Raw genomic sequence first — 117,328 nt, 5'->3', positions numbered from 1 at the left:
CGATACGCTTTCTAAATTGCTGTTGTGGAAAAGAAGCATTGTTATATCTGGCACTGAGCTTTCAAGTATTCAATCTGCAGTTCTCCTTCATTGCAGTTTAAATGCTTCTCCCTTCCATCCACTGAGATAAACCTTAATGCACAGCTAAAAACAGAAGTCCTTTATCATATCTTCTAAGTGCTACTGGAGTATTTATACCAGTTATTGCATATTTACACAATTATTTATTTTGCGACTACTGTGCCTAAATGATCATGACCTGTGTCAAGGCTTGGATGGGAAGCACTAGCCTCGCTATTGTTAAAGACAGAGCTGTAGAAAGGCGGCTGCATACTTAGATCTCATTTCATTTGTTTCTCCAGGGGGTTGTATTAGTAGTGTTTTCATTAGAAATGTTTTTACAGATGTCGGCTATCCAGATATGAAGTCCCTGTAGTGGAGAAGCAGTCAGGAGTTTGGCATTCAGAACAGAAAGGGAAAAAAAAGTCATCTTTGAGAGACTAATTTATAGAAAAATAATTTACTGACTTTCTGATGTATAAATGTACAGTAACCCCATGGCAGCTTTAACGCAGAGTAATTGAATTCTTGCAAGTATGGTTATTTTCTATTCTGAACTTGAAAAAATGCTACAGCCTGTCGTTCCCAATCACTGAAGACTAAAATAGTCCCCATTAATAATGCTGCTGGAAAAGTGATGTCCCTTGCTTTGTAGTCCAGTACTCTTTTTTCCAAGTGTAAAACTTGTGGTAGTTTGACAGCATTTTAAAAATTTATGTATTACTACAAAAAGTTTTGTTCTAACAACATACTTAGCAAGCAGATAGTTATGGAATTGTAGTGTCACTGAGTGTTTGAACAAAAGGTTTTAATGCAGTTACTGACATATAACTGCATTAACAAAATAATTCGGCATCAAAAATTACAGTGGGTTTACTGGGGCAGATGGAGTCTAGGAGAACAGTCCACAGCCTCATACTCTTTCAGCAGTTACTGTACATTGCTCATGGCTTTAAATGTACTATTAAAAAAACTGTTTAAATTTGAAAATTGTTATGTACTGTGATTATCATATATTTTGGTTTACAAAGGCAAATGTAAATAGAGCAGCAAAATTAAAGCACCAGGGTTGAAAGGAGCAGGCAATCAAGCTAATACATTTTTTGTAAAATTTAAGTTTAAGAGGTAATGGTAAATCTGCAATATTTGTGTGCTCGTTTGATAGCATAAGTGAGGGTGTTTTTTTAAGTTTGGTTTTCTGAAAGTACAGAGAATAATTTTATTGATCTCATGTTAAGAGATGTTCAGATGTTAAGAGATGTACAGACACCAGACCATCAGTATGTTTGCCTGAAAAGGCTATTTTTAACAAGGAGATTAATACTGTAATACAATAGGTCATCTGGATCAGGGGTGGAAAGCAACACGAGCTGCTATTTGCTTTTTAATTAAGCATGGACACAGCCAAAGTTACATCCCATTCATGTCAGATATGAAGTGAACATGATCCTTTTCATCTGAATGAATAACACAGTTTAGTATTCTGTTAGAGCCTGGACTGTGGATATAGTGCCATGAATACCCATGTGTATCTGGGGCAAACCACAGAGTCTACCTGCTGTTCCAGGAGCCCTTCAGGCCAGATATAGGGCGTGCTCAGTCTAGGTAACACTTTTGATGTTTCCATAGCAATAATGGGTTTTAGTGCAGTTTTCCTGATCTAGATGCAGTGATTTAAATACTCTAAATTACTAGTTTATCCTGGCTCTCTGATAATAAAAAATTGGACTGAATAAATGGGGCTAATAATCCAAAATAAAAGGAAAAAAAAAACCCCAAACAGAATATGAGAAGCAAGAACACACCAGTACCCTAGGGAATTTGTAGGTACATCTCTATAAGAAGGCACTGCTATTTGTGGAAAAAGTTGTGCACCTCAGCAACATGATTATGTGTCTCTTAAGCAAGTTTTATCTCCTGTCCCATCCTAACACATCCTGCAGAACACGTGGGGGTTTTTTTCTCATTGTCTATGGTCTTGCTGCATATGTACAGCACATCATTAAAATAGTCCTGAAGTTTTTCCTGAGGATACAGATTTTTATGCTACTGATCCCATTTAATTTATCTATATCATCATCAATGCAGACAGCTTGTAACTGCCTAAGTAGAAATAGGTAGGCTTAGTAGGAGGGCATCTTAAAAGCCATTATCTCTCAAACACTGTGTAAGGGACTAGCAATGGTTTGCCATCCTGACCGATAGCTTATGTTGCAGTACTTTGTGCAACATAGCAAAATCTCTCCTGAGTTACTCATGAAGGTGATCCCATTGGTAGGCTGAGGGTTGGATGCCAAGTCTGTGGTTTCTCTGCCCGTCTTGGTTATAGGGGTGTTGAGTGATCTTAAACAGGGCTCTGGGCTTTCACTTCCTATCAGCAAAATGAGAATAATGTGGGAAAAGCTTTTCTGTGTAAGTGGTTCACAAACTGCTTTAAACTCCAGCTATTTGTGTTGTTTGCAGTTGTCTTAATGCCCTTAAAGGGATAGATACTAGCTTCTACTGAGATGCTTCTTCAGCGAGTGAGTACGAGCTATTTACTTTGCTCTTTTACAGTAGATAAATCAGTACATTCTTTCATTCTTCTTGCTAATTACCAATTCTCCTGAAACCTTTAGAAAAAAACGAAAATTACTTCAATCCTTCTAGGGAAGTTAAGGAAGCCTAAGGCCGCAGTCTTCCACAAAAGGTTAGATTAATCTTTTTGTTAAGAAATTAATTAAATAAAATAATTTGATGAGGGCAGGAGAAAGGACAATTTTTTTTTTTTTAAGTTTTGGGTCTGCCCCAAACAAGATTTTTTTTATTACTATGGGGTGGTACAACTTACTCTGTGTCTCTCTTAGTAAGATGAAGGTGATTCCTCATTATACTGAAACTTTGATGGATAGCTAGTTAATGTTTGATTGTTACAGCAATTTGATAAAGAAAAGGTCAAGCATTTTTGCCATATCCCATCTATTGAGTAAATAAGTAATTGCAAGGATTTTAGTGAAAACTTTATAAGAAAATCATTTAATGACTTATTAGTATTGAAATACTAATAAAACCAAATCCCTATTATCCTAACAAACGTGGCATATATTTCTGGAAATTAATCTTGAACGTGGGGGAGGCCAACTCTTATCTAAGTAATTCTCAAATGCTGTGAAACCAGCAGGCCCCTGCCCACAAGCCAAACATGACTGGGCCCCTGAGATGGTCACAAACTCTGTATCCCGATCTGGAGCTCAGTACAAAAACTCAGGGGATGGGCCACAGATTGGGCCACAGTGGGAGGGTGAGGTGACTGCACCACTGTCTTTTCCATCACATGGAAAAGATACTTTTAATGCAGCTCACAAAACCTTAGCCTTGCCTAGAATGGCAAGAAATTCCCACTTCTTTGCCAGAGGGGACTTTTACACACACCCTTTTTTTTTTTTTTCTCTCTCCTTTTCCTGTTATCAAATGTAATCATGGTGATGAGAACAGCAGATTTCACTAGCAAACAAGTCAATTGAAATGATTCTTTATCATGAATAATAGAAAAGTTTGATAATTAAACATGCAGAGAAATTATGTGCTACTTTTTTATTGTATTTGATCAAGAAAGCTTGATCAAATAATTATTTTTTAAAGAGCAGTATATGCATACAGTAAGTTTGTTTGCTTTTTAAAGATAATTTTTCTGCTTACTCAGGCAATCTTTCACAAAGATTGGAAGGTTTTCGTGAGTTTTATTTTTTTCCTTCCTTCTTCCTTCCTTTTATGCTCATTGAGTAAGTCATTCCTGTCATCTGCACCATTATTCCTGGAAGTATCTCACAACTCTAAAAGTAGAATATCTTAACTAAAATAAATGCTTGTAGAATATAACAACAACAACAACAACGAAGAGAGAAAAGCCTGCCCATGTGTTTAACTTTATTGCTGCTTATTTTTCCACACAAGTTTCAGATAAAAAGGCTTTTCATGCTTTATGGAATGCAATTTTTTACAGAGCACAGACAGCATACTAACTTGTGTACCACAAAATAACAGGCTTGTATGAGCACAGGCAGGACTGCTGTTTGTACTACAAGATTCAAACTTCTAAGTTAGATAAGTTTTGGCAGTGAAAGCACCTAGTCTGTTACTTATACACCAGTTAATCCTGACTTAGAAAAAAATGAAAGTCCATCTAGGACCTTTAAAACCTTAGCTAACTTTTATACTGTGCTAAGATATGATTTAGAGTATATCACATTAAAGACTATAATTCTTAAAATCTTCCCACTGTTTTAGGCATTAGGTCGTTAAATGCTAACACTTTTTTTTTCACAAAAATGTAAGACTTAAAGCTGAGACAAAATGCAAAACAACTTTTAGTGGGCTTAGTTCAAAATTTTTTCTATACTCACAAGAGGAGAAAGCAGGCATTTAGTGTCTGCTTTTTTAACAGAGGAACAAGGGCTGTAATGAAGGAAATGGACTACCCTATATGGTTTGAACAAAGGTCTATATGTGTGTGTGTGTGTGTGTGTGTGTGTGTGTGTTTAAATATGCTGATAAAAGAAGGAACATTGTAAAAAGAATCCACACAGGCTGGTTGTGGGGTTTTTTTAAAGCAGAGAAACTTGCTTTATCTCATGGTACTTTCTTGATTTTTCTTCTGTAGCATGGAGCAGTACTTCAATGGCTGAGCAGCCAGATTACGTAAAGTCATTTAATAAGAAAAATAATTCTCTTTGGGGACACAAGAGGCAACTTGGAATCTGGTTCACGATATCTTCCATTTCTAATTCTCTTCTTATGAAAAAAACCCAACTAAACCAAATCCAACCATCATTTGGGGGTTTCCTTACAGAGATTTCTCAAATCTTACATTTATTCATGTAAGTCTTATCAATACATATTTTTAAAATATCACAACCTCGACTCCCTTTTCTAACTCCATTTCTATTATCACAGTATCTATTTTAATGGCTATTAAGCTACAATGTCCCTACCTTATCTTTGTCAGTTAATGTATCTAATTCCACCATCCCAGAGGGAATAAACCTGAAGCTAAAGCCTGCAATATATTATAGAATCAAGAACGCTTATGCAGAACAAACAGAGGATTTAGCTTGGATAAACAGCAGAGAGCTCAGTGTCTTTTATGTCCAGAGCTCAGGACTGGATGAAGAAAATGACTATAAATCATCCCTGAGAAACAACATAACATAAATGTTGTATGTTTATTTAAAACTTTATACAATCATTTATCTGGGCTATAGCTCAGTTTCAAAAAGTGGTCTGCTGTAATGAGGCACTGAGACTAGCAGTGATCAAGAGTAAAATGATATATAGTCTTCAACCAGAATTTGCTTATGGGAAGAATGGAAAGCACTTAAGCAGACATCAAGTATCTATAGCTAGTAGATCAAGCGAGAGGATAATGCAATAATAACAAAAACTTTGATAAATTTTTTCCTGTTTCTCTTCAAAATATCACATTTCTTGTAGCGTGACATTGTTTTGAGAGCTAAGCAGCCAGCAATTTATGCCTGAATTTTCACATTTGAATAAAGACTGATTTGTTGTGAGTGTCTGAGATTTGACATGATGTTCTACCAGACTTAAACTTTAAAAAAAGAGACCGAATCTTTGTCTGGCCTTGCATTTCAGGGACAAGAGCTCTTTAAAATGTGCTGCTGTTTTGTTTGGAGTTTTTTTTTCTCACAGGAGCAAGCACTCCTGTGATTTCATGGCTAGTAATTGCTAATTTTTTACTTCAGGAAATTTAAGAGCCACTGATGATACATTTACTGCCTAAAGGAGACAGGCAAAAAATATAATGCAGCTTTTACTGTACAAAGAGATTTTTCCCGCAAATACTTTGCAGCCTGGAGTGTTCCAGAAGATGCCAGTGTGTGGCCCCAGGGGTGCCCAAGCAGCCATGAGGTTCCAGGACAGGGTTTAGCCACGCCACTCCCGGCAGGACTGGTGCACCTCCCTTGGTGCGTGGGCACGCTCTGGCACAACGCAATTCCCAACACGGCTCCTTTTGCTTTGCACCTCGGTGTCGTCCCAGCAGATCTCCCTCAGAGGAGAAGATTCTGTGTTCCACGGCACAGCAGGTCCCACCCAGCCCTTGGCAAAGTGTCTTTGGCAGTGGCAGCTTCTGATGAGACTGCAGCCCCTGTGCCTCTACCCAGGTACTGCAGGCAAAGACTTCCAACTCTGTCTGACAAATCTCCCATCGCTTTGACAGTGCATTTGGGCCAGAAACCCTATAAATTTTTAATTTCCTCCACAGGTGATCTGGTGGCAATTTAAAGCCTGCCCTCTGTAACCAAATTAATGTTAATTTAAGCTCTCTCTGTTCCCAAATTAATGCCAATTAAGCTGCTCCTTGTTACTCTATCAGTATTGGAGGACTGCAGGTCTATTTGTCAGACTGTCTTGGTTTGGATAAGACAGGTGCCTGCTAAAGAAGGCAGGAGCTTCCCCTGAAATGGAGAATACAAACCCTCCCCACCCCTCCAAATTGCTATGAATTTTAAATTAAGGGGCTCTCAGGCAAAAAAAAAAAATACGGGAGCAGGAAATAACAGTTCTTTAATAGGGAAGGGGGGAAAAACCATAAAATGATAAAATAAAAACAATGCAGTACACTAAAATGACAGAGTCAGAACTCAACCTGACACCCTGTTGGTCAGGGTGCTGGCAGCAGTCCAGTTGGAAAAGTGGCTGCAGTCCTCCTGAGGTGTCAGGTGTGGTTCTGTTGGAGCAGGGGGTCCTGTAGAAAAAGGGTGATTCTTCCTCCGCAGATCCGTGGAAGAAGAAGCAGCTGCTGTTCCTCTGGTGAATCCAGTGGAGAAGCTGTGCTGGTGTGTCAGAATCTCCTGATTATATCTGGATAGCAATGCTCGGCTCCTCCCTCTGGGCGGAGCATCTCACAATGGGATGTTACAGTTCTTATCAGCCATGCAGTGACATTCAATAGCCTCTTATCACGGGATGCCCCCTGCTGAGGGAGGAGTGATTGTGATCTTCGCAGGGAGAGAGATAAGGGGAAATTGCCCACTTAACACCTAGACAACTGCCATACACATGGTAATAGAATACATCCTGCCTTGCAATCCAGAACACAGACACTAAAGAATTAACTATCAAAAAGAAAAATGGAAATCAAGTCACACCATTTTCACCTAGATATTTTTATTTTTTTCGTGGCCCATGAAGATGAGGGCCTGCAGAGATGGGGCTGATTGAAACACTGTATCTCCTGACAAGAACATCAGAGGTAAAACCTTCTTTGTCCTGTTTCCCTTCCACAGTTGACAGCACCCTGTAAAACAGTGCTGTAAAGAGCACAGGCTCATAAATACTTCTATGCCTATGCAGCTCCGGATGTTTTCAAGAAAATATATTTATTATGTCAATAACTATAAAAAAAAAGATTACTTATTCAATAATTCATAATGGTTTCAGAGCTGCTAGAGGCTAATATGGCTCACTTTACTTTAGATAACTTATAAATGTAGATTATTTTCATGACAGACTGAAATTACTTTCTGGTGAATATTTACTTGAGCTTTAATTTTCCTATTAACCCAACATGTACTAGAAAAGAAGATGTTGGTGCTACTGTCCTTGTGCTGCTCTCCCAGATGCAAGTAACAAAATCTCTGAGAAAGTGTTTTGTGGAAACAAGGTCTTAAAAATTCCTCCATGTCATCAACAGCAGAGCAAACTCTTGTGTTTTTTTGGTAGCTAAAATTGTTTTGTATTTCCAGCATCTGATTATAAACAAACATCTCTACAAGAAATAGGGAGGGCTGGCCCACTGCTCTCCCCATGAGAGCTGCTCCCAAACCCTGCAGCAGCTCTTGCACAATGCCCAGGTGCCCAGGACTGCCCTGGCAGATCTGGCGCATCCTTTGTGGCCAAGGCACCTGAGGGAGGGATGGGACAGCAAGGAGCAATTTGGAGACAAGATGTGTTGAGCACATCAGGCCCTCCCATATCCTGAGGCAGGACACTGCCGCCATCAGACCCCTTCAAACTTCATCCACATGGGATAATGGCCTGATCCCAGTCTGCCCTTTTCTTGCACATGGCACATACTGAAACAGAAGAGGCATCCAAAATCCTAAAATAGTTTAAATTGCCTCTGGAGTTTTCCTCTTCAAAGTAAGTAGGAGCTGGAATATCTCCTAAGGAGGAAAAGCAGGGAATGGACAGGAAGCAGCAGGAAGAGGAGAGACCACCACATAGAAAAACTCAGCCCTTGTCCCTACAACAAACTGATTTTCTTCTCTTTCTCCCTAGGGGAAAATGCAAATTCAAGATATTCTGTTAAGCATGTGTCTATATCCCAAAACCCACAACATTTTAAGTGAGGGCTGCTGTGATGGTGCTTGAGCCATCTGAAGAAAGCATTATTGTACACAAAGGAAAACATACTGGGAGCAAATTTAGGATGGCTTATCTAGCTTGTTGATTGAAGTTAAATTGTACAAAGGAATAGGTTTCGAATTTACGAATGTCTTTTCCACAACGTCTTTATATCAAACAGGACACATCTATTCTATATTTCTTCAACATGTAGTCGTTTTATTAATTTAATTTTGCGCATGCGAGAATTATGCAAGCACGGGAATCCATCAATACAGGCACGTTAAAAATAAACCTTGCCCTAACACCAACAAAAGCTAGCAAAAAATATTTGAAAACTTGAACTCCGTACAAATATGCAAGAAATCAACTTGGAGCCTGTTTAGATCCAGTTTCCGGGCAGAGAAGGGTGACAGAAGAGCGTGTCTGAGGCCGTGCACCGCTGTCCGGAGCGGGGACCGTCCCCACGCGGCAAACCTGCCGGGAGGCAGCGCGGGGTGAGCCCGGGCAGCCTCCCCTCGCAAAGCCGCGCCTCCGGCTGCTCGCCCCGCGCCGGCACGGACAGAGAGCACCCTCTCTTTAATCACTTAAGAAGTTACTTATGATACGCAACTAAATATTTAGTTGTGCAGAGGACAGCTTGTCACAGACAGCTTTGTTGCTAATGTATACAAATGCTGGTATGGCACTGGCTTCCTCCCTGCGCTCACAGAGCTACACACTCTGACCACAGCCTAAATAAGCTGATTTATTTGTTTCAGTTATTTGATAAGTGCATCATACCTCAAACCCTACGAAACCACTTTAAGAGGATTATAAGTTTTATGATGTGAAAAGATTACCCTGAGTGTGCCGGGCAAAGTTTATATTCAGAGACTGTGCAGGAGGTGAGGCATTCACAGAGGCTGGAGAAAGAGGCTTGATAGATCAAAAAGGGATTTTCTTTGTTGCTGCACCACTTGCTGGATTTTTTTCTTTTTCTTTTCTTCCATTAAAAGAATGGCCCTGGCAAGCCCCAGATTTGCTAACCTTGGCAGACACTCCTCAGCCTTACACCCATCAATGGGAATTTCAGGATCTACACTTTTTTAAAAATAAGAAGCCATCATTTCACTGGCAAATGAAGAGAGTGGAGAGTTAAGTCTGGGAGTTTCCTGCAAAGTGTGTCTGTGAGGCTCATCCTGAACTGGGAGTGGAGGAAGAGTGGCTTAGCCCAGTTTCCCTTGGGACTCCATGAGTACACCACTGCCAAGTACAGTGCCCCAGGGAGGCTGGAGCAAACAGAGTATCTGTAGAGATGCTGGGTACTGACCCAGTCTTTGGGACAGCTGTCTCATCACCCTTCCCTGTGGTGGGAACCAGCATCCACCTGCCCCAGTGTAGCTGAGAGTCCAGAGCGGTTAGCAGGTGAGGAAAAACATGAGAATAAGGCTTGGCTTTGGCCCTTGAACTGACAAAGTTGTGCTCATGTCATGTGGCTTTGTTGGGCTTGACACTTGTGTCATGACGTGTCAGAGAGAGGAAAATAATTTGTCTTTTTTTACACTTATTGTTTAATGTTTGAGAGATGCTCAGGAAATAATTGTAAATAGGAGGAGAAACAAAACGGCTGATTTATGTTTCCACCCTTTTTAAAGGAATGGTCTTGCACAGCAAATGTTTAATACAGTGCTCTAGCGATGTTATTTTATTTATAGAGCAATGTGGATAAAAAGGGCAACACAAGAAAGAAAACAGGAGCACAAGAGGAGGTAGTGCACACAATGTCATAGGGGTCTGCTCTCCTCAGAGGCTTTGCTCAGGTGCTGGGGCAGTACTCAGGGAGGGGGCCTGGGGATTTTGCTTTCACACAAAGTTCTCTGGGTTCTGCCTGACCTCATCTCCTCTGTCCTGGCTGCATCAAAGAGGGGTCCCTGTTACCCTCACCCACACCTCCCCCCATTATGTGTCTGGGCAGTGCCACCCCACAGAGCTCTATTAAAAAAACGTGCTCATGCCCAGCACTGCACAGCCCACAGTACTTTGCTGTTACTAGAAAAGCATTTATATTATATTCTGTCTCCGGTGTCTTTCATAAGGGAGTTTTTATGTGTCACCAGAAAATACTGGGTAACACACTTTATTAGCCTCATGATACTGTGGCCCATCAATACTTGTCGAGGCCTGATGAGATCATGCTACAATTGTTAATCAGAGCAAAGGAAGGAGGTGGAGTAGTGGGAAATACCTTTAGGAAAGAATCAGTTAGAGAGAACAGAACTGCAGGTAAGCATGCAATGTGTTTTCCAGTGTGAAACAGCAGGCAGCTGCTCAGCCCATCGCTGAAGTTTAAATATAACTTTCATTTAATAACACGCATTCCTTTACTCAAGGAGAGAAGAAATACTGTGTTAGCAGAACATGCTTGTGATCAGTGCATGGCTCTTTCAACCATTGTCAGTCTCTTTAAGATCCATTATTTAGGAAAGCATATAGGGGCACAGCTGGCTTTAAACAGATGGAGTGTTGTTGGGACAGTCTCATTTACTCTTTGTTAGACTAAAAGGTTTTAGCTTAAGAGTTCACAGCTCAGCATTGATTACTCACTTGGAAGAGTGCTCTTGACTTGGGTTTTTCCTCTTCAGTGAGAGCTGGTTTTCTGGAGAAGGAGGCTGAGCCTGCTACCAAAGAGATCTGGGTGTCACACAGGCAAGGTGAAGGATGTGGTGAGACCAGTGGCACCACACAGCGGTCACCAGGACGTGTTTTAGCTGTGTGGCTCCAGGTGACATTTGGTTTTCAAAGCCTGCTACTGTTGCTTGGTACTGATAGTGCAAAATTACTCTCTGATGTATTTTTCACCCTGTCCAGGGTCAGAGGAGGGTAAAGTTTTTGTGACAGAACAGTGAGATTTAATAGTCAAATGACTTGGATTGCAGCAGAAACCTGCAGCTCTAATGCTCACCTCTCATCCCTCCAAACTCTTTCTTGAGTATCTAGGAGGACCCTTTATTTTGTGATCAGCGTGAAAAGCCCAAGATACTTTAATGACACCTTGGGTGAAAACCAAAGAATTTACAGACCCTGTTTTGCACACCTGGCTAAGAATGAAACAAGGTGTTCAGTGGTTTCCACCCTGCAAAGTAATGCAGACCAGGCTGATGACAGAGGCCAGGCTGATTGCTCAGTGCTACCAGTCTAGATAGCATTTTGTCTGGCTTAAGGAGTACAAATATCTGTAACTTAGACACTCCTTGCTCATTTGGTGCCAAGTGGAGAATTTCACCAAAAAAATGAGGAAGGAATCAGATCAGACTCTGGTAATTCACACTGGCAGAGTGCTTGAAACACACCTCCCTATACTTTTTCAAGGATACAAATAAGAACGAATTTTGCAAGTCTGGGACCAGCCATGCTTTAACTGGAGAAACCTAGAAATCCTATTGCATTATTAGTACAGCAATGTCCTACTCTATTAATTTGGATCCCAGGAATTCATGTTGAGAAAAAAATGGGTGCTCAACGGTCCTAGCAGAACAAATACAGGGAAATAAGAAGTAAACAATAATACCTCCTCAACCAGTTGACTATTTCAGAGAGTCCCCAGAGTTATTTTAAGAAATTCTCATAGACAACCCTTGATCTGAGCTATGTCAGCAGTTCAGAGAGATTCCCTAAAGACTCTTGGCAGAAGCTACCACATCCATGGTTAATAAGGTCTCTATCTTCACAGCAAATGGGTTCTTATGAATGTTAGACACTGCACCAAACTTGGGGCGTTCATTAGAGGGCAGGAGTAGGTTGGGTTTTTTAGTGCATTTCTCCAAGTTAAATACGTGAGCTCAGTAAGTATAAAGAGAGCAAGGAATCTCAAAAACAAAATTCCAGGTGAAAAAACCCACACACAACCAAAGCAACCAAAACAACAGAACAACTACAAAACAGAACAAAAAACTCACTAGAAACCAGAGGGCAGCAACCATGAATCAGATTCACAAGCCAAACATATTTAGTTTTACTAAAAGGCACCTTCCTGAGCTACTGACCAAGGGAATAGAAATCAGTGCATCTCAGTGAGATGAAAATGTTTCCCTATGACCCTTAAGAGCTGCTTATCTTGCTATGTATCTGTATTTTCAACTGCCCTAAAAGGAAGTGGGACTCTGCATTTAACAATAACAACCTCATTCCATGGCTCTTCTAGAGCAGAGGCACTGTCAAATGCATTTCTGTGCAAGTCCTGGTGTACGTGATGACTGCACTGGGTACAGAGATGACAAAGTTGCTTAAAAGTATAAATTTACTGTCCATTGATTAGCACAGTCCCTGCAGACCCCATGATTTTGTTTTTTTAAAGGATATCAGGTAAAAAAACAAAGTTGTGAAATCAAATACAAACCTTCTTTGCTCAGGGCAAAATTTTATGTTCTAAGTTTATTCCTCTGCCTTGTAGAACTATTCCAATTAACAATGCATCTGATAAATGGGGAAAAAAAGTCCTAAATATCCAGTCTTGGTGGAATAATTCAGTTCAGAAGGGACCATTAGGTCATGCAACCTCATTTTTGTTTATCAGGGGGTGTTCTGTTTAATCTAGCTATACTTGGATAGGGCCCAGTGGCCCCTTTGGCTGGAGAACACTTGCTTTGACTTAACCATATCTTCCAGAGACATGCTCTAGCTTATTCTGAGAACACGGGTCTAGGCACTGAGCATCCTGCCTGCCCACGAGTAAATCCTACGAATCCCTGCCAGGTTGATGGGAAGAGAATTCTTCAGTAAGTCTGAGAGGGACCAGTTCCTGAAAGAGCCAGCAGGAGGGAGAAAATTTTCTAAACCCATTTGCAAACAATTTTCACTAAACACTTCCGTAAACCTTCTGGGCTCTGTAATTCAACACTGGCTTTGAGCTCCAGCCTTTTATTGGCAGTGTATCTTGGCTTGATCTCATGCCTCCAATGTTAAAAGCCAAGTTTTGAAAATTAAACTGTTGGGTTGACTATGGTTTAGATACACTCTCAATCCAAGTACAGCAGTTTTTGAATCTGTTTGTGCTGGTTTACAATGAAATCAGTCTTTCAATAGTTTTTTTGTCAGTTTTTCCTCTTTTTCTAAAAGAATAAATAATAAAGTCTGTTCATTTAAACTGCTTTGCTTTCTATTGAACTCTGGAGTCCTTATGGACATATGTGGCTCTGACTGTTGTAAGACTGGTGTTTCCACTGCTTCCAGGTAGTTCCTCTTCCCCAGTCCCTCTCATGGCAAATAAGTGAATAGATGTGAATAGAGCAAAAGATGGAAACAAATGAGAGTGTGCAATGGAGATGTACTTTAGGAATCAGATAAAGATGTCATCTGTAGTCCTCCTGATCAGCAGTGAGGAGGCATGACAGTTTTTTATTTAGATCTTGGAGTTTACTTGTGATGGACAAGAGAACCTGGTGAAATTAACTAACTTGGTTTTGGATTTACTACAAAGAAATCTTCACACAATTTTGTTTTGTCATCTGTGGGCCTCATGTGATGTCTCACTCTTGTGTTCTGCTATTGCCATATAATGACATTCACTTTTCATTTGGTCCTTCTCATGGACAAGGGGTGAACTCTTTGTTCCCAGATCTCAAGGCTACTGGGTGTACTGGCAGCACCCTGGACTTTCTGTGCCTTCAAAACAAAAGGCAGACAGGAGGAAAACGATGAATGACTTGCCACCTGTGTCATGTGGTAAGATATATGTATGTATGAAATATGTATATGCATGTCTGGATTTTTTTTTTTTTTAACTGGCGTGTGTTACTCCCTTCATTTTTGCCTGACTAATAATACAATACCATGTTAGTTTAAAGCTAACTTAGGAAACTATGTAGCATAAGGGACTCATAACTTTGTATTCTTCTGGGAACTTGCCGAGACACTCAAAGTGTTCCCACAATAAGGTGGACTAAGCGCTTGCTGGTGAGACATCATGTGGCAGCTTTGAGATGTCTATCACTCGTCGTACCAGTGTTCTAATTTTTTCCTTACAATTCACTACATCTCTTGGGAAAGTTTACCTTAGAAAACTGTTGTGGGAGTAGAATGAAATGTTTTGGTCTGGTAAATGGAAATGTGAAGTTTTGATCACTTTTCTCACCCTAAATACCACAGAAGCTCATCACAGCTCTCCTGTCAACCATCCTCATCAAACAGAGAGGTGCTGCTCTACTTTTGCACTCATTTAATCCAGGACACGTTTGCATTTCTCATTAATTTGTCAGCTTCCATTTGGGAAGCATTCTTTCACAAATATTTGCAGAGGCTGTGCCTAATAGGATAATCCAGGCAGCTGTTGACCACAGTGTCACAGGGACAGGAATACATCCTTGGAAAAAAACCTTGTGCACATTTGTGTGTGCACAAACTTACGCACTCTTCCTCGCACACCCCTTCTTTCCTCTGCCCATCAGAAACCCTGCCCCTTCAGGGGCACACGTGGACTCAGTGCATGTGCAGGGCTAAAATGTCACTGAGGCTAAACTTTAACTTCCTCATATGAATAAAACTAATGGTGTTATTTAAATACAATAAAAACATGCAGAGCTTCACTGCCAAGTTGTGCAAGGTCACATTGCAATGTGTCGGCTGTAAAGATTTCTAAGGAGCTTGTTTTCTTGAGTAATAGCAGTTGGAGAAATGCACTTATCTGAAGAATGAGACTGTTATAGGTTTCTGTAAATCAAACCCTAGCCAAAGAGCAATTCCTTAATATCCATTTTCCACTTCAGCACTTTGACTGTGGCACACACACTGGGCTAAATCCTGCCCAGCTCACACAAGCAGCCCTCAAATCCGTGCTGGCACGACCAGCCCTGTGCAAATGTAGAAGATAGCTCGAGAGACTCCACACAAGCAGGAATAGAAGGGTTTGCTGCTTTCTGCACATGAATGTTGGGAGTGGTACCAGTCCCAAATTTACCTTCCAGATGGGATCCAGCCATACGGGGTACCAGATAAACCAAGCTTGTGGGAAGTGATGTAAATCTGATGGACTGAAGTATAAAAAGCAGTGGATGCACAGCTGCCACCTTTTGGTTTCTGTCACTCCTTCTGCACTCCCTGGCAATGCACATCATTAGTGGGTGTCCTTGGGGTTCACAGTGGGTGATCACTGGAAGCTCTTCAAGGTGCTTTTGAGATGGCTGTAAGTACTCTTCCCTATAAATTTCTCGTGGTTGTCAGTACCAGGGAAATGAGGCTTCCAGTACAGCTTCTTGCCACAGGTGTGCATGAGACCAGCTCAGCTTCCTCCTGCTTGGGGAACATTTGGGCAGCATGAAAAGAGCTGTTTTGGGGAATCCCCTCTTGTGCAGAGCTACCCCAAGCAGCGGGTGTCAGCTGGGAGGTGGTGTGGCAGGGTCCAGCCTGAGCCCCCACAGCCGGGGGGTGCCTGGGGAGTGGGAGCAGGCTGGTGGCACCACACTGCTCCCAGCATCATGCCACAGCATGTGGGGCTGCCTTCTGTGACAGCTCCGCCAGCCAAAAACACGGGCATCTGTAAAGGGTTTTTCACAGATTCTATTAAGTACTATTATTCACAGGAAGCCTTAGAAAAATCTAACGCTACATTCACTTCTGAGGTATAATAGATGTGCAGTCTTTTTTTTAAATCATTTTAATGCGATCATTTGTTGGGCCTTAGGGTAAAATTACATTTCACAGCTCCCTTGTTCCCATGCTATGTTAAAAAAGAGATTGATGTCTGAAATTTCAACTGTATTTGTCTTACGAATTTGTCCGACTCCCTGGAGAATAATTGTCTCATATCATTCGAAGGCTGGTAATTCCTTTGGAATGACCTCTGTGTTATAATTACAGCAAGAGTACTAGCATGTAGCTAGGCAAAGTGAAAGTTAATGTTCTTGGTTTCTAGCTTTGTTATTTTTATTAAACTGTTCCCCTTTAAAAGAAATACCTGGAGATATGGACGCTTACTCAAAAGGGCTTTTTGCAGATAACACAAAATATCGTTTTTCCTGCAAAACACTTACATGCATTAACAATTATCTGGAGGTTGCAATGTATTCTTAAAGTCATGTGCATTTCTGGAATATATTAGAAGAATTGGAGACTTCAAGATGTCATTTGCCTCAGGATTATTTATTTTATCCCACTTCAAATGTTTTGAAATTTTTTGAATATATATGCAGCCATGGCTCATGTCATTTTTCTATCATGATATGGGATTGAACTGAAAATAACCTAAATATACCTTCTCCTTAGGAAAGAAAACCCTGCAGAGCTGGGAAGAAATCTGGAGAAAACTGGTGAGCAGATCAAAAGGCATAGAGAATTAGGGATGCACTTGCAGAAGTAACGAGAAAGAGGATGCAATTCAGTGTACAGCTTTGTCCTGTTTGTGTTGGTCTCTGGGCACCATCAGCCCTGAGTCTGAGCCATGCTGGGGCGTGAGGGGGTGCAGAGGGAAAACCCCCCCTGCAGCCCTGGGGGCACTCTCACTGATGTGCAGGCACTGGGATGTAGAATTACTGTTACCATTACAACGATTTACATGCTCGATTCCTGTCTGCCTCAGCAAGGTGATAAATACCTCAAAATATTATACATTATAGGGCCTATTCTAGTCTTGATTTACAAGGTCAATTGCCTATACTAACCTCTCTTAATGTTGGTGGGAATTTATTTTATAAATTTTCAGCACACCCAGAAAGGACATGGGAGTTAATCTGTCGTGACTCTTCTCTCTAGGGGCAGGAACAGCATCTTACTTCCCCCAGACATAGTTCTTGCACACATTTTTGGGTGATATTTGAAGGTAAAAATGTGGTTTGGTAAGTGGGATGGGGCTGCATGCTTCATTTGAAAAGAAAACATAGACACTGCTTAATACATTTACTGCACTATGGTTCTAAAATGGGAACATTTATCATTTGTTATACTAATAGCTGAGATATTATTAGTATTTTTTTAGCCTCTGCCCACTGTGAAACTGTGATATCTTATAGTGGATATCCACTATTTATTAGGGGATAGGTTTTCATACAGGTTATGGCCTTAGACCAGCCCAGTTACAACTCTGAAACGTTAGAGTAGCCCATCTTCATTATTAAGAGATACATTTCTATAACTGTTTAATAATGACTAATAGAAGAGTAGCACTCCCTCTTTTGTATTCCCTTGAACAATGTCCTTGCTCAACGTCCTTGAACAACATCTTCTCTTGTCCAGTGAGCACAAAACCAAATCTAAGACTCCTGAAGCCAGCTGATGAATCTTTAGGGGTAGTCCTTGCCCTTGTAGGCAACAACAAGGTTTTGATCCATGTTTCAGCAGCTGAGTTAATCTCTATTTTTTCTTCATATTTTCTGATAATTCTGGAGGGCTATGCCTAGTTTCCAAGCTAGTAACAACAATATATAATTTCACTTTTTTTGGCTGATTTGAAACATATATGCTTTTTTTTAAAAATTAGAACAGGAGGGGATCAGATTTGTGTCATAAATGGCCTAGAACACTCACAAATATATGGGCTTTATTTTCGGTGACTTATATAAAGTCACCGAAAATAAAGCTTCCATAAGTTCTTTTAGTGAAATGACTGCATATATTTGTAAAGCAGTCTTGCATGGAGGCAGCATGGTGACAGAATTTAAGGAAAATGAGAAACTTTGTTGAAGCTTAATGAGAATTAATGTTTTGGCCATTGAACTTGATGGATATGTTGGAAAAATAGTTAAAGTGCTTGCTGTGTTAATGTCAGCTGACATAACAATTGTTTCCAGAGAACCAGACTTCTGAATCCTCATATAAAGCACTGGGGAACTTGAACAACACAAAAGAATGTAAGGTTTGGAGAGAATGGGGGCAGGGGAAGGAAAGAAAAACATTATATAAGTTTAGCTACTTCCAGCTCATTTTTCCCCATTGAAATAATGAGCATAAGGGTGTCTCAGCAGCAGTCCAAGCCACGTTTAGAGAGAGCTTCAAGACTGCTACCTTAAGCATTAGAACCATCCTGTGCACTTACCAAGCTGCACCAAAGGGTCTTTAATTCATGTTTGTACGTTGAAATGAAATAAAAACTGGTTATTGGATGAAAGGTAATAATGACCTTGGGGGCAAAAACTAATCTGTTGACTAGCTGAAAACTGCTCTCCTCGCTGAACTCAGAGGAGCCAAAAGCAGTGCTCAGAGCCTAGTGCTGTGCGTGCACAGCAGGGAAGCAGAAAGACAGCCCTGACCTTTTTCCACAGCGCAAGCCCACCACTTCCCTGCTCAGTGGAGACAGAGGAAGCCTCTGTGGCTGCAGCCTTGGACCCAAAAACTCCATTGTTGAAGTTTTCAGTTTTCATCTGGGCTGTGCTTCAGCACCCAGGCATCAGCCATGCCCGAGGGGACCCCAATTGCTCCTGGAAACCTCACACCCTTTGTAAACTCCTCTCTGCGAGGGAAATTGTATTTTTTTTTCCCCTAAGTGCATCATATAATTCAAGATGCTAAAGAACAACTTTATTTGGTCTGGATCAACTGGTGTTTGAGCTGGCAACTGCCCACAAAGGTCCTCTGCCATAGTTATCATGTTGCATACACTCATTAACCTCCCTGTATAAAATAATGAGTAGAATATGCACAACGTTACCAGTTTTTCCTAAGTTCAAAACCCAGAAGAACACACAAATCACCAGAGGAAAAGATTACAGTACTGGGGTAAATTGGAGGACACATCTATTACTGTGCCAGTACCAAAAAGTAAAGCATTTTCATTGTGAAGAAAGATGTCTTCATTCTCACACCACACATGCACAAAATAATATCCTGATGGCTTCCCATGGACTGGAAACTTATCAGAGGAAAATGAAAAAATATATACTATCTCTACCTTCTCCCCCCCTCCAATTTTCTGAAGCCATGTAGAAGCCTCACACTATTTTTTCAGAATTGTTCATGGATCAGTGCAGTGAGGGCATCTAAACAACACATTTTGTGCAAAGAGGAGCTTTGTAGCTCTGGTCTCAACTCCGGTGTTCAGCTCTTGTGATCCAGCACAGCTGAGAAAGAGGTTTTGATGGAATTACCTCTGGTTCCCACCCACTACTTGGGCTGTCATAGTCAAGATTGTTCTTCCAGTCTATTTCAGCGACTGCCAGAGGCAGCTGTGAATCATTGTGAACTGCAACATGTCCTTACTGCATGCTTTTTTGAAGAGCCTGACACAGTGAGGGCAAGCTCTTCATCACAGCCTTAAGGTTTCAAAGCTTTCCTGCTGCCCACACAGGGCAGCCCTGCAGGCTGCTGCACTGCCAGTGTACGTGTTGCTTGCATATAAGACACTTCCATCAGTTTTAAAGTAGCCAGTCTCATTCTCAGAAATGCTTAAATAGCCACAGATTGTATTTCACAAGATAACAGCCCTGATTATTCCCAACTGCATTGATGTTGCTTTGGTCATGGAGAGTGTTAGCTGTTTCCAGAAGAGCAAGAGAGGTGACCCTGAGGTGACTACAGGCCTGTCAGACTCACTTCAGTTTCTGGTAAAATTACAGAGAAAATTATTCTGGTAGTTAATGAAAAATACTTGAGAGAGGTGATGGTCCTGCTCTGCTCTGCTCTGCACTGGTGTGGCCTCACATGTGTGCAGTTCTGGGTGCCACAACACAGAAAAGACACTGAGCTGTAAGAGAGTGACCAAAGGAGGCCACGAGGAAGGTGAAGGACCTTGGGGTGAAGCCGTGTGAGGAGTGGCTGAGGTCACTTGGTCTGTTCAGGCTGGAGGAGACTGAGGGCAGACCCCACTGCAGGTACAACTTCTTGTGAGGGGAAGAGGAGGGGCAGGCACTGATCTCTTCTCTCTGGTGACAGTGACAGGACCAGAGGGAATGGGCTGAAGTCCTGTCAGAGGAGGTTTAGGTTGGATATTAGGAAAAAGTTCTTCACCCAGAGGGTGGTTAGGCACTGGAACAGGCTCCCCGTAGAAGTGGTCACAGCACCAGCCTGACAGAACTCAAGAATTTGGACAACATTCTTGGTCACATGGTGTGATTCTAGGGGTTGTCCTATGCAGGGCCAGGAGCTTAATTTTGATGATCCTTACGGGTCCCTTTCAACTCAGGATATTTTATGATTGTATGGTTTTTAAGCCTCATTACAAACCTCATTTTAGAAGGATTCACCTGCCCTGTCCTCACCTTTCTTTATCTTTCCTCAGAAAACATGAGAAAAATGTGAGTCTCCTTCCTTGCATGGGAAACAGATTGCTGACAAACCAAACCCTGCAGCAGCCTTGCAGCAATTCCACTGACCAAGAGGAACATAATTTCTGTTTGGCAGGACCCCACTGAACATCTCACTGCCCACATCTTTTCCTACACTGTGTGTTCAGTACAGGCTGAATGAGCAAGACACAGCTGTGCTCGCACCACAACCCCTCTTTCAGGAGGATGGTGGTGGCTGGGGTGTTGTTAGCCTCAGAGGCTGAGCTCCCCAGGCTGCCATCAGAGGCTCTCTGAAGGAAAAAGTTTAGGAACAATTTAGAAATTATAGACCAGATCATAGAACTATCATAAAGCTTTCATCAGTCAATAAAACAGGCTTTCCTTTTCATAAAAAAAGCTCTCAAACATTTTTGTCTTATAAAAAGAATATTGATGCTGGAACCCTGAAAATCTCATGTGAACTTTTATTTTCTCTGCTTCTCTTTTCATTTCCTGTTTTTCTTTACTTTCTCTGTGGTGAGTGCTTTCATGAGATCTTTAATGCTTTTTGATCCACTTATGGGTTAGGTGCCTCAAATAACACCTCCATGTTGCCTATCCCTGATTTCTTCCAGGAGGTCACCAGGCAGCCATGACCTCTTAGAAGCTGTGACAGAGAGATGTCATCTTTGTTCCTCTGCACCACCCAAAGCTGAGGAAGAACCACGAGATTAGGTGGGGAGAAATATGGCAATTCCAACTCCTCTACCATTTTTAAGTCTTCTTTAAAGAGCACAGTGAGAATGGCACACACTGAATGATCTTCTCACTGCCTTTGCAAGAAAAACATTCTTTCTGTGAAGTGCTTGTGCCAGTATCATCACAAGATGCTCCAGCCAATACACAGAGTAGGTGCTGTCTTTTTCCTTTTCAGTTAATTTTCCCTTCAGAGGTGGAAAATAGAAGACAATTGTCCAGTTGTCACCCCTGGCTGAGCCCCACCTTGTCTCATGCTGCAGCCTGCAAAGCTGCTGGTGTTTTCACAAGCAGCCCTGAAGCCCCAGCACCAGGCACAGGGTGCACCCTGATTATGACTGCCTTATTGCATGAAGGCAGTTTCAGGAAATATTTAGCTATGTTTTCCCAAAGTTTGCATGGTGGTTAAGAGTTTTTTTAACTGAAGTCTTCCTTGTTGGGAGAAAGGCAGTGTTTATGCCTGCTTGTGTTATACCCAGCAGTTGAGTGCCTGCTTTTAATTGTTGGCAATCAAATATTACTCCAGGAAATAATGATAGAAAAGAATTACAGCTATTTTCCCCAAGGTGGTGCTGCATAGGTAAAGCAGAGAGCCTTTCATATGATGTGATTACAGTAATATACTCATTTAGCATTTGTTGACATGTGGGTATTGCAGCACAAATCCTACTATGAGTTTTGACAGCATAAATATTTTAAGTCTCTCTGTCATGAGAATATCTGAAGAAATCAGAAACACAGAAAAAAAAAGAAGGAAAAGAGAAAAATTAATCACATAACTTATCCACAGTGAATAATTTGGTTCACTCCATCTCTGCTCTGTACAGGCAATACTGCACAGCATTTGACAGCCCTGGGTTGGTGACAGTCAGGAAATCAGTTCTCTACACCATTGTCCTATTCCCATGACTCAAACTTTTACAATTTAATAGTAAGGGATTTTAAATTATTGCTGGACACTTGATTGAAAGTTGCTGTACCTGTTTTCAAAATGTTGTAAGTAAAAATTGATGTGATTTTGAAAATGGAAAACTATTGTATGAAACTCTTTAGCATGAAGAGAGCTTCCTGGACTATGGCCATAAGCTGCATTTGCTCAAGTCAATTTTGCATTAATCAGTGTGCCTTGAAGATTACGTCCTATGTTTTTTTATTTAGTGGGTCATATATTTTAAAAAGTGCCTTTAAGTGTTTTGATGAAACACATTAAAAATCCACTGTAATGCCTAGGTGGCTGACAGTGTTAATATATTGCAGGTACCTTTGCCTTTGCAGTTTAAATAATCTGGAGGAGATGCTTCATTATTTATTTTTAAATTTTATCACCAGAGAGCTGTAATATCTGAAAAATCAACCTTATGGTACTTGTCTCCAATATTTTCAAAAATACTAATGAAAGTTTCCCAGTCACTCAATCCCAAAATCAGACTTCTAAAGGAAGTTTTCCAGCTAGAAATTACATAAACGATCTGATGTTCTTTCACACCACCAAGAGAGCATGAAAACTAACCCTGGCTATCTTTGTGCTGCCTATAGAGTTCACAGATGGAGTAGTGCAACATTTAGTAAAATGGCAAAAGTCAGGCCACGGTGTATACTGATTTTCAAAGTATTCACGGGTCTGATGTTTTCCTATATACTGTCCAAACATTTTGGTCACAAAATAGGCTTGTCCCCGCAACCAGACTTCATCTGAATTTCCTAGTTTTTTGTGAAGAGATCTGGCTGTCCTGGAGGTCCTACCAGCAGCAGAAGAATTTTTGTAGTGTCACCTCCACTGCTGGGTGCAAAGTTGAATACATGAATAAAGGCTTTAGGATTCAGCCCTCCATTCTAAGTTAAGACAAGCGTGTGCAGGCAGAGACATGTCCTCCTCAAAAGACAAATGGCAATCACGAAAGACAGAGCAGTGTGCACATGCTGCTGTAGCCAGTAAAAATCTCCTGACACCTGACACTGGCACAGCCTGGTGGTGCTTCAACACGGCTCTCCTGCGCCCTGCCTTTGGAAGGAAGAGCTCCCTCCCGTGCCCTGACCTGGAAGAAAGCAGGTTTCCTGCTTGAGGCTGCAAGCTCAGAGGCACGACCAAACCTCCCAAGACAGCCTTGGAATCTCTAGGGATGCGGCAGAACTGTGTGAATGTAGAAGAGAAGCAAGCGCAGCAGCCACGTTAAGAGAAGTGCCCTTCAATCACTCCTTAGTAGGAACCCAGACAGTTGTTTTTTCTAAGGCTCTCTAAAACAACATTTTTGCAGGGAGAAGACCAACCCAAAACCCTGCAGTAAGAGCTGCCTTGTTCATAGCCTGGAGCTGCCTGTCTGCTGAGCTGAGCTCCTGCGGGGAGGAAGCCTTCTCCTGCGATGGGGCCTCCATGGTGGGAAGAAAGGATGGCTGTGGCAATTCACACATTCTGGAGGCCAGGCTGCAGGGACCCAAGCTGTGAACATGAATATTCACAAAAGTTATACACACAGCTAAATGCAAAGGACTGGCTTCAGCTCCGTCTAGGATTTGAGCGTATATTTTGTTTCAATGCTAGTCTATCCAAACTAATTTGTCCATCTCTAGTAATTTTGCCCAGTGGGCCCCATCTCACAGCTTTTAGTCTTTATTCAGGCTATAAGCCCATTGACCTCAGTAAAAGCTGTGCCAGGATAAAGATTGAATGAGGACCGCAGGATTCAGGCTGAATATCTTGAATAGCATTTAGATATGATTTCCTGTATAAATATCTCCATATTTTTTTAAATAAAATTTGGGAGGACGATAACAACTTCAGTGACATGATTTAGAATAATCACTTCTCAAATGCAGACATGAGGTAAAAGATAGGAAATGAACCTTTTGAAAGAAATATGGCCTACGTAACATTCTGGGAGTGGTCAGTGGGTAAACAAGTGCTGGCAGTGGTGAAGTTATGTGAATACACAGGAATTATTTAGTACTTTCCTCTGACTAGAAGCAGGACCACACAAATACAGGCCTGTCACAAATATATATGAAGGGAATGATGACTCCAATTCATTACATTTAGTGGGATTCTGTCTGTTTTGCTGGGCTGCTGACCTACTGCAACAGTATTAAAATGCACTGGGGTGCATTTTTTAAATTACAGAGGAAAAATGAGAGGAGCCTTTAAAAGACTTTGCACACACAGCCAAGTCCAGAGTTGGTGCAGGTCTCAGAGGCTGTACCACCAGCAAGGCTGAGTAAAGCCCTGGGAGTGGAACAGAAGTGCTCACTGACTGCTCTTCTACAGAAGGTCATTTAGCAAGTTTTACAAGCCATTCTCTAGCCATATTAGAGTTACTCTAATTTTCCATTATTGTGCAGTTTCACATCCCTTTCTATGCCCAGCCACTGTTAGAGGTTTTCCTGATTTTGGTTGCCATTTCTTAAAAACAGTGGGAGTCTGCAGTGGTTCACTCAGGATGGCAGAGAAGAAAAGACGAGAGGGCTACAGACAGGGGCTTTGAAGAAACTGACTGTAAAAGCTGGAGACCTAGTAAACTTGAACTCCCCTATTTTGGCCAGCTCTGAAGTTGAAATTTTTTGGAGTTTTCTTGGCCTTCCATCTAGATCTGACCTATCCTCTGAGAGTATGTGGATATTTTTGGCTTTTTAGAATATGCTGCACAGATCACAGATCAGAAAAATTACAGCTGGCAAAAACCTTTCCTCATTTAGCTTGGCTGCCTGTCTGTGAAGGATCATTCCCTAGAGTCTGTTTTTGTAGACTTCATAACACAATCTAGAACTAGTGAAAAGGGGAAAGTTTGTCCAGAGAAGTCTGTTGTTTAAGAGAAGGACTTGATTGGGATTTTTATTTTTGGTTGTTGCTGTTTTATTTTGTCTGGATAAAGCACACTAGAATTTACACAGTTGTCTAGAAAATCTCTCTATTCCTTGGTATGGGAGAAGATTTGCATGGCTATTTATTTTTGTGGTAACCATGCTTCAGACAGATCTGAAGAATCTGTTAACCACTGTCTGAGCTGATTTCCACCTGGGTGAGAAAGAAGGACTATTCACTGCATGACACGTGGATAATGCATCACAATAGAGGCTGTAATTTAGTATTTGCACTGTAGTAGCATTTCCCAGTCCTTCAGAATGTTTAATCACACATGAGCAGTGTCCAAACCACAATTACAACTAAAACACAACAACATCTTTCACCTCCCATAAAGTGGGGTGAAAAAAAAAAAAGAAAAAAAAGAAAAACCCCAAAGAACAAAACACTTAAAAGAATCTTCAAAATGCCTGTAGATCCTTCTGCCTTGGTTACTTCTAGGTCACATGGAATGCACTTCAGGAAAGCTACCACAGTGCCTACCCAGAAAAGGGGGCTGTAGGTGGTAAAAATCCCTTAGGGAGCCTGGTTATGAAGCATTTTTTCTCCCTGCTTTTCACACCATGTGGAATTTGTAGGCTCAGCCCTCTGGATCCTTCCTGGCAAATGGACAGGTCACAAAACAGCACACTGCTTGTCTGATTGGGGCTGAGAAGGTGATTATATCATATCCTCATAACATTGTATTAAAATTCCCTTTTGCTGGATGAAAACTGAGAAAGATACCCTCTACTTTTCTTTTGTTTGGAATTGCTCGTCAGATGTTTAACATAATGCTTTACAAATTGCATGAGCCACATATTGTGTTTGCTTTTTTGACAGGTCTGACTCTGCTTCATTAACTGGCTCCTCCTGGCAGAACACTTTCACCCATCAAATTTACCTGTTCTTAACTGTCTTGAAAGAAACTCCAAACTGTGAGTAGTAGTTAATACTTCTCTCTGTACCACATCTGGTTTTGCTTAAGGTTATGCATAGGCTCTTAACAGTCATTTTCTTTTCTGCAGTACAAAATGAAAAATATTGATTATAATTTGTTTCCACTCCCTTTTATCTTTTTTTTTTTAATCAGAACTTGGAAGAAAAATATTCAAGGAATACTTTTCTCTACTTTTTCTTTGTTTCTCTAGAAAGCTAATTCCTATGAAAAGTAACCTTCAATGAAGGCAAAAGGATAATTTTCATTGTGACTTTGCCAAATGCCTGTTTTCCCTTATGAAAATTCTCTAATAATCTCCAAATATTGGATAGAGATCTTACAGTTAGGGCACAGAATATAAATCGAAGCATCCCCTAGAATTCTGTGGCATTATGAACCAACCTAATTTTGCTTTTGGGGTTATCACAATGACTTTGTGAATCATGTGGATGGCTTTCCATAAGGTGGACTGAAGGCCCTGAGCCAGGAAATGTTATTGTCTTGCAGACAAAATGAGTGCAGAAGCATAACCCTGGGATGATGAAATCTCAGTGAAGTCAGTGGGATTTACCGTGTTCATGAACGAGGATCTGCAAGGGAAATTGACAGCTGACAAAAATTCCTTCTGTCCTATGCCCTTTGATAACTGACTCTGAACTTGCTTTTCAGTTCTTTCCTATTTTCTATTTTTTTTTTCTAAATTTAGAATACAACAGGTTTAAGGATCCATTTAGTTTCTGAAACAGATCTGGTGTCCAAATTATGAAAGAGAAAAAAGTTTGTATCCTAAAGTACCATGCTTATGCTAGTTTCGATTTGAAATTTGTTTTCCTTAATGTACTCTGTCATTGCAGGGGAAGAATCAACAAAGCCCTTCCAATGATAAGGCTCAATATAACCTGGGAGATGTCTTAACAGTACCGGTTCCCATGAGAGGTGTCCCATCTGACTCTGAAATGCAGTGGGGTCCAGGAACTTTTGGACCCTTTTTCCCTACTTCAACCCCCTCTTTTAGGTTTTCTGCCTCTGCACACTCGAGCCACATCCCTGATCCAGATCAAAAATGGAGGTAAAACTGTGGCGTGTTCCATGCAGTGCACCTCTCCCTGACACAATCTGAAGTACTATTTCAAGCTTTAGTAAGTTAAATAAGGCTTTGAACTGGATTTTAAGACATTTTCTTCTCTCATATTATCTTTTAAATTATTTCCATACATTACACTCTTTCCGCCTATGGAAGAGCTTTCTTCCAGCCCACTGCCTACACCTTTCAAGGTGCTCTTTAAGCTATTTCCATTTCTGTTTCTTAATCTGCTTCCCATTTCTTTCTTTGTTTCTGAAACAAGCTTTTCTCTGGCACCAGATTCACCATCATCCCCTTGCCCTCTTTCCTGGCATGCTCTGTTCTATGAGGAGGTCCCCAGGTGGGTCTTGGCACTAGGAGGAGACAGTGACTGACCAGTCTTTCATACTGTGGATAATGTTTGAACATGCTTTGTTCTGTTCTGGCAGCAGAAGAAACCAGAAAATTCTAGGAGATGTCTTCTCAATTAATTCCTTTTCTTCTGTCTTCCTAAGTAATCTTATTAGGGGGTGGGGTTATTTGGGAACAGCTTTCCTGGCAAGGACAAATACTACTATAGTGATGCAGCTATACTGTTCATTGGCCTCATGGCTGGTGAATTTCCATTTCTTATACCATATCCAAAACTTGCCTAATTTGATCACTTCTTTGCTCTAAAAAATATTTTAAAATTATTCTAACATTATATTTATGAAGAACATCTTCTATATTCTGCTAAGTGCATCTGAAAAAGAAACATAAGCAGTGAATTAGGTCTTTTGAGAATAGCCTTATGGAATGACAAGTGAAATTATCCAATAGAGATGGTGTGGGCCATCTTTGCACAGTGAGATTTTGTTTTCTGGTCACACTTTTCATGAGTAGAAGACATTTAAGTGCCACCAGTACTACCCTGAGATTCGTTGTACTTGCGGTACCACAGGATGATGAATTCAGACATATCTGCTGGGAACCAAGCATTATCAAGAGGATTTCACAGAGGAAAACTAATTATTTAAAGGAGCAGCTGAAATGTATTTCTGTTCTGAATGTCCCCTAGAGCCTGGCTAGTAGGGACATTCAGCCCATAAATATGGACTAAACTCTATTTTCATAATTGATTTGCAGTACATCTTTAAGTGCTAAGGAGGCCAGGTGGTTCAGCAGTGACTGCAGCTTGATTCCTGTACAATAAAGAATCTGTGCATGCTGCACTCAGGCAAGTTATACCAGGGACAGTTGAGGCCGATAGGAATCCATGCAATAATTCTCACTCCATCATTTTCGAACATTAGTGACTTACAGGTCCTGATCTTAGTTCTGAATTTGCCTTCGTTTTCATTGATTTTGTGGTATATCTGATGCCCACTGCAGTAAATTACTGAGATCATAAATGATGACTCATGAAGCCGAGAGTGAAGTCAATGCCATTGGGGTGAACAAAATTAATGGATGCTGGTGGATGATCTTTGTGCTTTCCTGTATCTGTTGTTTGAACCTTTTCATTGCACATGGGCCTTAGGAAGCCTGGGGATGTGATCACAAAAAATAGCTCCACGGCTCAGTTTTCTTGTACCTCAGCAAATGAGCAGGGGGCTGAGGAAAGGGAGTGCAAGGAGGATTTCACTAATTTTTTAAAACTTCTCTATTTCTTAGGTAACAAGATGATGCTGATCTAGTAGTTCCAGAATTGTGATCTTTACAGCAGTAGACCAGCAGAAATTGAGGTAACATTATCTAAGGCAGTTATAAACTTTCAGTGGCATGAGGTTGATCTATATTTGGAATATCTTTCCTCTTTTTCAGGGCAGGAGGGAAGAATCATTACTGTCATATTTTTTGACAGTACTGCTGAGGCAATCTTCATGCTACCCAAAAACCTGGCACTGTCTTTCCTTAGGAAGCTAAGTCACTCACAGCAAACAATAGTGGACCCTTTGAGAAATACTTTCCATATTGCTTAATACTCAAGCTGGGAGAAACACTTCACTAACTTCAACAGAACCTTTCTTTAAGGAGGAAAATGTAGTCCAGCTAGGGGTAAAGGAGCTTGCATGGACTTACAATAATAAAGGGCTCTTTGATAGAATTTAGCCAGTTGTTACTGGCCATCCAAAAGCTGCCTGTTACCACAGACAACACAAAACAACATCTCTGGTTATATGATGTGCAGCAATAGAGATTGCATTGATTTGCAGTTCAGTGACTGCAAAGTAACCATCAGTGTTTGGATGGCCATGTGCTGCACTGACACAGATACAAGTCAGCGTTTTGCCACAATCACTGTGACATGAATCTTTCATAATCCTCATCACATCAAGAGACCCTACCAAAAATGATGCCCACTTGTTTCCTGTCAATGACAGTGTCCCTGTTCTAGAGTATACTGGATTTTTAAGTACTGCAAAGTCAGTCATAAGGCTCTTTGACATGTCTGTACCAAACAGGAACACCATACCAAAGTAGTTCCAAGGACAAAAAATCTGGTGTTTAAAAAAAGAAACTATTTTTACTAAGCATGAACAATACCTGAAAGCAGCTGATTGGGAGCTGAAATTACACCATTCCTTGTTGCTTTCGATATTTTGGTGTTGCCACCATTGCAGTGGTCAACAGTGGAACAGCACTTGAATGGGAAAGCAGTTGGCCACACAGTGACCCCTCTGATCAAATACAATGCCAGTGCAAGTCCTGGGATTTCCAACGTTATAAGCCATATAGAGAAGCATTGTTATAGAAAAATTGCTGAATCTAAAAGGCCTTTTAAATTCTCAAATAAAAAGCCTAAGAAATTTATGACTGTGTTGCTAGATGTGGAGGCCAAGTAAACTCACAATGTTGATCTTAGTTGTGTTTAACTTTCTCCTGCCTTCTGGCACTTTGAGCTGTAGTGGAAAGAAATCATTTACTTCTAGTAGCTTTAAGCATTTGGAAACACAGGGGTACCATGGAAGAGCGTTAAAAACATAAATTATGTCACATAAATGGCCCCAGAGCTGGTGTTGGGTACCTTTCCTCTCAGACACTGCAGATCTACAGTGACATGTGTGGGCACATTAAAAAAAAAGCCCCTGGACAAAATGTGGTGCCAGCCCCTGGGTTACTGGCTTTTGACATCAGGCTGTACTCATTTAAAACTCCATTGCAAGCAAACAAATAAACACAAAGCTTGAGCTTCTAACCCTGAAGTTCCTTGCTGAAAACATGACTGTCTTTGTTAGACAATTGATATTTAAAGACATTCTTTGTTTATCTTTTTGTATATACATCCTTTTTGATCAGGGTAAAGTTTGGGATGGAATACAAAATGTGGTCTTCCTCCTCTTGAGCTTTTAATTGCTCTGCAAGTTTCACATTTAGGAAAGAATCTGTTCAGCTTTTCACCCTGTTAGAGATCAGAGGTTACAGAGTGCTCGCGGAGCCCCCAGGGAAGGGCAGCTGAGCAACGAGGGTGCAATCGCCCTCTCCACGATGGGATATGCTGGATGAAATCTCTTGCAGTAGAATAGCAGTCATCCTTCTCATTTGGAAAGGTTTTGGCTAAAAGAACTTATTTTTCATTTCTTTATGGTGCATTTAATTTTAAATGCAGGGTAAAGATTGTCAAAAAGTCTCAAGTACTACCGTGTGTAAGAACAGTCCGCTGACCTACTATGTGGAAGATTACCTTGTTTTAATGCATGGCAAAATGCAGTTTGGTGAACCCAGAAACAAATTAAACACTTATCCCAAAAGTAAATTAAATGAAAAATTTATATGTGACATATACATGTTCTGGTTAAGGTTGTTAAAGTTAGGCAGTAAGATTTCCTGATAGAAATTTTCTTTCTTGTTTTTTCAAGATCTCAACTTAATCACTTTACTCCCTTACCTTTGCATTTTCTTTTCACTTCTGAAAAGTCTGAATCTTTAAAGAAGAAAGAATAAATAAAGATTAGGGAGAGGGAGAATGAGGGTGGATGCCTGCATATGTACCTTATACACACAAGGAAGGGAGTGTGATATCCATGAGTTACACAGATTAGTAATACTACTTACTGACTACTCACTGACTACTAGAGACACTTAAGAAACACATGATAGGCAAAAAAGTATAAAACCATCATGGCTTAAATCTGGCCTAGATCTTCAGTTATGTGTGGTTAGTTTGAGCCATCTCTTTAAATCATTACAAATTAAACTATGCATGCGATTAGGATTTTTCCTGTTGCTTCCCCCCCCCCCCCCCTTTCCTTTATTTTCTTTTTAATGCCCCCCCCCAAAAAAAAAAAAAAACCACAAGATATTTTAGCTTGAAAAGGCATGTTTCTCTCTTTCTCATTGCAAATACCTAGTTTTGCACTAGGCACAAGGCCTAAACCAAAAATCTGTGCAAGAAAAAATGTTCTTTATTCTCTGACCAAAATTTAACATGATTCTCTACAGAACAGATTTGTTGTTGAAGTTTTATTTTTAGTGACATGAAATCTAGTGTTTTTCTTTGTTTTAGTTCAGAATAATTGCATTCTTCAGTAGCATAGTCTATTATTAGTAGTTTATTCAATTTCTGATGATCATTCTATTAAAATACATGATTATGGTTAGGCAGAATCACAGGTATATTTTACTTTACATTGAAGCTGAATAATTTTTCTGAAAGTTCACTGCATGTGTCCTCTGAACAAGAATATGTTGCCGGCAAAAATAGATCAGCGAGGAAAGAAAAGAGATTTGGCGAGGCTGTGTTTATTGTTCAATAAATCACAGTCACTATAAGTGACCTGCTGACTTCAAGTTCTTTAGGTCAAGGAACCCTTTGCTATTCTGCAACTTCACCTCTTTGCTGAGCCTCTTAATCAAAAGTGTAAAGCCAGAAAGAACATCAAACAATCAAGAGCTGGATGATTGGATTGGTTATTTTAAATGACTACAGCTATGGTTGTGACAGATTTGAGGATAGATTGCATCATCTCAGCCTCACTAAGTAGGTTGAATAGGTTGAGCATTTTGTGAAAAACAGCTCCCCTCCCTCCAAAAAAATTTACATGAAGCCATCACTCAAGTACTTTGACAATTAATTTACTACATGTGTAAAAACTGCAGGGATTAGGAAAAAAAATCCAGTATAGTGACACCTCAGCGTTGCTATAATAGAAATGAAAGATAATTTTTAATGTCTTTACTATATTAACATATATTTGCTATGCTGTTTTATTCAGGCTTATCTCCTAATCCAACCTGGTAATTTGTACTGGTTCCTGTGATTTGTCCTGGTTCCTGTGCTCTGAATGACGCATTCAAATGTGAGAGGGCTACAAACCAAATTGAGGCATAAAGAAATTAAGATGGATGCAGATTCCCTTTCCCTTCTGCAATTTCTGAATTGTGTGATTTCCATGATAGCAAACATCACAATAGAAAACAAGGCCAAACCAAAACCAACATCTGGATCATTGCCACAGGATTGTTTTAGATAACCAGCCAATAATGTAAAGGAAGATGTACTGCTTTTTACTGGGGTGGAGGCAGATCTGGGAATTTTTACATCCGAAGGCAATCTAGAAGCATGCTAGTTACTGAGGTATCCATAGGACTGCCATGGGATTTTGTGGGCAAAGAGCCCTTGTGCTTAGGCTGTTTGCAGAAAGGGAACTGACTAGCAGCCTCATTTAGCATGGGAAAACCCTAAACTAGAAAGGTGCCAGCAAACAAAGCAGAGGGAAGAGAAAAGCCGGACTTGGCTTAAAATCCTTCCGTAATCTACAGTATAACTTGTTAATACCTATCATGTGCACAATGCATTCCCTCCATTAGGACTTGGGGTGAATTAAGGTCATATGACCATGCAAGATTGATAGAGAAAAACTTTTTGTAGCCACAGTAAAAAGTAAAGCAATGATTTTTAAATCAACGATGTTACTCAAAAGCTTGCTCAGAAAAACCTCTACAGAATATCATGATCTGTAGTATAAAAATGTTCATAATTTTTTCCTTTAGTAATTAGATCTAGACAGGAAACATTTCTTGAAATATTTTTAGATGAAAATGAGCTCTTGAAGAGAGGAGTCTTGCACAAATCAGCCGATTTTATAGAGATATTTAAAATTATTTTTCCCTAAAACTTATAGAAGATATTTCTCTCTTATTTTTTTCCACTCTTTTGTTTTTCTCTTTTTTTCCCCCCACTTCAAGCAAGCCCTTTACTTCTCTAGAAAGCAGATTCTGAGAGAAAAAAATTAAAAACAGCCTGAAAAATATTTATTGATACTGTGTACTTGAAGGAAGATCTTTCTCTAGGAGCTCTGCTATTGACACAGAGCAAAGCAAAACTAGGAAGATGGAGGGCTGACACAATATGGTTCTAAACTTCCTTCAGAGCTTAAATGCCCCAGATCTGCTTACCTCCCAAAAAAGACGAGTGCAAGCATTGTCCTCTCTTTAGCTTTTAAACAAAAACAAGCTCAACAAACTGATGTTAATAGTCAGATACTGTTTTCAGCTGTGTCTGCCTACTGTTGTGGAACATATATCTTTGTCACATAAGCTGTTCCAAAAACTGAGGTGGGAGTTACTTGGTGGTGTTATCACAGACTGATCAGACACTACTACAGAACCTCTTTGTGCAGAAAGAAGTGGTGCAATTGCTATTACAGCAATACCTTATCCCCATTCTTGAGGATTTTAGGCATAAGTAGAGGAAACTGGCTTTATATATTTTAAAGGAAAAAAACCCAGAAAATTAAGAGAGACCCAAACAAAGATCCAGGCATTACAAATATGGTTCAGTGTATGCATTTATTGTGCTCTTTTTTTGCTTGATACAAAATATTTTTCTGATGAAAATTTTTATTTACTGCGTATATAATTACTTTTATACCATGGGAAAAACAGAAAACAATTGTCCTGTTATAAGGCTAATAAAAAATAAAAAAAGCTAAATAGCTTCCAGAAGAATTATTTGATCTCTGTAGTGTGTGCTTTAGGCTAAAATGTTCTTGGCTTCCTAAAAAAAAAATAAATTCCAGGTTGAAAACTCTGCATGACTATTATAGTTTGACTCATTCTATTGAGGCTAAGATTAAAAAAAAAAATGTATTTCTGTGGCTTGTTGTGCCAATATAAACAAATATAAGTTCTTCCCCTCGTCATTTGCAAACTTATTTGGAGAAACTCTAGAGATGAGAAGAATGATTGAATGCAGTAATGTCAGAGGGGAGAAGAAAAATAGGAGTATAATAGATGAAAATTATAACAAGCAAGATGGGAGAGGGGAGAAGACTAAAGACTGGAAAAAGTTTAAATCCATGGAGAAATATGGATATCATTCATCTGCTGTGGTTGGTTGGGAAGACAACACTGGGCAGAAAGGTAGTGATACAACTACAGCTATAATGGATGACCCAGGCTTCACCAATGTCCTTTTCCAAGAGAGCAGGTGTCTCTAAAGTTATGTTATCTGTAATAAAAATATATTTTTTTAAAAAAATAAGTTTTTTCAATGCCTTCTTCTAAGATGAGACACACTGAGTGGGAAGATTCTGATTCTTTTTGTGATAGACTGTACTCTCCTCTTCCCTTCCTATGTCCTTGGACCAGTTCCAACTGTATTTAATATCTAGGTCTTGTACACCATTAGTTTCTGATGAAAAACTACACTTACATGAATATGAAATCACTTGTGGCTATGTTCAGATATCTGTGGTCCTTTTTTTACAACTGCATAAGCCATTCAGATTCAGAGCAAAGCAGCTACCTGTGGTTGTCCCTTGGCTAGCTGGTCCTTTGAATAGCTGATTGTCCTCAGGGTGGCCACCAGGAAATACTGAGAAGAAAAATAAATCCCCCATCTGATGCACTGGCCTATGGCACATCTAGTTTTTATTATTATTGTACAATAGTTGGCATCTATTTTTCACCAGACATCAGGGCATGTTAAGCACCCTGCATTATATTGGTTAGTCCAAAAGGCTGTCAGATCCCCTGCAACCACAGAACATGAGGCTGGCCAATTCTCTCTCAAAATGTTTTGTTGACTGACTTTTAGCAAGTATTAAAAGACCCAAGTCTGAGGACTTACTGAGGAAATTGAAAATTCACTCAGTACATGGAGGTCAGAGTGCAGCTTCAACGTCTGTGTGTCATCAGTTCAGGTGTACCTTGGGTTTGTGGTGTTAAGTCATTTGGTTTGTTTTAACTGGCAGATGCTTTTTGGTGCCAAGAAGGCTACCTAAGCAGCGTGTGCAGTAACTTGGTCACTGCTGATGTCTTGTTGACTTGTTTGGGAGCAAGTGTCCCCTTTATTTGGACAAAAAAACAACAAAACCCAAACATTAAAACTGATGCTATCTAGCTCCCTAGTCTTTTGCACTTTAATATGGGATTGATTCTTCCCCAGATCTCAGTGAACACATTTGGAGACAAATTAAGCCAGCAGCACACTGCCGGTCCTCAGTGCCACTAAAAACGTTCAGTAAACGAGTTAAAAGAAAAATATCAGCAGACCTGAGTCGCACCCCTTCTAAATCATGCACCCAAAGAGTTTCAAGGTGGTGGACCCCAGGATTTTTCTGTATCTTAGACTGGGCCGCCAGCCAAAGGACTCCTCCACCCACCACCCCCTTTAGACATTTGTGTCTCATTAGCTCATGACAGATTATGCAGGTTTGGTGATATAATCTCATATATTGTATGACTCAATGCAATTCTTGTTGGAAAGAACTTTGTATAGAAACTTGCCTTGAATGATTGACTATCCCTGCTACTTGCAAATCAGCAGGCAGTCTGCTGGCAGATTTACCTGAGTGTTTTCTCAAATACAGTAGTTTTGCACAATGATTCTACCATGGTGGTTCTTGTGCTTATGTAAAAGGTCACACAGCATGAAAAATGACAGAAACTGACATATTTTTTGCATACTCAAGTGGTACTTTTTCAAGTGGAACAAGGGGTAACTTAGCAAACTAATCGCTGCTCTTTGACACACACAATGGCAGTGAAATAATGCTGAAAAAGGCACTTAAGGTCCTTTGCAGTGGACCATGGTTACTGCTTTTAGCTCTGATGAATGAGTTCTGAGTCCTCATCAACTGGAATTTTGAAATTCTGTCTTAGTCCACTTGATGGTTGTCCTTTAAATCAGGATTCAGGTAAAAGAAAATTACTCAACCACATAAAAGTCCAGCACTCGAGTAGGCAAAATAGAAAAACCTGGTTATAATATGGCAGATTTACATCATAACCTATAGAAAAGTATTCCGAAATATGTTTTATAAATTGCTTGAGCACAACTGTGGTGTTTTCTTAGCAATACATCCATAGGAGTTGTGAGACTCAGTGACCAAGACACCTAAACTTGATCTCACTCTCTTCTGACTGCAAGAGTTTGCAACTTCCAAGCTGCAAACACCTTTTGGAAGCTGATAATGACAAATACAGCAAGGGATGCTGATTATTTGAGGCTACCTTCAATGCACAACCATTCTAGCATATTTAATTTTCTGCAGAGTACAGACGAAATTCCATTTGTAATATTAACATAAGACAAAGGCTTAGGGTACAGTAATAGAAATGTTTTATTAATCAAATATATTTACATTTCTTCATCTTCTTTTTAAATGTGTGCCTGTTATTTTCATTTAAACACAATGTAATCTTTACATTTGATATCACAAGAATACAGCTACATGCATGACTTAATTGGTCCTTTACAGTAAAAAAGAGGCAATTTAATGAAGTTTAAAAATGCAAGCAAACTGTTGATCTTTCTAATTACAGTGTCATTATTATTTTTATTACAACACAGGACCCCTTCAGCATACTCTACATCTATAGGGTGGGCTTTTTCAGATTGACTTGATGATGTTGAAACTTCCAAAATCTAGGAAGAAAAAAAAAATTTCATGGAGTCCCAGAATATTATATTTTCTGGAATCTTATCCACAGAAAGGACTTGCATGGAACAAAATAGCATTCTAACTGTAATTTCTAAAAAAATGAGAGCAACTTAATTATTCTTAAAAGCAATGAGGACTTAATATTGGACATTCACTTATTTATTTGTTTGAAATCACACCTTTTTTTTAGCTATTACACAGCATCACATTACGCAATGGCACCATAAAAAAATTACTTTGAATTTAAAGGAGAGATGATGTTGCCAAAAGTAAAAGGTATACCTATAATTTCTTGTGAGTTTCTAGTATGTAATGTACTGTAATTATTATATTACTCCCAATTCAGGTTTCTTTCATGGGAAGAAAATCAAATTGTATTTAAAATTATCATCTTTAGGGGCTAAAAGTAAGTTTATAAAGGACCCAAAGTCTTTCTGAAATGTATAACTCTATGAACATATAAAATTTAATTCCACACTGAAAAAGAATCAGAACGAGGCACAGTTTTTAAATATGATTTCCAACATGTTCAGGATTGGACAAGAAAAATCAAAAACCAAAAGCTTGTATTTTTTACCAGACTACAAAACAGAGATGCCAAGTGCTTCAGAAGTTCTGAAATGGCAGGCACATAATCACTACATTTAAAGATAATTGTATTACACTTACTGCTTCAGATTACTGTGTGCAAACACATATTGTATGCATAACAGACCAAAATGTACAGTTGTTCTGCTGATACATGAGCTGAAACTCACTCAGTATTTGGGAAGTCCAGACAGGAACTGAATTCTGTTTAGTCCAAACCTAGAATGCATTTTGTGTTCACGTTGGTTTTGCATTTGCCATGCTGTAACAGAATGCCAAATGTGGTACGCATGAAAATGCCACTGTGAAATCATGGGTTTTCACTGTATTGCTTTCGTATGCTGCCAAATGTGTTGTTGTGAAAATGCACTGTATAAAATAATAAAATAATTGAAGTTGTCTTTAGGCATACGGAACAACATAGTGATTTACATTAGAAAGAATTTTCTGTAAGGAAAGTAAAATAAGTTCTGCAGACATACTACTCTAGTGCATTTTTTAAAAAATCCAGTACAGTCTTGAAACAATTGACCTTTACTTCACACCCATTCAGAAGAATATTTAGACATGTTTAAATGAAAACATACAAGTAAGTCTACCTGCAGTCAGCAGGGAACTTGCAATTTCTGTAAGCACATACTTAGGTACTATTTGCACTACAGGATTCAAATACAGTGGAGTGCTCTTCACTGCCACAAACCTCATCCCCGACCATGGGAGCAGGGTTGGATAATGCAGCATCACAACTCGCTGATCTAACATAGCTCACATTTGCTTTTCAGAGCATGACATTTTCCCTCTTACTCCATTTATAAATTTTCTGATCTCTTGTTCTTTGTTTAACTGTTTACTTGAAATGATCAATAGATACTGTTCAAATAGTTAACTGAAAGTTGGTGCCCCACCAGAATGTTACTTTACATTAAGTCACTTAAATACGGGAAAATGTGAGCTGACAGGCATGAGTGTCTGAAAGGTTTAGGATTTTATTTTGGTTTCTTCTGTTTCATTAACCTTGCTAGGAACAAAACAATGTTCAAATAGTCACCTTTAAGTTTCAAGTCTTCCTACCCAGCTTCCCATGCTTCTTTGAACCTAAAAACAAGCAAACAAACAAACACATTTATATAGTAGCTAAGAGTCTCATAGTTTTGAGGATAGAATCAGGCAGGTGACAGAATCGCTTGCTCCCCATACCTCTGCACTCAGAAATAGAGCTGAAAACTCATAGGAATAAACCTTCTTTATGAGATAATCTGGTATTTGCTAGAACAATGATAAAAACAATCTTCCCCCCCCCACAATGTTTTTTACATTTCAAAAGCTGAACACAAATACTCCTGAAGTAATTCCCTGCAGAGCTTTGGAAACTCCAGATTCCGCAGTGTAGTTTTTACAGTATAATAAATGAACACCATGCAGTATGGATGTCTTAGCTTTTAAACTCCTTTTAAATGCATTTGAATTTTACTGTAAGCTCTTTTTCTGCTTGAGCTCTTTGCAGAATTCATAAATGGTCTGAACCTGGTGTCAAATTTGTAGCTGATTCTGTCTAGCCCTTTACAGAACTGGATACTTTATTCTCTACATATTTAAAATCATCCCCATAAATGTGTTTAAAATATTTAATATAATCAACTGAGCCCTTATGAGCTACTCAGCACTTCAGTTTTGGTGCAAAACTGAATTATTCTGTTTTAATCCCCATATTCTCCACAATTTTATTTTGCAGTTTTACCTTACAATAAAGAATGACCTCAGACTGTTTAGGTTTTGCTTCTTGACGGTTGTGATTTTGTTTCTTTTCTTTTAATATATTTTCTTTTTCTTTTTTCTTTTTTTTTCTTTTAGGTTTTTTTTCTGTTTTTTTTTTTTCCTTTTTTTAACATTTTTGTCAACCTACTCCTCTAGCATTGAGACAATCAATATATAAACAAACTGGTCTCTAAAAGTGAAAACATAATTTGATTAGACAAATTGTGAAATCTGAAATACATAATTGATAAAAGCATGGAAAAAAGCCAATATGGAAATTGTTAAATCAACCCAATGCAATGACATCTGAGTTTTTTACATTTATGTTGGGAATATTTTGGCTTTCCTCCATTCACTGTACCAGGCAAATTTCCATGAAGTGAATGTTATGAAGCCTCCAAGAAATTGATAAAGTATCTCTATTCAGATTTAGCTTTTGTTTTGAAGCTCAGCCCAACTGTATTGAAAGCTTCATCTAATACAGGAGCATTTCCAATTTGATCCAGATAACAGACTGAAAATATCAATGGACTATAGTTTGGATTTCTGATTTGTTTTCCTAGAAATCAACATGACATTAAATCAGTTACCCAAACCAAAAGTTTCTTCTCAGTTTTCTGCTCCTTGTAATATGATTTACACATGGACTGGAATATTTAGTGTTTAAAATACTTTTTACCACCTCTGTTTTTCATAGCTATTAGACTGAATTTGAAAGCTCTATTAATTTAACACAGTTTTCCTACTTGTTTCTTTGTATAATGTCTATTTGCAGATATACAACATTCCATTTTTTTTTACTGGTTTTTGTTTTTGTTTTTGTTTTTCCTTTCTCAGAGTATCTGTGACAATGACAATGCAAACTAGTTGCATGAAAAAGTGCACACAGTGTGAGGCATGAGACTATGGAAATGGAATGCCCTTTGGTCTGAGGTGGCTGACACTGACCCAGGTATAGCTCATGATCACTTTCCATCCCACACAGCAATTTCTATTACAGCCATGTCAAGATCAACTTAGCCCAGCCCAGCTAAATGCACGGATTACATCTGGGTCCTTTGAGTCATGCTACAAAAAAAGGTGCAACAATAAACAAGTCCATGTGCATTCTCAGTCATAACTATGAGCAGAAGAACCCTTGAGACTCCTCACTTTGGCATTAAATAACAATTATAAAGGCTTTCAGAATTAAAGCAATACATGAAGGGACTTGAAATGTTAACAGTCCCAAGTAACTTGTCAATTGAAATAAGACTCATCCCTAGTCATAAATAAATAATCTCTTTCCTGGTCTCACTTCCATGCCAGGATCAATATCTCTTAACATCTTACTTATTTTATTACTGCTTTTGGTTTTCTGGGACTGATTGAAAGTTGCTCAGAGGAAATCTTTGGTTTTGCTTAAGTGTCCGTGACATTTAATCATGACTTTCCTTGCAGTTTAATTCCAACCAGTCAATCAGTTAATCCACTTCAATTGATTCTGTGCTCTCTGTTATTGGCTTGCACTCATTGGGCATCCTCTGGTGTCGACTCAGCTGGGTGGCTTGTGTGAAGCTCCTCTCACACCTCTCGCACCTGGTGAAGGCAAGAGAGAAAATTGAGACCAGGGAGCTTCTCTGGGGGGGGTGATGGGCTTTGTCTCATCCTGCCTAATCAGAACAGACACTCAAAAGTGGCTTCAGATTTTACTGGCTCAAGAGGTTTAATTGGTGGCTACTTCCAAGGCCTTGATGCCTATGATGGGACAAGGCCTGTCTGATTCAGAACAGAGGAATCTGTCAATAGACAGGGGGAAGGTGATTTCTCCAGAGAGGCCTGTCCTGCTGTAGCTCTGATCACTGTCAGTTCAAATAGATAAAGAACAAAAAGAGATTTTTAGGAGTGAGCCATCAAAGAGGCAGCTTGTCTGCAGTTTTCTGCTCTGTATCCCCTAAGAGAAATTGATGACAAATAGAATTTCACCTTCTGCTTTTTTAAAATCCACAATTGCCTATTGGAGGGTGAGAAATCACAAAGCAGTAATCGTTCAGACCTAGAACAAGAGAAAACTCTTTGTTTATCTGATCTGACCATGTAGTAGGATTTATTTTTAAAAGGCACATAAAGGTAGTGATTACTTAATTATCTGCAAACATCCACACTATTTGAGAAATCTGTGGGTTGAGCAAGAACTCATAACAGCCGTGGTGTTGCTTTGCTTTTATATTGTTTCCCTTTCTACCCTGTCCTCTCTTAGAGAACCATAATCTGCAAGAAAAATACTGTGTGAATGGATGAACAAAGCCCTTGAATTTTGCAGAGGATAGAACAGGGCTGTGCTTGTTTTGGAATTAATCCCTCATCCCTGCTCTTAAAGACATGCTACTGTATTTAATCTCTCAAATGCTGCCTTCTTGATTTGCATTCTGAACACTAGAGAAGGGTTTGGTGGTCACATCCAAACATGGTTGGAGAGATCTTTCTTGTATGGTGCTTGCTCCAAAAGCCATCCTCTCTTTAATGGTACCATGAGATGTTTTATCTCCAAAAAAGATTTTTATAAAAGTATCACTGCAATGAATCCTTCACCTTCAAAGGAGAAGTGAGAAAAACAATGGACTCAGCTAATTCATTTTTATCTTTCTCTCTTCACTGATATGAATGATAGAAAGTGAACTGTCAGTGATCTACTTGTTAAAAAAAGATATTTACACACATGTATAATTGGGATATTCTTCACGTTAATAATTTTTGGTGATAAATTTCTGTTTCAGGACTATTTAGCACAGACATTACAGAGTCATTCATCCAGGTTACTGTACCAATCTAAAATGTCAACACTTTTAAGTTGTATTTCCTTGATTGTCTCACGGAATATTTTTAGCGTCCTATGCCACTGTTAAAAACTGCACTGTGATCTTGACAAATGTAAAATGTCAGCTTTAATGTATCAGACCTATCAGCTCAATGAAAATAACTCAGAAGTATTGATTACTTAATGATTTTTGGGGTATTCATTAACGTCTATGTGCAGATCATCCACTCTCCAGAGCTCCTGAAGTGCTGATGACACATTAGTGCACTGCTGATTGTTTATTAGAAAACTGATTACTTACTGGATTAGTGTGTCAAAATATACTACCTTTCATTGCCTGACAAACTTGCAAATTATTGTATTATTTTTATATACATACATATATATCTATCACAGAGGCATTATAATCAATTTTAGGGCTGGGGGGTTAACTTAGTCTGCATGAGATATTACTGTCTACTTGAGCTTGATAGTTTGGTTATTTTGATGTCTACAAAGACAAGTACTTTGCTTGATGAATAATAGGAGGCTTGGATCCTTGCCTAACTAAGCTGTAAGTGATACAGTTGCTACATAACCTGTAAAATCAGGTGTGGCAAGCCCTGATTTTAAGAGCCTGGCCAAACAATGAAATACAGGACAACGGGATGCCTAGACACCTTTAGTGACTTAGATAAAGGCTACAGAGTGATCGAAAGACAGTGTTACCCACTAAAATCATTTGCTGTGGCAGGCCTCCTTATCCTTTCTGGAGCTTGTCTGGGAGGCTGGAGTTGGGCAGGCATTCACTCAGCACCTTCCATTGCTAGTGAAAGTGCAGAGCAAGATTTACCATATTTCTTTAAAATACAACTTCCCGTCCTTTATCCACAAGCTTCCTCTTTTGTAGGAGTGCTCTACCTTCCTGGCTACAGGCTGATACACTAACATCAAGGCACAGGAAAGAAGGATGCTAAAGAGAGAACAGAATCTCTAAAGAGAGAACAGAGAGAATAAATCTCTCAATACAATCACCTACCCTTTATGAATAGGAAGGCTGTGGGTGCCAAGCATTGCTGCTGGTCAAACTGTGATGTCTGCACTTACACAGCCATGGGGCAAAAGTCAGAATAAAGCCTCTGACAAGGCATTTAATTCCCCTGTCTTTTGTACCTGGATAACCTTCAGATATCACCCAAGGTGCCTGGGATTTTCTAGGTACTTCCAAATCATGTGGGTGCTGCTTTCAGGACCATAGTTTTGGATATATAAGTACCTGGCTTATGGGCAGAGATGTGTATTAGGCTCCTGATTTCTCTTTTCAATGTGGTCCAGAGAAGTTGTTGCTGGATACAAACTGATAGAAAAGGTGAAGATGATAGTATCACAGCAGTCAGCATTACTGTCTCATAGTGGGTAGGAATGGGAAGAAGAACAGGAATATTTTTCTTCTGGATTGTGATGCACTCTATGCAGTCTCTCCCTCTACTAACCATTCTTTCCCAGCCCATCATAGCAGAATAACCACTCCTACAAGCTCTGTCCATGAGATTGGTGAGTTTTTGTGTGCATTCTCCTGTATCGTAACCCACGCATGTTCAATGTTGCATTGGAAAGCTGAACAGTAGTCAAAATTGTCAGAAAGGAAAAGGAGTCCATATCTCATGTAACAACACCCCAAGCAACTATGGGGCTGAGCCCAAGCCTGAATGCTAGACATACTGAATTTTGGCTAAGCTTGCACTGTAGATGCATGTATTGGCAATAATGACAGTTATTAACTGAGATACAATTCAATTTCCACTTAGGGCCATCTGACGGCATTTGAATGGAGTTTAAATAGCCCCAGGCACGTATAGGTCCAAAGCAATTCCAAAGTCCTCAAACAATTAGATACCATCAATGAAAACTGGATCCATGTTGCCTTTTTTACAATGTCTGTGTACACTGTAGTTGTAAGGAACAATGTCCTATAGCATTCACCCTCCTCAGCCTCAAGGCTTCACTCTGCCTCAGGGTTTCCTGGTATGATTTGCTTGGGTGGAGGTGGTAAACAGAATTGTTCTAAAGTTCACTAAGTGCACCAATAGTTTTGAGATATTTCTAGAGTACTGGGGTTTCTGATTTTGTTTAGATAACCCTCATTGTTACTGGTCTGCTTGTTTGCTTCACAGTGCTTTCAAAACATTGACAGCGAGGATTGGTTTAATTTGCACATTTGTGTCAACCTCTGTGAAAGGCTTTGGGTGGAGAAAATGCTGAGGGTCTATTTTAGAGAAAAAGACATTAATTTGATACTCTCAAAATAAACATTTTAAGATTTCATTCAACAAGGACATTTAGCACTACATTTTAACTCCTTTGGAAGGTTATCAAAAATCCAAGAAAAACTATCAACCAAAGAAAATCCCTCTTGACAGCACTGAGATGTCACCGCAGGTACAACATACATATTCAACCTAAAATTAATGCTCCCCAGTTTTGCATTTCAGCAAGAAACAATGTAAAATATGTGAGCTGTTGGAGACTGAAAGAATCTTTCCCCTTAATTACTTTGGATTGACTCCTAAATATTAGATCTTTGAATAAGCCTGATTCTGTAGGCAAATCCCCTCACTATTTTTAAATTTTGCTGAAATGGAAGCAGGGAGAGGGTGAGAAAAAATTAAGAGAAGAGAGGTGACAAATAATTTTCCTTTTTCTCCTGCATTTTAATTTACTTAAGATCTTTGTTCCCAGACTAGCAGCCGTAGTGGAGACTTCAGTAAGATAAGAATACACAAAAACTTTACAGTGGTGAAGCTGGCTTGATAGCTTGTGATGACATGAAAAGTCAAATTCAGCTAAAGCCTTGACTACAGATAACCTCACTTAGCATTGTTATCTTAATGAAAAGAAAATAGAAAAGTCTTCCACCATACATCCATATTTATTTAGGACCTGCAAAGAAAATGCCTCCTCACAAAAAAAAAAAAAAAAAGCTTTTTAACCAATCCCAGACATCCTCTCACAAAACAATTAATCTGAAATATTTTTTAATATACTGTCACCAATGTTCACCATTTTTAAAACCAGCTTCTGGAAATAATATGCATACAAACATACTTAGTGTCTAACATTGCTGACTTAATCCATGCTGACTGTAATTTGTCTACATACCACGTATGAACATAGCTGCCCTACTGCGTTAGAGATCATGGGATTGCATTCACAGCAGAGGCACTTTCAAAATTATGCCTGTTATTTTTCAAATAACTTAGCCAGAATTTAAGTAATTTATCACTATCCATGCATGGCAATTCTTTCTAATATTAAAAGTATTAGTTAAAAGAAGTGTGTCCATTGCAATAAATACAAACTTCTCTGAGGTAGAGAAACGCTATCTCAGTGGGCTTATCAGTCTTTTTGTGTGTGGGTGCGTGTGTGTGTAAGTGTACTGAAAATTCCTTCATAAGCAAACATTTTAAACCTAAATCACACGATCAAGAGACAGAAATTTTGTTTGTTCTATTTATGGCTTTTGCCTAATTGAATTTGTTGAGGGCTTTTTCCGAAACTTTCTCAATAGCAGATCTTGCGCAACCCTTTCCAAAGGAGGATCCAAACAGTGGTGAGACATCAAGATGAGTTGCAGCTCTTTCTTTTTCCCCCAGCAGAGGTGATAGATTGATTTCTGGGTATTTTCCTGCCCCTCCTCTCTCAAATGCAAGTAGTCCTGCATGAGAGACAAATATGAACAGCTTGCAGGATCAAGGCTCGTGTGTCCTCTTATCTGACTAGCAGGGCTGGGCAGATCTGCAGCTCCACTTTCAGCTTCACGTGAAGTTACTAGTCAGCTTAGAGCAAATGCTTCAACAAGCCTTCCAGAGAGAAAATGGTACTACTGTTTCTTGTGCTTGAGCAAGAAACTAAAGAAACACCTTGCACAGCTGAAATTGTGCCGTACATCATAAAGAACCAGTACAAAGTATACACTTTTTTTTTTTTTCTCTGTCCTGCAACTAAGAAATAGTCAGATACATCCTGGAATATTTAAATGCTTCCACATGAGTGAGGCAAAATGTAAAAAAAAAAAGAAAAAAAAACAAAACCAAAAACCCTAAGAAACCCACAAAAATGAAACAAACTAAAGCAAAACAAAAAACAAATCCCAGACCTCTTGTTAGCTGTATTACATACATTAAGCCCTTTCACAAATGAAATTGTGCTGTAATCAAGTCCATTTTGGAAAATGGTAAAAAAATTAGTAAACCAAAGGGGAAAAATAATGACTCTAAATGGGGCAAAATAGCAGATCTATTGGAAACATGACAAAAAGAGGATGTTAAGGAAAAAAATTAAGTGGAACCAACAAGGTTACACATAAGTAACACCTTAACATTAAACGAAATCTATTTTCCATTTTGACCTGGAAACCTCTTCCATTAATTACTAAAATCTATTTACACAGCAACAAGATAAAATCAATCTGATTGCTCACACCACTTTTGGCTCACTTTCTGTGGGCTCTGAGCATTCAACGGACTGGCTCAAGAGCAGTCAGTACTTAGATGTTCTGAGTCTCCATGATATCCTAGCCATGATTTCTGCTGTGCAAGTTCCTCAGTACTGGATATGCAGCATTTTGTTCCTGGCTGTGCCTCCTTGCCCCCAACAAAGACATGTATGGAGGTCGTGCTTCCTTCCAGCCTTACATGGAGGCAAAGAGTGTTCACCAGTATCTCTGTCAGGCTTGCTACGAGGGGTTCTGACAGCCCCACGGCTGGGCTCCCTTACATTAACCAGATCAAAAGCACTGTCTGGCAAAAGCAGAAAAAAAAGTCAAACTGAGAAAAGTAGAAAGGGAACAGACAGCGCTCGAAGAACTGGGAGAGACACAAACCTTCTTCTACACTTATTCCCCTTCCTCCTAGGAACATCCAGAAAACTTCAAAAAGAAGTAATATCAATGTATTAGGTGAAATTGCTCCAGTGACCACATATATATATATATACTCTGAGCCTGTCAGTTCAGCCAAGACAAAGACACAAGTATGGGATATATTTCTTCTGCCTTGGAGAACACTTCCTCTTTAGTAGGCAGACTTGCACAACAGAAGGTAAAATATACCTGGATCAGCTCTACTATTGCTGGAAATGAGCAGTGCTGGAAGATTTCTGAGACAGGTATGTGTTTAGCTTTAATATCAGTAATTGAAAACTTCAGAAATTAACAAAGTCTGTTTAATGTAAAATCATCTTAATTATGTGACTTATTTGTTTTCTTATACCTTGGACAGCTGAACACTTCCAATTTATTATTGTGGTCTTTCAAAACCTCATTTTCTATCCAGTGATAGAAAATGAAGTTTCATTTTCATTTCCTTTTTCTATCCAGTGATTCTGAGACTAAAAGAGTTTCATTTTCTATCCAGTGATTCTGAGACTAAAAGAAGGTGTATATTTTTCCCCCATATATAACTCGAGCCAAATTAGCTATTAAGTGAAGCTCCACCTACCTCAGCATATAGACATCAAAGAATCATATTAATGTTCCTACAGCATGGCCTGTCTCTGTCTTGATCATATTTTCAGCTATGGTTCTCTGGCAGCAGCTTGCCACTTAATTTAAACAATCAAGATATAGTTAGAGAACAGAAAATTGCACAAGATTTTCAAGAAACTCAAAATCAAACCCATACAAATTCTGAGTTTTCTGAAATTTATTTTCTGATTAACAGCACCACTAGCTGCTTTACCTCATGGTCTGACCTTGGCTTTCAAGGGAACATCCGCCGAGTGCTGGCGATGCTAGCGAGCAGCAGCAGTGCATTTCCCTCTCTAATCTCAGCTGGCAAAAGCTGCTGGCTTCAAGTACTCACTTGAAGGGCTTTTCCCCCGTGTGTGTGCGGATGTGGTTGTTGAGCGTTGTGGCACCAGCGAAGGCGCGCCCGCAGTAGCCGCACTTGAAGGGCCTGTCGCTGGAGTGCGTCACGACGTGGTTCCTCAGCTCCGAGGGCTGGGAGAAGGACTGGGAGCAGTGACCACACTGGTAGGGCCTGCAGCGGGAAAGAGAAGCAGCATGCCATCAGTGCTTGCTGTTGGCATGAGCAGGAAACCACACGGGAGGGGGCTCCTGATCTTCCCAGTAATTTCCAAAGAGAACGGTGGGCGCACTTCTCTGGGTCTTTCTCGGGAAACACAAACCCAGAACTTCACAACCTCCTTAACAAATGTGAAATTCTTGGGCAGGAATTAAATGAGGGTCTATGGGACCCAAAAACCATAAATCAGCAAACTAGTGAGCCTGCGTTACACATCTGCCTGCCTTAGTTCTCTCAAGCTACTCCTTAGTAAAAAAAAAAAAAGGATCCGCACACATTGGAGCTGAGGGACTCCTGAAATCCTCTGTCTGTTGGTGAGAGCTACAGACTTACTTGCAAATGCATGTCTGATGGTTATGTGCACATCCTATCATTATTCTGTAGCTATTCACAATTAAACTCTTCATATTGCTTTGGAGGTTTTTAGAGGTCACCTATTTCAATAAGAGATTTTGATAAAATGACCACTGTGTTACAATTATCTTTCTGTTTTCTTATTTCAGTTGAAAATCTTTACCTTTCATTAACATTTTTTTCTCCCATCTAGATCGAAAATGCCTGTGTTGGGGATCTTGAAAGGAAACCCAGAACTCAGGTTTTCAACAACACATCTTGTTAAAAATGAACATAATGAACAAACACACAAAACTGACTGATATGTTACAAATTCAGAATCATAGCAAGCAGACTGCAAACACAGAAAATAAAAAGGATACACGACAGCAATGTGAGACTGATCTGCTGAAATGCTAACTAAAATAAAATGCCAAGAAGTCATGTCTATATATGTCTCTTTGGTAAAAGTGGCTTCATCTCAACATCCTACGAGGGGTTTTTTTCCATTTCACATTTGTTTCAAGTTAGTAGCAGAGTTCTAAATGCTTATCAGACTGTTTGCTAAGAAAATTAAGATCCTTTTTCTGGAGGGATAATAATGATTTTTACCCCACACAACATTTTAACTCTTGGTGTCTGCATTTCCAGAGCTAATGGCCAACACAACTTAATTGCTCTCTCTGTAATAAATGTATATGTTTAAATGGCTAGAAACCAAAACTAAAGGGAAAGAGACAATGGTGACCAGGCATGTACAATTCAATTAAGTGCAAAATAAAGTGAACTATCTCATTTGTCAAGTGAACTGCTTAATTGTGGCTACTTGCATCACTGAACACAAATACTATTATTTTACAGTGCTTCAGAGCACTGAACCCTGATTGTAGAATTTTTTAGCTTGATTAATAGCTCAGTATTCATCAATAACTCAATAGCTTGCAATTTTAATTACTTGCATTTGAAAATCTAACTACTCTCCAACAAGTCTGAAAGTAAGATATGAAAGCTGTGGAAAGGTAGTTTAGATGGTGTGGCCCCTAAAGATACATAGATATATGTAAAATAATATTAAAAACCCAAAACCAAAGAAAGTGTTTTCCTGTTTCTCTTACTGAAAAACAAGTAATAACATGTCCAGTTTTTACCTTTCTTGGAGTCCAAAGTTAATTTACACAGAAAATGTTTATCAAATTTGGTATGAAATTTCAAGAGTTGGTAAAACAAAGATAATTGGTGAATGTGCTAATCAAACATTTTTAAGCAAAATAATGCAGTAATATATTCCATATCCAAGAAACATTGATTTTTTTAATAGTGAAGGGGACCATTAACATCTATTAGCCTCTGGTTATCTATTTTTAACAGCAACCACAAAAAATGATGCAATGCTACATAAAGCAAATTAATCTTTTTATTTTTTAAAGTGATAAATATATCAATGTGATTAATTTAATGCAGTGAAAATTAACACTGTAACTTGTCTGTAAACAGTCAAAATTTCAAACCAGATATAGGTGAGCATTGTGATGACAAACAATATGGGTTCATTGACTCATAATAAATGCCTTCATTACAAAATACAGAATATATTTCACTGGCTTATACTCAAGTAAATCAGCCCTGGTGCAAAAGATCACCAATTGTTAGATCACTTTGACTCTATTTTTCTGATTGATCCACATCTTGGGGGAAAAACTGTTAAAGTTACCCTCCTCTTTGCAGAGGATGAATTTATCCAGTTTATATCCAGGTAATTCTAATTAATACAAAAAGGTGTAATTTTTTTAAAGCTTAGATAAATTACACACATTAGGCAAAATTAATTTTTAAAAGAGAGCCTAAAAATGCATTAAAATATTATAACATCTTAAAAATTCTCTAATTTGCACTCTTGCAAATTTAAATATGCCAGCTTCTGAAAGCTTTTGGATACTATTTTTCAAGGAGAAAAAAAAAATTACATTTCAATAAGTACAAAAGTTATCATTTTGTTCTCTGGTAACAATTTTACCGTGCTCGGAATTTCTTTTCTTGGAAGAAAATAAAATCAATATGTTATTTTTCAAAAAAAATGAAAGTGTTGCTGAAGGACTGAAGAGGAGCCGTGCTCGGTTCAGTGAGTACATTGACATGGGCAGAGCACGCCTGCCTTTGATGTAGCAGTTATGTCTTCTGCCATCACTTTTGTCTGCACTGGGACAATGAATTCAGATGGTGACCTCGCTGAAACAGAGTTTTGCAGACAAGGAGGAACAGCGACAAAGGGATAGAAATGTTGGTTTTCACAGGCTGTGCTTTCAAAAATCCACTACTGGGCTGAGTGCACTCCCAGCTCAGAAAAACTAATTTGCTTGGAATAACCAATACGTGTATTGTACTTTCTTGAGCTTCACAGTATCCATGTGAACCAAAATCTAACCAGATAGTAATTTTAAGTTACATTTTGGAGCAGCTAAACTGATTACAGCCTTGTGCAGATGAGAATGATGTTCTGACAGCCATCAAAAGTAGTTCTAATGTTTTTTGTTGAACACCTAGTTACATGGAAGCTTTTAGCTCCACATCTTTCTTTTTGTGCTTAGAGAAAGGAAATCTACTTACCCAGAAGAAAATTTTCCTGTTGGAAAAATTACACTGTTGTTATTAATCCCATGCATCATTGATAAGCTATCTAGGTTTACTGACATTTACAATCCACCAGCTTTTTCTAGAGACCTTAATCCTACAGTCTCTGACTATATGATGGCCCATATAGGAACACAAGCCATCCAAATTGAAATTCTGAAAGCAATTCTAATGTAATCATTTTCAGGCTTTGCGGTAATTTATAATTTGAGCTTTTCCAAGTTGTGCAAGACACACTTTTCAAAATGAAAACACTATGGAATAAATTTTGATCTCTAAGATAGACAATCTCCTGAATGATTTTGCTCTTTGGTGAGGTCTTTTGTTGTCTTAAAACTTTTCTTACTTTTCCAGCTAATATTTTTCTGGGTGAAACTACATCATGTATGGGACCAGTACCAAAGTCATGCTTTCCTTTAAGACTTACTGAACCTCACCAAAGCTCATGCAGGGAATGTAGAACCCCTAACATGTACAAAGCATCTTAAGAGATAGAAAAAATCCATATGCTTTCATCTGAAATAGCTACTGAGAGACAGCTGTATATTTAGTTTAATTCTTTCTAGATTTTCACTTAGCAAAACTGGCATTGCTTAATTTGTCTTTTACTATTCCTCTTCCAAAAGAATATATTTTCCAAATTTTGACTCCAAAGCCTATCCAAAGTGTTACAAATTTATTTTCTACATCATAAATTATTAACTCTTTTAATTATTAGAACCTTGGAATATCCAATCATTATTTTCCACTGCATTTTTAAACTATTCCTTTATGATTAATAGGTTTTTAGTGCATCCTCGTCAGAAGTGAATTTGCTCTTTTCAAGGGGCATATGGAATTCTAGTGTAATCTTAGAAGAGAAATTGTTTGTAAGAGTGAGTTCCTGAACACTCGTAACTTTGTCATTGCAACTCTTCCAGCCCAGGGAGACAAAACAGTGCAGCACTGTATTCTTTTCCCTCAGAAAGAGCTAGAAAAGCACCAGCTGAAAGGAGAGACTGGCATGCAATTGAAAGTGCTTTTCTCCCTGTTGATGACTAAGAAATAAAAATCCAACATGATCGTAGTTATAGAATGGTCTGTGTTGAAAGGGGCCTTAAAGACCATCTTGTTTCCAGCCCTTGCTATGGGCAAGGACATCTTCCACTCAAGGCCCCGTCCTGTTTGTTCATTCCCAGGACAGGGCATCGACAGCATCTCTGGGAAAATTTCAAGTCTGTCTCATTACCCTCACAATAAGAATTTCTTTCTTACATCCCATCTAAATTTACCCTCTTTCAGTTTAAAGCCATTTTCCCTTGATCTATCATTAAATGTCTTCACAAAAAGTCTCTCTCCAGCTTTCTTGCAGGCCCCTATGTGTACTGGAAAGCTCATATAAGGTGTCCCTGTGCCCTTCTTTTCTCTATACTGAACAGCCTTCATGCCTCTGATCATCTTTGGGATTGTCCTCTGGACTCTCTCTAGGAGATCCACATCCTTCTAATGCTGGAATCCCCAGAGCTGGATGCAGTGCTCCAGGTGGGGTTTCACAAGAGTCGAATAGAGGGGGAGAATCACTTCCTGCCCATGCTGCTTTTGACACAGCCCAGGACGTATTTGGCTTTCTGGGCTGCAAGTGCACACCTGGCTCATGTCCAGCTTCTCACACCCCAACATCTCTGAGTCCTTCTCCTCAGGAACATTCTCAGTCCATTCTCCACCCAGCCTGTATTTGTGCTTGGGATTGCCCTGAACCACTTTCATTTGCTCTTGTTGGATCTCATGATGCTCACCCAGTCCCACCTGGATGGTATCCCTTCCTTCCAGCACGTCACCTGCCCCACACAGCCTGGTGTTATCAGGAAACTCACTGAGGGTGCGCTCAATCCCCCTGTCCTTGTCACCAACAAACACTGCTGAATAGCATCAGCCCAGATAGCAGCCTCTAAGGAATATCCCAGGTCTCCACTTGAAGATTAAAAGCCATTGATCACAGCTCTTTTGAGTGCAACTTTCCTGCCAATTCCTTACCCATTGAGAGATCTGACTATCAAATAAATCCCTGTCTCTTCACTTCAGAGACAAGGCTGCCAGATGCAAACACTTTGCACAGGTCGAGGTAGATGACCTCAGTCTCCATTCCTTCTTCACCAGATCTGTAAACACTGCTGTATAAGGGTGCCAAAGTTGTCAGGAATGATTTGCCCTTTGTGAAATCGCAGTGGCTGTCATCTGTTGCCCTGTTTTCCATGTGCCTTAACCTAGTTGCCAGAGGGATTTGCTTCATGCTCTTGCCAGGCACCAAGACTGACTACCCTGTAGTTCTCCAGGTCTTTCTTTTTAACAGTGGAAGTTATGTTACCCCTTTTTGAATCAGCAGAACTTCACCAGCCTGCCATGACCTCTCAAATATGACAGATAGTGGCTTACCACCTCATCCACCATTTCTCACAGGGCATGCACATGCTTCTCACCAGGCCCCAGGGGCTTGCACACCTTCAAGCTCTTTAGATGGTCTTCAATCTGGTCTTCTACAGCTGGCAGCTCTTCATTCTCCCAGTCCCTGCTTTTGCCTTCTGTGACATGGGTGGTGTGTCTGGAACATTTGCCAGCTAAGTTATTGACTGGCTCAGCCTTTGCCATGTCCTGGGTCGCCAGGCCTCCTGCTTCCTTTTAGAGAGGTCTCACATTTCCCCTGGTCTTCCTTTTATCACTAAGGTAACAACAGAAGCTTTTGTTGTCTTAGATGTCCCTGCCCACTTTTAATCCTATCAGGGCTCTAGCTTTCCCAAAGGGATTTCTGGCTGCTTAGACAATCTGTCTGTACATCTCCCAGGCTACCTGTCTGTGCTTGCATTCTCTGGAGGCTTCCTTTTTGTCTTTGAATTCATGCAGGAGTTCCCCATTCATCCATGCAGGCATCCTGGTGGTTTTGCCTGACTTCGTCTTTGCTCCTGGGCTTCAAAAAGGTGATTGCTCTCACGGTCTCAAAGAGTGGGACACAGGGCTCCCTTGAACCCAAGACAGCATTTCTCATTGTTATAGGGAGGAGGCTGCCACACCACAGCCTCTGCAAGAAACCCCACAAGGAGCACAGTTTGAGGAGGGGCCAGCATCAGCTTTCAGGATCTGGCCTTGATGCAATGCACAGCTTTAAGAGCGCAGCTGCAGTCAGAGGAGTTAGGTCACAGTTGTTCTCAGAGGAAGGTATTTTTGAGGAATGCTTTCTTCCAGCAAGTCGAATTAAGGCTGGAAAGCAAAGTGACACCTCAGGACACTGCTAACTTGCACACAGAAACATCCCTAGCATCAACAGAGCCGTGGGGGGTTACCTTCTCTGCTTCTGGACTCCACATCCCCTGCCACATTGGTGCTCCCCTCAAGCAGCACAGCTGCTGTCCTGAGGACCTCAGGCACCATGCAGCAGCAGGCATGGCAGAGCTGGACCTGCTGGGAGTTCTGCAATCATCTGTTACAAATGCTTGTGAAGAAACCAGCCAAAGCAGACAGCCAGCACACTTGGAGCATATGCAAGCTGCTGAAGCGGTCAGGGAGAGTTGCTGCTCTGTTATTGTTATTAGCTCTGAGCACTGGGCACTTGCAAGCCTTTATGAGAAGATTATGCAAGAACCAGCATTAAATTCAGCATGAAGTATACTTTAAGTGAGCAATACTCAATCAATCGAAATAGACAACTCTTGCTCAAAACACTTAGTTTTTAGAAGTCTGTTTTGGAGAGGTTCAAATGAATTAGGGGACTTTGCGAGACCATCAAGGTCAAAGACGCAGAACCTATAAAGAAAATATAAACACAAAATGGACTAAGCCATGATATTAGAGAAAAACATCTATTAAATTGGTAACTTCAACTTCCTGTTAAGAAAAGCAAAACAAAACAAAACATGTGTACTATATGATATTGAGGTGATACTGCAAAATGTGAGTATAATATCCTTTGAGTAAAGAAGAATCGTGAGTGCCAGATCACATCCATAATCTATCATCCATGAACACATTTATGGAGGGTGCTTTCCCTCAGATTCTCAGCTTGAATCCCTGGCAATCAATGAAAATACATATCATACAGATGCACAGGTTGTACATGAAAACATGCCACACAGAAGTTGTGAGAACTGAAGCTTTCTGCTTTCCCTCAGCACCAAAGTATCCTGAATCTGGTGATCATAGCGATGTCATTAAAAAAGACTCTGTCATTATCAAAAAAGTGGTTGCTGTTAAAAAAAAAAAAAAATTAAAAATTGTTAATTGTAATAAAGAGTTTTGGTTATCCCCTTTTTGAGCCTTCCAAACAGGATTGCTGGGAATTTCTGCAGCAGAAGGGAGGAAATAATAATAATAAAAAACCTTAAAAAAACTGAAGAACAAAAAAAAAAAAACCCAACAAAAAAAAAACCAACAAAATAAACAAAAAAATTCCTACAAAAATAGATTTTCAACTCTTGCTTCCAGAAATATTTTCTCAAACTATTTCTGTCTGGTCAAGGCTTAAGTAAGTCTTATAGGCTCAGAAGGTCCCCGAGTTCAAGATTTTACAAATTTAAATTTCTACCTCCCACAAACACTTTGACCCCAATTACCATTAATTTCAAAGAGAAGCCCTAAAAAATGTAACAAACTAAAACTTTTTTGTGGAAAGGGAGAAATATATAAGTAAACCAGTAAACAATTAAAAGTGATTTTAAATTAATTCTTAATCTTTAAATAAAACAAAAAGTACAGCAGATTATTTTAATAATTTCTCCTATTTGGGATTTGTAATGTTCTCAAATTATTTTTATTTATTAAGCGATCTGCCTGTTAAATAGGATCATTTATTTCTTACTGCTTCATGGAATTATGCATATTATGGCCTATTTACATCTGCTCTTATTTGAATGTTTTCTTAATCTCAGTTGTTCTATTACCTTTGTGTGGATTTCTCAAGCTTCAAGTAGCCTGCTTTTCTTGTGTTTCAGACCATGAATCATACTCCTGTACAGATTCAAAGGTGTTTTCCCTGCACAGCACTGTTGCAAAACAAACACTAAGCCAGAACAGATAGACTAAAGTCTATTTCCTAGAGACGACGGGCCCTGCTGTTTCAGTCACATCAAAGATGCAGTGACTGGTGTGCTCACAAATTGCTGACAATAAATGAGGAGCTGTTTATCAGCTGGAGCAGCGCTGCAGATGTCATTGAGAAAATAAAAACCAGGGAGCTGCATCCAGTTCTTTGGGCTGGTAAACAGGTATTCTTTCACAAATCATACCTGACTTCCACGTCGCCTGGAAATTTTGTACAACACTGTAAAAATTTTTCATGTAGAAAAATGCAGAGTGTTTAAGAAACCAAAGGCCACTTTTTCTAGACACTGTATCACTAAATAACTGGTAGTCTCTAAAAGACAAGAAGTTTCCTGTGAAGTAAGCTCAGATTGTAATGGTTTCTAAGCAAGGATATGATAACCCAGATCCTAGGGCAGTTATTTATGGTAATTTCAAGCATGGAATGAATTGCAATGACCTTAATCATAGCAAGATGATTTCCTACTATGCCCTAGGGTATTCTGAGCTGACAATGTTCCAGACTTTCCTGAGGAAGCTGCTGGCTGGCTAGGCACTGGAGGGACTGAGAGGTAAGACACCATGAATCAGCACCCTACTAATGAGAATGTTCACTTTTAAGAGTGACACAAGCTGCTTAGGAGGAAATAAAATCAAAAAGGAATAAAAATTAATTTAAAAAAATTAATCTCTCACCTCCACGATGAAAGATCTAATGGTAAAACAGATTTATCCTCATTTTCTTTCTCTGACAAAATAAATATTTAGCTGTCACTTGGAGTGGATAATAGTGCTATTAAGAGAGACCCTTCTTGCATTAACTATCATCTGAAACTTGCTTCTTCACAAAGGAAGTCACTGGTTCAAGCAAAGAATGAAACCTATGTGTCACACCTGACTGGATCCCGGAAAAACTGTGTGGAGGGCTTCACAACATGCTTTTTCCAGTCTCTAGCCTCTTCCAGGATGCACCATTTTATGTTTTACAGTATGCCTAGGATGCTTTAATACCGGCAACACAAAAGTCCATGGAATGTAGAAGAGCAGAGCTTTCAGGACCAATATTCTACATTGTGACACCTAAATTACCAGTTTTGTCCTACAACTTCCATAGCAAAGCATTTACTTCTGCTGAGGCAAGCATAAAATCCAGAAAAATGTTGAAAGGGCTCGTTCACATTCACAATATTATAAATTTTTAATTTTTTATTAATATTAGCTTGGAATCTAATTAGTCCCTAACTTGCTTGACATTTCTTCTGGAAAAATGGACTTATTCTCTCCATACCCATAGAATCACATAAGCTTATGTGCACATGTAGATAGTACACAAAGTACACAAGGACACACAGACATGCACACAAACACATGTACAGACTCAGCCTTTGCTACTTTTTTGATAGTGTTTTTTAACTCTAATTCACAATTAAATGCTGCTTTTAGAACTACCTTTCAGGGATTTGGTTGTTATGCTCAAATCTGCACAGCTGAAGAAGAGACAAAATACAGGCAGCCTTTTTTATTGAATTAATTTGATTTTTGTCTTTTGTCCTGCCAGCTATCAAAATTGTCAAATAAACCACCTTTGATTCATAAATAATGGTTCCATTATATTTACTGTGCCACCGGTCAGAGTACCTGAAATTTTAATTCACTTGTTCAGCTAAATTTCATCCTCAGTTCACAGCCATAAAATTCTGTATTGACAAACTTTCAAACCAACTTTGACTCTGAGGTATCTAGTCAACATTTTTCTTCTGTGTGGATATTAGTTTATTGAATAAGTGGCATCTGTTTTCCTCCACATCACTGGTGGAGTAGGTATTTCCTTTTGACAGCTTTGTACGATTTATGGGTTTGCATGCTATGAAGAAAAATAGTACTAAGCAAAAAATTCCAATTCATTACCTCTTAGTACTTAATTAAGTTCATACGCATTGCACACTATAGGTGAACCCTGAAATGACTGTGACAGCCACTGAGCAGCAAGTTAGATTATCTTTGGAAGACAGAGAGACTTTTAATTATCTTGACCTCATTTTTTCCATCTATGATATTCATAAATTTTCATTCAATTTTGTTGCCTCCATCAGATGTACCAAACCATTCTAAAAACAAGATTATATCCTTAGCTATTTCCTTTTATCTGCACATTTATGTACTGAATGTTTTTACAAATAGTGAAAGCAAGCAATAGTTTTTATCAGCTTACTTCACGGAACTGCAGATGAATTATGTCATACAGGCTCCTCATAATAATGGCTTGGTTTTGAAAACGATAACAGCTTGATAAAAGAAGAAAGCAGTGGATCTGGCTATCAGTAGATACAGAAATAAAGAGAGCCTGGGCTTTACCTGTCGGGGTTCTGCGTACACACATGCATCTGTAAGAGGATCCGCTGGGTGAAAGTCTTAAAGCACTGCCCACATTTCCAAAGATGCCAGTCACTGAACTCAGAATTTAGTTGGCTTGTTGAAGTTGGGCTTGCAAGAACTCGCTGGTTTTTGACACTGATCTGGTTAAATCCTGACTCGATGGACCCAGACTTATCCAAGAGAGAAAAATTTCTGCTACACGGAGTCTGTGGAAATACTACGGATCGCTGTGGAGTGGCAGGGGATAGCTTGCTACTTTTATTAAATGGCTGTAGGGTGTCTTGTCTGGACATGGCCTCCATTACAGTCGAAGGGACATTCACTGGGAGAAAACAAGAAAAGTAAATAAGATCCTTTTTATGCCTTTTTAAAACTAATACAATTTTGAGGCACCAAAAAAAAAAATCAACATCCATTTTTTGACTCTACAATTAAACAATTTCATTTAAACCAAGTACAAAAAGAAAAAAAGAAGAAAAAAAGGGAAAAAGAGAAAAGAAGGGCTTGAATGAGACAGTGATCTGAATGGATGGTGCTGGTTCTGTGGCACTGAAATGAAAATTCATGCAGGGGAGTGTCTGAGACTGGAAGGATCCAGAGAAGCCTGTGATAAACTTCTATTACACTATGGAATTGCCATCAAAAAGAAAAGCTGCACCACTTGTGATACCCTGACTCTGGATTTTGCAGTCAGCATGTCTGACTGCTATATCACAGACAAGCATGAATTTTGAGAGCATGGAGAAAAAGATCCCTGCTGAGACCCTCCTTGAGATACAACAGGGCCTAAATATCTCCTGCAGCAACAGTTCCCTTATCCTACGAAGGAGTGGCCTCTAAGGGTATTACACTATTACATCTCACAGGTGGTCACACTGCCAATGCAGTAAGAAGCCAGAGACTTCATCACGCATCTTATGCCTGAGGTTAATACCAGGTAGGGCACCACGAAACACTGCAAAGTACAGGCAGAGAGATCTTCATACATCAGTTTCCCACCTATGAAACAGGCACAGAAATGTCTTAAAGTCCCATGAAAATTGTTTCTAGACTTATGGTGGTCAATTAACTATGGCTAATGAGGCACTCAGATATTTCAGCGACAAATGCAATATGCTTTCTACAAAGAAGTGATTTAGAGCTGAATTTGAATGTTTTGTGATAAGAAAGGCAGGAGGTCAAGCAAGTAGAGGAAACTGAGCAGCTGCCTCACACCTTGAGAACCGTGTAGATCATGCAGTGAATGAGGCAAGGGTCCTGTGGAAAAACAGTCAGCTGACAAAAGATTGCACCACAATGCAAAAATAAACATAATTCAGGCCACTGGACCGAGTAACTTCTAATGCTTTCAAATTTTGGCATGCTCAGGCCCATGAGCTAATATTTTAATGGAAATTTTTAAATTAAATATGTTATATATATATATAAGTCTCTGTACACAAATTTTGTTACAAACAGTATATATATATATATATATATATATACAAAGAGGTACATAGCATGTATTAAACTGATGATTAGAAACTACGACTCTGTTTTGATAAATCATGATGGTAGATTTCTAAGCGCAAACATGAGAATTAAATTTCAGTTGTAAGCTGAAATCAGCCAACATTATTTAATGTTTAAAAACCCAAACAAACAAATAAACAAAAAAAAAAATCCCCCAAAACCCCACAACTTTATATTTGGTAATATTTTAAATCATGCCAGTTGCTTTAGAGTTATGTTCTAATATCTATGATCGATGATAACAATTCCAATATTATACTATTAGAAGATATTTAATTTATGTCTGTTGAGGTCCTTCTTAATCTTCTCTTTTTTGTAGTATGTGAGAACCTCATTTCTGAGTAGGTTTACATCCATGGAACTGTCTATCACAAGCTTCCAGACCCAGAATACATCTTCTATGTCTCTTCAGTACCAGGAGCAATTTGTATACTATCATTTTGCCTCTATATACTCAGAAGAAGGAGATCACCTTTTTCTTCTCTTCTATTTTCTTTAAATTGTGGTCATAAAAGTCCGCAGAAGCAATGACATCAGTCTACTAAAGACCTAAGGAATATAGGCAGAACTTGTACTGCTGACAATACCCCTGTGCAGAAGATAAGCAGAAGGTGCATTCTGGGAGTTTAAGTGGGACTAAAGCCCTATACCAGTCTGCAGCTGGCTCTGTGGTCAGAGATTAATTTCATCTACTCATATCAGTGCCTCTATGGATGAAACTCTGGTTTGTCTCACAGAAAAATAGCAAGAGACAATATATATAGATATTATCATGATGATTTTCAAATAAAATTTTTGTAGTCTTCAGTTTCTGAAGGAAAAAAATAATCTTTCTATATTGCTCATTCCAGAGCATGGCTTTCATCAGCAAATGCTTTGGGGAGAAACTAAATTTCTTTTAAACTTTTCTCAAACTCAACAGACTTGAAAACTCAGGATGGAAAAGGATGTTTATTTTTGACAGTTTAATCCCTGCTATCTTGCTGTTTAATTGCTGCATGATTCAGTATTTAAGTTGCTACAAGACACTAGTTCCTCCTAGCAGTTCATGCTGTTTAATTGTCCAAGTACAGGACCAAAATCATACACCTTAAATGTCATTTACTAAGTGTGAGCAGTCACAGGATTACTTTAGACCAAACTCAATGGGTCCATTATTGTTTTCTTCCACTACACAGATACATTTAGCTGCCAAAATGGATGCACACTCTAATCAAGTCCCACACACAAGCAGTAAAACTGAAGGTTGTGCCTGGATCACCCATTTCTATTACAGACAAAGGTATCCAGCACTAGATTGTGTCTGTGTTAAAAGTAAATATTCATGCTTAGTTTTGTGAGGATCCCTAGCAAACTAGAAATAAAATGTTGAGAACAGGTAAAAGAATGGATGAAAATGGGGATGGTCAGGATGGAATAGAGATTTATTGTCATTTTAGGGTGCTTACATTCAGTTGCTATTTTTAAAAGTAGGGTTTTATGTTTAACCACAAAGATCTAACCTCTTTAATCAGCCAGTCAAAACTTTTCTCAACATGCTCAGAGGTAATAGAAAAAAAGAATCGCCAACAGAGGCCCTGCAGTCTTGCAATGCATTACTGTTTTGGCAAGACAGTATTTTGTGATAGGTCTAGTAACAATGGGGAGAACCAAACAAACTTGTTTGCAATAGAATAATTGATCACTTATACAGAACAGTGATTCTAACCATACCATATCACCTCACCTTAAATAACTTTACTTAAATGTCACAGAATCAGAGAATCATAGAATGGTTTCAGCTGGAAGGGGCATTAAAGATCATCTAGCTCCAACTCCCCTGACATGGGCAGGGACTCCACCAGAACAGATTGCTCACAGCTCCATCCAGACAGGGGCTGAAGTTCCAGGGACAGAGCCCCCTGTAAAATGCTCAGTGGTGTAACTGATAAGGCATGAAAGAGGAATTATGGCTTACACAGGTAGAAATGCAAGAAAGAACTTACAATTTTCATCTTGTGCAATGCACTGGAGAGGGATTCCAAAGAAAGATGTGTAGCTGTCATTGTACCACACTAACAGCTCAGTACCCCTGGGGATATCTATACAAGCCCGGTAGAATATATTCGACCTAATCGAGAAAAAAGAAAACATGGCATAATTTAGGAATAGTACATGGTATTACAGTAGAAATTCAAGAGACCATAAAAACACAGGTATTTTCTTGCAATGTGTATTTCAGGGGAATATTGGAATGGCACTTTTTGCTTACACAGTATAACCATCCTAGTGGTGTACACAGATCAGCAAGTACAGCCATTTAAACAGCTTTGCATTTGTCACCTGCAAACATTAACACATTTTAGGGTAGACGACATTTCTTTTGTGAAGAGAAATTAAATTAATGAATACATTTAGCAAGACCTTTGAGATAGTGTGGAGTGATCTCCCATGGCAGTAATACACCACCAAAAGAGAGATCTTGGGTTGTTGAGAAAAACAGACTTTCACTTAGGGGAAATAAAAAAATTGGGATTAATTGGATCATGCAGTGCTAAAATCTTCCACTACGTGGAACGTCAGGGCAGTGCCAATGATTTAGTAGGTATAAATCAGTGTTACCATAAGTGTGTATCTCATTGTTCCTCTGGGAGAAGACTGGCTGTTTCTAGACCACGGAAGTGGGAACACAGTGGGGGAAAAGGGAAAAATCCTCAAGTCTTTAGCATAAAAACAAGAGCCTTATCCTGATCTTGCGCTGATGTAAATAGCTTCAGAGTGATACTTCTGCAGTTAAGACATTTACATGGCAGCAAAACTGTGCTAGATTAGAATCAGGCACAGGATAAAAGACAAGTGTTATCAGTTTGTGGCGGCTTTTCCCTTATGCTTCACATGGAACAGTAAAACACACCCCTCTGAGATGGATAGAAATTCAATATATACAAGAAGAACAGTCCACTCTTGCTGAAGGATTACATACCAAAGTGATACAGTCAAAGTACCAAGAAATGACCATTTTTTATAACCGCTTATGTAAGGCAGAAAAACATCTATAGACCAAGAAAAAAAGTTAGGCCTCAACCAGTTTTCTGAGTGAAGAATTGCTACAAACATTATTCTGAAGTTCAAGATAAAAGTGTTTAGGGTTGGTAGGCCTTAAATTTAGACTTTCTATAAAGAATTGGCTGTAGCAATGCAATTTGTTCCTTGTATAACACTGCAGACATAAGGAGAATCTTCTACCACATTTTTCATGGCAGTGAGATATGCACTTGTCAACATATTTTGTCACCGCAAAGTGGCTCTTGGCAACAGGATCATAAAGATCAATAAAAAAGTGCAGATTCTCAATATTTTACTAGCAGCTGCAAAAATTTCATTTATCTTGTTATTTTCCTCGCTTACTGCCACCCTGTCTCAGGAGGGCACTGCTAGCTAAGCAGAACGGTTTTCTTAGCCTTCTATGAATATCTGACAAAAACTCTCCCTTTTGTGTCTCCCCTTCATCTTCCCTCCTCCTCCTTCTCCTCCTCTTCTTCTCTCTCTCTTTCTTCCCAGAGCCTTGCATTTGGTTAATTCTTCCCACTGTTACATAAAAATGAAAATCGGAGCCGCGCTATAAATTACCGGCATCTCTTAACTTGAGAAAAATTGAGTCTACTTTGTACTTCACCCTTGTAACATTTCATCTCTCAGTTTGGCTTCCCTTAACATAAACACAGCAGCCCAGCAAATGAATGTGCTAAAACCAAATGACACACTTTGCCGCTGAAAGAGCAGAACTGTTTTTGAGCAATGGGTGGTCTGTGGGGCTTGGAGTAGGCAGGGAAAAAAAAGTGTAAGTGTACACCGTCCCTTACAAGTGTGCAGAGCTTCCAAAACTCGCAGAAATCTCTGCATGCTGAAGTACATCAAAGGGATTTTTCCCTTTTCGGATAATATTTCCTTTGCTGACATGTATTTAGTATTGTGGTTGGATGACTCATAAAGATAGCTTCATGGCGTCCCAACGCAGTTGAAGCAGAACACATGCCAACAAACATTATTGTCAGCCTCAAAATAAAAACAAAACGTTCAGCTAAGGGTCAATCAATCAAGAGCACTTTGAAGAAAATTCCATTTAGATATTACAAATCATAACAGAATGAATTTAAACCAGCTGACTTTCTGTGAGGAGGACGTCCATGTACAATAAAAATTAGGCTGGTTTTTCACTGTCCAACTTTTCTATTTTCTTACACTTGGATGCAGTCACCGGTGATGGATGCCAGTTTTTTAAATTGTGTTTTTGTAGTTCATTTTATAAAGATCTGAAGTAATCGAAAACAGATCAACAGAGGGAACTCTAAGTAAAAACTCCATCATGAAAGGAGAGTTGTAAAATCCACTTAATATTGACAGATGTGTAATGACTTTCTCATGTTCACTTTTCATTTAGTTTTGTCATCTATATGTATATATATATGTAAGCTTTTTTTTTCTTATTTTTATATATATATATGTGCACGCACACATCACCACATAGAGAAATAGTCCACAAGATACCTACAAAAATGCTCTTTCATCACAACAATCTTTATTCATTACCCAGTGTGTTTCTTTAAAATCCTATTATATTTTAGCTATAGATAGCAGATATCTAAGTATGTAATAAAAGATTTGTAATGTTTAAATAGGACTGTTATTTTTTTAACTGCAGCATTGTTTAGTTAACTGGCCAGAGAATAAAAAAGTTGAAAATGCAATTGAACAATTTTACCATTGTTAAATTGGATCCCTATGGGATAATCAAACTTTATGTATTTCATTTTAGCTTGCTTTTGTATGTTTTATTTTTAATTTTAAAGGTAGTTTAAATAAGTTTAAGATTTTTCCTAAATAAAAGAAACTCCGCTCTCTAAAGCAACCAGCAAAAATCATTGCTCACTGCAACTGGCAAGCCTGGGGCATTCTTTGATGTGCTTCCTACCACATTTAATAAGGCCAAGCAGTCGCTTCTGATTCTAAGGCAAAAGGTTTGTTTATAGCTGAGATCATGTATTTATGTAATGTGTTGTCTGGGTTTTCTGAACCTATTTGCAAGTACAAAGCAAAATGTACCATAATTTCTTTACATTTTTCTTCGCATTTTGACTTTCTCTAGCCAGCAGCATAAGAGGCACAAGCTCTAGCAATCTTGGCTAGCAGGTGCACTCAACAAAAAAGCTCGAGGCGTATGTACAGCCCGTGACTGACCCTCAGGATGCCTCTGGGTGCCACTTTTCCCCTTCCCCTATCACAGCCATCCCTGTTAAGGGTGGAGAACTGCTTGTGTTGGCTTGCCTCTGATGAGGCTGTTTGAAAAAGTGCAGAGAGCTCGGTGTGGTGGGGTGGTCACACAAGTGACGCAGGGCTGCCCTCACACCCCGGAGCTTCACCCCATGTGTGCTGCCCCACGTGTGAGCACATCCTCCAAAGCTCTGATCCTGTCTTTGCAATCAAAGGCAGCAGTACTCCTGATGGTCACAGCCTGATAAAACATTCTCATTTTGTGTCAGTGGGTGAATCAAAAATCACTTTACCTGTACTGAACCACCGTTAAGTTCTGCTCCCCACAGTGCCTGGCACATCGGATGTACCTCATCCAGCTTGACTTACTGGGCTCTCCACCATCGATAAAGTGCTGCAGTGTCCCATCTTGGTCATATATCTGGGGGAGATGTCACAAGGTCAAGCAGTTAGAACAAATCATCAGCAATCATTTTCACTGCTTTGCTGGTGTCTCTCTGTGGCTTTTCCGGGACTTTTTTGCCATGAAGTTTGTCATCTGTGTACTGATACTTTTAGAAATATAAATGAAAAAGCAGAAAAGTATTTTAGGGGATGCAAGTTTATCTTGTTTCTCTTATCAAGCCAATCTTTTCATATTAAAAATATTTGTGGTGTCTCAAAGATGTGACCATGTTTCCCAAAGAATATTTAACCTATTTTGACAAGCTGGCCTTAAATAATGAACTGCCAGATAAACAAGAAAATCTGGACGTAAAGTGTGCAATAAAATGGCTGGGACATCTGAGCAAGGGGCAGTAGCAATCCCTAAACAAGGATCCCTTCCTTCACATCTCAGTTGCAGCAAGAGTATATACTTCAGCAGCCTTACATGATATGTTAGGGATATGTAGGATTCATTATATCAAAACAAATGAGACTAGAAGGAAAAACGGAGTTTATGATGCCTTTTGGAGGTCCCTCGAGACATACAATTTTTTGAAGTACTGAATGAGAGACCAGTCCTGTGGGAATTGTTGTTTTCCTAAACATGACATCCCTGCTAAGGACATGAGAGCCAGTTACGGTGATTTAAAATAAGATGGTAATATGTTTCTATTCAAAAATGGATGCTCCCTCTGAAGTCAAGAATAAAATTGTTCTGGAGATTCTGAAATGAAAAGATAAATGTATCATGCATACCTACCCGCCCCCGACTGCTTAGAAATGTTATCTAGGTAGGTCTAATCCTACTAAAAGCGTGTGATGTCACAAGGTTTTTACTTCTTACACAATTACTTTGGCAAACCTCGCAAATACATCTGAACACTTAGGTGCCTTTCTGAAGTAAATCTCATTTTCATGCCTTTTGCCCCTCTATGAACACCATTTGCTTTAATATTCATACCCCAAAAATGTTATTTTTTTAGAAATCGTAAATTGACATCTTCTTGAAAGTATTAATTCTGCTAACTAAGCAGGAAGTACATTTATTACATTGAATTGAACATTTCTAGTATATACAGACTAACAATTTCGAATATCTATTTCAATATCAAGAAAATAATCTCAGAAATTGTGTGACTATATTTCATACTTATGATTTTTTAAAAGAGGGCTTCCTACAATTCACACAAAAATATACGTCGGAATCAAAATCTAGTTTTCTTCCTCCACCAAAGGAGAGCCTCAAATTCAGGAACCAGCCTTGCTTTTGCTTTTGGCCAAGAGGGACTGTGAGCAATCAGGAAGAATATGTCCCTTGCAAGAGTAGGAGACACAGAAATCAAGTATCTATGGTGATCCTTAACCTTTTCTCCTGAGTGTCTGTGACAAGGACCAGGTGGAACCTGGCCAAATACTCCTGTGTTGGATAAGCAAGATGCTACCCCAACATGCACTGAGTGGAATAAAGTCAGAGAATCAGGAGTCCTCAGAAGTAAACAAACACTTTAATCCCAGTGATTAAGTTGTTTTTTTTTTTTATAAATCGTAACATGCTGATTATCAGCAAGGACCTATTCTTATACAAATATCTTAATGTATGTTGAATATGTGAGCAAAATATGTTAAACTATAGAAATCTGTGAGGAAATTGGAAACGCTCTACAGGATGTCAGCATATAAAAAGGAAGAGAAGGAAAAATTAATGACTAACAGTACTTGGCTGAAAACATTTTGGCAATATCTATGCAAACATTCTCAGCAGTGTTTATTACCTATCCATTTACATGCTGTTTATTCACATAACAATATATGCTTTAACATGAGGCAAAAACAATTCCCATAAATAAAGAGCTGATAACTTCCTAATCCCCAGATGATATGATAACTTCCTAATCCCCAGATGATATGAAACAGGAAAGACAAAGAGGTCTGCCATAATCAGTAGTGACACTCATGTCTTGGCACACAGAGTCCTAGCCAGAGCTTTGAATAAATAGACAGTCATTAAATGATATGAAAAATTAAAATCTGTGATGAAAACCGAGGACTGGATCTTTTCTGGGCCTTGGTCTGGAATTGGAAGGACTGTGCTGCAAGACTAAGTATTTTCAAATACTTTATTCTGCAATTACTGATGCATCAAGTCACACTATGGTCTCCTTTCCTAGGAGGATATTACTGACATTGCTGCATAGTCATAATCTATCCAACAGCATTCTTAGCTGTTACTATCCTGTTCTTACAGGATTGTAAACCCATCTGTAATGAAGCAGAAGCCGGAGGCTTGGAAGGTAAATAACAATACTGTGTTGAATATATTTGTCAAATTGAACAATACAGGTTAAAAATCTGGAAAAAAAAACAAATTTCAGGTATGGCTATTATTTTTCATGTCACCATCATGCAGGAGTGCTTATTCATTTTACAGATACATAAATAAGGAAACCAGTGAAGAAATAACTGCCTGAAGAAGCCCTCATGAGGGAGCAAACCATAATCTGCCATAACAGAGAAAAAACAAACCTGTAGTGCAAGCTGTGAGCACAGGCACTACTTTAAGCAATGGATACATATTTACCCACATCTCTCTTACACATGCATACATCCTTAAACAGTCATACTACCTATCACAGAAAATACTGCAGAAACCTGGGATAAACTGATGCTACTGGAAGCCTTTGACTACCTCACTTGGTCATTACATCCATCTACACTGGCACAAATTTTCACACATCACAATAGCCTCACAGCAAAATAGAATACCATTTCTCCAAGTCCCTTCAGACTCTGCACTAATATTTTCTGTATCTCACCTCTGTCACGGATCCAAGTAGTGGAAACACAATTAGTTACTTCATTTTTCTACTTTGATTGCGCTTGGAAGTGTTACCTAAGCTTCATACTGGACCCTGATAACTGTTGGTTTTGCTGGGTATTAAGGGTTTGGTTTTTGTTGTGGTTTTTTTTGATTGTTTTGTGATGGAGTGAACCAGATTGTGGAACAGACTGGAATCTGATAAAAGAGGAGGTCTGCACTCACCTCGTCTGACTTGCATTGCGATCCCCCTTAGCAGTTGCCTTATAGTTAATTATCTTCTTAATAGGTTCTTGGCTGTTTACAGATTTTTACTGGTATGTTGCAGATCAAGAGACTCAGAATGTGATACATACTTCTCCTCTCTGAATTTCATCCTTTGACTTCAGAATACAACAGAAACTGCTTCATTTTGCAGGAAGGTCCAAAGCATAGTCATCAAAATACAAGTCTTCTCTTTTCAGTTTTTCCTTGCAAACACCGCTTTATTAAATAATTGAGACACAAATAGAGGTCAGGTTCCTCTTCCAATGGCTGGATTGGTTGAAGATAATTATTTGGAGGACATAGATACCTTAATGACAATTTTAAGAGTAACACACAGTGGCAGTAATAACTTCAGAAGCACACTGCATGTCATAAAAGTGATGCTCTAAAATCTCTGACCAGCCATAACATAAATAACAGAAGTAATATAAACATGAAAAATCTAAGATTTAAGCAGTAATAAAAGGCAAGGTGGAGTGCTAAAGAGACTTCTGAGAACCTTCAATTACTTCAGTACTGGTAGAGTCAGTATTGCTCACTTGGATCATTGGGGCAAATCCAATTCTAGTGCTAAAACTGTTGCTCCAGTTTCTGGTATAGATGCCACAAAATTTTAGATTAAAGAAGTTCAAATGTAACAACACAGCTGCAGAGAAAGCCAAGTATGAAGCAATTTAAAACTATTTCACAGAAGCGACAGCAAGAGCAAAAATTATTTTTCAAAGTTCTTTCCTCCCTATCTGTTGCCTTCCCTTGTTCTCTTTCCGTGGCCGGCTATTACATCTTTAGAAGTTCTTCCTGCATTTTATTTTTTCATTTAGTCAGGTAAGAAAGGTATTAGCAGATAATTATTTGGCTGCTCATTTTTACTTTTGGCAGTCAGGGAATGGAGTGATCCTAAAAACAGAATGTTTCTTTGCCAATACATTTATATTGTAAAAGTAGGTATTAGAATATTTGTTTTATGCTGCAAGACATCAAAAGAAATGTGAAGAAAACCACAACATATGCAAGAGTTAATTCTTACCATTATAGAGGCTCTTGCATTTTGCTGTTCAGTGCTATTGTCATTGATATCACATGCATAAAATCATAGAATTTTCAGATCGCTTACTATGAGTCTTCTCCTCTCTAAAGAAGATTTACTCTTACCTTCAATGCAAAGATGGAAATATGTACCCAAAACTACTGGTAATATGGTAAAGAAGTTGTAACCAGACATGTTAGGTGTGGTAGCATCCTTACAAGTTATATCCTTTCTGTAAGAGTATATGAACTTACAAGCCACAGTAACACTGGAAGTTTCTTCTTTGCTAACTTGGACATCAGAACTCAATAAGCTCTACATTAGGCAAATCTCACTACTGTAAGACCCTGCTTTTGATGTAAAAACAATACATCTTTAAAGGTGTCTAACCTGAACAGAAGTTGAAAACAATGCCTAAAAGGATAATGGTTATAAACCTGGCTATTAAGCTGACAGTCTGTAAAAGGTGTGCAATTATAGAACCATAGAATTGCTTGGGTTGCAAAGAGACTTTTAAAGTCATTGAATCCAACCCTTAACCCAGCACTGCCAAGCCAAGCAGGGTTGAAGTCCCTGCATTAAGTCCTTAAGTGCCACAGCTACACTTCTTTAAAATACCTCCAGAGGAGATGACTCTATCACTTCCCTGAACAGCCTATTCCTGTGCTTGACAACCCTCTTGGTGAAGAGCTTTTCCCTAACATCCAAGTTAAACTTCCTCTGGCACAGTTGGAGGCTGTTTACTCTTTTCCTGTTTCTTGTTGCTTGGGAGACAGCCCCAGCTCGTGCACTCCTAGAACCTCATTTCAAGCAGTTGTAGAGGGCAATGAGGTCCCCCCAGTCCTCTTTTTCTCCAGACTAAACAGCCGCAGCTCCCTCAGCTGTTCCTCACAGGACTTGCGCTCCAGACCCTTCCCTTGCTCCACTGCCTTGCTCTGGACATGCTGCAGCCCCTCAGTGTCATTTTTGTAGAGAGGGGCCCAGAACTGGATGCAGGACTTGTGTGGTGTCACCTGTGCAGAGTACAGGGGGACAATCCCTGTTGTGATCCTGCTGGCCCCACGACTGCAGACACAGCCCAGGATGTCATTGGCCTTCTTGGCCATGTGGGCACAGCTGGCTCAGGTTCAGCTGATGTCAACCAGCACCCCGAGGTCCTTTTCCACCGAGACATCTTTCCAGTCTCTCTGCCCCCAGCCCGTACCATCCTGCAGGGTTGTTGTGAACAATGGGCAGGACCTGGTACTTGCCCTTGTTTGGCCTCACAGGCTTGGCCTCAGCTTGTCAATCCAGCCTGTCCAGATCCCTCTGCAGAGCCTATCCACCATCCAGCAGATCAATACTGCTGTGTAAGTTAGTGTCATCTGCAAACTGACAAAGGATGCACTTGATCCCCATATCCATATCATGGATAAAGATATTGAAGGGAGCTGTTCCCCACCACTGAGCTCCGGGGAACAGCACTTGTGGCTGGCCACGAGCTGGATTTAGCACCACTCACCTCTGTTCTCTGGACATGGCCAGCTTCTGTTTTTTACTTGAAGGGTACAGGACATCAGCATCCAGTTTTTCCAGCAGAATTCTGTGGGAAATGGTGTCAGGCTTCACTGAAGAACAGGTAGGTAATATCTGCAGCCTCTCCCCATCCATGAAATATGTCACACTTTCACAGAAGAAGGCCAGGTCGTTCAAGCAGGACCTGCCTTTTGTAAACCCATGCTGACTGTGCTCAGTGCTGGTTGCCTGCATGATGGCACTCAAGATTATTTGCTCCATGATCTCCCCTGGCACCAAGACCACACTTACAGGCCTGCTGTTCCCTGCATCCTTCTTCCTGACCCTCTTTTAGCTGGGATTTATGTCTGCTGATCTTTGGTCAACAGGAATCTCCTGATGAGCCGTGGCCACTTATAAATGATTGAAAATAGCTTAGTGAGCTCTTTCCCCAGTTCCTCAAGACTTGTGTCAGCCCCATCTGACCCCACAGACTTCTGTATTTCCAAACGGAGCAGATCTCTTACAATTTTTCTCTCAATTACAGGGGCTTTATTTGGGTTCCCACACCTGTCTTACAGTTCAGAGGACTGGTTATTCAGAAAAGAACTGGTCTTAGTATTCAAGACTGGGACAAAGAAGGTTCCTCAACTTTTTCCTCAGCTTTTGTCATTGTTTCCTTACATATCCAACAAAGGAATTCTACTTGGCCCTCTTTAGTTGTTACACAATTTATAGAAACCTTTCTTATTTTCTATTACAGCAGGTAAGTTCTACTTGGGCTTTGGCCCTTCGAATTTTCTCCCTGCATAACTTCATGACATCCTCTGAAGTTGTCTGCCCCTTTCTTCCAAAGGTCACAAACTCTCTTTTTCCCTCCAACTTCCAACCAAAGTTCTCTGTTTGACTAGGCTAATCTTCTTCCCCCACCAATTCATCTTTTAGCATATGTGGATGGCCTGCCCCTATTCCTTTAAGATTTCCTTCCCACTGCACATCCAACCTTCCTGGACTCCTTTCCTTTCAAGCCTGCCTCCCAAAGGACTCTGTCAGCCAATTCCCTAAACAGGCCAGAGTCTGCCCTCTGGAAGTCCAAGACGGCAGTTCTGCTGATCTTCCTCCTTACATCTCTGAGATTTGAAAACTCAATCATTTTGTGATCATTGTGCTCATGACAGCCTCTGACCACCACATAACCTGTAAGGCCTTCTCTGCTCACAGACAACATGGCACATTCCGTAGCTGACTCTCTCACCATCTGTGTCAGGAAGTTCTCTTCCACACACTCCACAATCATCCTGGATTTTTTTCCCCTCTACACTGTTCCATTTTCACAACCACTGGCTAAATTGAAGTCTCTCAGGAGAATAAGGATGACAATCATGAGATTTCTCCCAGCTGCTTATAGAATATTTCACCTGCCTCTTCATCTTGGCTGGATGGTCTAAAACAGACTCCCACCAGAATATCTGCTCTATTGGCCTTCCTCTTTGCTCTTACCCATAGATACTCAATCCAGTCATCAACATCATCTCCTTTTGAAGGAAACTACCATATCTTCATTGAACTTTTTTTTTTAATTAACTCTGCAGCATTTTACTCATTGTCTGCAGTAAACTAGTACTGTAAGTAAGGTTGAATACACACATATTTTTAGAGGGGGGAGGAGTATTAAGTGGCCTTCCTGGTAGAAGACATCTCTACGGCCAACAGAAAAAATTACAAGGATAGTTACTTCTCCCATAAAGCTGAAGAAATAGCTGTCTCTTTCCTGAAGAGCCCTGAAACTCAGATAAGTGAACAGCAAAATTTAGTGATTTGACTTGCTTAAGGCAGTCGCTGTTAAGCAAAATTCCGATGAACTCCAGAGTTTATTATGACTCGTATACATTATTTATTTTTTAAAACTTCTAACCATGTCAATCTGAAAGCAAGCTGGATTGTATGCATGACTTGATAACTTACTCATTTAGGCTGGATTTTGTGTAATGTACTGGTGCCTAGCAGCTGGCTTTGAAATCAGCACACTGCCAAAGGACCTTGTTATCTAGAAAGCTGGAAACATTCAGAAGATGCTGCATGAACTGAGAGAGAGAAGATACTAACAGTTCGTTGAAAATATTTCATTTAAAGAGCATAGTTTAGGCTGAAAATCAAAATACAGCTGGGTTCATATTGATAGCAACAAGTGCTCAAAGAATTAATGCTTTTAGACTTTTAATGCCTTAATATTAGGAGCTGGGCATCTGCTTTAGGACAGGAGGGCCCTTCTAAGTTTGTGTCTTCTTGTTACACACTGAATGAAACAATCATGCATGGAACAATAACTTCTTTCTCAATTTTTCACTAACTTGATGACCAAGTAAGGGTATTCAGCAAGCTTTCTAAGAACTCTTTAGTCTCACTGTATAAAAGAAAAACTAAGTATACTGCAACTCAGAGACAAACTAAAATGCATGGAAAACTCTCCAGTTTAATAAAAAGAAAAACTAATGTTGATTTATGACAATAGTAATATTATATAATCACATTCTTTGCAAAAACCACATCTCAAACATTGAAATATGTTGTAAATTACGTGCTATCTTTTAGATTACCTATACAGTAAACAGGCTGAACTGCCCAAATAAAGACAATATACATCACATTCTGATAAGTTCAGTTTTGATTCCTAATAAATATTATTTCATCTGTAATAATCAACTATACATGTAAAACTGGTATGCAACAATAGTAGTATGCATGTCATCAACTTCATTCTGCTATAAGTGGAAATGTTTGGACAGGTTCCCTGTTCAATTGCATGGTCATTATTTCAGAAAGACATCAGTTATAAATACTTCTCATATGTTTCACTGTTTCTTGATAAGACTAATTGATTTTCTTTACCAGTTAAAGTATGTCTTCAGATTATTTATGGGCAGATAGCAGAATCAAAAATATAAATATGTTTCAGATAACATTCAAGCTTGTTGTCTTAGGAGGAGATAAGAATGCTTTGGTTTATTACTATGCAGAAAATGAAAGCCAGTTACTGTGGTCTTTACATCTATGTGAAATAAATCCCTGTCAATAACTAGCTAGTTGTTTTGAAGTGCTTCTATTTTTATAATAATAATTATGGTATCTCCTTGCCATGTAGAAAATGCAACAGTCCATTCAAAAAATGATTTTTTCTTTGTTGGACTATTTGTATTACATGCAATTTGTTTATACTTAGAATTATCATCAAGTTTTCCAAAGCAATTGACAGAATAGAAATCTGAAATAAATGAGCAAGGACGAAATATCAGGAGGCCTCACTAGTTAAAGTCAAAGGAAAATTTTTGACCAACTGGATGCAACCCCTCTATGAAAAAGCACAAAAACAAATCCTGACAGCCAATGGTCTACTTTGGCTGTTCACACAATGCAAAGGAATTTCCTAAAATTAACCATATCTGATACAGAGTGTACATCTTATAATATCTACTCAATGTTTTTCTCTTTAATCTAGCAGGCATCATCTAGCAAATTTTATAAAAGAGAATACTTGCCAAATAATATTAAAAGCTATTTAGTTTTAATGTTCCTCAAAGGATTATGGCATATGAAACTATAAACACTGGTTTGAACTGTCTGTGCTAGGTGAAAGGCTTCATGTCTCACTTAGACCTCAGTCCAGCAAACACTTCTGCACATGTTGTAGTCCCATTGATCTCAATGGGACTACTCGTGTGTGAAATCAAGCATCTGTGTAAGCAGTTGGAGGACTGGGGCCTTATTCCAGAAAGTGTCATGAAAGCAATGCCCTGCTGATTATGTGGACTTCATAAAATTACTTTTTTTTAAGTCAAGTCTCTGTGGTTTGTTTTGACATTAGCCCGTGGAGGTCCTGGAATAGGAAAGAATTTCATGTAATGCAACAGTGTTACTCAACACCAGGGCAATGAGAGGAGGACACAGAGCCGGAAAAAACTCCACGCATGAAGCTGGAAATTTGAACGCATGTAAACAGATCTGTAAAATACCAGCACTCTTGCAGTGCCCACTGACATCTCAGGGCTTTCCCGAGTATGGATTTCCACTCTCCTGACAGGTCCAGTGATGGGACAAAGAAAGTTGTGGTGCTCCAGCCACTAGTCATCTGCGATGGAGACATTTTTGTTTAACTTTGTTATTTCCACCCTACTCACTATCCTGCCTTCCTGGTAGCAGAAGACCATGTGGAGGCAACAGACTGAAGTGGTTTTCTCCAGTCTTTTCTAAGTGGGACATGGAGCATGAAGAGAAAAATGTTACCAATCTAAGGCTCTATGGTCACTCTTCAGAAAGATTGTGAAAGAAACCAGACTAAAAATTAAAAGATGTTTAAGAACAGAGAGACAAATTATCCAAGCTGAAATAACCCAGAAAGAAGACTGTCACACCTGTTGACAGCTGGTAAATGCAAATCCTAGTAAATATAACAGGGAAGGAGTTACAAGTAAGGGCCCGATACTGAAAACTCTGATTCGACTGGAAAGAATCAATGAACTTACTCAGTAATAAAGATCCTAAAATTATATTGGGACCCAGAGAATCAATACAATTATAGTGATTCTTTCTTGCTCCCAGTGCCTCTGGAAACAGAGTACTGTTTCCTCTGCAAGGTAATGACAGAGCTTAGGCTGTTTTCTTGGAGGTTCTCAAAACCATTAGACATTGAAAAGTGAAATTTAAAAGTGTTTGTTTCTTTTTTTTTTTTTCATTCCTTTTCACAACCAAATATCACAGAACGATTTTGGCAGATTTAATCACTCAGCATCAAGCTAGACAATGCAGCTGAAACAAGTGAGCATGTATACACTCCTGGGGTGGCTCAGAGTCATCCTCAGAGAAATCACTCTGGACCAAAAGAAACTCATAAATGGATTTCATAATGATTCATAAATGGAAATCATTCTCATTTGCCCTGATTCTTACACATAAGAAAGAACAAAACTATAGAGAGTCTGTTTTCAAATTCAAGGCATACCTTGCTAGTAAGAGGAAGCTGATGGCCCAAGAATGGCACAGCTTTTCATCCCTCGTTCCTATAATTTCTGTAAACTGCTTTTCCAAAACACTCTTCCAGACTGTGTTTTCATAGTTTTGTGCGTGAATCAGTACTTCTAGAGAGGTAGCAGATCTTAGATGTACAAATCTCAGACACAGTGCTCAGGGAAATTTTCAGACATACTGAAATACTGAATGTGTATAGAATATACGGCGCAATTATCATTCTGTAATTATTTTGGTTCCAGTTAGCAGCACATGGGGCTTTTTCTCATATTCTTTACCTTCAGGATTTTTAAAAGCTCCAACACAATGTTCCTTTAAGCATTTTAAGAACTAGATTATAAAGGTACTTCTCTTCTTGGGCACAGAACTGCTTGAGATTCTAAGGGTCTGCAGAGAGGGTGTCAAGAGGATGGAGTCACTCTTTTTGGTGGTGCCAAGCAACAAGACAAGAGGCAATGGTCAGAAACTGATGCACAGGAAGTTCTACATGAATAGGAATTAAAATTTTACCATGAGCAATTTTACCCTGACCATTAGAACAATGAGGATAACCAAGAGGTTGCAGAGTGTCCTTCTAAGGAGATATTCAAAAGCTGTCTGCATACAATCCTGAGTAGCATTCTCTAGGAAACCCTCCTTGAACAGGGAGGTTGGACTATGTGACTGAAATGGTCTCATCCAACCTTACATAAAAAATCCCAACCCTAATGCAGAAATGCTCTACATGTGAAAATACTCTCTGAAAAGAAATCCTGTCCACAGGTAGCCCCCTCAAGAAAGGTCAAGAGCATTACTTTGTTCTAAATACGTATTGCTGCCTAATGTAATGGTTGTGATCACTGATAAGGGTTTGTTCCTGGACTAGGGAAATACTATATAGTTACATTCAGATGTGTAAACTTAAGCTCAGGTTAAGTCTGCAAAATTAAGTTCAGGTGTGTAAACTAGTGTTTCTGGTGAGTTCAAGCATTCCACTAAAGCTCCAGTGACTGCTCCAGAAGACAAGCCGTTATCCTAAAGTTCTGGGCATTACTTGTCAGCCCTGTCTGTATGTCTTAGATACTTTCCAGGATTTAAAATTCCACTAAACACCTCCATTCAGGCACTTGAATTGCTCTGCAGATGCCTGTGTTTAGCTCCTGCCCTGAAAATGGCTTGTCACATGGCTTACAGCAAGTACTTAAAGTCTTGATCCTGCAGCTGTAGAAAACAGGGATTTTGATAACATTTTTTCTGCACCATTTGCTTATCTTCACTCTGGGTTTGTAAGTAAATATGGATAGGGACTGTGTTTACAGTGTATGTGTAGAACATCTATCACAGCAGAGCACCCATTTACTACTACAATACAGACTCCACAGATAATTCTTTCAATCCTTTTTAAAACTTCTCATTAAGGCTTACCATAAATGAGGAATTTCAGCAAAAATTAAATACCTTAGAAAATATACTTAATTCCTTTGTGAGTTTTAAATAATGAGGCACAGTGATATTTTTAGTTTGGAATATTTAGGAATGTCTGGAATGTCAAGTTCCCCAGATGATGATTAAAAGGTCAAGTAATAAAGTATATGATAAACTGTGCCTGAGATTCCTCATAAAACAAATGAGTAATGGCTGTACAAACTGTGTTGCCATGTTTTCATATCAAAAAATTCCTAGAGTCTATTATTCCTTCAAATTTGTTAAACTATAGGATTGTCAGAACAAGCTAGCACAGGAATGTCTAGTTTGGAGCCTCTTTGGGGCTGAAGTCAGAGTCAAGAAGCAAACGAAATGAGCGCAGTAAGGAGCAGTGCTGATGTTGCTAGTGGACATCATAGTGGAAAATGTGAAAAGGGTTTTTTTCATTCCCAAGTGCAGGTCTGGTGTTGGTAAGTATCATGCTAAGTTTCTTTAGAAGTGTGTTTGTTTCTGTGAGGATTATAGCATTAGATTAGAACATTGCTTGAGACACAATCACAGGAGCCCTCCAGAGCTGTCAAGCATTTGGCATATCTCACTTATCTCCAAGCGTGGCAGGGGCCATCAATACAAAGTGGACCATCAATCAATATGGGGTCTTCTTCAGACATTGCCTGTCAGCTGATCAGAGGAGGACTTTAGGGAATCAGCTTTCCATTATCAGGATTTGGTCTGTGATCAGAACAAGCCACTAAACCTTTTACTTTTCACTTGGCAAAAACATACACACTGGAAAAAAGTCCTGACAGTTCATTCATTTTGCTCCATCACTGGAGCCAGATGATGTTTGACTGGGGAGACCCACCCTCTTTGATGTTGTACTCTTTTGAGAGTGCCCTGCTGTGAAGAAAATTTTCTCCTTCCAAATTAAAGAGAAATATTTCTGTGTCCAGCTGTTAAATGTGACGTTTGCCATTTTTCAGCGCACTGGCTCTGTGCCATCTTGCAGGCTGTGTTTCAAGCCTATCTTTTTCCTTTCCCCTTCTCAGCAGCAATATCCACAATGTGTTAGTGTCTCCAACTTCTACATACATCAATACCAAAAGGGAAAATACAAGTTATGCCGCATTTCTCTGAGTTACAGCAGCAATATTTACATGCCTCTTCTGATTTTTTTAATTAAAGCCAGCTATCCCTCATGCAATGAAGGATAAAACCCTTAAATATGATCTATGGAAAGCCAACTTCAGTTTCATTTTGATTGCAGTAGGCAAACCACACCGAGGCAGAGCCTTAGTAGAAAACATTTACTGGTTAAATGAGTGTGGATATTACTAAAACTTGTTTTGTGTCCACATCAAAAAAATGGCACCCATTCAGCAGCCCTGGCTCTGTTTAAATTAAGACAAACTTCTCATGAAATCTTGAATAAATATTTAGGTTTATGTAATCAAGAAAATCTGTCTCTTCTCGTATTTATTAAGTGTAATTTTTAGAGTTATAAAAACCACTGTCACCAACTGTGTATACAGTAAATAGAGGGTGAACTCATCATTACAACATTTTGCCTATCCATTGAGGTGGATGAAATGCAACAGGTTCCAAATATTCTTCAGTTCAAGCTCTCCATAATCCTTTTTCATTTGCATATTTGCTGATACAGAAAAGGATCAATGTTTGATGGATTTTGGCAAAGTCATTATTACAAACCTGTGTTCTGTAATTAATCTCAGACTATGACCAGCAAATCTGAATAACTGCTCATGCACTCATCACATCTTCATGCTGTGAAAATTAAAACCTGACTGAGAGCCTCAAAGGATGAGAATGGAAACACTTTGGAAAATTACATGAATGGTAAAAAAAACCAAAGCACTTCCCCTTTAGGTAATCACTTCATAGATCCATGCCAAAAAAAGAGTATATTCAGATAGATTTGATCTAGGAATAAGAGGTAAAAATGCTCTTAATGTGGACTACAAGTAACTCATGGACACTTTTTTTTTTTTTAATTTTAGAATGATGGAGATTTACAAATAAATATAAATTAGCCCCTCTCCAAAAGGCTGGCAGAGAGCCAAGCTACGTTCTGAGGGGCTTCAGGCAGTTCTGAAAGCTGTCTGGTACCTAACAAAGGCAGTGTTGGGACTGGAGATGTCCAAGCAGCACAGAGACGTTGGCTTGTAACAGTGCTGGCAATCCAACAGCAGGCATGCTTACTTGTTCCTGGAATGAATCAATCACTGCCACTCCTAAAATTGCAAGCAGCACATATATACTCTACAAATGGTACATTTGGATCTCTGCACTATGCTGGTTCCACGACTCTGGTTCCAAAGAGGTGACCTTGTTATATGAATATAATTTATTCTGCCATGGTCCTTCTCTATCCTTATTTCCAAATCAATACAGAAATAATTTTCTTACTGATAATTGTAACTTTATCTTATTTAGCTAACCAATGTTATCCAAAATTTTCTTTACTTGCCTCTAGTCTTCCATCAGCCACTGTTTCATCATGTTCCTTTTTTCTGTCCCTCGGTCTATCAGATGGCAGAAAAACACCCAAGAATACCTCATTAGAGTGAAAATGAAGGACTGATTCCAAAGAGTTGTGTTGGTCTCTTTCAGTATTTATTTATTCTGCATCATTCTCTTTCACCTTTAAATGCATATGCCTTACCTTTATCCTTCCAGCTTTTGTCAACTCTCCTCTCTGTGCCAAAAATAATTTTCTGTAAAAGGGAAATTTTTGTCCCAAACAGGTATAAGTGAAAATGTATAGGTGGCTTATATAGGCCAACACAGATGAAGCAGAAATAGTCAGGTAGTTAGTGTAGCAAATCTGCTGGCCTTAAATGACCATTTTTTTTTACAAAGAAACTCAAGGCAGATAAAATAATTTGAAACCAACAGAACCAGTGATTATAATCAATCTTTAATATTTTAACAGTAAAATGATTTATGCAAAGCAAGTCTTATTTTTTCTCAAGACTAAATTTAAAAAAATATTAAAATAAATAAATTATTCTGATGATTTTCCCACAACCTCAAAATTTAATACAAAGGGGAAATGAATAATTTTTTAGCAAGGTTGCCTGTAAAATTATTTTGCTGGATCTGATAAAGACCTCGCAATGGTTGCAAAGCATTAACAATAACAAAATATTTTGGAGCAAGGGTTTTTATTTTTGGGGATTTTTATTTTTGGGGATTTTTTTTCAATTTAGATTATTTCAAGATTTTATAAGCCAAAATCTAAAGCTTCATTGTAAGCTTATTGTGCCTTAAAAATTAAAGGAATTTGGAACTGAGAAATACATATTTTGTTTAGAAAATGTAGGAACTTCATATTTAGATAATTTTGAACTCTTTTTCGCTAAGTTTAATTGATGAGAAATTTCCATGAAACTATCATTTTTTTGCAAAATGTTTTATTTTCTGAGCATTCACTTGAAAACAAAAAATTGTTTCCTTGGGAAACTCCAACAATTTGTAGCCAGTTATCTGTTGAACCCCAGTTAAAGACACACATAAAAACATTCATGGCACCTAAGATCTTGCAATCTAAAAGACACAGATAAGGCTAAATGAATTGAGAGACCCAAAAAACGTGATGAAGGTGTAACCTTTCTCCACTCCTTCCCTGTGTCTTTCTCCCTCATGCACAATCACAAAAAATTCTCTGCTTAAATACAAAAAGAATAATAGGGAGCATTACCTCACAGTTTTTCTGAGTTAAGCAGGAATTGCCATGCTTCCCCTCTGCCAGAGAGAAAAGCTTTGGTTTCCCAGTGGGGTACAGATCTCTACCAGCTCCCTCCTATTCCTGGGGAAAATAAACCCGGGGTATATCTGCAGGCAGGTTAAAATCTGAGCCCTTTCTTAGCTAGCTGGTATTCCCTGACTGCTGGAACATGGGCAGGCAGGCAGTGTAAGTCAGATGTTTATTACTCCAGGCATTTGGGGGTGAGGGACTAAGTACTAAAGAAAGGGCAGAGAAACTAAACAATGTAGAAAATAGGGGTTTTTGCAAGGCGTTCCTCAAGAACCCCTTGCTGATAGTAAACAAATGAGTCCTAATTCAGCTGCTTTTTAATGCCTCACAGACTGTATACTTACTGTATGTGGTTGACTTTCCAGGCTGGTTTGACCATTACATTTGTAAGATGAGAGTGTATTAAAAATCACTGTGAGCCAATTCTAAGCAATACCCTCAGACTAACTGTTTTCAAAGAATCTGATGAATCTGTAATAAAAATCAATTTATCCACAGAAAGAAGCACTTCTTGTTCTCAAATGACAGATTTACAATTTCATGCAAGCATGAATATCCTAGAGCTCACCCTTTTTAATAAGGAGTCTTTTAAAAAACATAAAATATTTGTCCTAATGAAGTAATGGTTTCCTAAGGTTTTGCTTCTTTTCTGTACTGCCTACAGTTTTATGTCTTTGTTGAAATGTGTCACTTCTTAAATTATGATGTTTTCCTAAGTCTACTATATTCTTTTTCTAACCCTCACTAAGAAAGCACAATTGTCAGATATTATGTTTTGAGGGCGAACTGACCTCCAACATATTGTGGATAACGTAAATTTAATATTTTATAGTTATTCTGAAAACATTCCTAAACTCAAGATCCTTGGTTGCTTAGTATCTTCAACTCGCTCCACCTAACAACAGTAAACTAAAGAGGCCAATGTTTTCTGCAGGAAATCAAAGCAAAAGGTGAGAGGCAGAGCTGAAAAAGTACTTTAACTTTTAGGGAGTCACTGTTACAGAGTCACTGCCAGCTTCAGATAAGACACTGAACGGAGACAGCCCAAAGAGCTGCTGCAAATCCAGGGCTGTCGTCTTAGCCTCTTCAAATTGGCCTAAAAATTCTCCAAGGAACTGGGAGTATAGGAGGAGTGAGACAGGAGAGGTTAATGCACTGTGATTCCAGCCTCAGCTGACTCATTCTGTCAAGAAATACTGAGGCTCCTCCAACAGAATATGATAGTGTGTCACTGTGGTAGATTTTGCTTCTTTTTCTCAAACAATTTTCATTCTCCAGTAGAGAGCAGAGAAGGATCTGAGTTACTCCAGGCTTCAAAGGAAAGACATTTATTTTGTCCAGATAAGTAAATTGTCTAGTAATCCCATGTGGCATCTGGATAAGAAATATATTATACTTAGTAGAAAATTGAGCAAATCCTTGGAATCAAGGATGAATAAACAAACTGACTGAGAGGAAAAGACACTTACCAGAGTCTTAATAATGAGGTACATTCAGGAGCATTCCAAACTTTAAAGGGTAGTTTTGCAGTGAGCATGACTAATGAGGGCTGGTTTCAGCATGGATGTGTGTGTGTCTTTTGTCCCCAAAACATTCACTGCTGTCATAATCTCCACTTTGATACTGATTCCAGTGTATGAGACTCTGATATGGAAATGCTTTTCTGTTATTGTGCACTTGGTTCTGCTGCTATCGCTGGAAGTTCAGCACACAGAAGATCAAAATGCTCAGTGCAGTCTGTCTCTGAGAGAGCAGGAGCAGCAGGGTCCTGGGGCACTGAGCTTTGCAATGTGCAGGTAGAGATAGCTACAGTGGTGACTGAAATTTCTCACAAAAATATCCAGTAGCTTCTGCTCAACAGTGAGATATAGATTGGGTCACTGAGCTTTGCTGAGCCCCAAAAACTGTTTTGCTTTTTTTTTTTTTTTCTTGAAAACATCCCAAAAGCATGTAACTTCTTCTAGATGTCACTTTGTGAAATGTGAAGTAGCAAGAAGGTGAAATCTGGAACCATGCAGGAGAGAAAAGTCCTGGTGCACAGTTTGCCCATGCCCACCAAACCTCGTGTGTTTTACCAGTAGTGCAGGCAATAGGTCCAGATTGTAGATATTGTTTTCCCCAATCTCTGGAAATTTAAGCTGCTGCATATTTGAAAAAGTACAGTTGCCATGACAATACCAAAAAGAGTGTGCCCTGTATGCTTTTCATATTTGACTCCACTATATATACAGGATATCCTGTATTATACACACCGTCTGGCATTTCTAAAAGACAAAAACTACATTTCCTGTTTTGTTCTTTTTTTTTTTTTCCTACTTTTTCCACATTTCAGGAGATTTACCTTCTTACTCATGATATCAAAATCAGTGAAAATGCAGGAGAGATTACTGTATTCCTACCAATATAGTTCTGACTCTTAATTAAATCAGTTCCAATCTCTAGAGGTAAATCATTAGCAATAACAGAGTTCAGTTGTAGATACTTTCTGTAATCATTAAACTTAAATGTCACGTTTTGTGACATTTTCTCAATCTAAAATGTGTTTTGTCCAAAAATGTTCAAAACCAACAGTGACCAAAACAAACCCTCAGATTCTAGTGGAGTTTTGAACATTGTAAGTAGGATCTGAATGAGACCCAAAATTGTACTACTTTGAGCAGCTCTCTACACAAAACTGCATGGAAGTTCTACAAACAGCATCAAAAGGTGTCACACTCCACAGGGCAGGGCATCTGTATTCCAGTCTTTTAATTGCAGTGTAAATCCTCTAAAAGTCACTACAATAACCAGCAGAAGCAGACACCTAGCAGATTTTTGAGTTATAGTGGTGATGGGAGAAAAAAAGTAGGAAGACCTTACCACACTTATAACAAATGATTGCAGCACTTTTCACCTGTAATATTACAAGGATATGCATTGCAATTCCCATTCTACACCTGGATGTAAACCATACCATTAACTTTGCAACTCTGCTTAAACAGACTGTCTACTTTAATGTTACATCTACATATACTGTTCACATAAATGAGAAAAAAACCCAAACCTCATCACATATGCCATTCACATAGTGAATACAGTCATTTCTGATATTTGCATTGATTTAATATCCTTGAGAGTAAAAATAAACAGGACTCAAAAGATCCATCGTGATGCAATTATCCAAAGTTTTCCTTTTAAAATGCATCTCTGCTTGGTGCCTGACAAAATAATTTTAACTGTAAATTTGCAAATGTCTCAGTTATGAAACTGCACAGTTCTGAACTATAATAGTCAAAGCTCAAATGTTTTATAAATACATTTTAAATATGGCATTAATATAAAATTCCCATATCTTACAAACAAAAAACTCCACCATGTAATTTTGAACTTCTTCTGACCTTCTGTTAGCTACAATTGGGAACAAATGTTACCCAATAAATACATTGGCAGCCTTTTATTTGCAAAAAATAGGACAATTAATTTAAGCAGTCTTTGTTTTAGTAGATATGTCAGATGCATTGCATAGGAAAATATACCAGTCCTTCATATATATCAGTCATAATCAGAGATTAAAAGCCTTACTGATTTAGAGCACATCTACACTGCAATCAAAGTGGCTGGGACTGGTACAGACGAGTCTGTTTTCTGGATGTAAATTAGTTACCTTGGTCATGACAGCAGGGGATGTACTTACAGCTACTTACTGTGCCTTACTGAGAGTTTGCTATCCTGTGGTAAGCTAATTTTTGCTGGAATTAGATCACTTATAAGACTGAAATAATTACCCTGATTAAAATTATTTGTCTTGCGTCTGCCCAGGGGTGCAGAAACATCTTTGGATGAAATGCAATATGTTCTGAGTGAATTTGGGATAGGGGAAACTGTTAATAAATATTGGGAAACTGTGGTGATTTCCTTTGCTCAAATGCAGTGTAAAATGAAGCTTCTTACTCGCTTGAGGGTAGGATTTGTTTCACACAGCCATAACCAATTAGGGTTAAGTACATAACCTCCCTCTATTGCCCAAGGTCCTTGCAGAGACAGCAGAGAGAAAGAGGCAACATCAGAGGGCAGCGCATGGTAATCAAGGTTAACTCCCTCAGATCAGGTCCTTACTGATATCCAGTGCTTCTGCCCGGTGCTGCAAGCACAACCTGCTGTAAATTGCCAAACCCTAGGTGTGGACCCTAGTCTCTTTCTGAGAGTACTACTCAAAGAATTCAGACATCTTTTTGTATTGCTTTCTCAGGCTTTTGAAGAAAAGGGTATGAACAATTTTTATCATCTCATTGTTGAAGTGCGACTATTGTAGTACACTTTTACTATAAAAACAAAAATACTTTCTCTACACAAATACATTTATACGTAAATGTATAAAATCATATCAGTCTTAAAACAGTTAGCCACCATTATGACTATGAAAGCATGCTGTCAACCAATCAGGAGTTTAGGGTTTTCTAATTTTTTCAGCATTCTTTCCAAAATATGCTCCTCCCTTTCTTTCTTTTCTTTTTCTCCTTATTTTTTTTATTATTAAGTACACAGCAGCAACAGCAGTTTTTAAGAATGCTGAGATTTTTAAGGCTGTTGAAAGCTGCTTCCCTAAAATGACCTTTCCTACCCAGTAAATGATTACAGCAGGACAAATGAAAAAAAAAAAGCAAAAGGAAAAACCCACATTTTTGGTCATATTGCTCACCAAACTATGTTGGTGAAGATTTTCAGACGTGCTCAAAACTTAAAATAAACAATTAAATAAATAAAAGTGTTCCTCTTCCATTAAATTTCAATTTCAAGACTTGACAAGCTGGCACATCTCAAGTCCTTTTATGGAAGCTTTGAGATAATATGTGATGGCAAGAATATGAGAATGTCTGGAGCATGACAAGAGTGGGATACCACTGCTTGAACTGCAGAAAAATCTTGACATTGCAAATGGCAGCATAAAATAGTAAAGCCTGCTGAGTCTACCTATTCATCAAATGGAGGAGCAGAAAAAACCTTTACTGAAGACCAGAGGCTCTAATTCCTCAAATGGGAGAAGGGCCAAGGGAAGACGCAGTTTCTACATGGAAGGTGGAGGGGCTCCCAAGGCTCCATCACTCCATGTCAGAGCCGGGTTGCTCTGGGAGGGCAGGTGGAATTCTGGTGAAGCAGCCAGGGATTCCGGCTCCTCTTGCTGACCTTTTCTCCCCAGTGCCACCACGCCAGGTCACCCAGAGGCCCTGGCAAACACAGCCTTGTCCCACGGTGCCTTATGAGCTCTCCAAAGGCTTTGCAGATCTTTTTCTTAACAGCGGAGAAATCGCTGCTGTCACAATTGGGTCTTTGGGACGCAAAACATACTCATCCTTGTACATAATAAAGTGCCAGCTCTGCCTTCCAGCAAAGTGTAATTAGAAAGTCTTAATTAGAGAGAAAATCGGCATCGTGCTGACACCAGTATGAGCTGACAGGAACTGAAACACGAGAGAGAGTACAGCGTACCCACACAGGCACTAAGAAAAATGATTGTGTGAAACTATGTAACAGTGTCATCTAGTGACTCACGCCATAATCTTATTATCCTGACAGTGCAACCAGCTACAGAGGAGGCCGGTTTTAACCCTGCTGAAGTGAGCCGTGCCCACACACTCTATTGACACTTGGCATTCAGCTGTGGCAAGACTTCACAAGCAAACTGAGAGCGTGCATACACAAACAGGACATTTGCAAACAATTGCCTGGTGAGTGCGCAGATATACTTAATTCTGTGTGTGGAAATCCTAGTGGAATGCCAATGCTAGGCTTGGTATAGGTTCTGTCTTGTGTCACGGAAAGCATCTGTCATGATGCTGCTGAAATACAGCCCGTGAATATACCACCTAGTGAGACTCCTTTGAACTCAGTCCTTCATGTAATCTGCAGGACATTTCACAAGGTCCTGCAGACCACCAGTGAGCTGTGGGCAGCAGTTTAGCAGCCTGTGGTGAAATAGCCACAGCTACAAGCAAGCAACTTGGTTTTCTTCTTTTCCCTTTCTGACCCTAACACCAAGGACTCCCCTGGGAGTGTTCAAGGCCAGGATGGAACGGCTTTTGAGGAACCTGGTCTAGTGGAGGTGTCCCTGCCCATGGCAGAGGGGTTGGAACCAGAGGGCCTTTAAGGTCCCTCCAGAAGAAAACCATCCAACAATTACATATCAGTAACCAGTGACTAAATCCCATATCACACTTCCTTATTTCTAAGCACATTCACTGAATGCAAACTAATCTGCCCATAAGGCTCATGAGAGCCCTTTAGCATGACACTAGAGTGTTGTTTCTTTGGTTTTTCCATTTTTTTCATTCTTCTTGCCTGAAAGTCTGCTTCCCACACAGGCAACCACATAACAAAGACCATTAATAAAAATTAAAAAGCTTAACTAATATATTGGATTCCTTCCTTTTTAGAGTTATGAAGTTCTTCATAAAGTGCAATACTTGCCAAAGAATACAGTTAAAGGCATGAGTATTTTGTTATATTTCCATTATAATTAATTAAACTGTCAGAAACATTGTCCAAAGAGCATTCACTCTGACAAACTTGGAAAATCTGGAAAATGTAATGCAAGTGTGAAGCTTGCCTATAATTCATGCTCCAGTTTACAGAGGTATTAACTGCACTGCAATCTTTATTACCCCTTTGTAAACAAAAAATAAAGTAGAATAAATGCAGTTTAAGTGTGTTGGATTTTTTTGCAGAGACTTTAATTTTAAAATCATATCCTTCTTTTGCTTTACACTGTACTGCTTCATGCTTTAAATGATACATATCAAAACTTAATGTAAGATTCCAGAAAATTAAGTAAACATTTTGTCACTGGTTTGATAATTAATTTTTCTGATTCTGTTGTAAGCTTGATACTTGAGATTGAGTTTAACACACATACACACACACAAAAAGTTTTAAAAGGGTTGTCATCCATGTTCAGATTTTCTTACTTGAGCTTTGTGCTTACCGTGCGGCTGAAACATCTTTGGCATCTAATTGGGTACCATCATAATAATAGCTCAGAGCAGGAGGCAAAAGACACCTTTTGTCTTGCTAGGGCACTTAAATCTTGTATTCAGTTTAACCACCGAGCTCTGCTCAGAGCCCTGATCACTAATTTGGGTGCTTTCACAGTCTCAAGCCTCGCTCACCTGCGAACGCAATTTAGTGCACCACACCCGGGCACCCTGAAAGGATTCATCCAGGCTAGCCATACTGAAAACTCAGCTCTTCTGTGCCATGCAGGTGCAATAGCTCATTCACAAATAAGTCAGCTCAACACTTCACTGTAGAGAGTACATAGACCCCTGGTGACCAAGGGGCACTAACATCTGATGAGCACCAAACCTCTGCCCTTGGTGCTCTCAGCTCAGCTCTCTCTGGGCAAGTCTCTGTACACAGCAACCCCACATCTAGTTCTAAGTCGTTCATTGTTGGCAACACAACAGAAAATAAATTTAAAACTAAAACATGGGAGGGGGGAAAGAGAGAGGAAAATGTTTACAGTAATGCTTTGAGAACAAGGTTAAGATAAGTTGAAAGAATAAAGAGGAAGAAAGAAAGTTCTAGATATGTGAAGGAGTCCCTTGGCTTCATTTTGAAACAAAGCTATAAGCGCGTTGCTTTGCCAGAACAGTCTTGGAAATCTGTAACAAAAAGGAAAAATCCTGAACCTCCTTTCTGCACTATGAATAAAAGGAGGGGCTGTTCTGCATCCTTTCCCAGACCTGATCCAAGGAGCAACTTACTGAGGCACCCCAGGGCCCAGGAATAAGCTGTAGCCAAATCTGAAGCAGCACAGCCTGCTGCCTTTAGGAAGAGGAAATCTCAAGATGTTACAAGCTGTTCTCAGGTCCCTCTTGTCAAAGGGAGCAGTAGGGCCAACACTACCACTTCTTCAGCACGCTATCTCAGGACAGCTCATGTCCCACTGTCACCTCATGTTTCGCATCTGCAATACTGCTGATCCCTACTTTCTCACACTGCCTAGATCCATTTCTTCATTCCTTCCCCAGCCCCTCCCTTAATCCACCTATACTTTCTTTTTCACCTTCACACCAGCTTCTTTCTCAGGCTTTTCATCCCAGCTCCACTCTGCACTCCCAATGTAGATAGATATAGATATATAGATTTCAATGTTCCTTTCTAAAACAGTGAAGCATTTGAATACCTCAACAATTTGTCAACTTGCATGTAACAAACCCAAAAACCAAGGTATTTTTGTTCCCTTGAGACTCATCCTCTTTATCTGCCCTCTTCCATTGTTTCCTTTATGGCATCAAAATTACAATAAGCTAGATTTTTGTTGGGGTAGGATTTATATATTTATCAGACAGGTGACTCCAAGGTGCTGAAAAAAGCAAGCATTAAAAAGGTGAGATAGAAAGAGATTTTTCTACAGTAACCTGGCTTAGTTCTTAGCCTGCTTTATGAGATCAAAATCTAAAAATAATGCAGTGAAGTTGAAAGGATGTTCTGAAGTCCTTCAGCATATGAGTTTGGTCTCTATTTTCACGCAAGTAACACCCTCAATACAGACACATTTGGAATTGTAAGGCAAATCTGTGAGAACTACTGACCTGAAATGATTGAATTTCAGAAAGTACTTTTACTTCTTAACTGCAAGGAAAAATCAAACATAAATGAAAAATGTTCAAAGAAATAAAGTAAAATTTATAAAGCTAATTCTGACTTAGAATATGTATAGCAAAACAGTGTAAGGTTTTGTATGTGCTGCATAGACTTATTAGTTTAAAAAATATATTTAATAAGTGACAAGGCCAAATGAAAAATTTTATGTGGAACTGGATACCCACCCAAGTAGTTAAATCAATTCCTTTCTGTTTAATTTTGCGATTTGTTTTTCTATCTGAGCTGCCAATTTTCTAACATATTAGGGAAGAAGTAGGAAAGTCTTTTTGATTGATAACAAGTTCAGATTTTTGTGTCAGATCAGTAGAGATTTTTTTTTTCAAAGTAAGAATTTCGTATGTTGCTTTTACATTCTTAGACAATTATTCTACAAAAATTATTTAAATGCTCTTTTTTTAGCTGCCTTGACAAGAACACCAAAACAGTTCACATCACCCTTGACCTGCAGGGTGTACATCATCTTGTCAACATATAAACAAACACATGATGGGCTGTATTTTAATAGATTCTGTAAATATCAAGATCCAATTCATCAAAAGGTTTGCCAAAGTGACAGCTGTGGGGGTTGCAGTATGTGGTTGCGTGTCCATTCAGCCTTCTTGCAATAGGATCATTGCAAGAAAACTCAGAGCTACTGTTGCTATTTCTTCCACATTATTATTTCTCTGGAAATCTGGGTTAAGCTGCTGTCTGTATATGCCACTTCATGTATAAGAGAAATATGCAGACTTCCGGGCAGAACCACGGGGACAGCTTTTATAATAATCCCTCTCCTCTCTCCCCATCTTTATCAGACAGTTCCTCTGATGTGCTGCACTCTGTCATAAAAGGAGGCTGAGAGGAATTTATAAGCACAGAAACTCTTACTTTGGAGAATGAACAGAACTCATTTTTGATAAGGTTTACACAGACACAGTAACTTTTCTTGGTTGGCCTCGTAGCCCTATGAATTTCAAAGCTAGCAGGGTCTGTTAGATCATTTGCTCCAGACTATACTTCATGGGCCATTAATTTCTATACAGGAAAAGACACAGAAAAAAGGGAGAGGACCAGTCCATTCTTGAGGACTGAGTGACATGAGCACCTGGTGTCCCTAAGTGCCAGGGAATGTTTAAGGGAATTAATGCCCTGAGGCCCAGAGAAAGCCAGGACAGCCATACCTGAAGCTGCAGAGATTGTGACGTGCGTGCAGAGACAGAGGCAGTCAGCCTAGAGGAAAATCATGCTGGCTGTGAAATGGAAGGCTAACACCTCACACCAGTGCCCCTGACCCATGGTCCTGCACCAATTCTCTGGCTCCCAAAAAACCACAGAGAAAGCAGAATCCATCTGGGCACCTGAGGAAGAAATTCTCAGAAAACACCCCAGTAAGGATGAGATTCTTATGCAAAGTACTACAAGGGAGATGCAGACAGTCTTGCTCTCCTCACGTATGTGCAGGGAGGTAAAGTAAAGGTTTTGGAAGGCAAAGGCTGAGATCGTTGAGTCCGAAGACGTGCAATCTGACACTTTTAAAAGTCAAAGGCACCAGACTCTTTTACAAAGATATTCTCATATTTTACTGCTAAACATATTTACCTTCCTCCTTTGAGATGCATTTCATCTAGCTTCAGGTTCTAACCATGGTATTTTGTTTATCACATCTCATCCATTAAATAGAAAATCCCTTCTGCCAGGTTGGATTTTCTTTTACATATGTAAGTGTCTAAACCAAGAAGTCAAACCAACTCTAACCTCTTCCATAATGCAGGCAATATATCATGCTCCATTAAGAACTATATTCAAAGGCCTTTTTTTTCCAGAAGCTGATCACCTCCACTACCACGTTGTACTCTTGTACCACAGTACTCTGGTTGTGGTCTCTAGACACAAGGTAACTTTTCAAAGACATTTCAGTCCTATGATACTAGTCATATTATACAATTTATAGCTACCATGACCCTTTGCTGGAGAGTTAAATGCTGTAATGCTCATGGGCGACTCAAACATAAATTCCTATGCTCATGCACAAAGCCAGCTTCTCTCTCCTTGGCCCTTGGTGCCTTTCCAACAGACTCCCTCCAGGATGAGAAGTTTAAGAGACTGATGTATGAATTTTAAATATTTGTCTCTCCTTGAAACTCCTAGCATTTTTTGTTTTGCTTGAGTGGAAAATAACATTGGAGTCTTTTTACTAACTACAAAGTACAAACAACCATGAAACATAGAATGAAAATGCCTAAAAAATCCTACAGTCTGACAGCAGGGTGAAGCTCAGAAGTCCTGATTCTGGAAGCCACTTCATACTTTCTGTAAGCTCCTCAACACCAGCAGCTTCCAACAAAGCTGAAAGGAATAAATGAAATCTCAGAACTTTTCAGACATGTTCTGATATGAGATTAAACACCCAGGCCTCCATTCGTAGTATTTATAATTTTCACACACTCAAGAGAAGAGTCTTCTAACCCGATTGGTTGTAGTTAGGCACAGCAACTGATTTTTGGTTTGGTTTAGTTTGGTTTAAATATTGATCTTTGCTTGGAGCTCTGAAGACCTTAATATGAAACCATTCTACTTTCACCCATAAGATTTGTGAGCAGTTTGAGCAAATCTTAGAGCTGATTCAGCCTGTGTATATGTGCAAAACTGCCTTAATATAAAGCACACAATGTAAGACCTCTTCCGGCATTCGCAGTTGTGTCCTTTGCTCTTGATCAACAAAATACCAGCGAGTAGCCCACTCAGGGTTACAGGTAGGATAAATCACCTGCAGCTGTAAGTGGAAGATTTATCTCTCAGTTTTCAGAAAGCCTAGTAAAGTGTTGGTCAAATAGTCACAATTTTTTTTTTCCCAGTGGACACAGAGCAGAGTCATGTCAGAAGGCATGGAGATCCAGCTCCTTTTAATCATAACAAACACACTCTGGGCACAATGGGGTTTCATCCCATAAGACAATTACATTTGCAAAGATTTGAAGCCTTGGGCATGGCACACACCCACATGGCTTACAGTCCTCAGCAAGCTTCTGTCTGGTCAGCTTAGACCAGAGACACAACAAGCTGGTGCCCAGGTGTTCCTGCCCATGGTCCACCCTTGGTGGGATACCATGTTTCCTAGTACAGCACTGAGGACACTAAAAGGTCTTTAAGAAGACCTTGAATGCTCAAGTATATTCATGAAGTTATCCTTTAAGGTACTTGTAAGTTTTGAAACTGTGATGTAGATAAAATATTTAAATTCATCAGCAAGAGAATGGGAAAAGTCCAGGGGAGAACATGAGCATAAAAATTACTAATTCTGAATGCTATAATTTTTTAATGTTTTGCCTGTGACTTTCTGTGGGATATCCACAACTTACCATCAGACAGCACCAGCACAGAAACTCAGTAATAGATCAGCAGTGCAATGCTCAAGACATGAGTCTAGCCTGGTTTGTGAGAGTGCTAAAATTTCCTGTAATCTTTGAGAACAAAGAGAAAGAATAGCAGTAATCTTCTACAACACTCATAGTCAGAAAAAGCCCTGTCTCTTTCTCCAGAGTCATTGGCCTTACGCTGCCTTGCTGTCCTATTCTTCATCTTCTTCAAACACTTTTTTTTAGGAGCCTGCATCTCTCTGTTGTCCCAATTTTTCCTGTGATCTAAAGGTCTGCTTTTTCAGCCTATATAGACACTTGAATTTGCTGAGAAAAGCATATCTAGCTCTCTGATTTTCACATTGAGACTTTCAAAGGGTGTGAAGGAGGAAGAAATTCAGTTAGTCTTTCAAAGAGTGTGAAGGAGGGAGAAATTCAGTCAGCCTTTCAGTCCATGGCAATCTGATCCTTGGATGCTGAACTACACAGGCTTTCTTATATGAAATTTCTCAACATTAATTCTGTTAGATATTTACCAGATAAGTTTGTATCAAGCTGCAATGAATGGCTGTAGCACTATTTTAATAAAGCAATGGAATTACCTGTAGAAATATTAATGTACAGCCAGCCCAACTTTGCTTTTGAAAGAGAAAACTATGTTCCACATTTAATGTCAGATGATGGCTAGAATGGATGCTCTCAACAGCAAGCGTACGGTTAATTCTTCAAATAAATCAAATCACCTTCACTACAGAAGGAAAATGCCAAAATGTTTGTTCCCTTTGTAGGAAGCCCTAAAATAAAAGCATATCCTTTTGCACAAAAATCACAAGAATAATTTTCATGTCAGATTTTTACTGAAACAAATAAAATCAATAAGAATTTAATTTAAAATTTTAAATTTTAAATTAGAAAATAATAAAAAACAAAAATAAGAATAGTTGAAAATTACTTAAACAGATACAATGATGGTCCATATAGACACTAAGTTGTCCATAATCATAATTGCCAAGACAGTGAATAGCCTTGCCTTAACTATCACTGCAGCCAGCTATTTTCTCTGCAGATGCAGCAGCAGTGTTAAGTTCTTGATGTCTTTCATCCCTTAAACAGATGAATGAAAGCCAAACATGGCAGAGGGAGGAGTATTTCTCCTAACCTGCTTGCCAACCTGTGGCTGGGCACACAACAGGAGCAGTGCTCTGCTCAGCTTCAGAGGGCAGGAGGCAGTGTGCAAACTTCTTCAGTGGCTATCCTTGTAATTCCCAGCTGTGACTGATAGCATCCTGAGAGGCATTTCTATTTCTGATCATAAATGCAGCTACTGCAACATGCAGGCCACAGGGTGTAAATGACTAGTGAAAAGCATAATATGTGGACCTGTGAGATTTCAGAAGAGATAAGTAACAATTTGGAAGAAATATAAATCAAGGAGAGTTAGACTCTACCAAAGTCTCCAAAGTGATCCAAAATGGCAGTAACTATAGCTTTGAATGAGAGACCATCTGGTTTGGCTTGGCAGCAAACTATAAAATTGCACACAAATTAACCTTGCAAAAGTGAAAAAAAAATCAGTTTAGATAATGAGGTAAAACTTCTGCAACACCATTGCTGCTGGGTCATGTCACTTTTGTGTAATTTGGGGAGGAAAATTAACATCTCATTGAATAAACAAAAACTCACAAAGGTTAAGAAAAGAGGCAGACAAATATGGTCTTTGGAGGAGAGAGAGGCTACAGACCTCAGCCTGACCTTCAGCCATCTTTTGTTGGGAATGGCAGACCCCAAGGTCAAACAGCCACTCAGCCAGAGTTACAGTCTGAGCCCACCCAGGCTCAGATTATAGCTCACTCTAATGCAGCCTCTGCTGGGCTGCAAACACCCCTGAGCCCAGGCTTCAGTGTGGTTGCTGCTGAAGAGTCCCCACTGCTCTAAATTCACCAAACCCCTGGACTGGGGGCATATTAGCACCATCCATGAGAAACAAGCAGAAAGGTTAATATTCTTAAAATACAGCTTTTCATTCCAAGTGACTTGAATGTGATCCTGGTTTGATCAGAATAGAGAATGGAATCCAGATGAGGCAACGCTGATGCGAAAATTTGTTCATCTATTTGGTACCCATCTTTTCCCTATACATTTTCATGATTAATGTGCATCTAAGGAAATGCCGGTGTTCATCTTCATTTTGCTAATCTTTTTGATAAAATTTTAGCAGAAACAGAGCTTTCTAAACTCTGGCTTTTAAACATACTGAAAGATATGCAGCAAATTAAACTCTGCAGTGTTGGTCCATGAACAACAGAAGAGACTCACCTGGGTGAAAAGCTTTGGTCCCCACATGGAAAGAAGACCTCGCATTTATCAGGAAGAAAAATGCCAGATTCGGGGCATGGTACCTAACAATACACAGGCTTGGGTCCATGGAAAAAAGAACACTGCTGAAAACACAGCTGAAGTCCCAGCTTGGGGACTTCAAAGCTGCCCCAAAGGGTTACGATAGCTTCAAGTGAAATTTCTAAGTTTGTGTAACTTTTTGTGCATTTCTGTTCGAACTGGTGAAAACTAATCAGTGATTTACAGTTTTGGATGAAAACCACACTTTTTTTTTATCAACCCTTTTTTTCAGGAATCTATGTTTTTTGTAAGCATTGTGATGATATTTTTTCATCAGTTAAACATATTTATGCTCATTAAATGTTGCTATTGCTTCCTGAACTTTCTGAATGTGTGCCATTTCAGAATCCTACCAGTCTTCCTGCCAATGGCCTAAAGTCATGGATGAGAAATTTTTTTTTAAGGGTTTTTTTGGTTTTTTTTCATCAAATGTCAACTGTCATAATGCTTGCTCTAAAAGACAAATGATTTTTTGGGGGAGCAGAAAAATGTCACTTGTTACTGCAGCTGTCACTGAAATATTGCTGGTCACAATAAAACTAATTGACACAAACCCAGGCTAAAATCAACAACTGTCTCTTCACTTCTCCAATTGGAAATTAAGACATGGTTTATTAGAAACTGATTATACAAAAAAAAAAACCAATCTGAGTTTTCCTCATTTTTGTCAAAATGATTGAGCATCTCCTTCATCTCCTTTTTCTGGAGCAGTGGAAATGGGGAGACCATTCAAGACAACTTGAAATAGAAATAGGAATAAGAATAGAAACAGAAATTAAAATAGAGAAACAGAAACAGAAATAGATATGGAAATAGATAATAAAAATAGAATCTAGAAAAGAGAACCCTTTCTTAAAAATTACTTTTATTGAAATGGTGAGCTCTTTTTCCAAAATTATGGTCTAAAAATGGTGCCAGTCACCTGCCCATACTGCTATAAAATTCCTTCCATAGATTCTTAAAAACTAATACCCTGCTTTCCACTATGAAGGCAGATATGGAAAAAGCAGAAAGCACTTATAAAATATTTTAAAAGACAAAAATAGTGACCTTTATAGAACTAGAAGATTAGTCTAGGTAAAAACAGTGAGCCTTAGATTTGCTTCCTTCATATGTGTTTTAGATGACATTTCACTTAGTGCAGGATTACTAGTTTAGGACTGCAACACTGGCTACTACTCTATTTGCAAATCCGGGGCTCCATTACAGGAGAACAACATGAAGAACAGAGCCTTCCTATGGCCTCTATTCCATAGGAACTGGAAGTCATGATAAAACCACTTTTCTCTACTTTGTAGTTCCACAAATGAAATCAAAACATCTTCAGAAATACCCTCAGGTCAATAAATTTGCTTTCTTATACACCAGTAGGTCTCCACACAGAAAGTATCAGGTTGAATTACTGATAAAATACAGAATTGTTTGTGTACATCTAAATCCAGGCAACTAATATGCAACATAGTACAAAAAACAAATTTGTGAGCTACACATTTTTCGCAAGATACAGAAAAAAAATGTTTTTCTTTGATTCTAATATTCGTCTAACTAAACACAATGCACTGCTACACAGCCACTGGCAGTGCAGACCTCCCTTTCTCACTGCAAAATATTGTCTTTAGGTCGAATGAATGCGTTTATACAGAGGTCCCTTTACATTTACTGCAATGCTGTTGTGTGCAGACAGCTGCACACAATATGCAGGTGGTTCTGCCAATCTACTCACCTATCTTTTAACAAAAGAGATTTAAGAATTGTGGTTGCACTGGTACTGTGTTATTCAGTCATGCCTGAGGACCTCCTTAAATCAAAGCCCCTAGTGACATCAATGGCTATCTTGTCTAGGCAAGGACTGATTAACAACTGTAGGATATCTGTCTTGATAGGCATATGATACAAAACAGCTTTTTGCCAGCTACAACTGGATCTTGTGTACAGTTTGCAAAAAGAGCCTCCTGAAAGCACCTGCATTTTGAGATTTTTAATATGAACATTGCTTATTTCCATGCGAGTAGAAGGCACTGTGGTTTTGTGGTTGGTGGCTAGCACTTTGTGGCTTTATTGTACTTGTTTTAATATAGGAAAACTTCTGGAGCATATTTGCTTTGTGACATCATTTCTTGATTGTGTCTTGCAGAAGTAATTGACCCAAATCAAGATACTGTACTCTACATCTATTTGTTAATTAGAACTTTAAGATGCAACAAATAAAACACACTATCGACTTTTAAATCTTCAATCAAATAAATATTTACAGCTGCAATTTGCCAAAATTATTTACCTTTCAATAACAGATCACAAAAAGTATATGTGCTACAGATTCAAGTGAATGCCTTGCCTGTCAACAAACAAATTACAAACAGAGGGAAAAATAAGTGTTCCGGCTATCGTTACAGGCTATAAATAGCTGATGTGGTTCTACTTTAAAGATGTGTGATCTTCTACATTAGCAGACTTTTTCAATGCATAATTGACCTTGAGATGGAGAATAACCTCGCAGTAGAGTGGCTTTTCTTTTAAAGAACAATGAGTGTAGGTATCAGAGGATGTGCCTGTTGTCAATGATCATTGCTGAAATCTGCCTATACCACACTGGGACAATCAATTTTGTAAATGATTGCAATAATCAAGGAAATTGCCTAATTTATAAATCCTGGCATACAGCATTTTAATGGATTTCTACATTTTAATGCTGATGCTTTCAAAGCCAAATGAATTGTTGTCTAAGCTGTCACTACACAAAATGATAAAAACATTCAGTCTTGCTGGTAACTACATCTCATGGATATTCAGACCATCAGGTACATAATCACTCATTAGTGAAACCTGTGATAGTTTCCAGTTACAAGCCAATGACAAAAAACGCCACAGTTTCCCTATGAAAAAATCTTCCGGGAGCTGAGGAGTAAAAACAGCTGAGAATTACCGAAATAAGGCACTAAAAAAATTCTTAGCATCCTTTGTCCAGGTAAGACAGCCCACTGTTCTACCCCTCACCCTTTTTTTTTCCATAGGTAAGAAGCCAAAATAATCTGATTTCTATAACTAAAAGGCTGATCCAAGAACTTTTTGGTTGCAGATTCCGTCCTGGCAGACATTGTTCAAACGGAAGGGGAACAAATGGAGGACATGATGCCATGGCTGTGGCTGGTGGGTAATTCTACCTAAACCACCCTCCAGCTCACTCTCCACCCTGAAGCTGGTTCTGCAGAGGTAGTTGCACACGCATTGCTATTCTGAGTTAAACCTTAAGCAATTGATTTCAGCCAATAGTGGGCTGGCAGTGCTTTACTTACTGCTCAATCTCACTAACCTGACATTTATGGTGTACTGATTGGCCTATGTCAGTGGTGGTGGTTGTAAATTCACTTTGAAAAGCTTTGTGTTAACAGCCTTCAACTAGGCTCCGAGACGAGTATGAGCAGGCGAGCTGACAATTGCTCGACCTCCTGCCCTTATTACAGTGAGTAAATCAGGCTTTGAGCCATTAGGCTGGAGCCCCAGGCCTAGGCAAAAAGGATTGACATGACTAAAGGTCAACCTCTGTCACACACGTGTAACAATTTGGATAATGGAATTCTGTAACTTATCTGGAAAAGGTGCCAAGTGCGTGGAGGGAAGGTATAGCCCGGGCTGAATTTTCCAGCTTTTATGTTAAGGGATTACTGAAAAGTCTGCACTTTAAAGTCTACTCGCATTTGATGCCACAGAATCTGGGGAACCAAAGTGTGAGGAGCAGTGATTGAGGCAGTCCTGCAGAATACTGAGTGTCATCACCACCTGGAAAAGCACATAGCACTGTTTCGCTTAGTCAAATCTATAATAAATACATCATTGACATCTGGCCCCCAACACATTTTGGACACTTGTATAGGTCATTAAAGCACTGCCTTTATTTACCAGTTTTGAATCAAAAGTCAGTAGAAATAATTACCTGTTAATGTTATCATAAGTTAATTGCAATTTCAAGCCTTACACACTAGTCTCATACAACAGTTGAAATCACTTTCATAATTAATTAAATTAAAAGGTCAAATGTTTCCATTACACTGGTGCCTAGTCAGCAATGCAGAACGGTAGTGGTCAAATAAGGACAGAATTGAGCTTTTATATTTATTTGTGTTCTGCTTCAGTATTTTTGCATATTACATAATGAAATCTCCAAGGTGAGATTATGTGCCATGGAAAAACAGACAGTCCCTGCATGATCTAGCAATTTAGAAAATATTTTTTTTTCTGGGAATGGTGTGCGTCCAGACCCATGCATGTTCCATGCAGTCCTCAGAATTCCTGTTTTCAGTAACACTGTTAAAATTCTGGGGCTGCATCCAACTCCAAACACCAAAGTGTATTCCAAACTTCACTTGGTTCAATAGGAAGAGAATCTGTCCCCATGCCAAATTAGAATAATTTTGTAGCACATGTGTTTAGGCATAAAATACATACATTCTGTAGACAGAAAAAACATACCAAAAACACGGAGCTACATTTACATAATGCATAAGAAAGTCTTGTAAAAGTCACAGGTCTTCTAAAAGAAGCATCAGGGTTTTGTTTAGCTCTGCTAAGAACTAAAATTACTAAATATAAAGTACCTTCCACACTTGTGATGACACTAACTTTTTATGGACCTTAAGAAAGGAGTTGGTAATGTATAGAAGTTATCTGGGAGAATGGGTTAGTAAGTGATCCAGAAATATCAATGACAGAGGGCTGCTTAGTAGATACTTAGTGGAATTTTCTTCTGAGATACACAAATTGAGTCTTAGTGAGTTTACAGCTTAGCATGCTACTGACCACAACATTAGTGATATTTTCCTACAGCACGGGAACTTAAAATCCATGTTAAAATAAAAATTATTGGTCTTTTTCAATGGAAAATAAATACAAGGGTCATATATCACACAAAATCCTCAGAAATGGCAAAACAAAAAAAATAACAGAATGGCACCAGCTGTTACTCTGGATAACTTAAGATACAATAAGAAAGTAACCAAGGAGGTTTTTCAAGACAAAATTACTTGAATTTCATGCACATGACAAATTTAAAACAGAGCTGACAAGCAGTCTGGAATACTAGATGACGGATTGCTGAGAAACATAATTTTTACTTTAATAGAACAACAGCATGCACATAATTCTATCCCCCAGTGCCTTTCTGTAACAGCAAATTTAGTCCAAAACTGCAGCCTCGAGAATCTGGGTAAGAATCTATCACCATAACTGCAATGAGTGCTTCATTTGAAGAGCAAGGTTTCTCTGTGCATATTAATTTGCTCAAAAATGTCCAGTATTGCTGCATGGGCCCTGGCCAGGGTGCATCTCGGCAAAAAGCCTGTTCTTGGTCCAGCAGAAGGCAAAGGCAATGTTTTCTTTTGCTTCAGCTGAGACACAAGAAGGCCAATAAGTACCCATATGGTGCTTTATTAAGATGACATGCACACTTTTTTGTGCCAGTTAATTTGGTGGGGGCGAGAGAGAGGGATGGAAGCAGGGAGAGAGAAGGAATTTTTTAGGGGGAAAATCAGTTACACAGATTTAGCATTTTGTATTTACTAATGAACACCCTGATACATACATACATATATAAGTATATAAATATATATATATATATACTTTTGCTCATCCATGCAAAAAGAAGTTGCTTATATAATAAAGAAGTACTTCCAAAAATGTTAAATTTAAATTAAGTAAAGTCAAAATGAAGTAAAATCATATATTTGATATTTTTAGGCTTTTGCAAGAAAAAAAAATAGCTATTTGACCACTCATGAAAGAGAAAAAAAAGATATAGCAAACTCTTTATTAGGCACATGAAGAACAGGAAACGATAAGACTGTGTCCTTTGATATGTCTGTCAGTAAAAGTTTTTTCATCTAAGCTGCATTTGCAGGGGAAAAGACCATTTACAAATTAGCTGTTTCCAGAACTCACAGTTTAAAGTTGGGAGTGTGAAAAGTCTTGACTACTAAAATGTATGCACCTTTAAACCTCAGTGTTTTATTCTAATAGAATTTAAGTGTATATCATATACATTCCTAAAGTCTACTCTTATTAAATTTTGATGTTAAACAGAAAGGGGAAACCATGTGCAACTAGATTAATTTATCTCCAGGGAGTAAGGACACATTAATAATTGAGATAATGTTTTCATATATGTTGGAATCAAGTGTGCCTTTCCACTTCTTTATTAGAAAACACATTAGCGGAAAATTATCTCATTCTCATCAGCAAGACCTAATTGCTAAGAAAGTCTCTGTTCCTTGCAATAACAAAAGGATTATTCTCACTCCTTCAAAATAGAAAAAAAAAAAGGGATCAGAAACATTATGAAGCACTGCTGGAATAAATGCCTGTATTACCAAAGAGAGTGTTTATTTAATACACCCAGTCCTGTTTTTGTTTTAAACAAATCGGAGTTTATTGTATTTTTATAAAATACAAGCAAACTCTGGCTATAGAAGTGGGCCAAAGGGGAAAAAAAAAGCAGTGCAACTGAAATGACTAATATTTTTTGGCTTTCTGAAAGACTGATCTTTCTATAAGTTATGAAAAATTATCTTGGCTGATGGTGAGAGAACTCCATAATTTCCCATGAACACCCATAGGTGTCAAGGGCTGTTGTGAGGTAATGGAATGGTATGCAACTCACTCTGGGTCTCTGTACATTGTGCTGTGTGGATTATGTACAAAGCAAACATCGAGTGCGTGGTGGGAACACTTGTGCAGACAGGCTGAAGCATATTTCCATAGCATTGAACTATACATCAAATGCAGTGCTTCTGATGTTTCCCACAACAAAGAGTATAAAGAAAAAAGCAATCAAAACAGCAACTGCACTTAAAAGTGTTCGCAATAGCCCTTCTGTTTGCCTGGTGTACACAGAAAACTGTAAGCTAAAACAAATACCTATCAACATTACAGTGCTGAGGGTAAAATAATAAAACACAATTTTTGATAATAAAAATGTGAAATTCTCTCCATAAGGTCTATCAAGATCTAATGCTGAACAGCTGATCTGTAGACAGACTTGCATTTGCAGCTGTGTGGGAAATACTGGCAAAAGAGAATGGACTAAAGTCACAACTTTATGAAGGGACTATGATGAATGATTGATCATTCACAGTGATTTAATCCACACTCCCATACCATGTAGACTAGATGAATACAGATTATTTAGATAGGTACTCTCATTTGCTTTTATGTATTTTCATAGATCAGGTTCTGCAAAATTACACTTTCTGATTACTTTTTTTGGTATATTTTTCTTTATTAAACATTGGTCTTCTGACAGATAAAGTACGCCAAATTGAAAGACAAAACAAATGAGAAACAGCAAAATTTTGGCTAAAGCTTAGAGTATGTGTTTCTTTGATAACAGTTTTTGTCATTAACAGAAATAATTCAAGACCATGAGCTGCCCAGCAATACATTATTGTTAAATCAAATTGAATTCTTATTTTTAAGATAATTCCATTAAAATACAGGCATTCATTTTGCTAGCCAACAGGAAATCTGTGTTGTGCGTTAAGAGCACAAGAGTAATCCCACACGAAAACTCAGCTGACTAGCACTTACGGCCTGAATCTGGTACATACAGTAGTACTGGTTGTTATTTTTTTCATTTGTGTCTTTTTAGGTTTTGCTTTTAATTTTTTTTAAAAAGCCCTAACTTCTTTCATTGTTTTAAAACATTTTTTAACTTAACTGGAAATATGATAATAAATTCTTTCTTATTTAAAAAGGTATTGTCAATATTTGCAACTTTACTTTCACAAAACTAATTCATACATTTTTAAAAATTAAATTCATGATGTAAATATTTATGGAAAAATTATCTGACTCGATTTATCTAAATTTCAGTAGTTATTGTAGTATGTGGGTCTGGCAATCTCATTTTACTATTATATATTCTGTTAATTGGAACAGTCTAAACCACAATACCCTTCTTAACAACTAGAGCCTCCAACATCATTATAACATGTTCCATAAAAAATATTTGATTGGTAAATATCACAGAATACTGTAAGTATAAACACTGGACTTTGGTAGGAACAAGTTAAAATCCAAATTATCAATATCTGCTGCAGAAGACAAATTCCATCTCCACTGGAGGCAGCAGCAAAATTCCCCATCCTTGCAATTCATCCAGTTCTACTGATCACATTCAGGTGTGTTCTGAGACTGATCTTTTTAGTGTGAAAATCTTCTTGCCACAATGACATTTTTGGGTAAACACCTTGAGAAAAAGGCCCTGGTGTGTTGATTATTATTTGTTTACAAGCCGGAAAAGCATAGGAGCTCCAACTCTTCCACACACCCAAATATCTTTGAAAGATCCATTCACTTTCTCTGTACACGCACTGAAGACAGCAAAAACACTCTCCATCTTCATGGATTCCTTTCATTCTGAATATTTGGATTAGGTGTAGATGAGCAAATACCACACATCTATGGGCCTGTCTCTACTGACTGTTGCAGTTAGTTTTGAGGCAAGCAGAGATTGCAGCTACAGAAGACTAAGCAGAACTAAAAAAATTACACCTTCCAGTACAAATCAAAGAAGAAATTAATGGCAAAAGACTAGGAAGAGAGTAGGCTCTTTCTGATGCACAGGGATTATAGGTTTTTCCTAACAGTTATCACTGTTACCCTCTCTAAGACAGTGACAAATATTTCAAAAAGAAAAACCAACAGCTTTGTGATATCTGAAAGCAGCTTTCACACAAAAGTATTGGAAACCTCCTTAGGGGAATGCACAGTAGGTACAGGACCAGAGCTGAACTAAACTGAACAAGCGCTAATTCTGTCACACTGCAGAGGGTCAGGCTGTAGAGTAGGGTCCTGGGCTTATTTCAGCAGCTTTTCTTGCACTGGCTGGGGGCCACAGCAATGGTGCAGCCCTCCATCTCAACCCACGTGTGCTGCTCTAACATGATACTGCTGGTGCTGTGACCTGAGAGCTCTATTTGCTCTTGTAGCTCAGGTCAAAACACAGAAAGCACTGGGTGTGGTAAAAGCTTCAGAATTCTCTGACCAAGACTCTCTACTACACATTACAGCACCGGCAACAGACAGCTCTTCTTATGCAGACCAATTGGAGCTCTGTGCTGCCCTGGTTTTCTGGCTACCTTTATCACAGCAAGGCTTTTGCTTGCACTGGCTGCATTTTCAAACCCGCTTACTCGGTTTATTTGAATTGTGGGCTTGTTTGCTTATCTTCATGGCTAGTTCTGGTGCTAGTACTGCATACAGTCACGCTCCATGTTTGCTTCAAAAAGATCAAATTTGACAAGGAAGGAAAGACGATAACTTACTTCCCAGAGATGCTGAGTGTTCCTGATGGCACCTGCTTGAACCTTCTCTGGCAAGAGCAAGATTCCCTGGAAGGGCCCAATCCAGGTGCCCTGCTGGATGCGTTGTGCCGCACAGATGCCGTAGGCCAGGCCAGGCACCGTGCTGGTGCACAGGCACACTTCCCGGGGCAGGTCCCGGAGCCACTCGGGGATCTCGGGCGGAGGGGCGGCGGCGGCGGCGCTGCTGGTGCCCACCAGCCGGCGCAGGGAGTGCAGGGGCCCGTGCATGGGGCACTCGCCGTTCCGATTATCGGCACACATGTCACACCCTGGGGGACAAAGAGGGAAAAGCGCTGTCAGTGCTGCTGGCCACCACCACTGCCCTGCCATGCAGACCCCTGCGCTTGCATTCCATGGCAGCACAGCCGGCACTCCGGCACACCGCGCCCTTGGGAGCGCTGCTTAGGCTCGTTCCCAGGTCTCACCAAAGCCTTGAATAAGAAATTCCAAAGGCTGAGCAGAAATCCTGCAGACAATTTGCAAGCCTTGTGTATTCACAAACCTGCCAAGATTCATTTACTTTAACAATGTTTTTAAGGATGAATTTTTTGACAAATACAAACAGTCCAGTTAAACCATCCCAGCGTGTTTCAGCGAGACATTTTAAAACACAGTCATGGCGTGTTACAAGTTCCTCTCAACTGCCTTACCACAGCTCAGCCCAAGGGCTTAATTGGAACAAGATTTAATTTAATCCTCATTTTAAATGAACATTCTCTCTGGTTTTTACATTAACATGTGTGTATGCATGCCTGTCTGTTTGGAAAATAAAATAAATAAACCAGAACCTCATGAGTGACAAATTGGAGCCTACATGCACATACTACACTTTACTAAAGACAAATCTAATCTTAAAACTGAAATTATGCGGCAAATATTTCTGGGCACGCACTTGAAATTTTATTTATTGAATGAGAATGCATGTTCCTTGCCTGTACCATGTAAATGAAGCTAGGAAAATACCAAAACAGCATATCTGAGTTCATGAGCAATTCCTGTGAAAAAGATCCGTTTGTAAAACTGTTAATTTCCTTAACTGTTGTTAATAACGAATGATGTGTCTCTATTTTGGGAAGACCTTACCATGACTTTTCTTTTTCAGCAAAGAAAATTTTTGTTAAGTGTTTCCACTGCACACTATTCCACATGCCACAAATGTACATCTTCCAGGAAAATGTTTCATGTTCAAGAAATTAATTTCTCTGGAGATATGCCAAGTTAACACAACAATGAATCTCTTGAAATAAATTGCCATCTTCTTCACATTTCATTTTTGTAGCACAATAAATGTTTTCATATAAATTTATTCCAGAAATACAAAGAAAAACCAATAATTATGGCATAGTGCTGTTGTAGCAAGTCCTACATCTTTCCCCTAATAATTTTATATACCACTCCTTATAAAAACAGAGCACAGCATTCACTACAGAAGCAAGAGTTTCTTGGTCTATGCCACAGATTTAGATTTGCTCTGCCTGCAACCACAATTTCAGCTCTCAGGGGCCCTGACTCAGATGTTCTTCTTTCCAAACTGGATGTACAGTGTATTAAGTAGGCCTCTTTCCTACAGATCCTTCAAAGGAAAACCCTCCCCTCGTTTTAGCAACACCTGCTAAAGGACAATAAAAGATGCATCTTCAAATTATGGCTTCTATGCATATTCTCCAGTTTTAGACATGCTACACAAACACTCTTTCCTGCCGCCCTCTTTTAAGTTTTACCATTAAAAAAGTGGTGCATTCAGCAACAAGAAATTGCACGTGGAAGCTAGTTCCCCTCAAGATCAGTATACCTTTGGGTCTTGCAGAAAAACGCCTGTCTCCACCTGGTGCTCATCTGTCCAAGTTCCCCACCCGCAGCATCGGTTACAGATCCCAGCGGAAAGCAAGGAGACAAGCCCTGGGCTGTGCATTACTCTGGCGGGTGCCCCTGCAGAAGGGCTGCATGTGCAACTGGCCCCAAGCCATCCATCCCTCAGGCAGGCCCGGGCAGGAGGCAGGAGGCAGAGGAACGCCGGCCGGCACCGCAGGACAAAGCCACCTAGCGGGGACCGCGCTTACGTCGGCAAAAGCGTGACTTCGGCGGCAGGGTGCAATTTCTCCTGGCCTTAAGGACATAATCCCTGCAGCAAAACGACTCCTGTTCGGCTGAACTGCCGCTGCAGAGGGGTTTTGCTCTCTCAGCCACTTCAATTAGAGGTGAATAGAGAATGGAGGATGAGGTTTGCAGAAGCTATTTCTGGCAAGTCCTAAAAGAGCGCAGCAGATATTCTTACAATCGTTCTGAGGCAGGATGAATAAAAGGCATCAAGTATATGCTGGAGAGGAAGGGAATGGGGCACTGGGGCAATTGGGAGGGTTTTTTTTTATTATTATTTCCACAGCTAGTTTGGAAAGTGAGGTATCACCACAGCATCTTTCCTTCCCTTTCCTCTCCAAAACCAGTCATCAAGGAACCCTGTGGTTTTGGCACATCCAAAGATGTTATGGGCAGCACTGCAGTTTGGCACTGGAGGTCACATAGGAAAGGATCCCAAATAGAAAAAAGGAAGAAAAGAACCCAAACAACAAAAAAACAAACCCACAATCCAAAACAGTTTGACATGAGGTACACCCTAGACAGATTATGGCTGAACTCTATGATCTACAGTTGGACTTGATGACTTCACAGATCTTTTCCAAGACAAATTGTTCTATGATTCTACGAAATCAATAGATTTCAATCTACCCATGCAAGTTAGAAAGAAAATATCTTACAGGAAAACTGTGAGGTTAAAGGAATGATGTCTAACCATGACATCGGTAGGCCTTTGAATTCTAATTATTTGCACTGCTATAATATTTTCTAGATGGGCAACCCTCCTCATAACTAGCTGATTGCAGTGACTTTCTTAGAGGAACTGTATCTCTGGAGAAATTTACGTTAAACCTGCTGAAGTATCTTCTTTACTCCAGTCAGAGAATCTCAGTGTCAAGTTCCTGCATCTGGCCACCTGATAAATGTAACTTTTCATGCACAAAAATTTCATCACCTGCCTAGAACAACAATTTATTAACTTTACTCTAACAATATGTGTGCATGAATGTGGGTTAAACATTTTATTTCTTCATTTCCAAGAAAAAGAAACTAAGAAATTTTCAAGGAGTATAAACAAACCCTGTGTGACTGTCATTTACCCTTACAGAAAGTCACACATGGTGATATTTATTTTCCAGTGTCCAAAAACAGTGGTAATGTCTTAATGCTTGGCAGTCACAGTATCTGATCCCCTGCTGTGTTCCTTTCCCCTTTGTCCTGCCAAAGCTGAAAATTTGGAAAATGGAACATCTTTTGAAACTGTTTTGGCTAATATCTTGTTGATGAGAAGGGAGGAATCTGTCTTTAATACTAAGCAGTACTGAAATTCTTCTTAGTTTCATGCTTCATACATTTAGCTTTAGTTGCTATGTAATTGCACAAATAAAATCTTTAAAAACTCTCATAAATGTTATAAGGAATGGAAGCCATCCTAGCTATATTTTACCATGCCTGGAGTAAAAAGCTACTGCGCATCTTTTCCTCTTCTGTAACTAACTTTTGTGTAATTTGTGAAAGCATCCATTTAAAGACCATCGCTGTAAGCAGTGTATTCCTTTGCCTCAGAGGACAAGGGAAGGGTTTCCTTCATATTACATTGGGGAAAAAAAAATCAAGAATTCTAAGACTTGCACACTATCCTGCCTGACAGAAGGACGAACAACATTGAGTGTGCTGCAGAGCACAATGTGACACACTGCACCAGCATCCCTAATAAGATATGGAAAAGAAGTGGGGAGGGGGGGTTGGGAGGGATAGTGTTGTGGTCCACTGACATCACCGGGGTCTCCAAACTGCATGGTGGCCATTATCACCCACACTGGCTTGGGGAGTTCACATGAAAGGGATGCTTCTACAAGTGTGAACTTCTCAGAGCATGGCAAGATAGGATGACAAGGAGGGCTGTCCTGTGCCCTTCCTCCAGTTTTGGCCTCAGAGAGCAGCTGAGTGTGAGTACAGGGCTTCATTGAGAACAGCTGAAATGGATAATTCCACTTTCTGTAATAGCATCAGTCAAGCCCCAAATCAAGTCAAGAAGAAGCAAGAAATGTAAGAAAATTGGAAGACTTGCTGAAAATGGAAAAATAAAGGAGGACTGCAGCAAGAGCAGAGTATGTCCTGATAAAATCTAGAGATGTGGAAGGTAAAGTCAGTAGGAATACTTCATTGCAGGCCCAGATACAGCCAAACATTTTGGAAGAAGATGTTTCCTTCTTTATACCTTCATATTCTATAGATGAGGAGGATTAAGGAAAGGAAGATGCAAGAAAAAGAAAATTAAAGAATTTCCTAGTGGAGCTGTTTGGCATGTTTCTTATGGAAGGGCTGCAAGATGTTGCTGTTTATGTGCCTCCAGAAAAATTAATACAGTGCAATGCCAATACTATAACTCTGTGTGAGTACACTTAAAGTACTAAACCTAGGCAAAAGGACATATCATTGCCCCCAAAATGTAATTTTAAACATGCACCAACATAAATAACACTACTACTGCACACTTTAAAGCAAATCTGAAAGGAAAAACCTTTCGTCAGTGAAACTAGGGTTTAACACAGTGTTTTTACCAGCAAACCAGCTGTAACAATAAATGAAAGAAATACATTTTTTCCTCAGCAATAATATGCTTCAAAGGTGCAGTTAGACTGGATACCTGCAGTTTGCTGGTATTAAAGAAGGGTGGCCTCTGACCCTTTGCTTCATAATTCACCACAAGCATGCAGGTATCCAGTGTAAGTGGCCATCATTTCACATGGTATTACTCACTTGCAAGTATAAATCACTACGGCTGGCCCTGCATCCCTGTCTGGGCCCGGGTACCCAGCTAAGCAGGAGGGAGGGCTGGAAGAGACTGTTTCCCCTCTTTTCCTGAGGGCTGGAGCTTTCCAGGGAAGCTCAACCTCCCTCGAACTTCAGTTTCCTCATCGAGGAGCTGGCATCCACCCCCTTTCACCAAATCATTGACAGTTTCTTTCAGACTGTCTCACTGGAGGCAGACTTTCAGGGGTACAAAACGCAGATGCGCTTTCCCGTCGGATGCCCTCATTTTATTTAGTTATTTACTCTAACTACTCTTTGCAGAGAGCGGGACCAAGCCCGGCCCGCTGACCCACTGGGTCACCGGGTCCCGGACGTCCGACTCCCCCTCCCGCAGGGCTTTCACCCCCTGGCCCTCGCTCGCCGTTCCCTCCCGGCGCAGCGTGCCGGCGGCGCGGGCGCTGCTCCCGCAGCAGAGCAGGAGCTGCCGCGGGGTCCGTGACTCCCGCTCGGGGCTCAGGCTCACCCCGCGCCAGATCCGCTGGGGAAGAGCTTGTTCGAGAGCGCCCAAGCGCCCCGGAGTGAGCAGGGGGTCCGCCCCGCCTTCTGAGAGGCTTTTGGGTTATTTTTAAGAGGCGAGTGGGGGGCGGGTTGAAGGAGGTGGGTTTGATTTTCCCTGCCTTCTACTGTAAGTATGAATGAATTAAATTTCCGTGTCAGGTATGAGAAGGGTAGGAGAATATTGTGTGTAGATAAACCTTGCCACCCTCTGCCCCTGAGAGACCCCCATATACAATGTAGAGATGATGAATAGGCGCCAGGAGAGGAGATCGAAGTTCAGTCCGCACCGGCTCCACTCTCTCCTACAAAACTATAGGGCAATTAATTGTGGCTTGTCCCCTCATCCTTCATCTCCTGGTGGCACATATCGATGGAGATTACTGCTGATGGACCATTTTATCACCCTAAATAAACAGTCACCACCTTCTCTAACCTCAATCTAATGTATGGCTATCTGCTATGTTTAAGGGTGCTGGGTAACTAATGATGTAAAATAGCTAAATCATACAGGTTACCAGCAGTCCAGAGGAAAAAAAAAAAGTCCCAATATTTTCCACACCGATCCACTTCACAGCATGTTATATGTACACTGTCTCCCCATAAATTGAATAGGAAAAGGCGTGCAAAGTTCTAGGTCGCGTGACACTTCAGTTTTACACTGCGTATTTATTACAGCGGCAGGTTGGTGCTTTCTGGCGAAGGTGGAGGAATCTCAGAGTTCCCAGTGCAGAAGCGTCTCCCCAGAAGCTAGGGGCAAGCCTCCGAGGGAACAAGCCGGTCCCGCAGCCCCCGGACTCCCCATAGGAGATCTGGCCGCCCGAGCTCCCCTCCCCCAGCGCCCAGAAATACCCTCGTCCTCCCAGATTCAAGGCTAGGAAGCAAACGGTCCCCAGCCGCCTGCTACTTTATCGGGGCTTTAGCATAATCCCCTTTACTTCCCTGGAAGTAAAGGCTGCTGGGTTCTAGTTAGGGTTTCGCCTTTGATTGTTTTTTAAAAATATTATTATTATTATGATTTTTCCCTAGTTTACCCCCTTTCAATTTAAAACAATTATATACAGACGCTTAACCCACATCTTCTAGGCGGCCCCCGCCCCCTCCCTCGCCCAAGACCGTGCCATATTCATTGATATTTGAAGACCAAGGCGTGTGTCTACTGGGAAACCGCCGCCCATCCATCTTCCCGCGGCGGCCGCCCGGCGCCGGGCCGGGCCGGGCGCTGGGGAGCGGGGCCGGGCGGGGTCGGGGCAGCCGGGACAGGCTCGGCAGCCGGGACAGGCTCGGCAGCCGGGACAGCCTCGGCAGCCGGGACAGCCTCGGCAGCCGCTCGGGTTCCCCCGGCGGGCCCGGCCACCGCCCCGGCCCCGCAGAGCGACCGGGGCATAGGCGAAGTTCGCCGGCGCCTCTTTCGAGCGGGTGGGACCTGCCGGGGAGCGGGGACACGCGGGGTGCCCCAGAGAAGAAGGGGATGCTCGGGATGGAGAGAGGGGTATTTTTTGGGAAAGTAGGGGAGTCGGGGCAGTCGCTCGGTTGATGAAGATGGTACAGCTAGGATTAGAGCCAGAGGAACAGACGGAGGCCTGCTGGGTAGGGCAGAGGAGCGGACCGGCTCCACCGCTCCGGGGAGGGGGTTAATCCGGGCGGGCGGGTGATTGTGCCTGGCTGGGGAGAGCCCTCCCGTCTCGGGGTGTCCTTGGGGGTGTCCGGAGGTGGAAGTGCAGCAAGCAAGTACGACCTAAACCTTAGTAGATGGCACCTCACCTCACCCACAGCCCCCATCTCCTTCCCGTCAAACAGGCAGTGAGGGTGGGAATGATGCGAAACCGGGAGTGAGGGTGGGAGTCAAGGCCGCTGGAAATCCCGCTCGCCCACGGACCGCACTCGGGAAGCGGCGCAGGGGCAGCCAGGCCCGTGCCCTGCAGCTTGTTCTCTTGATCGTGCGAGTGCTTGGAGTGCATGGCAAGGCACAGGCTGTAGTTGCGGCACTCCTTCTTCGCTGACAATTTAGATTTCTCTTTTTTTTTTTTTTTTTTTTAAGCACGAGGTGCCCAAAGCAACTGCGCTTGGTACCAGAAGGCTGAAACACTCGCTTTTAAAGTTTCGCTCAGAGGCAACTAATAACCGCTGTAGCGAAAGCCGCCCTGCAAACAAGTAAATTATAAGAATGTTTCGATCTGACTGAAGGAAAACAAATATAAAAAAAAGTCGAGATTGCGCTGGCTGCCCCCTGCCAGTTCTTCCGACGGCCACGGCTGCCCTCTTAGAGCCGGACGCGATTCACAAGCGTCCTTTCCGCAATCGACCCCTTTGCCTCCCCGAATCCACCTTTTACATAGCGCTCGGGAAGAAATTATTCAGGCTTCGCCTCCGACTCTGCGGGGTGCTGTTATTCCACACAGTCCTTAAAAATGTCCCCGTCCCCCCCCCACCAAAACGTTTTTTAGTATTCCTTTCTCCTTTTAAAACCTTTACCCTTTGGATTTACAGAGCGGCTCCGAGAAGTAAAACATGTATTGTCTGAACAGTTCGGTTGTCGATTAGAAGTGCATTTCGGATTCCATTTTCTGCATGTAATTTATAATATCACGTTTTCTCCACCCGGGAACACAAAATACACGAACAGGTTTCACTACAGGGTAAGACTAAGCATGAGGAAGTCGCTCAAAATAAAGTCGACAACCAATATAGAACCATTTGAAATGTTAAGAAGTCGGGAAAAATCTCCACCAAACTCCGTTTCAACTTCCCCCCCCCCACCCCCCCACATATGCACAGCGCTGAAGACTGTGCTAGCATCCAGGCAGTTTAATTAATACATAACAGGATGTCATGGAAACTTTCAAAACAAGCGCCTCATCTGAAATTGAATTAAACGAATCCGTGTTTTTCTTGGGCATGTGTTTCAGGATTGCTGGTTTGGGGGGCCGTTTTTCTGTTCAACAGCCTTCCTTAAACCGAAATTTGGGAGTGGTAGTTGAGAAGCACAACAACAATAACAACCAAAAAAAAAAAAGAGTTTTAAGAAACCTTAGGATAAAAGAGAATGTTTGAAACAATAATAATTATTTTTTTAAGTGCATGGGCCGAAGACATGTGTTTTCAGAGAGACAGATTCGTGTGCTCTGAATGTTAGTTATAAAACTAATGAACTATTAAGAGTTCATACAGCTCTTTTCATGTCGTGAATTTCCTCGGTTACATCGTATTGATAGATATAGGGTAAAAAAAGACTGAAGTTTCTAAAATTATAAACCTTTCATCCGTACAGATGTTTAATGATAGGGACGCCCCCTCTCCCCCCCCCCCAAAAAAAAAAAAACAAAACCAAACCTCCTAGCTGTATAATTGGCAACAGCAGTATAAAACTCTATAGAACCACCAAGTCCTAAATTAATTCTGACTCCAGCAGACTTCGTCTAGAAAATCGGCTTTTCTCTTTGAATGACCATGTCATGCTTTTCCGTAGGGGTGAAAACTAAAACCAACGAGGTGTTAACGAGGTCTGAAAGGAAATGATACTCGAAGATAAGAAAGAGGAAAACTTTGCCCTAGACCATCTGATGAAAACTGCAACTTTTCTCCTGCCCTGCTCGGAGGAGTAATTGATTTCTGAGTATTCAGTGAAGCCCGGGCTTTCCGGGCAGGAATAGAGTAGGACATACAAGGCGAGAAAGAACCAGCTTTGAAGCTAGTTGCCCTGAACCTTTGCTGAATCAATTTTCCAAAGCAGCCCTCCAAAAGAAATCTACCCCCGCCACAGCCTTTCCGGTGAAGCGTGCCTTTCAAGGAAGGACCCGGGTTTCAGACCAGAAAAACTGCTACTGAAGGGTTGCAGCCCGTCTCCTGAAACAACCGGTAACAACGCAAAAACTAAAGGGAGGCAAGGGCCATACGGAGGATGCTCCTGGTGGAGCGAGAGCGACGCAGGCACCGACTGCGGTTCCCCAGCCTGGAGCGTCCCCGGGCTGGCCCCACGTGCGGAGTAGCGGAGGGGAAGCGGCGGAGGAGGGCGAGAAGGGGCACGATACGTACGGTTGTTGGGGTCGCTGGTGTGCTGGTTCAGGGGGATGATCTCCATGCGCTGCTGCCCGTACAGGTAGTAGTCCAGCTCCTCGGCCGTGCAGCGGTACCGAGCGGCACCACGGTCGCCGCATTTGCCTCCGCCGCTGCCGGCTCCGCACAAATCCTTGCCCTGCAGGGGAGCGGGCGCTCCCCCGGCCGGGAGCTCCGAGCTCTGCAGTGGGCCGAAGACCGGGACCTGGGTCACAGGCAGGGAGGTCAGACCAGCCAGAGAAGCCGCCGCCGCAGCGACGCAGGACGAGGTGGAGGAGGAAGACGGAGTGGACGAGGAAGAGGAGGAGGAGGCAGAGGAGAGGGAGGTCGGGCGCTGGCGGAGGCTGTCAGCCTGGGGCTCGGCTCTCTCGGGTGGCTGGAGCTGGGCGAGGGGCCCGCTGCTTTTGAGCTGGCTGCTCTGCGGGAAAAGCTGCTGCCAGTGCTGCAGATAGGCGGGATCCACCTTCAGGAACGCGGATCCGCCGGGATCTCCGGGCTTCAGCATAGCTCTGCCTGTGGAGCAGGGAGGAAGGGGACAGAAGACGTGAGACCCCCGCCCCGCCCTGGCAGGGCGGCCCCGAGTCCGCTGTCGGACACACGCTCGGACTCACAGGGCCACGCGTGGGCTCTGCGCCGCGGCTGTGCGGGATCGGCGGCGGGACCGTGCGCCCGTCGCCTCCTCTGTCCGTAGCCAGATTGGTCAGGAGAAAGCCTCGTCCGGAAAAGCCCCAGGACGAGAAACGTGGTGGCCGAGGCGACAAGGCTGTCCCCTGGTGCCAGCCCCGGAGCACGGGCAGGACGCAGGCGGTGGCGTGCAGCCCCTCAGGCCGGCCCACGGCCGGAGAGCCCCCCGCCGCCCCGGGGCGCGCAGCTCACCCCGTCCCCGGCGCACGCACTGTCTTCCCTTTTCACTCCCTTCCCTCTCTCCGCGGAAGCAAACGACTCTCCGCTGACAACAGGGAGGAGGAGGAGGAGGCGGAGGAAAGTTCAGTCACACACACACACGCGCGGGTCTCCTCTCCGGCCGCTGCTGTTTTCCACTCGGCGCTCACAGCCGGAGGAAGCGGGCCGGCGGTGCCCTGCCCCGGGCGAAGGTGCCCCGCGGTGCCCTGCCCCGGGCCGGGTCTGCCTTACCTGAGCGGGATAAGCGCTGCTGCACGGGCGGCGTGCGGAGGTGTCGGCTGCTCCGGGAGCCTTCGAGCCGGACAACGGCCGGGAGCAAAGACTTCTCCGGTCTTTGTCCACGCGGAAGCGGGGTGATCCTTCTTCAGGTTCCGGGGACCGGAGGGACGGCTAGCTGCGAGCCACGGGGCTCCCTCTGCTGTGGCTGCGCATCGCAGTCGCGGTCGGGCGCTCGGCTCGGCTCTGGCAGGCTCTGGGCGAGACACGTGGGTTTTACGACAGCGCAAAATACAAGTGTGTGTGGTGTGTACGAGAAGGAGGGGAGGGATCGGGAAGTTACCAACGAGTCTGGATGCAGAGCTCTTTTTTTGGCAACTTCCCCCACTTTGTTCCTTGCTCAACTTTTAAAGTGCCTCTTTCTTCCCTTCCCTCCTCCTTCTCTCCCTCCCAACCCCAGCCCTCGACCTCTCTCCCTCTCTCCTGTTTCCCTCCCTCCCTCTCTTTTTTTCTCTCTCTCTCCTCCTTGCCCCCCCCCAATACCCCGCCTCCCTTCCAGCTCCGAAGCACAATCGCCCCGAAAAGAGCTGGCTTTTGGCTTTTACCTTGACGGAGGGGAGAGGTGGACCGGTGCCCTCCCGAGCGGGATCCGCGCCGCTGCTCCCACCCCAATGCCGAGCGTCGGGAGCTCCCGACCCCTCCGGCCCAAGCGCCTAGCACCAGGCCAGCCTCCCGTTAGCTGTGCTCTTGCCTCACTTGCTTTTTGCCCCTCGGGTCTTGGGGTGGATTTTAGACACCTACCCGACCTCTCCCGACACTGACTCAGATAGTTCGCTTAACCTCTGTGCTGGATGACATGTCTCCTTTTCCCCTCGGCTACCTGAGACCAGTCCCAGCTCAGCTGAGGGAACCCACCGCCCCAGAGCTTCTCCTTCCTCAGACCTTGCATTCTCGAGCACCACTAGCGCGCCTCACTCCTGCTCTTTCTGCTCGGTTTACACGCAGTGCAAGAAGTATGCCAGAGGGAGATGCAACCTGTGGCGAGAAACTTCTCATCTCTAGTGACGTTCATCCCCACTCTGCTTAGAAACTTGGGTTTTCCGCCCCGCTGCTCAGTTGTTGAGCTCACACATCAGTGAGTATTTAACAAGTTTGGGGCTTTTTTTCAGTTTCTTTCCTAGACCGTATGAAAAAGTAGACAAGAACTATAATCTCTTAGGTATATGGCACGTGCATATTATGCCTTGCATTTAGAATGAAATGCACAAACTGTTTATCTTACCAAAACATCTCTCTAGTGTCAGAAGAGCCCTCGTGGACAGGTGTTACACTGACATGGAATGCACAGTTGCCTACAAACGTAACGTGTGAGCGCGCAAAATGTTTTCACCATTCTCCCCACCCTGATTCTAGTTTGTTTC

The 117,328-nt window shown here is 40.1% G+C and overlaps 1 protein-coding gene across 1 annotated transcript; it reads right to left on the bottom strand.

Annotated features, from left to right (window-relative positions):
• Positions 1-36,697: 36,697 nt before the first annotated feature.
• PRDM6 (PR/SET domain 6) lies at positions 36,698-116,163 on the bottom strand. Its single transcript, XM_059836500.1, has 8 exons — positions 115,923-116,163; positions 114,768-115,301; positions 105,306-105,613; positions 65,677-65,804; positions 62,119-62,243; positions 58,601-58,943; positions 48,017-48,193; positions 36,698-40,957 (listed from the first exon to the last, which is right to left on the bottom strand). The coding sequence occupies exons 2-8, from the start codon at positions 115,291-115,293 to the stop codon at positions 40,843-40,845; spliced, it is 1,722 nt and encodes a 573-aa protein (XP_059692483.1). The 5' UTR covers positions 115,294-115,301; positions 115,923-116,163; the 3' UTR covers positions 36,698-40,842.
• Positions 116,164-117,328: the final 1,165 nt, after the last annotated feature.

Source organism: Haemorhous mexicanus, chromosome Z (assembly GCF_027477595.1).
Source record: "Haemorhous mexicanus isolate bHaeMex1 chromosome Z, bHaeMex1.pri, whole genome shotgun sequence".
NCBI classification, from domain to species: Eukaryota; Metazoa; Chordata; class Aves; order Passeriformes; family Fringillidae; genus Haemorhous; species Haemorhous mexicanus.
The sequence above is the reverse complement of the archived record's forward strand: the minus strand, read 5'-3'. Positions and strand labels throughout refer to the sequence as shown.

Coding starts and splice junctions, on each gene's coding strand:
- PRDM6 (XM_059836500.1), bottom strand. CDS start 115,293: ATGCTGAAGCCCGGAGATCCCGGCGGATCCGCGTTCCTGAAGGTGGAT. Junction 62,244..65,676: donor TTAACGGTGGTTCAGTACAG/GTAAAGTGATTT, acceptor TTTCTCGATTAG/GTCGAATATATTCTACCGGG. Junction 48,194..58,600: donor TGTACGCAGAACCCCGACAG/GTAAAGCCCAGG, acceptor TTCCCGCTGCAG/GCCCTACCAGTGTGGTCACT.